Here is a 144,179-nt window from a genome sequence, read left to right on the forward strand (position 1 = left end):
CTTTTCTGCAAAGGTTTCCGGTGCTTCTGTAGGGGTTGGGGAATCTGAAGGTCTACCAGGTACCAGAAAAGCTTCCCTTTCTCGTTTATCCTCGGAAGCCTCAACCCGAACAGCGCAGCCAGCACCCCACGAAGCCAGTAGCCTCGGGGCAACCCGGCCGGGTGGGCTCTGGGGCGCAGGGCAGCGGGCGCCCGGCGTGCCCCTCCCCGCGCGTCACGTGCAAGAGGATGCACACTCCCCGCTCCTATCGTCCGCCCCCTCCTCCTCCTCCCCGGCCTTCTGGCGGTGAGGGTGTACTAGGCAGACCGCGCGAGGAGCAGCGAGCGAGAGAGCGGGCGCGGCCAGGAGCCCGCAGCCCTGGCGCCCGCCGCCGCCTGGAGCCCCGCAATATGCCGCCTCAGCCCTCTGGCTATTGGCCATGGCGAGGCTCTGCCGGCCGGTCCCCTGCACTCTGCTCCTTGGCCTGGCTGCGGTGCTGCTGAAGGCGCAGCTGGTTTCCGCGGCCGCCAGAGCCGAGCTCAGCCGCTCCGACCTCAGCCTCATCCAACAGCAGCAGCAGCAGCAGAGGGAGGAAGCTGAGGAGGAGAGGCCAGAGGTGCCTGGGGCATCCTCCACCACGCCTGTTCCAGGTAGGTCCCGCCAGTCCGGCCCTTTCCATCTCGGCCGGCGATGTTAACTGACGTCTCCGCCTTCTTTACCCCTGCCCAGATCGCTTCCCATCGCCTGTTTCTACCCAGTCCCCACCTTCTGAGACTGCCTGCCCGGGACTCCATCCCTGCTGTGGTGTTGGGAATCTGCCCTTTGGAAGAAGAGCTTTCTGGGAAACGCAGAGCAGCACTGCAGTGGGGTGGGGAGGGGTCTGAAGAGGTGGGAGGTGGGTCACTGCCTCGACTGATTTTGTTCTTCTCCCTCCCTTCTTCCTGAATTCTTCCCTTTGCCCTGGGAACGACGTACACGCAGACACGCACGCGTCTCAAACCCCTTTAGCATTTTGTTATCTTTCCTTTTCTCTCCTAGAGACCGAAAAATCTTGCAGTAGACACCCACACACAGCCTTTTCACCATCTCTCCGCGCATGCTGTATTTAAATTTAGATCTGGAGAAAGAAATTTTGATTTAGTATTTATTTCTGCTTCCCCTTTTCCCAGGAAGGTTTTAAGGCAGTTTGCCAGAAGGCCTTCAGTACAAGAGTATGAAACAAAACGAAATAGGTTGTCATTGAAGGAAGGAGAAAAGGAGAGGAGGACAGATAAAATAAAGCCTGTAGTGATGTTAGAACAGCAAATGCCTGCCCTAAGAGAAGGAAATCTCCTTACTTGTCAGTAGAACTTAAATGACGCAAATTTTTGACGTTATTCAGTGAAGGTGAGGAAATACGACTGGAGCATATATGGCCGTGAAAGTCCCACAGGTCCTACTTAGCCCCCTTGCCCTCCATCCCATTAAAACTCTTCTGGCAAGCAAAAAATGAATATCCATTTTAATAGCCTCTCCCCACCCCTCACTACATTTCTCTTCAGTACTGTAGATGCTGCCTGCTATTTGAAAATGAAATAGCCATCAAATTTCTGGCAAGTGGGTTTAGGTTTCTGCAAAACCAAAGCAGAGTGTATTGTAGCATTTGTTTTTGTTTTCAAGTCCTCCCTAGTAACATTATACAAGATGCTGAAAACGAGATTTTAAAAAGTGGAATCAGTGTCTTATTTTGTATTGCTTGCTCATCATCAAAGAGCAATACCCAGGCAAGCCAGCTGCGATTCATGACACAGCCAGGATGATTTAATTTATCCGAGTGCTCTGTGCATAGGGTGAAATCACCAAAGTGTGCAGGAAATCATGTGTTTCTGACACGCTCTTAAACCAATTAATAACACTCACATGTGGATAAAAGTCCTGAAAGATATACAGTGTTTTGTGGTTTTCCTCCCCAGGTTTTTATAACTGAAAGTGATAACAACATGGCTTGGGTAAGGCTCCTGTAGACATGCTATTCACGAAACTTTAGGAAATTTGAGATAGGAGAGTGACTCAGAACCTGTCTTCATTACAAGAGGGATTTCATAAATTAACTACGAAAACAGAAGTTTGGGAGAATGTTGATGGTTTTATGGTTTGCAGTATATTTTTATTTCAATTTATCTTCTTTCAGGAATATTAGTTAAATGGGTTTTTACTACAACAGTGTACATACATTGTGATGAGGGTTATGAATAACTGCAATAATATGAAACCTTTCATATCAAGCACCTAAATTAAAATATTTGTTTTCTGCTATTCTGTAAGGGGATATTTTTCAAAAGGATGATAGTTTGGGAAACTAACAATTTTTGTCTTATTTACCTTTTGGATTATTTATGAGAAAGGAGCCACTACCGGAGTCCTGAAGGCACAGTGGTTTAAGAGCTATGGCTGCTAACTTAAAGGTCAGCAGTTCGAATCCACCAGCTGCTCCTTGAAAACCCTCTGGGGCAGTTTTACTCTGTCCTGTGGGGTCACTATGAGTCGGAATCAACTTGAGGGCCACGGGTTTGGTTTTTGGGTTTGGTATCCAGTAGATTAAACTAGAGCCTGAAAAGCAACATGTGATGGTTCTTGCTTCTCCCTCAAAAACTAACCCCCAAAGAAGAGAGCAAGTCCATTAACCACGCTTTTAGTTATTGGAATATTGAGGTATATAATGAGACACAGCCTACAAGCAAGTAAAGTTAAAATATTCCTCTGAGCACATTGTGACCTCTACAGTGAAGTAGTCTTTCTGCTTCAACCTTTATTCGCCTACCTCCTATTTTCTACACACAGCTAGAATGGTTCTTTTAAAAATGTTAAATAGGTTCATTTCTGCTCATAACAGAGTAGTTTCTCATCTATCTCATGCTGGAAGCCTAGATCCTTAAAGCGGCCTACAAAAGCCTGGATAATCTCTCCCAATCCCCCCTCCCACCCTCAGTTCCCATGGCTTTTAGGCTAACTCACGCCACTGTAACCCCACTGGCCTCGCAGTTTCTTGAATTTGCATGTTGGCTCAGGCCCTGGACCCTTGCACTTGCCATTTCCTCTACTTGGAATTCTGAAACTTCACTTTCTTCAGGTTTTGCTTATATGTCACTCTAGCTGAGAGACCTTTCCTGACCAGCTAATATTAGATAGTAATCTGCACACTCTTTCAGCCTTTCCCTGATTCATTTTCCTCTGAGGCACTTATTATCCTCTACTATTCTTATAAGCCTATCTCCCTTACTAGAATGTAAACTCCATGAGGATATAAACTTTGTTTTGTTATATATTTCTAGCACCTAGAAGAGTGCCTGGTATGCGAGAGGCACGCAAATATTTATTGACTGAATGAATGTATATGCTGGCAGTAGGATCACTCACTTTCTGGGTATATGCTGTTTAATGTCTTGTGAAATTCTTCTTTGGAATTTGTTGTGTACCGTTGAAACAATTTTAGCAGGGGACATATAAAACTAAAGTTAGGTAGAGATATATGTGTGTAGAAATTATAAAGTATTTAAATTTTAGATCTTTAATCTTTGCTAAATTCAATGTTTCATCATGTGCTAACTACAGAGGACTGATTGATAAGTAACATTTGAGTCTCCTCATTACCTTCTGTCTAAAGATTCTTTGCTCAAGTGTGTTTACAATCCTCTTTTGACCTAGAAGGGTATTAACATATTATACTTAAAATAACTGTGATTGAGCCCGAGTTCATTCTTTGCCTCTGTATGGTCTTCTGACATGCCTTGTGAAAACCTATGGAACTTTACTCAGGCAAAATTTAGAAAACTAATAAGACACATTTCAGTAACTTGTTCAGTGACTTGTATGTGATTGAGGCTTATCAGTCCATAGTAGAGAAACTGACCATTGACTTTGATTAATATTCTCTGGATTTTATTATTCTGAAATTTTATGTCTCTTTGTATTGAAACAAGAAACAAGAAAGTGAGGTTAAAAAAAGTTAAATATGAGATTAAAAAAAATGTGAATTGGTCTTCTGGAAGGAATTATAAATAAGATGAGGATTTAAAAAAAAATCCATTTTCTCGTTAACTTATAAACACTGTCTTCCGAGAGTAGTGAGAATAAAGATGAAGATGGGGATATAGCTGTCAAATCAATTGTTTTCTCTAGTTTATGCAGCTCTGATTTCTCCATCTGCAACAGTATTTGCTAGAAATAACTATTTGAGGGAGCAGAGAAGAATTAATTTGGGGGTTGGTGGTAGCTTAGGCAACCATATCATGTTCCCTCTGGTGGCCCATTAAATGGGTGCCGTGCTGGGGGTGGGGGTGAGGGGAGCTGGAGAAAATAATGAGCTCCATTTTAAATTCTCCATGAGAAGCTAGACACAGGGGATCTTCATGGATGTTTTAGAAAATGTTCTCTGCTCACAGAGGAAGCTTCTTAAGAAGGTATATTTTCAGGCTATGGAATATTTTGATTGTACGTTTCAGAGGTATGTATTTTAAAACTTTTTATTTTTGCAAAATGTCAAATATATTCAAAGTTTACATAACAGTGTATATAATGAACGCTCATACCCATCACCCACCTTCAACAATAATCAAAATTCTGCCATTACGGTTTTACACACACCTCCACTCACTCTCACTACATGGGATTATTTTTTTTTAAGTTTTTTTTTTTTTTTAAGGTAAGATGTACATTCATATATTATATACATACATACCTGTACTATTTTGACAAATGGATATGCCCATGTAACCCTCACTCCTGTGAAAACGTAGAACCTTTATATAACCCCAGTAAGTTCCCTTATGTCCCTTTCTTACCCAGGGACAACTGTTGCTCTGATTTTTCCCATCATAGATTGATTTTTGTGTTTCAAAACTAAAAAATACTAAAACCGTTGCTGTCGAGTCGATTCTGACTCATAGCGACCCTATAGGATAGAGTAGATCTGCCCCATAGAGTTTCTAAAGAGCTGCTGGTGGATTTGAACTGCCGACCTTTTGGTTAGCAGCCTGAGCTCTTAACCACTGTGCCACCAGGGTTTCTAGAACTTAATAAAATGGAATCATAGCATAGTACTCTTTTGTGTCCAGCCTCTTTAATATAATTTCCATAGGTTTCATCCATGTGGCTTGTTGAGAAGTTTATTCCTTTTTATTACTGGGTAGTACTCTATTGCATGAATCGTCACAGTTTGGTTTTTCCCTTCTGATGATGAACTTTTGGGTTTCCAATTTTGGCTGTCGTGAATGAAGGTGCTGTGAACATTCTTGCACAGATCTCTGTGTTGTTATGTTTTCATTTCTCTTGAATAAATGCCAAGGAGTGGAATTGCTGGGCCAAGTGATATACTTTTGAAAGTTAAGAAGCATTTTTTCTTAATATTATGTATGCTAGGAAGCTACCTTATTTAATAAAATGATTAATTAAATTTAATGAAATTTGATATAGGGTAGTATTATAAACTTTCTTATAGAGTCAAATAACTTGATTTAAACTTATTATTTTAAGTAAACCTGATGAAAATTTCCCATCCATGAAAGTGTTTGTTTACTTGTTTCTGTTCAAGGAAATTAGAAAATCAATAGGAGAAGTAGGAAAAGAAATTGACTATCCAAAAGTACTCATGCTTTAAAGACCATATTCCCAGATGGGGTAATTATGATATCTTTCCAGGATTTTAATAACCAAAAGGAGCTATTTCTTGGTGTTAATTACAGGTTGAAAAACACATGCCATTTTGTTGGATTTGAGTCCAGTTTGTTTTAGTGGTGGTTTTTTACAGTGTTCTTAATGTGACTGAACAGAAACTGTACCAAATATTTTTCTGGAGCAAACCTCTTCCCCCCAAGTATATAAATATTGAACTTGATTCTCTTTCAGTGTTCTGCCTGACAAGGTTAGCTGCAGTATTGTTGTCATTCATTCATTGGCTTAGTGTCATGTTTCTTGATTTTCTTACGTCAATTTCAGATTGCCTTAGTAGGAAATGGATGCTGTATTTTCCATCTGCTGTTGGTAAAAGGGGGGCCCTGGTGGTGCAGTGGTTGAGAGCTACAGCTGCTAACCAAAAGGTCAGCAGTTTGAGTCCACCAGCTGCTCCTTGGAACTCCTATGGGTCAGTTCTACTCTATCCTATAGGGCTGCTATGAGTCGGAATTGACTCAATGGAAACGGTTTTGTTTTGTTTTTTTAAATTGGTAAGAGGAGGAGCCCTGGTGCCACAGTGGTTAAGCACTTGGCACTAATCGAAAGATTGAGGATTAGAAACCCACCAGTGCTCTGTGGCAGTCTGCTTCAGTAAAGATTTATAGCCTTGAAAAGCCCATGGGGCAGTTTCTACCCTGTCCTATAGGGTCTCTATGAGTCGGAGTTTGACTCCACAGTAATGAGTTTATTGGTAAAAAGTGTGCTCTGAAATTTTACCTGGAAAATTCTGAAACTATGAAAGCTATATGTAGTAATGAGATATATCCATGTCTTGAAAGATTGTGTTTGGATATGCCTCTTCGTGTAAACTCAGTCCCCTTGTTCAAGACATATCAGGTTCTGTGCCTTTTACATTCTTTTTCTTTTATGACTGTTCATGCTATAGGTGGTGTTCTTAAATACTTACTGATGACGTGTGTGGGTATAAAGGCTATTTCACTTGGGCCTGAAATGAGTAATTCTGAGTGTTATTTCATCTAGGGCAGTGGGTGTCAAGGAAATGGTAATCACTTTTTATCATTACTAACGTGTCAGCTCCGCCTCAGTAACCTAGTGAACCAAGAGTGTAAAATGTCTCAGTAACGTATTACGCCTCTCCCAGACCTTCAGTTGAGAATTCATGTTAAACTCTCCATAATAAGGCTATGTCTTGCATGAAAATTGAGATTTAAAATTAATTTCATTTATACTTGTGAGATATGAACTTCTTTGGAATGTGCTTTTTTTTTCTCAGGTAGGTTTATGCCAATATTATCAGTTGTTGTGTTTAGTTCAGTTTTGTTCCTGTTCAGTAAATAAATTTTTGAAAAATTTTATTTTGTTGTTGAGAATATACACAGCAAAACATGCACTAATTCAGCCATTTCTACAGGTACAATTTAGTGACATTGATTACATTCTTTGAGTTGTGCAACCATTCTTACCCTCCTTTTCTGACTTGTTCCTCCCCCATTAACATAAACTCACTGCCCCCTAAGGTTCCTATCTAATCTTTCAAGTTGCTCTTGTCGCTTTGATCCCATATAGGTAGTTCTTAAAAGAGCATAATACTCAAGGGAGAGTTTTTTTACTAGTTAAGCTAAACTGTTGTTTGGTTTTAAGAAGACTTCAGGGGATATTTTTAGTTTAAGTTTTAAAGATTATCTCAGGGCAGTAGTTTCAGGGCTTCATCCAGCCTCCTTGACTTTAGGAAGTCTGGAGTCTACAAGAATGTGAAATTCTGTCTGCATTTTTCCCTTTTTGATCAGGATTCCTCTACAGAATCTTTAATCAAAATGTTCAGTAATGGTATCCGGGCACCATCCAGTTCTGGTCTCATGGCAGAGGAGGCAGTTGTTCATGGAGGCAGTTAGCAACACGTTCCATATCTTCCTCCAATTCCTGACTCTTTCTTCGTCCTGTGTTGTTCCAGGCAAATAGAGACCAATTGTCATGCCTTGGATGGCTGTTTGCAAGCTTTTAAGACCCCAGAAACTAAGCAATGAACTAGGTGGTAGAACACACACACCACACACCCACTGCTGTCAAGTCGATTCCGACTCATAGCAACCCTAACAGAGTAGAACTGCCCGATAGTTTCCATGGAGCGCCTGGTGGATTTGAACTGCTGACCCCTTGGTTAGCAGCTGTAGCACTTAACCACTATGCTACCAGGGTTTCCGGTGGTAGAACAGAAGCACTAAATACGCCCTTAGGCCAATTAACAGGTCTGTTCCGTGAAACCATGACCCTAAACCTGCAAACCAAGGAACTAAATCCCATGAGTTGTTTCATTGTATGTGAGCAGCCTCAGCAGCTACTCTCTCTTTTTTTTTTTTTTCCTGTTGTAAATATATCCATCACACAGCTTTTGCCAGTTCACCTTTTTTGCAGATGTATACCTTATTGACAGCAATTACAGTAATTGGCTGTGTAACCCTATCCTTAATCAATGTGATTTTTCCATCACCATTAAACTCCCCTTTCCCCCTCCCTCCTGCTCTTGGTAACCACTAATAAACTTTGGACTCTACAGATTTGCCATTTCTTGTCTTTTTATATAAGCGAGGTCATATAATATTTGTCCTTTTTGATCAACTTATTTCACTCAACATAATGTCGCCATCCACATTGTAGCATGTATCAAGACTTTGTTTCTTCTGCTGGCTGAGTAGTATTCCATTTTATGTGTGTACCACATTTTGTTTATCCATTCATCTGTTGATGGGCATTTAGGTTGTTTCCACCTTCTAGCTATTGTGAATAATCCTGCAATGAACATTGCTTTCAAGTCTTTTTTTTTTGTAATTAAAATTTTTTTTTTTACTGTGAAAGTTTACAGTGCAAGTTAGATTCTCATTCAAAAATTTATACACAAATTGTTTTGTGACACTGATTGCAATCCCCCCAATGTGTCAGCACTCTCTACCTTTCCCTTTACACCCTGGGTTCTCCATGTCCATTCGTCCAGTTTTGCTTTAGGGCAGGTGTTGCCCATTTGGTCTTGCATACTTGAACTAAGAAGGATGTTCCTCATATGTGTTTTGTTTTATAGCCCTGGCTAATCTTTGGTTGAAAAATGAACTTCAGGGATGGCTTCAGTTCCGAGTTAGTAGGGCGTCTGAGGACCATAACCTTGAGGTTTTCTCCAGTCTCTGTCAGACCAGTTGAGTCTCATCTTTCTGAATTTGAAATTTGTTCTATCTTTTTCTCCCGCTCTGTCTAGGACCCTCTATTGTAATCCCTGTCAGAGTGGTCAGTGGTAGCAGACAGGGGCCGCCTAGTTCTTCTGGGTTCAGGCTGGTTGAGGTGGTGGTTCCTGTGGTCCAGTGGTCCTTGGGACTAATATTTTCCTTGTGTTTTTGGTTTTTTTCATTCTCCTTTGCTACTGATGGGATATGACCAATAGATGTAGCTTAGATAGCCACTTGCAAGCTTTTAAGACCCCAGATGCTACTCACCGAAGTAGCTTGTAGAACATTTTCTTTATGAACTATGTTATGTCAGTTGATCTAGATGTCCCCCCGAGACTATGGTCCCAAGCCCTCAGCCTCAGTAACTCAGTCCCTCAAGGTGTTTGAATGTATCTAGGAAGCTTCTATGACTTTGCTTTGGTCAGGTTGTGCTGACTTTCCCTATAATGTGTGTTATCTTTCCCTTCATCAAAATTAATACTTGTTTACTATCTAGTTAGTGATTTCCCCTTCCAAAGCCTCCCCTTTCTTATAACAATCAAAGATTGTTTTTTTCTCTGTGTAAACCTTTTCTTGAATTTTTATAATAGTGGTCTCCTATAATGTTTAGCCTTTTATGATTGACTTATTTCACTCAGCATAATACCCTCCAAGTTCATCCATGTTGTGTGAGGTGTTTTCTGGATTCATCATTGTTCTTTATTGTTGCATAGTATTCCATTGTGTCTACGTACCATAATATGTTTATCCGTTCATCTGTTGAAGGGCACTTAAGTTGTTTCCATCTTTTTGCTATTGTGAATAATGCTGCAATGAACATGGGTGTGCATACATCTATTCACAGATGTATTCCTAGTAGTGGGATTACTGGTTCATATGGTATTTCTATTTCTAGCTTTTTAAGGAGGTACCATATGATTTTCCATAGTGGCTGTACCATTTTATATTCCCAACAGCAATACATAAAAGTTCCAATCTCCCCGCAACCTCTCCAACATTAGTTGTTTTTTTTTTTTTTTTTTTTTTGATTAGTGCTGGTAATGTCAGGGTGAGATAGTATCTCATTGTAGTTTTTATTTGCATTTCTGTAATGGCTAATGAGCGCAAGCATTTCCTCATCTGTCTGTTAGCCTCCTGAATGTCTACTTTGGTGAAGTATCTTTTCCTGTCCTTTTCCCTTTAATTAGGTTATTTGGCATTTTGTTTTTGATTTTATGGATTTTAGAGATTAAACCCTTGTTGGATATCTTGTAGCCAAAATATTTTTCCCAGTCTGTAGATTCTCTTTTAATTCTTTCGGTGAAGTATTTTGATAAGCATAAGCATTTAATTTTTAGGAGCTCCAGTTACCTAGTTTATCTTCTGGTGTTTGTGCTTTGTTATGGTTTGTATACTATTTATACCATGTATTAGGGCCCTTAGCATTAATCTGTGTCTTTTTCTTCCATGATCTTTATTGATTTAGGCTTTATATTTAGGTCTTTAACCCATTTTGAGTTCGTATTTGTGAATGGTGTGAGATATTGGTCCTGTGTCATTTTTTTTTACAGATGGACATCCAGTTTTGCCATTTGTTAAAAAGACTGTCTTTTCCCCATTTAATGGACTTTGGGCCTTTGTCAAAGATCATGTGACCATAGGTGAATGGATTCTTTTCCATTGATCTATGTGTCTGTTGTTGTGCCACTACCATGGCTGTATAGTGCGTTCTGAGATCAGGTAGCGTGAGGCCTCCTACTTTGTTCTTTTTTTTTCAGTAATGCCTCACTTATCAGGGGCCTCTTCCCTTTCCACATAAAGTTTGTGAGTAGTTTTTCTGTCTCATTGAGAGTGCTGTTGGTATTTGGATTGGGATTGCAATGTATCTGTAGATCACTTTGTGTAGAATTGGTATTTTCACAGTGTTGAATCTTCCTGTCCATAAGCACGGTATGTTTTTCCACTTACATAGCTCTCTTGGTTTTTTGCAGTAGTGTTTTGTAGTTTTGTTTGTATGATCCTTTATATCTGCGGTTAGATTTCTAATTATTTTATCTTCTTTTAGGGACTGTTGTAAATGGGGAAACCCTGGTGGCATAGTGGTTAAGTGCTACAGCTGCTAACCAAAGGGTCGGCAGTTAATATCCGCCAGGTGCTCCTTGGAAACTCTACAGGGCAGTTCTACTCTGTCCTGTAGGGTCGCTATGAGTCGGTATCGGCTCGACGGCCCTGGGTTTGGTATTTTTTTAATTGTAACCAGTATTGTTTTCCCGATTTCCTTTTATAAGTTCTCTTTGTTGGTGTATGGTAATCCAGTTGATTATTATATGTTGATCTTGTATGCTGCTTAATATTTCTATTAATTACGGTAGTTTTTTTGTGGAATCTTTGGGGCTTTCTGTGTACTATTCTATCATCTGTGAAAAGGGATAGTTTTACTTCTTCCTTGCCAATTTAGATGCCCTTTATTTCTTTTTCCTATAGCTCTTGCTAGGACTTCCAGCACAGTGTTTAATAGGAGTGGTGATAAAGGGCATCTTTGTCTTGTTCCTGTTCTCAGGGGGAATTCTTTCAGCCTCTCTCTGTTGAGAATAGTATTGGCTGTTGGTTTTGTGTAGATACCCTTTATTATGTTGAGAAATTGCTCTTCTATTCCTATTGTATTGAAAGTTTCTATCAGGAATGGGTTTTGGACTTTCTCAAATGCCTTTTCTGCGTTGATTGAAATGATCATGTGATTCTTTTCTTTTGTTCTAGTTATGTAGTGGATTACGATAATTGATTTTCTAATGTTAAACCATCTTGCATAGCTGATATGAATCCCACTTGGTCACGGTGTATTTTTTTTTGGTATGATGCTGAATTCTATTGCCTAGCATTTTGTTTAGAATTTTTGCACCTGTATTCATGAGAGATACTGGTCTCTAATTTTCTTTTTTGTGGTATTTCACCTGGCTTTGGTATCAGAGTTATGCTGGCTTCATCAAGTGCTTTTGTGAGTATTCTTCCTCTGAAATAGTTTGAGTAGTACTGGTGTGAGCTCTTCTCTGTATGTTTGGTAGAATTCTCCAGTGAAGCCATCTGGGCCAGGGCTTTTTTTTGTTTGGGAGTTTTTTTTTTTTTTTAACCTCTTCAGCATCCTCTTTTGTTATTTGTGTATTCAAATTTTCTGTCTTAGTTTGTGTCAGTTTAGGTAGGCAGTGTGTTTCTACAGATTTGTCCATTCCATATTCTCAAATTAGTTGAAGTATAATTTTTCATAGTATTCTTTTATGGACCTTTTTATATCAGTTGGGCCTGTTGTAATATCCCCCATCTCATTTCTTATTTGGGTTATTTGCCCCCTCTCTTGTTTTTCTTTTGTTAGTTTGGCCAGTGATTTGTCAATTTTGTTGATCTTCTCAAAGAACCAACTTTTGGTCTTTTGATTTTTTTTCTATTGTTTTTTCTTTTATTTCATTTATTTCTGTTTTAATCTTTATTATTTCCTTCCTTCTGGTGCCTATGGCTTCTTCTGCTCTTCTCTATTTGTTGAGTTGTAGGGCAAACGTGTTGATTTTTTTTTTTTTTTGGCGTGTGTTTATTGCTAAAAGCTGACCTCTGAGCACTGCCTTTGCTGTGCCCCCAAATTTTGGTATGATGTGTTTTCATTCTCATTTGATTACAGGAATTTTTTAGTTCCCCCTTTGATTTCTTCTATTACTCCGTTGTTTTTAAGCAGGGTACTTCTTGTTTTCTTGCTCTTCCTGTTATTCTATGGCATTGTGATCAGAGAGAATGCTTTGTTTTATTTAAATGTTTTGGATTTATTAAGAATTGCTTTGTGGCCTAAAATGTGGTCTTTATGGGGAGTTGTCCATGTGCATTGGAAAAGAGTGTATCCTTTGCTACTGTTGGGTAGAGTATTGAATATATGTCTGTGAGATCAAGTTGGTTGATTTTGGCCTTTAGATGTTCAGTACCTTTGTTGAGTTTTCTTTCTAGATGTTCTGTCCTTACCGAGAGTGGTATGTTGAAGTCTGCTATTATTATTGTGGAACTGTCAGTTTCTCTTTTGAGTGCTGTTAGAGTTCGTTTTATGTATTTTGGAGCCTTCTCATTGGGTGTGTAGATATTTATTAAGGTTATGTCATAATGATGGATTGTCCCTTGAATCATTCAAAATGTCCTTCCTTTTATGACAGATTTTGCCTTAAAGTCTGTTTTTGTTTGGGATTAATATTGATAGTCCTCTTTTTTGGTTACTGTTTGCTTGATACATATTTTTTCCATCCTTTGGTTTTAATATATTTATGTCTTTGTGTCTACGATGTGTCTCTTGTAGACAGTATATTTCTGGGTTTTTTTTAAATCCATTCTGCCACTCTCTGTCTCTTTACAGGTGCATTTAAAACATTTACATTCAGTGTGATTATCAATAGGTATGAGTTATTGCTGTCGTATTGTTGTGGTTTGTTTGTTTGTGGTGGTAACCTTTCCTTTGTTCCTCTTATTTTCCTGTCCTCAGTTCCTTTTGTTTGTCGTTTTTCTTTTGTTTTTATAGATTTTGTATTTACTGAGTCTTTATGTTTTTCTTCTTTTTTATTTTGATGAGTAGGTTTGTTAACTCCTTTGTGGTTACCTTGAAATTTACCCTTACCTTCCTAAGTTTGAGCCAATCTTTTATTACTCTGTCACCTTGACTTCCTCTCCATTTGAAAGTTCTATACGTACACCACAGTGACACAGTGGCTCCTACAATGAGCTCAAGCATAACAACAATTGTAAGGATGGCTCAGGACCGGGCAGTGTTTCGTTCTGTTGTGCATAGGGTCGCTATGAGTCGGAACTGACTCGACAGCACCTAACAACAACATATGTACACCATTTATTCCCCCTTTTATTGTTTTGATGTTAAAGTCATTTACAGATTGATGTCATTGTTTCCCTGTTTTAAGTCGTTTAGCTTTGTTTTATTATTGAGAGTCTATCCTATATGGGGTTCATTGAGCTTCTTGGATGGTCACCATCCTCAAAGTGGCATCCATGGATTTGTCTTTAATCTCACTGATTCTGTCTTCCGTTCTTTCATATTTGTTCCTAAAGCCTTCTATTGAGTTTTCCATTTCTGAAATTTTGTTGTTTATCATTTGAATTTCTAGTTGCTGTTTTTGTATGATTTCTAATTTTTTATTTATTTTGACTTTTGTTCTTGAATTATTTTCTTGAATTCTTCTATTGATTTGTCTGTGTTTTCCTTAATTTTGGGTTCTGTTTTGGTTTTTTTTTTTTTTTTTTGATTGGTTTTGTCTGTGTGTTCTATGATTTTGTCTATTTTTCCTTGGTTTTATCTATGTTTTCCTTGATCTCTTTACTAATCTCTTGGAAAGCCCTATATTTTAGTCTTTTGAATCCATATCAGGTAGTTCCACTGCCTTTTCTTCTCCCAGAAGATTATGTGATTCTTTATTTTTGTCACTTGCTTGAGCCATCTTGTCCTGCTTTTTTTTATATGTTTTGATCTTGTTTGCTTTCTCCAAGACATTAAGGTGTTATTTTCTTTATTTATTGACAGTATGTTTGTTTGTTTCATCCTGCTTTTTTGTTTTGTTTTGTCATTTCAGAGGGGGTGGGTCAGGTGTGCTTTTATGCTTTCTCATCTCTGGTCACAATAGCTCTTACCATCTTATCCTAGTGGGCAGGGCAGCAGTAGGCAGGGTGAGCCCACTTCTCTGTATGCTGGTTTGGCAAGGTGGCTGAGGGCAGACTGGGTGGACACTCTCTACCTCCTGATGTTGGTCCAGCAGTGTGGGGGTGTTCACAGCCCCTCACCAGATGGGTGGGGTGTTGGATAGGGAGTGGCACTGGCTCACTTCCCACCATTCAGCAGCTGGTCAAGTGGCAGGAGGGGAGAGAGAGCCTGAGAGCTGGAGGTACTCTAGCAGTAGTGGTATGGTAGGGGTTGGAAGGGGGACGAGGTGCTGTATGGGGTTGGGTGGGAGGGAGAAAGAAAAGGAAGAAGAAAAAATGACAGCTTGGTAAAGGCTGGTCAGTGGGGGCAGGGCAGACCCAGTGGCCAGTGGGAAGGGAAGGGAGGTGGTATATGGGCTAGATGAGAGGGAGAAAGAAAAGAAAAAATGGCCTCATGATGGGGGTTGGTGGGTGGGGGGGGTAAACCCAAGGGTGGGCTGGTGGCTCTCTAGGTGTTGTGGCCTGGTGGAGGCCAGTGGGAAGAGGCAGGAGGTGGCATACAGGGCTAGGTGGGAGGGAGAAAGAAAAGTAAAAAAGAGAAGAAGAAGAAATGGTGGTGCAGTGGGGGTGGGACCGACCTGGGTAACAGTGGGGTGGGGAGGTGGTGTGGCATATGGAGCTAGATGGGATGGAGAAAGAAAAGAAAAAAATGGCAGTGTGGCAGGAGCCAGCAGGAAGTGGGGCAGGTAGTATAGGTAGATGGGTTGGTAGGAGGGAGAAAGAAAAGGAAGAAAGAAAGAAAAAGCCACATGGTAAGAGGGGCGAGGTGGGCTGGGGTGGTGGTGGGGAGTGGTTCATATTGTGGAAGTCTGCCACATTGGAGAGGTTCTTGCTTCTACTCATGAGAACAGTGAGGGGTGGGAAAGTATGTTTCTCTGCTTACCAGGTTGCTCTGTCTCCTGTTGGGATCTCTGTGAATCTGCCTTCCTGTATTTGCTGTCCAGGGTTATTGCTGGCTATATTTCAAGATGGTGACACTGTGCCGTGTTATTCGGCAGGGGACTTCCACTCCATGTCTGTCCTCATTCTCTGTTTTCCGTCAGTTTCTTCTTCCATTTGGTGTTTGATCTAGTTCTTTATTCCGTCATTTGATGCTCAAGTTTCCAGGATTGGTGATTGTTACCTGTTTTAGTTTTTTGGGTCTTTGATGCAGAGGGATGGCATGGTGTGACTGCCTAGGGCACTATGTTGGCTCCAGCTTTGCTTTCACGTCTTTTGGGTATATACTTAGGAGTGGAACTGCTGGGTCATATGGATGGTATTTCTATTTTCAGTTTCTTGACAAACCATTACACTGTTTTCCACAACAGCTATACTATTTTGCATTCCCACCAATGATGGATAAGGGTTCCAGTTTCCCCACATCCTTGCCAACATTTGTTACTATTTATTTGTTTTTATCTTAGCCATTCCAGTGGGAGTAAAATGATATCTCATTTTGGTTTTGATTTGTATCTCTCTGATGGTTAATAATGTTGAGCATCTTTTCATGTATTTGGTTGCCAAAATAAATATTATTTATAAACTATATTTTTAATTCACTTTTTAGTTTTGAAATTTGGACCACCTGCTTAGCTATGCCAATAGCAGTTCATACCTGTGGACCCAAATGCTAGCTGGGCTCTAGGTGACTAATTGACCAGTTGTTAGTTAAGGATAATTTGATGATTTCCTTCATAGTAAGTATGACTAAGATAAGAATTACCTTTTTCATAATCTAAACTTTCACTACCAACTGATTCAAGTTTGTGAATCAGAAGAGTCAAAGAATGTGTATTTTAAAATTGCTTCTGTACCAGAATATTTCAAGGGGGAAAGAAATCTTATGAATCAGTAAAGCGTGGCAAATGTAGGATGTAAAGATGTAGGAGGTGCAGACTTTGGAGGCTCAAGAGAAAAGAAGAGAGAGGTAGTATAACTCATTGTGACAAGTCAATAGCCCATGGGAGAGAAAAAAAAAGTGGTGTATTCTTTTTCCCTCATACATGTAAGGGACTCCGTGTCTTTTACACTTTACAGTGTACTTCTAGAGAACCAGTGGAATGGTGTAGAAGGTTCCTGTACTCCCTGAAATTAATTATATGCTGTGTATTTTTCTGGTGTCTAGAGATTCTATAAAATTTTTAAAAGAACATTTGACCTCCAAAAGGTTAAGAAAACTTGCCAAGGTTAGTTAAGGCTTGGTAAGTGAACTCAAGAAGTGAACAAAAGGTAACTTTCAGACTGAAGTAACATTTAGGCTCAAATAATATTTTTGTGTTTTCTTAATATGGGGTTTTCTGTTATCGTGCCGATGTGATGGGTAAAGTTCTGACAGCAACCTAAGTAATCCTGCCAGAGGGCTTTCACCTTTAAAATAACTAAGATGCACATATCTTGCAACAAGTATCTCTTGATGAATCACATGACCTTAAATTATTCCGTATCCAGGTTTCATATAATAAATTGGTGGGATACCTTATACCTGAAAAAACCCTCTGTTCAGAATTCTTGGCAGTCAGCCCAGAAGCTTACTGCATCTTGGTGCTTAGTTATTTCACTGAAGGATAGAGTCGCTGAGATTAAGTTAATAAAACCTTAATAAGGGTCCTGATGACTTTGCAAGTCATCTAATCCCTCCAGGCCTGATTATAAACCTCAGTCAGTCTTAGCAGATGAGGGTCTGCCCTGGTTGTTATTAATTTCCAAAGAAGCCATTTATAAAAACCTATGCCCTGTTTCCCCCCGAAACAAGTATTAATCTCTGGTTATTAAACAGTTTTGGGGTCAAAATAGCAATTTCAGCCTACGCTGTTTTAAATCAACAGTTCTCATGACTGCTGCTGTTGCAAGAAGGAGTGGTTGTGGTGCAGTAGTTAAGTGCTTGACTGGTAACCGAAAGGTCAGTGGTTTGAACCCACAAGCTGCTCCGCGGGAGAAAGATGTGGCAGTCAGTTTCCATAAGGTTACAGCCCTGAAAACCCTATTGGGCAGTTCTGCCCTGTCCTATAGGGTCGCTATGAGTCGGAATCTACCTGACAGCAATTGGTTTGATTTGATTTGGACTGTTCCAGGCTTTTGAATTTAATATGTCTAAAACAGTGAAAATGGTATTTCTTTACTCACATTTTTGACTCACACCTTTCCAGGTTTCACTAGCAGCTGAAAACATTAGAAAAGCTAGATGCTGTGAAGAGCGAATAGTAGAGTGAAGTATATCTTTGTTTTAAGAAGAGTTTTATGTTGCAGGATTTTTCTTTCATTTGAAAAATCCAAATGGAAAAATTTTCATTTCAGTACATTCTGATGTTCCAAAGATAAATGATAGCATGTGTTGAGATGTGGAAAACTTTGCCTTCAGAGAACAGCATGGAAGCAGATATGGAGGTAGAAAAGATATAGGTGTCCCTGGTAAATCCAAGTCCTATTGTGACCGTTGCGCTTTCTGCATATAAAGACAGACTCAAAGACTGAGACTATATGCAAAGCTTGTCATGGACCCAGCAGCACAGACAAAGGTATGACAAAGGCAGATGAAAATATGGTGACTCAATTTACTCTCCTTTCTTCCCCAAGACTTTTAGAATGGGCTTATCAATAATATATTCTAAGGTCTATATAGCTCTTGAATAATTTGTTATCTAATAATTGCATTATATTTAGAAATTATACTTAATTATTAATATTACAGCCATAAATGTTTGACACTGTAATATATGTCACTGAAATATTTTTATATTCTTAAACATAAAAGTTGAAAAATAGTGTATTTTTACATTTAATTTAAAATTCTGACTCTCGCTCACATCATTCACAAGATAATCTCATCTAATTCGGTTGATTTAAGTACTATTTATATGCTAAGACTTCCCAGAACTCTCAGCATCATGATAAATGGAGAAAGTACTAAAGTTTCAAGGATTTCATTTTACTTGGATCCTTAATCAACGCCCATGGAAACAGCAGTCAGGAAATCAAATGACACATTGCATTGGGCAGATATGCTGCAAAAGACCTCTTTAAAGTGTTAAAAAGCAAAGATGTCACTCTAAAGAATAAGGTGTGCCTGAACTAAGCCATGGTGTTTTCAGTTGCCTTATATGCATGTGAAAGTTGGACAATGAGTAGGGAAGACCGAAGAAGAATTGCTGCCTTTGAATTACAGTGTTGATGAAGAACACTGATTATACCACGGACTGCCAGAAGAATGAACAAATCTGTCGTGGAAGAAGTACAGCTAGAATGCTCCTTAGAAGTGAGGATGGTGAGACTTTGTCTCGCTGACTTTGGACATGTTATCAGGAGGTACCAGTCGCTGGAGAAAGACATCATGCTTGGTAAAGTAGAGGGTAAGAGAAAAAGAGGAAGACTGTCAATGAGATGGATTGATGTAGTGGCTGCAACAATGGACTCAAACATAGCAACAGTTGTGAGGATGGTGCAGTGTTTTGTTTTGTGCATGGAATTGCTATGAGTTGGAGCTGACACCTAACAACAACAACAACAAAAAAACTGGACTCCTGATTTCCTACCACATCCTCCAGAATAAAAAAGCTGCTCCTTACTGTTTTTAACAGCCAGTAAGTATCCCCAGTGGCCAGTGAGGGGGAGCTGTGGTTGCTGCCCTTACTGCCTACACTATAATCCTCCCTTCAGCTAATCAGTCACCAAACCCCATTAAGCCTAACTCCTGAATATTCCTCATCAGTTAATTTGTCTCCATCTTCACTGCCCCTGCCCTAGCTCAGGTTAGTGTGTTAACTGGCCTCCTTATGTCCAGTTTTTTAAATGTCCATTCTTGATGTTCTAAAATCTGTACTCTCCAGAGCAAGCATGGGGATCATTTTTCATCCCTTGGCGATTATTTTAAGGTACAAATCTAATCAGACTTCCCATTACCTTGATGACTTAATTGAAGGATTTACCATTATGTATAAGGCTTTGCATAATCCATGACTCCAGCCTAGCTCCAGTTTCTCTGCCACTCCATTACCGTGCTTCGGTTCTCTGTACCTTGAGTGCAATAGGTTTATACCTTACGGTATTTAAACAGGTTGTTTCTCTGCTTGAATACTTCTTTTCAGCCACTTGGGTAATTGCATTCAAACTTTAGATATCAGCTTAAGTGTCATTTCCTTTACAAAGGTTTTCCTTGATTGTCCAGTCTGAACTGGATTCTTCTGTTATGTGCTCTTAGAGACATCCACTACTTGCCCAGGGTCTTTATGGAATTGATCTGTTGTTTGGCACCTGTTCCATATCTCACTTATACGTTGGAAACTCCGTGAGGCAAGAGACCATAATTGTTTTGCTTGTGGCTATATCTCTGGTGCTGTGGGAGTATTTATTGAATGAATAAATGAATGACTCCGATAAAGATACATATTTGGGTAATTGAGTATCTTCTTTCATCCTCAAGCTTGAACTGTTTGCTTTAGAGGGTGTATATGAAAAGGATCTTATACTGTGAAAAGGTTATAGGAGTGAAGTGGCCAAAGTATGTGTGTTTTGTATCAAGAACAATGTCTACTTTGAAAAAAATATGCAGAAAGAGGCACTAGTATTTACCCAGTTTCAACAGATAAGATTCCACGTGACCAATTTCATTCATTCACCTTTTTAGGCAATCATAGGCATTTTTTATTGTGGTAAAAATACATATAACAAATTATTTGCAACTTCAGCATTGTTTTACATGTACACAATTCAGTGACGTTAATTACATTCATCATGTTGTGCAACTGTCACCACTGTCCATTTCCAAAATTTTCCATCAGCTTTAACAGAAACTCAGTCTTTTCTATTTTAAAAAACAAAACTCATAGAGTATTATCTGCCAGGTACTGCACAACGTACTACAGATATAGAAATAAAACACATCGTCACTGCTTGCAGAGAATACCCAGTAGGGACATAGAGAAAGAGACCACAAATGATAATGGAGTGTGAAAATTGGTGTATAAGTGGGGTGTGTAGGGCACTATGGAAACACAGACTGGGAAAAGTAATTTGGCCTGAGTTTCCTGGAAGAAAGCACACTTAAAGGTGTAGAAAGGCAGGAGAAGGAGATAATACTTTTTCTTCTTCTTTTTTTTTTTTTATAACTTTTATTAAGCTTCAAGTGAACGTTTACAAATCCAACCAGTCTGTCACATATAAGTTTACATACATCTCACTCCCTACTCCCACTTCCTCTCCCCCTCTTGAGTCAGCCCTTTCAGTCTCTCCTTTCGTGACAATTTTGCTGGCTTCCCTCTCTCTCTATCCTCCCATCCCCCCTCCAGACAAGAGTTGCCAACACACTCTCAAGTGTCCACCTGATTTAATTAGCTCACTCTTCATCAGCATCTCTCTCCCACCCACTGACCAGTCCCTTTCATGTCTGATGAGTTGTCTTCGGGGATGGTTCCTGTCCTGTGCCAACAGAAGGTCTGGGGAGCATGGCCGCCGGGATTCCTCTAGTCTCAGTCAGACCATTAAGTTTGGTCTTTTTATGAGAATTTGGGGTCTGTATCCCACTGATCTCCTGCTCCCTCAGGGGTCCTCTGCTGTGCTCCCTGTCAGGGCAGTCATCGATTGTGGCCGGGCACCAACTAGTTCTTCTGGTCTCAGGATGATGTAGGTCTCTGGTTCATGTGGCCCTTTCTGCCTCTTGGGCTCTTAGTTGTCGTGTGGCCTTGGTGTTCTTCATTTTCCTTTGCTCCAGGTGGGTTGAGACCAATTGATGCATCTTAGATGGCCGCTTGTTAGCATTTAAGACCCCAGACGCCACATTTCAAAGTGGGATGCAGAATGATTTCATAATAGAATTATTTTGCCAATTGACTTAGAAGTCCCCGCAAACCATGTTCTCCAGACCCCCGCGCTTGCTCCGCTGACCTTTGAAGCATTCATTTTATCCCGGAAACTTCTTTGCTTTTGGTCCAGTCCAGTTGAGCTGACCTTCCATGTATTGAGTGTTGTCTTTCCCTTCATCTAAAGCAGTTCTTATCTACTGATTAATCAATAAAAAACCCTCTCCCACCCTCCCTCCCTCCCCCCCTCGTAACCACAAAAGTATGTGTTCTTCTCAGGTTTACTATTTCTCAAGATTTTATAATAGTGGTCTTATACAATATTTGTCCTTTTGCCTCTGACTAATTTCGCTCAGCATAATGCCTTCCAGGTTCCTCCATGTTATGAAATGTTTCAGAGATTCGTCACTGTTCTTTATCGATGCGTAGTGTTCCATTGTGTGAATATACCACAATTTATTTACCCATTCATCCGTTGATGGACACCTTGGTTGCTTCCAACTTTTTGCTATTGTAAACAGAGCTGCAATAAACATGGGTGTGCATATATCTGTTTGTATGAAGGCTCTTGTATCTCTAGGGTATATTCCCAGGAGTGGGATTTCTGGGTTGTATGGTAGTTCTATTTCTAACTGTTTAAGATAACGCCAGATAGATTTCCAAAGTGGTTGTACCATTTTACATTCCCACCAGCAGTGTATGAGAGTTCCAATCTCTCCGCAGCCTCTCCAACATTTATTATTTTGTGTTTTTTGGATTAATGCCAGCCTTGCTGGTGTGAGATGGAATCTCATCGTAGTTTTAATTTGCATTTCTCTAATGGCTAATGATCGAGAGCATTTTCTCAGGTATCCGTTGGCTGCCTGAATATCTTCTTTAGTGAAATGTGTGTTCATATCCTTTGACTTTTTCTTATTTTTGATTTAGATCTTTTTTTTCCCGTTTACTTTTCTTTTTGTGAGAAAAATATAATAAATCTATTCCCCTTTATCTTTAGTAATCTCTGAATTTTTTTTAATACCTACTTTTATGGAAAGCCTGGTGTCATAGTGGTTAAGTGCTACAGCTGCTAACCAAAGCGTTGGCAGTTCGAATCTGCCAGGCGCTCCTTAGAAACTCTGGGGGGGTAGTTCTACTCTGGCCTATAGGGTCGCTATGAGTTGTAATCGACTTGATGGCACTGGGTTTGCTTTTTTTTTTTTTTTGGTACCTACTTTTATGGCTTGTTTTTCCAGTAATGATATTGTCAGAAAAGGCAAAAAGAATGTAGCTTCTTCCATAGTGCCCACATTCTTGAAGAAACCAGATGGGCGAGGCACCTTTCTTAAATAAGGGAATTGAATTCAGAGTTCTAACATAATCTCCATTTCTTTCAACTTACTGGAACTACTGTAAGCTAGCAATTGGTACTTTTTGCCGTTATATTGATATGTAATAGAAATACTGTCACTGAAAGAGGAGCCCTGGTGGTACAGTGGTTAAAAGCTTCAGCTGCTAACCAAAAGGTTGGCAGTTTGAATCCACCAGTTGCTCCATGGAAACCCTATGGGGCAGTTCTACTCTGTCCTATAGGGTTGCTATGAGTTGAAATCAACTTGATGGCAATGGGTTTGGTTTTTTTTTTTTTTTTTTATCCCTGAAAGAGGGCATGTTACCTCCTTCACCAAATTGTGAAGTATTCTTAACTTATCAGTCCTTAATATGTGTATAGTACAGACCAAATGTCTTGATGACTCCCAGAAATAACCTTTCTCTTTTTCCCATCACTTCTGTCCTGCTGGCCATTTCCCCAGTCTGTCATGGACACAACCTCATTTTTCTTCTTCCCTCATCAACAACTGCACATTCCACCACAAGGCAGTGAATGATTTAATATACTGTGATTGCGGCTGCAAATCTGAATTGAAGCTTAAAAGTATATAGATATATACAAAATTGCACATGGAGGTTGCCTGATTTCCTGCCAAATCAAAAAGTTTGCCAAGAATTTTAGGTTTTCATACTGTTAACAGTAGTCTACCTAGTTGGGAATTACCAAAGCATAAGAAGGGAATTCCAGCATGATGATTTTTTTTTTTATAGTGATGTGTTTTTTGTGAATACGATAGAAATTTTGACTCGCTCATACCACTTAAAGCACCTTGTCATGCAGTTTCTGCATGTTTTTTAAATTCATGAGATGCTGTCAGTCGTCCAAGCTGGAGGAGCTGAGACTCTGAGAACAGGTGTCATAACAGGAAGCACATGGGCTGACTGCAGTTGTCCTCACTCGGGCTTCGGCCCAGCATGTTAGCTTCTCAATGTTCTGAGGGTGTATACATTGTCTTTTTGGGCCTTCAGAGATTAAAGGAAGATTATACCACAGTTCAGAATGTAAACTGTTAATATGGAAGGGTTAGCCTATAAATCTATTTAATGAAAGACATTGTCTTCACCCAGAAGATTTGCTTCCCCATTAGACCTATTCCTATCATTTCTCTATAATCATCCAACCTGGAGAACCTGGAATTGTCATCAACTCTGTCTTCTCCCTCTCCTACAGCAATCTGTTGCTGATCAGGTTCTTTGGTGTACTTGGTCATAGTGCCCTTAGTGTCCATTCCCTCTGTTTAATTTTCATAAGCCACTTGCACTGTCCATACCCCCCTACTCTACATGTTTGGACTGTTAGAGTACTCTATTAGGTCTCCCCATTTTCTCCTCCCTTTAATTCATACCATACCCTTTTCTGCATGGATATTACTCAAACACTGCTTTCTTTTCTAAAACGTTCATTATATAGTGAAACCTGTGAGAGCGAGCACTCAACGCACTTGTCTTGTTTTTCTGAGTCTTGCAAGTTTTCCATCTTTGACATGGTGCAGCCTTACCACTTTTCTGTCACTTGTTTTAGTGGAAAATATTTGAATTTCCTTCTCTGACAGGTTTCTACCTTACACAGGTTTTGGCTTTTGTAGGTTTTACTATCATGCCTTTAAAATTTGAAGCCTTCCACCAAGCTTCTACCCACCTCCAATGTTTTGTAATGGATAGTTGGAATGTACTGAAAAATTGAAATACTGCAATGAATACCCATGTATCCTCTACCAAGATGCATCAGTTATAAAAATTTGTCATATTTGTTTTATCTCTATTACTATCTTTCTATGCACATGCTAAGGTGGCACAGTTTGCGCTCAACTACTAACCTAAGGATTGGTAGTTTGAACCCACCCAGCAGTGCCATGAAAGAAAGGCCTGGTGATCTGCCTCTGTAAAGATTGTAGTGAGGAAACCCTATGGAGCCGTTCTACTCTTGCAATACGTGAGTTAGCCATAAGTCAGAATCAACTTGATGGCAGTGAGTTTGGTTTTTTTAATGCACATGATGGTTTTGCAGAACCAGTAGAAGCTTAGTTATACACTAAAAGCTTCAGCATGCATCTCTTAAGATCAAGGTAGCTTTTAATGGGCAAATAATAAATTCCTTTTCTTGAGATTGTAACCCAGTTATTAAAAACTTCAATGAACTGTGTCAAAAATCAATGAGGAAAAGGTACTGAACTTCAAATATAAATAAATGAATCTTATAGACTAACTTTTCATGTGGCAAATTCTTAGGTTTTACTTTGATCGGCTTGTTATATTTGTGCAAATAATGTGTTTTATTCACATATTCACCAGGTTGTGGTTAAACTGAGTTTTGTATACAACCAAACCAAACCCACTGTCCTGGAGTCGATTCCCACTTATGGTGACTCCATATGGTTTCCAAGGCTGTAAATTGTTACTGAAGCAGTCTAGCACATCTTTGTCTCGTGGAGCAGCTGGTGGGTTTGAACTGCCAACCTTTTGGCTCACAGCTGAGCAGTTTAACCATGGCACCACCAGGGCTCCTTAGTTTTGTATAAAGATGAGCATTTTAGCTCTATTACTCTCCAAATTTGGAGGTTCTCCCAGACTTTCATTTTGTTCTTTGGTCATATCCTACTAACATAGGGTCATTTCCCACTGGTCAACTCTGCTCTTACATGTAATTTTTATGGTGGACGTGTGTAGAATTGTCTGTCTAGTATCTCTCTTCTCCTTTCTTCTGCTCACATGCACCGTTGTCCATCCACATGGCTACTTTAGAAGATGTTATCTTAGATAAATAGTCTGATCCCCTTGGTGCAGAAGAAGACACCTGATCCCAACTAGACACTTCCCTGGAATTTTTTGAAACCGAGAATGGGAATAAATTTGATGTTGGAAATGATAAGATGTAAAACCTGGGAGTTGTCATCAGCCATGCCTCCCACAATGTGGAGAAGGTAAGCTAGCCTATGAACAGAAAGGGTAAAGCCCATACAGAGATATAAAGTTTCTGGCTCTAGTTGTTATGGAGATCCAAGAGGATAACTGCCATTCCCATGGTCTCCTTATATTTTATGAGTTGATAAATTCTCATTTTTGTCTCAGCAAATTCTGATTGGATTTCTGTAACTTTCAACCAAAGAAGTCTTAACTAGCTCAATATGTTATTTCCTGCACTAACTCCTATGGAGTCCTTGGATTGTGCAAACAGTTAAGTACTCGACTACTAGCTGAAAGGTTGACAGTTGGAACCCACTCAGAGGCACCTCAGAAGACAAGTCTGGCAATCTGATACTGAAAAGCCACATCCTTGAAAGCCCTGTGGAGCAATTCTAGTCTACACATGGTCATCATGAGTCGGATAGACTCAATGGCAACTAACAACAACAGCATAAAACCAAAAACCAAACCCACAGCCATCGAGTTGATTCCGACTCATAGCAATGATATAGGACAGAGTAAAACTGCCCCATAGGGTTTCCAGTGAGCGCCTGGTGGATCTGAACTGCTGACCTTTTTGTTAGCAGCCATAGGTCTTAACCACTATGCAACCAGGGTTTCTAACTTCTTAACGCTAAGCAAATTTTAACTCTGTTAACATTTTCCTTTCCCCTTTGGCACTGCCCTACCTCTTCCTTATCTGTTAAAGATAGGAAACCACCATAGTTCTGCTTCCTCTAGGAAGCACAATTTTCAGTCCACAATTATCTCTCTCTCATTAGATCATTAATAATCTCTATTTGGTGAGTCAACACTTGATAATATGTTGTCTTAAATTAGTCTCTGATTGTTTCTGTTGTGTTTATATATTGTCTTTCTTGAGCTTATGCCTTCAGAGAATAGATATATTCACCCATCTTATATCCCAGAATACTTAGTACTCACTAAGTGCTCAATAAAAGCGTGTTGACTCATAACATGATATGATTGTATATATTAAGAGAAATAGCTAAGGAATTAAGTATCTTCATGTTACTTATCTGTTCCCAAGATGTTCAGGATAATTAAATAGTGTTTTACTTATTATATTCCTTATTTTGCTGTCTTTTTAAATATAACATTTAATTATCCAAGTATATCATTATGAGATGTAATCTCTCATCATACCCTTTTCTTTGTACCCATAGCATGCCCCACAATATTTTTAAATGGGACTAATTGATAGTTACCTGTCTCCCTGTTAGAATGTATTCCATGGACAGTATCTATTTGGTCCTCTGAAGTATCCTTCTACTTGTCACAGTGCTGGACACACAACAGGTACTCCAGAATACCTGTTAGTTTCCAGGGTAGGGCAAATGCTTAAGGTATGAAAAATGAATTTGAAGATGATGAATTTATAATACTATAAGACATTTTGAGATTGAGAATTGTCAGTCATGATAGTAACCTGGAACATTTTTTAGGAGTCATTTTCTTTCCCTGTTCTTAATTTTTGTTTTCTTCCATTTCAACCTTGATTTTTTTGTCTCCTATTAGCACTTAGTTTTGTTACTTTTTTGGTCCATGATGATAACCTCATGCTTTCTCACTCCCTCTCTGCTACTGCTTCTCACCTCCATTTTTTCCCTCACATCACTGTACTATTTTAGATGTCCTTAAAAGGATAAATGTATATATGTAATCCCCAAGATAACTGCCCAAGGGCCTCTGACTTAAAAAAACACATTTCTAAATCTACATTGCAACAAGCACATTTAATTAATCAGCCCTCAATAATTATAAAAAGTTTTCTTTGCCATAAAAATATGACAACTTAAGGCAGTCATTAAGACTATTTTCTTGGTGCTTTAAAAAATTGAGTGACTAGCTAACTTTTAGTTCTTAATTGTAAGGTTGGGCAGGAAAGACCTTGGTGAATTTAAGACAGGTAAGAAGGCCAAGAAGGCCAGTGTGGCTATGCTAGAGAGTGAGGCAAGAGGGTGTGGGATGGAGCTGTCAAGGAGGGCAGGGCTTAGGCATAGTCAGGACAGAATATTGTGTTCTGTACGCACGCACATGCTTCCCTGGGTGATGTCTTTACCAGCACAGGAAAAATTCTATGGCTTAATGGTTTGTTGGGTAAATAATGGGCTTTGGAGTTTGTGCGGCAGTGATTAAAAACTTCCTCTGACCCTTCTTAAATGTGGTCTTAAACTCTCTAAACCGGTTGCTGTCGATTCTGTTCTGACTGATGGAGACCCATGTATGTCAGAGTAGAACTGTGCTGCGCAGGGTTTTCAGTGGCTAATGTTTTGGAAATAGATTGCCAAGGCATCTCTGGGTGAACTCGAACCTCTAACCTTTCAGTTAGCAGCTGAGTGCATTAACGTTTGCACAACCAGGGGACTCTTGAACATTCTCTAGGATGGAGATAATGATGGTTATCTTTCACAATTTAAGTATTAGAGATAATGTATGTAAAATACCTAGAACTTAGCAGATACTTATTGATTACTGTTATTATTAAATATAATTTTTAGTAAATTAAATATTTCAGAAGTACTGATAATATGCTTTATTGACTTAGTCTATGATAATAGGTAGTAAGGATTTAATAAGTGGACAGAAAAGGTAACATACCAGTTTTATAACTTTGTAGTAAATGAGGTGATTTTTTTCATTGTTTTCTTAGTCTTCCTGCAAAGTGATGATAAACGTACTTATATGTTTCTGTAGTACAAACTATTAAAGCATATTATGGAATAAAATTATTGGAAGAAGTACAACCTGAACGCTCCTTAGAAGCAAGGATGGCAGGACTACATCTCACATACTTTGGACATGTTATCAGGAGGGATTAATTCCTGGAGAAGGACATCATGCTTGGTAAAATAGAGGGTCAGCAAAAAAGACGAAGACCCTCAACGAGATGGATTGACACAGTGGCTGCAACAATGGATGCAACCATAGCAACAATCATGAGGATGACGCAGGACTGCACAGTGTTTTGTTCTGTTGTACACAGGGTCACTATCAGTCAGAACCAACTCAACGGCACTTAACAACATGGAATAAAATTACCATTTTTCTTTTAAAATTATATAGAAACAATATTGTCTTTGGAACATTACTCAAAGAAGGCAATCAAGCAAACAAGCAAGCAAAATACATTTGACTGCCAAAAGCCAGAGTGAGGTATTAATGTGTCAGCTTCAGGTTTTCACTAGTACATTGATTCCTTTTGTTTTGCTGAGAAGATAAATTGGCTCTTATGAAAGGCTGCATTCAAGTAGTAGGCTTTTTTCCTGTCCAGAAAATCTTAACATGAACCAGAATATTGTCATCATATCCAATAAAAAATAATACTGGCTGTGGTCCTTTGGAAAACTTTTTATTTATAAGGTAGTGTTTCTTTATGGGAAAAACAATGTTTTATAGCTCTCCATTTTCTCTGCTAGCCTTGGCATTGTGCTGGGTAGTAGTATTTCTCCACTAAAACTGTGGTCTTGGAACAGTCTCTTTGGAAAAGAATTCTGCTGCAGAGCAGATGATGTCTTATTTTTTTGGATACTTACCTCAAAGGAGTAGTAAATTACGTTTCTTCCTGTTACCGTGATTACTACTCAACAGCAGAGAAAGGCATTAACATCCTAATGGAGGCTGTTGATTGACTAATATATCGATTTGATATGGAAGATTGTCTTCTGTGAAATTCAAGGCAGCTTGAATTCTCAAATTAAGATGGCGATTGCATCTAAACAGTTTAAAATTTTCTGATGTTAACACTAAGAGGTTTTCATTAAAGGATAGAATGAAAAAAAATGGAAGAGATTAGAAACTACACATTTAGAGGAAAATATTCAGAAAATACTTGCCCATCTTATTTCTATGAGTAGGAAGTAGGAATAAAGTCGTGGCTTATAAAGGCCAAATAAGATTCATTAGGAGTTTATTAAGAACTCCTAATCATGATATGGGTTGTGTCCAAATTAAAGTAATAAACCAGATGAAGGTTTAGAAATTTAGTGGGACAAAAATAAATTGAAGCAAGTCATATCAGGATTATTTTTAGTCTATTTAGGATGTAGTTGAAAACAAAGGATTCAGCCATGTCAAACTGATCTTTTTTTAGTCTGTATTTCCAGAGCCTGGCAAATGGTAAGAGGGCATTATCAGTGCTGAACTTAGACTGACAGCGATAGCTCCCTGCTTGGTTGGACTGGTGGGTAAATGTTTGCTTCTCCCTCAGTTAGATACAATTGATTGACACATGTGGTGAAGGCCAGTAAGGCGGCTGTGTCTAAATTGATGACTGGCTGAATATAAGATTTGACCTCTGTCACTCAGCTCTTAACCTAAAGCAGTTTACGTTATTCTCTCGGGCTTTTTCGTAAGAGAATTGGAATTAGAAGGATTTACTCTAGAGAAGATGATTTCTTATAAAGCCCCAAAATTAAAATTAAATATGAAATACTGAAATTCTAGGATGGAAAATTATTCAAACAGTACACTAGAGAGATGGACATATAGTCCCCTAATGATGAGTCTATTCCTACTCATAGTGACTCAGTAGGACAGAGTAGAACTGCCCCATAAGGTTTTAAGGCTGTAAATCTTTAGGGGAGCAGACTGCCGTATCTTTCTGCTGTAGACCCGGCTGCTGGGTTCGAACCACCCACCTTTTGGTTAGCTGCTGAGTGCTTAACCACTGTGCCACCAGGGCTCCTTGGATATACAGTACAACACCCAAATTAAATTTGGCAAGCACAGGTGGATGTTAACTATGCACAGCGTCTCTGGATTTTTGAAGAGACTCAAGAGCAAGGCTTCTACCCTTGAGGTACATGTAATTGACATTTGTAGGCAGAGCAAGCATAAGCATATGTAAGGATAACATAAAGCAGCAAGATTTCATAAAGCGGAAGTATTATGATATATGCTCTCACTGGACCTGGGCTTTACCTGATACCTCATCAGTATTTAATAAATGTTTACTGAGGTGAATTTAATCGATAAATTAAATTTTGAAAACGTTGGGATGTTACTTATGGACTTTTGTTTTATACAATGTATACTATATAAAATTGAGTCGTATCTGCTTTGTCTTTTGAGATCTTTCAACTCAATTCTAATTTTCAATGAAAAACTAAATTAACAAATGATTCATTTATGCAGAATTTCCAGGCACTGGGGTTTTTTTTGGGGTTGGCACTATCTTGGCTATCTACTAATTCTGTAGACTGGGTCGCGTTCATGCTGAAGGATTCATGCTCTGCTAATGGTTTCCACCACACCCACTGCCGTTTAGGCACTTAGTATTCTCATACCACCTGAATTTCTATTTACTGGTTAATATTCTTTTCAGACGTCTAATAACAGGAGATAATGCTACATTTTACTAAATGTTAGAGAAGCTCTGGAGATGATGCTGGTGGCTCATTCTGTTTAAATCTAGCCTCTCGCACTTCAGGGTGGGTCCCGTCTGCTTAGATGCTGACAGTAGTAGGTTTCAAACCTTTTCTGAAAGACTTGCTGTAGCAAGTGTCTGGCAGTTTCTAAATAAGTTCCATTTTCTCTTCCTTGATTTAAACATACTTTGTGTATAGAAAGAACAAAGAGAGAAAGCCTCTGTAAGATGGGAAATGGATGTTTTTAAGTCCTTACCACTCTATTTGCCATAAAAATGAATTCACCAATGGAATCCCAAGACAACAGAGTGTAGTACATATTGGTCTCTTGTTACTCTTTTCCAGGCTATCGTTTGTGTATTTAATTTTCTTCATAGACGCTCTCTCAGCCTATCATGAGGGTGTCAATAAATAAATAAATAAATAACAATGTTGAGAATGAAAGGTACGTTAAAGGAAAAGAAATGATTTCAAAGCTTTACTGAATGTTCTTATTCATGTAACTCCCTGGGGAGATAGGAACCATCACATTGATACATTGGCTATAGTAAAATAAAATATGAATACTCTTCAGTTTACAGTATACTTTGGTGTTACCTTCTGGAAAGCAGTTTAGCAATACCTATCAAGAAACTTTAAACAGTTGATACCTATGGGCCTGTTATTTCCCTTCCCAAGGAAATCATCGAAAATTTATACATGGATTTTAACTGAAGGATCATTTGAAAATGTGAAAAACTAAAAATAACTAAACATACAGCAATAGAGGAAGTGTTAAACAACCCATAGAATATTCTTTAATAATAAATATGGTAATTTTGGACAATGTTTAATAGCATGGACACATGCTCACACTATATATGTGTGTGTGTGTGTATATATATAGCTTCAGGTGAAAGTTTACAAGTCAATTTTTCATTGAAAAATTTATACACATACTGTTTTGTGACATTGGTTGCAATCCCCATAACGTGACAGCACTCTCCTCCTTTCCACACTGGATTTCCTGTGTTCGTTCATCCAGTTCTTGTCCCTTCCTGCCTTCTGGTCTAAGAAGCACATTCCTCGTGTGTTAGGTTGTTTTATAGGCCTGTCTAGTCTTTGTCTGAAAAGTGGACTTTGGTAATCGTTTCACTTCTGGGTTAGCAGAATGTCCAGGGACCACAGTCTCGGGTGTTCCTCCAGTCTCTCTCAGACCAGTAAGTCTGGTCTTTTTTTTATGAATTTGAATTCTCTTCTACATTTTCCTCCTGTTCTATATGGGACTCTCTGTTGTGATCTCTGTCAGAGTGGTCAGTGGTGGTAGCCAGACACCATCTAGTTCTTCTGGGCTCAGGCTGATGGAGGCTCTGGTTCATGTGGTCCTTTAGTCCTTTAGGCTATATTTTCCTTGCGTCTTTGGTTTTCTTCATTGTCCTTTGCTCCAGATGGGGTGGTACCAATAGATGTATCTTCAGTGGCTGCTTGCAAGCTCATAAGACCCTAGACTACACACTAGAGTGGAATGTAGAACATTTTCTTTATGAGCTATATTATGCCAATTGTCCTAAAAGTCCCCCTAGACTATGGTACCCAGCCCCAGCACCTTAGTCCCTCCAGTTTTACCCCTTGGAGGGGGTATGCTCTGTTCTTCACATTTTCTCAGCTCACTTTTTTCCATTTTAGGCAGCCTTCACATATTCTTCTTAACCTCAGTATTCCTTTCTTCATTTTTTTTATACTCTAACTGAATTTTTTTTTTATTTAACTGAATTACCTCAGAAAGAAAAATTTACTCCTCCTTTCTCTCAGTTGTCTTTTCTTCTGTGATGGCGTACATGACCCTGATCTTGGGTGATAACTCAGTTTGAGTTGAGCTAGTGTATAGCTCAGACGAGGTAACATGTAGCTCAGTATAAAGGAGGAGGAAAACCAGTCACCCTCCCTCTACCTGGAACTGGGCGTGGTGACCCAGGGAAGATCTAAATGTGGAGGGGATGCCTGAGCTGAGTCTAAAGGGTAAGTCCCAGTGCCGTTGAGTCGATTCTGACTCATAGCGACCCTGTAGGACAGAGTAGAACTGCCCCATAAAAGGGTCCAACCCAAAAACTCGTTAGGGATAATTTAATTCCCGTGTGAAGTGGGGACCTATACTATCCATCTGCCCCCCGACACCACTTCTTCAAAATTCATTTCTGGTTTTGCCTCCACAAAGGAACCCTCTTGGACCCTTGGTCTGAGTTAGGTACCCATCCTGTAACCAGTACTTCCATGGCAGCCATGATTGCCTCTAATAAGTGTTGCTTTCAAAGACGTAAATAATGTGACCCTTAACTTTTTCTTAGTGAGCTACAAGTTCTGTCGCTCTACACCTAGTGCCTTCAAATATAACCTATTTATCAAATGTATGTTGAGTGAATTTGTGAGTGAGTGAATGAATTATTGGAAGTAATTCTAAGACAGGATGAAACATTGGGCAGGAAAAATAAAAGGATGGCAGATGCCTGTGGAGAGAGCTTGGACAACATGTTTTAGGAGCTTGAATCAGATTGATTTGTTGCCATTGAGAAAAAGGGCCCTTTGGATTAGCAAGAAGGAATTGAGTCCAGACACTAGTGGTTCAGCTGTCTCATTTGTTCCCTATTGAGTTGTCTTTTTTACTAGGTTCTGAAGTTACAAAGACTTTTTGTTATCTATTTCATTAGTTTTGGTGAATTACTCACTTAAACCTCCAATCCTAATGGAGAAAAATGAGTATTTTATTTGTGCCGTAACATTTTTTTTTTTTACCTTTGGAGATCATGTTGTTATTCTGTGTAATTTCTTCTTAGATTTGACATTTTCTCTGTAATGAATACAGGCATTCCCTGAGTTACGAACAAGATTCATTCCTAAGTGTGTCGTTAAGTCAAATTGGTAGGTGTATGCAGTTCTTATTTAGCCTTAATTTAGTGCAAGAAAAGCCTTAAAGCCTTTTTGGTGATTTCAGATCTGCATGTGCAGCGGGTGAAGGTGATTTGATGAATTTGTTTCTGGTAGGGGTTCGTTCAGGCCTTTCAAAGTGAGGGCAAATTTACGTAACATTAAAGGGCACATAGGAGTTGTCCGTAAGTCGGACGTTCATAAGTCAGGGACTTACTGTGTTAGCTTATTGAAAAAAGATTTGTGTTTTGCTTCAAACATGCACAGATTTCTTTTGCTTTTGAACTCCAAAGCCAATATGAACTTTTGATCCAATCTGTGGCTTAAGCGATGAAAAAGGAGGCTTTTCTATGTCACTGAGTTTTGCTTTTTAAATTCAGTGCCCTTTTGTTCCTTTTTAAAGAAGGAGGCTTGTGTGTCCATACTGGAAATGATGTAAAGACTAAACTGTCTAAGCCCTTTCCACTCTGCTTTACAGAATGCATAATAGTGTGGTCGTTTCTCTTTATAAGCTGCTTCGCTCTCCTTGGCTCTTTTCTGAATTCTTAGCCCTTGTTCCAATTAAATAGGGAAATTGTGCTAGTACCCTGGGAGAAAGAATTGTGAACTTTGTCATTGGCATTATTTTGTAATAGTGAAAATAAAATTCTTAGTCTTTGCCATGATACAGTTTCATTATATTTATTTAGGACGTTTGCTGTTCATGTATTCTGTAGTCAATATTTCCAGATTAAATATTTAGATGAAGAAGAAGGGAAAGTTATATTAATTTCCACAAGGAAAAGGATTCTTACTATTTATGTATTGTTATGACTACTGTAGTAATATAAAATATTTTTCCCTAGCAATTGTGGGATTAAGCTAAAAAATGTAGACTGAATACTGGGGATAGAAAGCTAGCTGTAACTTCAGGTGGCCTCTGTGTAGGAATCTACAATTATCTCTCTTTTCCTGGGTGCTTGGCTACTGCTGATCCTCTCTATCCTCCTTTATGGTACTGTCATCTACCTCTCTCCCTTCATTCCTTGTCTCTTTCCAGCTTTCTTCGTCTTTCCCTCCTTTCTCCTACCCTCTTCCATTCAGTGAGTGTTTATCCATCAATGCTAAGCCCCTTTCTGTGCTCTGGTAAGACACAAAGTTAATTTTGAAACAGCATAAGCTGTCAAGAAGCCTACTCTCAGAAACAGGAGACAGATACACAGAAAAGTGGAACACATGCAGGATGTATCATGTGCCATTAAATTAATCTGTACAAAAAAGGAGATCCTATCTGATTGGAATAAGGAAACATTTATTTGAAGAAGTGGAATATAATTAAATTTTGAAAGATGGATTAGGATTTTGTCCAGTAGAAATGAAAGGAGGGCATTTCAGTTAGAAGGAAGAAATAGGTAATGATGTTGTAGCAAGAAAGTGCCCATTTAGGTGACAGACTTTTTTAAAATTGTATTTTAGGTGAAGGTTTACAGAGCAAATTAGTTTCTCATTAAACAATTAATACACGTATTGTTTTGTGACATTGGTTGCCACCCCTACGATATGTCAACACTCTTCCCTTCTTGACTTTTGGGTCCCCATTACCAGCTTTCCTGTCCCCTCCTGCCTTCTTGTCCTTGCCACTGGGCTAGTGTGCCTGTCTAGTTTCGTTTTGTTTTATGGGACTGCCTAATCTTTGGCTGAAGGGTGAACCTCAAGATTGTCTTCAGTACTGAGTTAAAAAGGAGTCCGAGGGCCATACTCTCAGGATTTCTCCAGTCTCTGTCAGACCAGTAAGTCTGGTCTTTTTTTCTGAGTTAGAATTTCGACATACTTTTTCGGTAAAGTGCCAGATAGTAAATATTTTAGTCTTTGTGGGCCCTATGGCCTCTGAAGGATCTTTGAACTCAAATTGTTAGCTAAAGAAGCCATGGACAATACAGAAATGAATGAACATGTCTGTGTTACAGTAAAACTTTATTTATAAAAATAGGTCATGAGCCAGAGTTGGCCTGCAGGCTTTGGTTTGCTGGTCTGTGATACTAGTGTGTAGATAATGGGAAATAAGGTTGTAAGGGAGGTGGTAGCCAAATCTCAGATTTCAAATGCCAGGGTAAATTGGTGGGATTCAATTGATTATTTTCTTTAGTGAAACAATGATTGTTGTATCTCTATTGTTGTTAGGTGCCACCGAGTCGGTTGCGACTCGTAGCGACCCTATGCACAACAGAATGAAACACTGCCGGGTCCTGAGCCACCCTTACAGTCATTGTTATACCTGAGCTCATTGTTGCAACAACTGTGTCAATCCACCTCGTTGAGGGTCTTCCCTTTTTCTGCTGACCCTTTAATCTCCATGCCCCTTTAATATCTGTATTAAAGGTTTCAAATACATAGTCATTTAAATTTGGAACCAGATTTTTTTGTTGTTTACATATTAATATATTTGTATAGTTATGCCTAGCTCTAAGATTTTTCTATGACTGATTATTTTGTGTGAAGATGGTAGGCGGGAGTAAACTGGAAGTGAACTGGGAATCTGAATAGCCCTAGTTAAAGCCTGATTTGGGTCATAGCCTGAAGTTTGGCATCTTTCAGGTTCTCACTATAAAGTCTTCACTGAAATGGGCCAAAAGCTCAGATCATGGAGAATGGGAGAGAATGAATGGCCATGCCCCTTGGAGGTCTGACCTCAAAATGTTGACATTCTTCCTGTTCAGGAAGATGATACTGTAAAGTGATTCTAAAGTCAATATTAGATCCATATTTTTTAATATTTCTTATAGGAATTGTGATATATATGTCTGTGTGTATACATAATATGTATGTATGTGTGTGTGTGTGTGTGTGTATAGAAGCCCTGGTGGTTTCTATATACATATATATATTTGTGTGTGTGTGTGGTTAAGAGCTCAGCTGCTAACTCAAATCTACGAGCCGCTCCTTAGAAACCCTAGGGGGCAATTCTATTCTGTCCTGTAGAGTTGCTACAAGTCAGAATCGACTCGTTGGCAATGCATTTGGATTGGTTTTTATATATAATTTCTACATAATCTTATATAAGACCATGTTACATGTTGTAGAAAGTTCTTGGTGTTATCACATAATTCTACAGTGTTTTTTGTTATTTTTTTTTACATTGTTTTTCAGAGTAAACTTTGTTAAGGCAAGACTGTATTTTATGTTTGTATCCGCAATACCTGTTTAGTGCAGATCTGACTCAAAACAAACCCTCAATAAAGTCACGGCCTTTTCAGTCACCTCATGTGCATGAAAAACCTGGACAGGGAAAAAAGAAGAATAAAGAATTGATGCATATAAATTGCGGTATTGGCGAAGAATATTGAATATATGATGACTGTTAGAAGGACGAACAAATCTGTCTTGGAGGAATTGCCAGAATGCTCTTTAGAAGTGAGGATGGCAGGGCTTCCTCTTACTTACTTTGGCCACGTTGTCAGGAAAGACCAGTTGCTAGAAAAGGACATCATGTTTGGTAAAGCAGAGGGTCAGCAAAAACAAGGGAAACCCTCCATAAGATAGATTGACATGATGGCTCAAACATACCAAAGATTGTGAGGATGGTCCAGGTCCAGGCAATGTTTTGTTCTGCTATACATAAAATTGCCGTGAATCAGACCTGACTTGGTGGCAACTTACAACATTTGTTAAGTAAATGAATATAGGTGAACATTTCTAATGGTTGCCAGACAACAGTTTTATTCCAGTCAATTTTTTTGTGCTCTTCATTTTTTTTTTTTTTAGTTTTCATCAGAATCCATAAACTTCAAAGAAATTTTTAAAATTTATTCTATTGTTAAATTTTTTTTTACCCATGATTTGTTCATAAAAACTTCCTTTTTAACATTTTCCGATAGAGGAAAAAAGTTGTAGTAACTAAATGCAATTATTGCTAGATACTTGAAACACAGTCAAGAGTGGGCTAGTTTTTTTTTGCTGAAGAAATCTGAAACTGAGGTGGCTTCTCCATTATGTAAATTTAACAATATAATAGGATGATGTCAACTTCTTTTGGAAAGAAATGGGATAGTAATTTTACCAGCCCAGCTCACCCCAAGTGCTAGATGTCATCCAAATGAATATACAGCAGTACTTTTTAACCCTTCCTGGACTTTGAGTTATGTATCTGTATCCTATAGCAAAATATAATATAGTGCTGGTTTTAATATGCTTGTTGAAAAACATTTCTCTATACCTATTTATTGTTTTGAATTTTAGTGTTCCTCATTACTTAACAATGCTTTCTAATTATGTGATAAGTAGTTAGCTCTTTCCTAGCAACTCAGAGCTTAGGTTATTGATTTATATTTTATTTTTACTTGTTTCTCTCAACATTTAGATTATGTGTTTTCTAAGAGTGTAGTTGAAATCATTTGATACTGAACTATTTTTAAACCAGTGGTGACATATTGAAAAGAAGATTATGTGGGCAACGTGTAATGATTATAATTAAGCGACAGAGAAAATAATATGTGCATGGAAAGCTGAAAAATACAATGGAGAAGAGAAGGTAGATTATGGAGGAATGGAGGAAATCATATATTTAATCACAGAAGCTGCCCAGTCTAAATGTCAAAGTATTTTTTTTGAAGGAGAGAACTAGTAAGGGGGATTGTTACGGATTTATATTGCTTTAGGCTGCCAGCATTGTTTGCTTGATCAAGCAGTTGACACCAGAGAAGTCAGAAGCAAGGTAATTCTTTACAACTTCTCTTTTTATCTGTAGGAAAAAAATGGCGGTCATGACTAATTACTTTGACTACTTTTTTAGCCTGTTGTTATCGTTGTTAGGTACTGTAGAGTTGGTTTCAACTCATAACGACCCTATATGTACAATAAAACGAAACACTACCTGCTTCTGCGCCATCCTCCCAGTCGTTGTTATGTTTGAGCCTATTGTTGCAGCCACTGTGTCAGTCCATCTTGTTGGGGGTCTTCCTCTTTTTTGCTGACCCTCTACCTTACCAAGCACAATGTCCTTCTCCAGGAGCTGATCCCTCCTGATTAAATGTCCAAAGTATGTGAAATGAAGTCTCACCATTCTGGCTTCCAAGGAGCACTCTGGCTGTACTTCTTCCAAGACAGACTTGTTTTGTTCTTCAGGCAGTCTATGGTATATTCACTATTCTTCGCCAGCACCATAATTCAAAGGCATTAGTTCTTCTTCAGTCTTCCTTATTCATTGTCCAGCTTTTGCATGCATATGAGGCTTTTGAAAATATCATGGCTTGGGTCAGGTACACCTTAGTCCTCGGAGTAACATCTTTGCTTTTCAGCACTTTAAAGAAATCTTTTGCAGAAGATTTGCCCAGTGCAATACGTCATTTGATTTCTTGACTGCCGCTTCTGTGGGTGCTGGTTGTGGATTAAAGTAAAATGTAATCCTTGACAGCTTTAATATTTTCTCTGTTTATCATGATGTTGGTTATTAGTTCAGTTGTGAGGATTTTTGTTTTCTTTACGTTGAAGAAGCCTGTGGTCTTTGATTTTCATCAGGAAGTATTTCAAGTCCTCTTTGCTTTCAGCAAGCAAGGTTGTGTCATCTACATATAAAACCAAAAAAAACAAACCCACTGTCGTCGAGTCGATTCCAACTCATAGCAACCCTATAGCGGTTTTCATCTATTTTTTATAGCAGGTTGTTAATGAGCCTCCCACCAATTCCGATGCCACCTTCTTCATATAGTCCAGTTTCTCAGAGTATTTGCTCAGCATACAGATTGAATAAATAGCGAAAGACCCCATTTTTAAGCATGCCTTTTTATTACTCACTGCTTTACTTTTTTCTTCTTTTTAATTGGCAGAAAAAATGAGAAGTAATACTGTGTTTTATCAATAATAAACATTCAAATTTATTCAGCTTTAGGACAAATAATGAATTTATTGGAATGTTTTTATACCTCTGTCTATCTCTGCACACATACATATGTATTTCCTAAATTTATCAACAGTTTTGTTGTTATTCGTATGTCCTGAATGACATTTTAAAACATAGTAGCATATGCATTCTAGGATCTAACATGCTGCAATTTGTGTGTTTTTTTTTTTTCTTCTAGTATCTGTATTTATGCTGAAGGTCCAGGTGAATGACATCATCAGTCGTCAGTACCTGAGTCAAGCAGTTGTAGAAGTTTTTGTAAACTATACGAAGACAAATTCCACAGTAACTAAAAAAAATGGCGCAGTGTTGATAAAAGTACCCTATAAACTAGGACTCAGCTTAACTATTATTGCATACAAAGATGGCTACGTATTGACACCACTGCCTTGGAAGACCGGAAGAATGCCAAGTAAGCACTGAGAGAGTTTGCCTTCCCTAAATGTAAACGGTGGCACAGTGGTTAAGACCTTGGCTGCTAACCAAAAGATCAGCAGTTCAAATCCACCAGCCACTCCTTGGAGACCCTGTGGGGCAGTTCTACTCTGTCCTACAGTGTTGCTATGAGTCAGAATCAACGTGATGACGATGGGTTTGGTATTGTTAAATATAAATGTTTTTTTCTTCTGTTTTGGAAATCTCTTGTTCTGGTAAACTGAAAATGAAAATGCCTATGTGAATTCAATATAAAAAGACTAGAAGGGAGTGCCAGTTTGAAGAAAATATGAAGGAATTTTTCCTTTCGTTGGAAAGAGGATTGAAGGAATCCTGAGCAAGAGCTCTGCTATGCCATGAAGCTTGCCTGCAGGTGGCAGTGAGGGGATTGGCATGCCCAAAGGATAAGTAAAAAGCAGGTTGGGTCTGATTAAGTGGGGCCAGATCATGATGTTATCAAAGTATGAGACAAACAGCTTAGATTTATATGCCAAGTAATAAGGCAGTTACTGTAAATTTTTGAGCACACTGAGTGTAAGCTGTTTGGAAATGGGATTCACTCAGCTGTGTATAAGGAGAAAAGCCCAGAAGCAGGGCTAAAATGGATTCAGAAGCCCTGGCTGGGAAGCTGTGGCAGTGCTCCTGGTGTTCAGTAACAACAGCCTGGTGGAAAAGAGGGAAATAGAAAATATTAATAAAACAAGATAGAGATAGATGCCAAATGATTTCTTCTCACTCTATTGTGCCTTTTTTCCCTCTCCATCATATTTTACATTCTTTCTTCTTCCTTTTTTTAATAAAAAAATTTTTTTAATTGTCAAAAATAATCACCAATACAACACTTGCTACATTTGCAGTACAATGATTTTGATTACATTCTTTGTGCTGCGTACCTGTTTCTTCCTTCGTTTTGAGTTGCTGTTTCCAACACCCTTTTTTCCCCCCTACTTTTCAGGACCTATTGGAACAGATCTATGTTTATCCCTGTTTTTTCCCCCACATTTAATAAAATATGCTAATTGTGCTATATTTCACAGTATATTCGTCGGTTACACTTTCACTGTTCCCGCAAAGCCAAGCAAATATATGGCTATTTGAAGACACTGTTTTAATTACTGGAAAATTAGCTGGTAAGTACAACACCTCTCTGTCTAATACTATGTAAAGTGATTATTACGTAACTGTATTTCAGTAATGAATCAGTGTTGATTATAACTTGGGAAAAATTTAATTGATCAGGGATGATTAACTGTTTCTTATTCCACTATAAAACTGCACCATGAGTTTCTTGTGTAGGAGGAATCGTTTTTTCATTTACTGTTTTAGCCCCCCAAAATAGGAACATTGGACTTTCAGAAATATTGGAAAGACATCTTCTGTCTTTTATTCCAAATCACATCTTTCTTTTCTCCTCTGGGGACGTTAGAAGTTGAGGAAATTGGGAAAAGGGCTGAATACTGTCATCTTTGTTTCCTTCTCTGGGGACATTAGAGGCTGGGGAAGTTGGGAAAAGGACGGAATACCTGTCACTCGGACCTTTGGGGCTATTTGCAGGTCTCCCCCATGCCTGTCTCCAGCACTCATTTTGCTGTCTGTGTGGGAAGGCCTGAGAAGTGGGTAGTTCAGTATCCGCACCGCAAACCTGACTTGTCCCACTTGCATATCCTAAGGGGGAGAATGTGGGAAGCTTTATTTAGAGTAAAGATTTAAGTTACAAATCTTCCAGTTCAGCTTTACCAACCATGAAGATCATATTTTCATCTCTACTTCACGCTCCACCTCCCTTAACTAGCCCTTAAACCAGGGTGAAGAAATACTGGGCAGCAGAATCAAGTATAAAGGCATTCCATGGGATCAAAAAAAAAAAAAAAAAGAGGAATTATTGTAGTCAGTTATGAATTTCAAATCGTAATTATATGCGGAAGTGTTAGTGATGGTCAGAGATAATTATAACTGCTTTTATTTAAGTAAAATATCCTGATCAGTGATGCTATGCTTAATATGCATTTGCTTGTCTTTTTATTTATTGAATTTTCCTTTTTTCTAGATGTCAAATCTCAGCCAAGTGTTCAGTTTTCAAAGGCATTAATTCAACTGCCCGACAACCATCATATTAGCAATGTTACTGGCTATCTTACAGTCCTACAACAATTTTTGAAAGTGGACAATTTTCTATATACAACTGGAATTACTCTCAATAAATCAGGTATTTTCTAAATTTTTATATAATGTAATTATATTTAAAAGAAACATCAGTACATGAATCTTTCACCAAATCCTAGTTAAGTTATTTAGATATTTAATATTTAAGCTTTGGAGGATTCATTTCACCTTTGAAAAGGAAATCTAGCTATCAAAATGTTAATAAACAATTTCCTTTGAACTAATAAAAGAAAATTTATTCCAGAGTCTCCTGTATACATTGTTTCAAATTAATGAAATTTTATTTACAGGCTGTTTTGATCCAGAGGAGGTAAATATGGTATACAAAATAGTTAGGATTACCATATAACTTTGTAAATTAAAAAAATACACTTAAAAATGGATATTCGTGTCCAGGAAGTTTACACGTATCTTTTCATAACTTGATCTTCTAGTCATTCTTATCAGATAGATCAGAAGATTCAATTATTGTGATATAAAAAAAAATTACAGGAAGTTATTACTTAATGAGTGTAGAGTTTCTGTTTGGGGTAATAAAAAGTCTTGGAAGTAAATGCTGGGGATTGTTGTACAACATTTTGAATATAATTAATGACACTGAAATGTACACTTAAGGATGGTTAAAAAGACAGATTTTATCTCACATGTATTTACCACAATAAAAAAAATTCTCAGAAGAAAGCTAGAGATTGGAGTAAATTACTGTAAATTTTTCTTTTCACATGTATTTGCTATTCTCTATTCTCTGTGAGTATTGAGGAAACCCTGCTGGCATAGTGGTTAAGTGCTATGGCTGCTAACCAAAAGGTTGGCAGTTCTAATCCACCAGGCGCTCCTTGGAAACTCTAAGGGGCAGTTCTACTCTGTCCTATAGGGTCGCTATGAGTCAGAATCGACTCAACGGCAGTGGGTTTGGTTTTGTTCTTTTTATGAGTATTGAGAATATCTCTATGCTGGAGTCAACAGCACTAATGTATTTTGTCATAATCTAAAAGTTAAGGGAATGGTGAAATTTTATATTTATTTGGCAATGCACCTGTGAATAACCCCTTTAAAAACATTCTGTACTCCCTTCTGTATATCCATACTTGTTCCACCATTTCAACCATTGGTTGCAACATGCCTGAAACGCCACCATTTAAAAAAATCACCTTCAGATAATCCATAGTTCTGATGGTTTCAGTTGTATCAAATTGTTTTTCTTTTCTTTCATTTGGGCAAGAGCCAGAAACCACAGTGATAAAGGCAAATAGGTGTTTTGGTAAGATAAAAACCAGTGCCATGAAGTGGATTCCGATTCATGGCACCCTGTGTGTCAGATTAGAACTGTACTCTGTAGGGTTTTTCATGGCTGATTCTTTTGGAAGTAGATCGCCAGGCCTGTCTTCGAGGCATCTGTGGGTGCACTTGAACTGTCAACCTTTAGGTCAGCAGCCAAGAGCTAACTGTTGACATCACCCAGGGACTCCTTTGCTATGATAAGTTTTTTTTTTTTTTTACCTGCTGACCCTCACGTAGGGAGAGCCTTCAACCAATGATGAATAAGTGTTGGTACATAAAAATACTCCAGGTTCCTTGCCTTGACTAGGACGACTCTGAACCAGGTTTTGTGCAGTCTCTCCAAGGTCCTCAGTGGGTCTGAGCTGGTTCTCAGTGGGTCTGCGTTGGCTTCTTTTGTATAAACTTTTCAACTCCCTTAGTGGTAGGCACTTCCTGGAATTACCTACCAAATAAATGATTTGCACTTTAATTGTTATCTCAGGCTCTGCAGGAAAAAGACCTGGCTATCTGCTCCCATGAAGATTGCAGCCTAGAAAACCATATGAGGCAGTTCTACCCTGTCACATGGGGTCGCTGTGAGTTGGAATTGGCTCAGGAGCACCCAACAACATGTAATTACGACCTGTGTTTAAATATGATTTTAATTAAATATCTTCTTGTTTAGGTTTTGAAAGCACTGAATTGACTCCTCTTGCTGCAATATGTGTGAAAATATACTCTGGAGGGAAAGAATTGAAGGTGGATGGCTCTATCCAAGTTTCTCTCCCCCTTTTACATACAGATGATATAAATGCAGGGGATTATGTACCAGCCTGGAGATTTGATATGAGCATGGGTATGTGAACTAGGTGAAAATATTCTGAATATTTTAAATATTCTTCTTTTGTATACTTTCTAGTAATGTTACTATTTTAAGCACTTTGTCAGTGACCAAAATTGGCCTCACTTATACAACTGTGGGGAAATATGACGCCAATACGTTATGTCAAAGAATAGCGTTATTTACTTACATTCCATTCTGGGAATGTGGATGGATGGGTGTTCAGGGCCAAAAAAGTGTGCAAATATCCACTATAGAAGGTAAGCCGCATATACCCATGTTTTTAAGAAAGAGCAGAAACTATATAAGTAACAATGGTAGCATGCTGTGTTGTAAATACAGTAATTAGGCTAAGAGCTCTAAGATCGGGATTTCAGTCCATTTATCAGCAGTGTGATTTTGAACAAGTCACTTAACTTATTTGGACCTCAGTTTCCTAATCTGTTGCATCAGTTATTTTGAAGCACTTTAAAGAAAAATAGTTGTCAAGGATTTCATTTTACTTAGATCCACAATCAAACAAGATGGACCGACATAGCAGCTGCAAGAATGGGCTCAAGCATAACAGTGATCATGAGGATGGCGCAGGACTGGGCTGTGTTTCGTCCTTTTGTACATAGGGTCGCTGTGAGTCGGAACCAAGTTGACGGCATTTAACAACAACAAAAACAAAGAAAAATAACTGCTCTGTTTCAGTCCTGATTTCTGATGGCTCCTCCTGACAAAGACCTCTGTGTTTATGTACCTTCCAGTGACAAAAGTTGCGAATCAGTCTATCACATCTTAACACTTAATTTTAATGTGATTATTTAAAGGCAATAGGTTGACTGGTTCCCATCATTTTAAATTTCTCCATCTTATTAAAAACACTATTTTGTACTATGTAGATAGGTTATTGCAACAAATCAATAAACCAAATACTAATATACACTAAAATTCTAAGTAGTTTTATTATGCTGACTTGCATAAAATGTATGTTTCATTGAATTCTTTTTCTACAGATGATAAAACTATCAGCATTTTTTAACACTTAAAAAAATTTAATTCAAAAGAGTTATACCAACACTAATGGTCAAAATCGGATTAGAAAAAAAAAAAAAAGGCCATAAAGTGCACACTACAAGTATTTAATCAAAAACTTAGGCTAGGTGCCAAATAACTACCTGTTGATGAATTGGGATTTCACTATTCATATCCTCAAGGCATATATCAATATGCACGATCTAAACACTGGGAATAGTCATGATTTCCCTAAGTGCACCTGCATCCTAGTTTATTTATAATGATTTTATTTTCTTTGGTCATAACAACCATTCAAGTTATTCTATTTTACATATTATTTTATACACAATATATGATATAAATTATTCCATGGTTTCCTTTTTGTTTGTTTTTTTATTATTCCATGGTAGTGTGTTGCCACAGTTTTAATTATCTTTGAAAAAGTTCTGTAAAGTATTCTACATATGACTATCAGCAAACTCTTACCAGCTCTAAAGTATATAAAAAAAAAAAAAAAAGTATATAAGCTGTGACTAATTCACTGATATTTTTGACTTGCTTCCCTTCTTAGGTACTTGGATAAATCATGGCCAGGGCATAGTTAAGGAATACAACAATCACTTAATTTGGACATATGATGCACCACATTTAGGCTACTGGATAGCTGCTCCACTTCCAGGAACTAGAGGTATTGTAAAAACAAAGCAAAAATTGATCGTTTGTTTGTTTTTAACAATTCAAATAGACATGCTGGAGCTGATATTAACAGATCTGGATTTTATTCTAAGCTTTGCCACTAACCTGCTGCATGATGTTGGGAAAAAACAATCTCTTAATCTCAGATTTTGTGGTTTTGGGTTTTATGTGTATAAGAAAAGATTAAGCTACATGAACTCTCAGGTCCCTTAGAGCTATAATGTCTGATGAGTCTTTGAAATATGAGGATTGTTCAAGTCAGGTATTTTCTTTTTTAGTGCATTCTTCATAAGTAAATCCCTGACCAAACCAGTTAGAGGTTTTTGGTTGCGAGCAACGGAAATGGATTATGGATAACTTAAACAATAATGTGTTAGAAAGATATAAGGAGCTCACAGGAGCACAGGGAAGGTTGAAGAACTAGATGCTAGAAGACAGGAATCCCTGTACCCCCAGACAGCCTAGTTAACCAGCCTGCTCTACCATCTTCTCCAGCTTGCTGCTGCCTGATAGATGGCTCCAACACTTTCCAGTCTTTTCCTCACTCTCTTCATGGTCATTCTAGGGAGGAAGTATCTGATTGGTTCAGCCTTGGGTCATGAGCATACCCCTAGGCAAAGGAAGGGAGGAAGGGCTCTTGAATAGTATACCCAGACTTTTTCCGAGAGAAGACAGGTGATACTCCAAATGAAGACTGGCCTGACATTATGAACAGAAGCTATATGGAGCCTGAGAGTCAAAAAAAGAATTTTCTACTAAGGAAATTTTCTACTGTCAGTTTGTCGTACTGTGGGTGCTTGTGTGTTACTGTGATGCTGGAAGCTATGCCTCCGGTATTCAGATACCAGCAGGGGCACCCATAGAGGACGGGTTTTAGCTGAGCTTCCGAACCAAGACAGACTAGGAAGAAGGACCCAGCAGTCTACTTCTGAAAAGTATTAGCCAGTGAAAACCTTATGAATAGCAGCGGAACATTGTCTGATATAGTGCTGGAAGATGAGGCCCCCAGGTTGGAAGGCACTCAGAAGATGACTGGGGAAGAGCTGCCTCCTCAAAGTAGAGTCGGCCTTAATGACATGGATGGAGTAAAGCTTTCGGGACCTTCATTTGCCGATGTGGCACGACTCAAAATGAGAAGAAACAGCTGCAAACATCCATTAATCAGAACCTGGAATGTACGAAGTATGAATCTTAGAAAATTAGAAATAGTCAAAAATGAAATGGAACACTTAAACATCGATATCCTAGGCATTAGTGAACTGAAATGAACTGGTATTGGCCATTATGAATTGGACAATTATATCGTCTACTGTGCTCGGAATGACAGCTTGAAGAGGAATGGTGTTGCATTCATTGTCAAAAGGAATGTTCAAGATCTATCCTGAAGTACAAAGCTGTCAATGATAGGATAATATCCATACGCCTACAAGGAAGACCAGTTAATAAGACTACTATTCAATTTTACGCACCAACCGCTAGGGCCAAAGATGAAGAAATAAAAGATTTTTATCAGCTGCTGCAGTCTGAAATTGATCGAACATGCAATCAAGATTCATTGATAATTACTGGTGATTTTAATGCGAAAGTTGGAAACAAGAAGGCTCAGTAGTTGGAAAATACAGCCTTGGTGATAGAAACAATGCTGGAGATCGAATGATAGAATTTTCTAACACCAACAAGTTCTTCATTGCAAATACCTTCTTTCACCAACATAAACAGCAACTGTACACATGGACCTCGCCAGACGGAACACACAGAAATCAAATTGACTACATCTGTGGAAAGAGACGATGGAAAAGCTCAATATCATCAGTCAGAACAAGGCCAGGGGGCAACTGTGGAACGGACCGTCAATTGCTCATATGCAAGTTCAAGCTGAAACTGAAGAATATCAGAGCAAGTCCACGAGAACAAAAATATGACCTTGAGTATATCCCACCTGAATTTAGAGACCATCTGAAGAATAGATTTGACGCGTTGAACACTGGTGACCGAAGACCGGCATCAGGGACATCATACATGAAGAAATCAAGAGGTCATTTAAAAGACGGGAAAGAAAGCAAAGACCAAGTTGGAGGTCAGAGGAGACTCTGAAACTTGCTCTCAAACATCAAGCAGCTAAAGCAAAAGGAAGAATTGATGAAGTAAAACAACTGAACAGAAGATTTCAAAGGGCAGCTCAAGAAGATAAAGTAAAGTGTTATAATGACATGTGCAAAGAGCTGGAAATGGAAAACCAAAGGGGAAGAACACACTCGGTATTTCTCAAGCTGAAAGAACTGAAGAAAAAATTCAAGCCTCGAGAGTAAGTAGTGAAGGATTCTATGGGGAATACATTAAATAACACAGGAAGCATCAAAAGAAGCATCAAAAAAAAAAAAATACCCAAAAACCTAAACCCACTGCTGTTGAGTTGATTCTGATTCATGACGACCCTACAGGACAGAGTAGAACTGCCCCCATAGAGTTTCCAAGGAGCACCTGGCAGATTAGAACTGCTGACCTCTTGGTTAGCAGCCGAAGCACTTAACCACTATACCAACAGGGTTTCCGGAAGGAATACAGAGTCATTATACCAAAAAGAATTAGTTAATGTTCAACCATTTCAAGATGTAGCATATGATCAGGAACCGATGGCACTGAAGGAAGAAGTCCAAGCTGCTCTGAAGGCATTGGTGAAAAACAAGGCTCCAGGAATTGATGGAATATCAATTGAGATGTTTCAACAAGTGGATGCAGCACTGGAGGTGCTCACTCATCTATGCCAAGAAATATGGAAGATAGTTTCCTGGCCAGCTGACTGGAAGAGATCCATATTTATGCCTAATCCAAAGAAAGGTGATCCAACCAAACGTGGATGTTATAGAACAGTATCATTAATATCACACACGAGCAAAATTTTGCTGAAGGTCATTCAAAAATGGCTGCAGCAGTATATCGACAGGGAACTGCCAGAAATTCAGGCCGGTTTCAGAAGAAGACGTGGAACCAGGGATATCATTGCTGATGTCAGATGGATCCTGGCTGAAAGCAGAGAATACCAGAAGTATGTTTACTTGTGTTTTATTGACTATGCAATGGCATTCGACTGTGTGGATCATAACAAATTATGGATATAACATTGCAAAGAATGGGAATTCCAGAACACTTAATCGTGCTCCTGAGGAACCTTTACATAGGTCTAGAGGCAGTTTTTCAGACAGAACAAGGGGATACTGATTCCCTTAAAGTTAGGAAATGTGTGCGCCAGGGTTGTATTCTTTTACCATACCTATTCAATCTGTATGCTGAGCAAATAACCCGAGAAGCTGGACTATATGAAGAAGAACGGGGCATCAGGATTGGAGGAAGACTCATTAATATGCAGATGACAGAACCTTGATTGCTGAAAGTGAAGAGGACTTGAAGTACTTACTAATGAAGATCAAAGACCGCAGCCTTCAGTAGGGATTGAACCTCAACCTAAAGAAAAAAAAAATCCTCACAACTGGACCAATAAGCAACATCATGATAAACGGAGAAAAGATTGAAGTTGTCAAGGATTTCATTTTACTTGGATCCACAATCAACAGCCATGGAAGCAGCAGTCAAGAAATCAAAAGGCACATTGCATTGGGTAAATCTGCTGCAAAGGACCTCTTTAAAGTATTGAAGAGCAAAGATGTCACCTTGAAGACTAAGGTGTGCCTGACCCAAGCCATGGTATTTTCAATCACATCGTATTCATGTGAAAGCTGGACAATGAATAAGGAAGACTGAAGAAGAATTGATGTCTCTTAATTGTGGTGTTGGCAAAGAATATTGAATATACCGTGGACTGCCAGAAGAATGAATAAATCTGTCTTGGAAGAAGTAGAACCAGAAGGCTCCTTAGAAGCAAGGATGGCAGGACTGCGTCTTACATACTTTGGACTTGTTGGCAGGAGGGATCAGTCTCTGGAGAAGGACATCATGCTTGGCAAAGTACAGGGACAGCAGAAAAGAGGAAGACCCTCAACGAGGTAGATTGACACAGTGGCTGCAACAATGGGCTCAAACGTAACAACGATTATAAGGATGGCGCAGGACTGGGCAATGTTTCATTCTGTTGTGCATAGGGTCGCTGTGGGTCAGAACCGACTCGGCGACACCTAACAACACCACTAGGGAGGATCTACTCCTAGGAAAATGAGTATTTTATTTTCTTAAATTTAACATGGTGTCAAAATATATAATTTGTACCCAAGGAAAATACATTCACCTCGAGTTGTGTAAATCTCTCCAACTATTCGAACACATTACATATTTTGTTCATTGAATGTTCTTGAAAAACTGAATGTGTAATCTAGAAAAACTATGCCTCTGCTGCAGAGCTCACATTCTGGGACTACTTTCATTATCATCCTGGGGGTTATTTTTGTTATTGTTTTCTGACTGTTCCTTATTTCATAGATCATGTATTTTTTATTTTCTTGGTTTATGACATAGTTTTAGAAGTAGTGGTAGACCAGTAGCCTCAGAGAAAAGGTATATAGGATGTATGCATTTTAAAACCTTTCTTGTGTGAAAATGCCTTTATTCTATACTCATACATAATCGATAATTTGGTTAAACATAGAATTCTAGATTGGAAATCATTTTTCCCTCAGAGTTTTGAAGGGATTCTTCTAACATCCAGTGTGTTCTTAAGAAGTAGGATGCTATTCTAAGACTTGATCTTTTGTATGAAGCACATTTTTTCCCTCTTTGGAAGGTTGTAGGATTGTCTCTTTGTTCCATTGTATGGAGATTGCATTTACCATGTCTTGTTGTGGGTCTGTTTTCAGTCATCTTGAAGAGCACATGATATAGGCCATCAGTCTGGAAATATATGTGTTCCAAATCTGGCCAGTTTTCTATAATTTTTTTCTTTATATATATTTTTTATCCTCTCCCCCTATTTTTAGACCTTTCTAAGCCCTGTCTTAAGTTCTTACTTACAGCTTTCTATTCTTGTTTCATGATTATAATATTTTCCTCATATCTCTCTGAGGATATTTATATTTTTAAAAGTTTTCTCCAGATTTGTTTGCTTTAATGTCTTTCATATTAAATGCATTAGATAAATATCTGATGACCCTTGACTGGCAGATCATATTGAAGAATAGAGCATTAAAAATTCAATTTCAAACTCTGTATGCATGGATGGAGCTTATAGACTATGGATTTCATTATAGCATGATCTGGCTGGGGCCTTTTTTTTTTTTAATAATTTTTATTGTGCTTTAAGTGAAAGTTTACAAATCAATCAGTCTCTCACACAAAAACCCATATACACCTTGCTACACACTCACAATTACTCCCCCCCTAATGAGACAGCCTGCTCTCTCCCTCCACTCTCTCTTTTTGTGTCCTTTTCGTCAGCTTCTAACCCCCTCCACCCTCTCATCTCCCCTCCAGGCAGGAGATGCCAACATAGTCTCAAGTGTCCACTTGATCCAAGAAGCTCACTCCTCACCAGCATCCCTCTCCAACCCATTGTCCAGTCCAATCCATGTCTGAAGAGTTGGCTTCGGGAATGGTTCCTGTCCTGGGGCAACAGAAGGTCTGGGCGCCATGACCACCAGGGTCCTTCCAGTCTCAGTCAGACCATTAAGTCTGGTCTTATGAGAATTTGGGGTCTGCTTCTCGCTGCTCTCCTGCTCCTTCAGGGGTTCTCTGTGTGTTCTCTGTCAGGGCAGCCATCAGTTGCAGCCGGGCACCATCTAGTTTTTCTGGTCTCAGGATGATGTAGTCGCTGGTTCATGTGGCCCTTTCTGCCACTTGGGCTCGTAATTGCTTTGTGTCCTTGGTGTTCTTCATTATCCTTTGATCCAGGTGGGTTGAGACCAATTGATGCATCTTAGATGGCTGCTTGCTAGCATTTAAGACCCCAGACACCACTTTTCAAAGTGGGGTGCAGAATGTTTTCTTAATAGATTTTATTATGCCAATTGACTTAGATGTCCCCTGAAACCATGGTCCCCAGACCCCTGCCTGGCTGGGGCCTTTTTGTTGGGAAATTTTGATGTTAGTATTTTTGGGTCTTTTCTAATGGACTGGTCAAATTCTGTGCCAAGTGCCAGAAGAAGGCTGGGGATCTATCTATACCTGAATTTTCAATATGGTAAGCTGTTGACTATGGCTTGAGTCCTCCAGTACAGAGTCAGCCTCTCAGTCTCTGTCTCTTAACCTTCTCCAGAGAGATTACATCTAGAAGTCATTTGCCAGAATTGTGGAGGGGAATTTGTCTGACTATGTATAGTTTCCAGAAGTGATTTGGACACATTTTTTAGACTTTCAATCAATTTTTTGTGCCCCACTTCACTTCCATTTCCTGAGGAACCAGTCGCTACCACTTTTGGGCTGTTTGGGTGTTCTCTGATATATAAGCCAGGAAGCAACTAGGCTTTCGCCTCTGCCAGCTTTGCTAAATCATCTTTCTGGCATTCAGCAATCTGGTGCTGTTGTTTCTTATTTCATTCTCTTTTGTCTTTGTGGGTTTGTGTGTTTACAGAAACAAAACAGAGCAAAAGTTTTAGTGTCACTTTAATGAGGTTTTGGGAGAGAGTGAAAGTTAAATGCATATGTCATTTTTCCATTGCTGATCATGTACCAGAGATGATTCCTTTGGGTTTATCTAGGGTCTTGGCTCCAAGCTGAGAGGCAGGTGCTACCTGGCTATCTCATGATGGTCAAGAATAGTCCCAGTATAAACCCTGATTCAGGACATGAATGGCATTCTATATATGTTTCTCTGTAGCATTCTATCATCTACTTCTATTTGACTCTCTATTACTTTGAAGGTTCTCCAGGTTTTTTCTGAAGAAGGGTTTGTTTGTTTTTTTAAATCCAATTTGATTTTTCTTGTCATTTTATGTTGACAGTTGACATTTTATGCTTGAATTTTAAACCATGGAAAGTACAAAGAGTCTTTTCAGGGAAGCCAAAATTTAACATTTCAGGGGAAGAAATATGAACCATTAACCGTATATGATCAAGAGAGGTATTCTTTCTGTTCCTATTTGAACTTAATGCTTAAGAGATGATTTATTCAGAAATCAGAGGGTGGTTGTTTTTGTTATTCATGATGCAAAATATCATGCAGTCTTACCAGCTGTCTGACCTTATCCCATTCTAGATTTGCAACTATATTGAAATATTGATGGAAAAAAACAGTTAATATTTAATTTAATACTTGAACTTTAACTAAACCCAAGCTATTTAATTTTTAATAAAAATAACCTAAGGAACATTTGAGTTTTATAACATAGGTAGGAATTCTGTTGCAACTTATCTTTTGGAAAAAAATTTGTTTGAACTGGAATTCTAAAACAGAAGCATGATATACCCATTTCATTTACACTAGAAATCTTCTAGTGATGACTTTTGAAAAATCTGTTCTGCAAGCATATCCCAGCCAATGAAACACTCTACTAGAAGTATGAGTAACTTCAGTGTAGCTCTGGGTTTGCCTGTAGCTAACTGTGTGACCTAGAAATAGGCATTTGCCTATGTGAGTCTTAGTTTTCCTGTTTCTAAATTAGGGGTGTTAGGTATGATGATCCCTAATGATCCTAAACATTTTAGAATGTGAGTGGTATTGTAAAATAAAAATTGATTCTATATATTTGCTGGAGCTACTTTAGTTATAATTTGGTAAATAGACTAAATATGTTTTTTTAATTACATTTCAATGGAATTCTAGAATTCCCTAAAAAAAAAAAAAAAGTTAAGTACATTATATTAAAAATCAAGTTTTTACTAAATAGACAAGTGGTAACTTTGGTGAAGGGTAAGATAGACAGTACACAATACTGGGGAAGCCAGTACAACTTGTACAAGGCAAAGTCATGGAAGCTCCATAGATGCCTCCAAACTCTCTGAGGGACCAAATTGCTGGGCTGAGGGTTGTGGGACTGTGCTCTCGGGGAACATCTAACTCAACTGGCATGACATAGTTTATAAAGATAATGTTCTCCATTCTCCTGTGGTGAGTAGCGTTTGGGGTCTTAAAAGCCTTTGAGCAGCCATCTAGGATACTCAACTGGTCTCACCCCATTGGGAGCAAGGAACAATGAAGAAAACTTAAGATACAAGGGGACTTTATGACCAGAGAGCTAATGGACCTCATCTACCATGGCTTCCACCAGACTGAGTCTAGTACAACTGAATGGTTCCCAGCTACCACCACTGACTGCTCTGACAGGGCTTACAAGAGAGGGCCCTGGACAGAGCTGGAGAAAAATGTAGAACAAGATTCCAACTCGAAAGAGAGACCAGACTTGCTGGCCTGACAGAGACTAGAGAAACCCTTAGAGTATGGCCCCCAGACACCCTCTCAGCTCTGTAACGAAGTCACTTCTGAGGGTCACCCTTCAGCCAAAGCTTGGACAGGCCCATAAAACAAAATGAGACTAAAGGGCACACCAGCCCAGGGGCAAGGACTAGAAGGCAGGAGTGAACAGGAGGGCTGGTAATAGGGAACCTAAGTTGAGAAGGGAGAGCATTGACATGTCATGGGGTGGTTAACCAGTGTCATAAAACAATATGTGTACTGTTTAATGAGAAACTAGTTTGTTCTGTAAACCTTCATCTAAAGTACAATAAAAAAAGAAAGATGCTTTCTAAAAAAAAAAATCAAGTAGTTTTTCACAGATTGCTGTAGAAAAATAGGCTGAATGTAGAATTTAATAAATAAGCATTAATTAATGTTTAAAATAGCATTTCAAATATATGTAAATGAAAATATAATTTTCTACTTTTCTAACCCCATCTAGGCCTAGACACACAAGCACAGATATACATACACACATTTTTGCTACTGTCATACATACAGGATTTGGAGAAAACTCAACAGAATCAGCCACCTATTTCCAAAAATGTTTTCTGCTGGGAGGCTGTGGAGTGAAAGTTGCTGGTATTACTCCATGGAGGAAGCATTTATTCTTAGGAAAAGAAGTTGAATTTCACGCGGTTAATAATCAAACTTCACTCTGTTGCAGGCCTGGCATAGGAATAAGAATTTGCAGATAAACTTAAGTTACTCTAATTTCATTTTTAAATTTTGTTCGAAGAATTTTCATATTGTATGTATTTGGTTGCCTATAAGATATAATAAGCACTTTATTATCAGTCAGCATATATGAAATTATGGTCAAGACTGGAGTGCCTTCTTAAATAACCTTGAATTTTCATTTCATAACAACAACAACACTGTAGTATGGCTAACACTTACTGAGTGCTTATCATGTGTGATACACTATTCTAAGGGTTTTACAAGTATTAACTCATTTAATTCTCTAGACAACCTATATGGGTTAGGTGTGACTGTCACTATTACCACTGCTTTACAGATAAGGGACTGAGGCACATAGAAATAAAACTTGCCCAAGCTCACATAGAAATAAATGATGAGGCCAGGATACCAATTCAGACACTCTGGCTCCAAAGACTGTATGTATAACCATACAGTCTCTTAATCTCTCCTTACCACTTACTGCCTGGCCTAGAAGCCATTGTCACATATTTTATGTTTTTGTTATAGCAAGCAGCATTTCAGCATCTATGTACTGATGTCTGTTTTAGTTAGCTCTTGTGGCAGTAATAACCCCTCTATCTCAGTGGCTTACAGTAACAAATATTTATTCTTTGTTTATAATTCATAAGTGCTTTAGGTTGGCTGCTGCTCTGTTGGGCTCAGTTTAGCTCAGCTTAACATGCTTTCTCATTCCAGAACCAAGACTGAAGGAATAGTGACTCTTTGGGTTATGAAAAAAACCAAACCTATTGCCATCAAGTTGATTCTAACTCCCAGCAACCCTTGACAGAGTAGAACTGCCCCACAGGGTTTCTAAGGAGTGGCTGGTGGATTCGAACTGCTGACTTTTTGGTTAGCAGCCACCTGTGGGGTTATACCTCTCACATATTAGAGGGCCAGAGTAAGAGCCAAGTAAGCTCGTTTAAGATGCTCACTTTTCATTGGGCAAAAGCAAGTCAATTGATTAAGCCCAAAGTCAGTAGAGTGGGAAAGGTATACTTTACCTATAGGGAAACCTGCCACAGGAGGGGAGCAAACAAATAAAATTGTGTATAGATATTCAGCCTGCCTCATCTAGGATATGACAGAGTTGAAAATATGATCTAAAATAATATGCTTGTTCATTGTTTTGTTTGTTTGTATTGAACCATTTAGGTTTAGGTATAAATGAAGATTCCAAGGACATTACTGCCTACCACACAGTGTTTCTTACAGCCATATTAGGAGGCACTATGGTCATTGTCATTGGATTTTTTGCTGTACTTCTTTGTTATTGCAGGTAAGAACAATATTCATCGGTGTGTATAAACATAGAAAACTGTCACATTAGTATATTCTCTGTGTTACAGAGTTTATTTGTATAAATCAAATGTTTGGTCTTTAAAATAGATGGATTAAATGTAAAATATGTATATATACTAACATGGGCATTACCTGTATGATACATATGTTGTGTGGTGATTTACTGAATGAGCCTTCTATAGCACAAGTATTAGACATTTTGTTTTCTCTTCTACTCTAGGGATAAATGTGGTACTCCACGGAAAAGAGAAAGAAACATCACTAAACTTGAGATCCTTAAGAGAGACCAAACAACTTCAACAACACATATAAATCACATTAGTTCAGTCAAAGTTGCATTAAAAGCTGAGGACCGGTCACAGTTATTCAACACCAAAAACTCTTCATACAGCCCTCAAAAAAAGGATCCGCCAAAGGCAGAAGCAGAAGAAAGAGTATCCATGGTAAAAACTAGGGACAATTTTAAAATCTATAATGAAGATGTTTCATTTCTGTCAATCAATCAAAATAATTACTCAAGAAACCCAACACAGTCTTTGGAGCCCAGTGTAGGATCCAAGCCACCTAAACATATTAACAACAATCTATCTCCATCTCTAGATGATGCTCAAGAAGAAAAGAGGTATTTCACAGGTAACGAAGAGGTGTATGGGCGTTCCCACATTCCTGAACAGCTTATGCATATCTACAGTCAGCCCATTGCCATCCTTCAAACATCTGACGTTTTCTCCACTCCCGAGCAGATGCATACTGCTAAGTCAGCAACTTTGCCAAGAAAGGGACAGATAGTCTATGGCCAATTGATGGAGCCAGTTAACAGAGAGAACTTTACACAGACATTACCGAAAATGCCAATGCATTCTCATGCACAGCCACCAGATGCCAGAGAAGAGAATATTGTACTCGAAGGTCAGCAGAGCTTGCCATCCCAAACGTCAGATTGGAGCCGGTACTCTAACAGCTTACTAGAATCTGTCTCAGTTCCTGGAACCCTAAATGAAGCTGTTGTAATGACTCCGTTTTCATCAGAGCTTCAAGGCATTTCAGAACAGACCCTCCTGGAGCTGTCCAAAGGGAAGCCCTCCCCCCACCCCAGAGCCTGGTTTGTGTCTCTTGATGGAAAGCCAGTTGCCCAAGTGAGGCATTCCTTTATAGACCTGAAAAAGGGCAAGAGAGCCCAGAGCAATGACACCAGTCTGGACTCTGGGGTGGATATGAATGAGCACCACTCGAGTAGAAAGCTTGAGAGGGAGAAAACGTTCATCAAAAGCATGCATCAACCTAAGATCCTTTACTTAGAAGATTTAGACCTGAGCAGTAGTGAGAGTGGAACCACTGTCTGCTCCCCTGAGGACCCTGCTTTAAGGCACATACTAGATGGAGGGACTGGAGCTATCATGGAACACCCTATAGAAGAGTCCCCAGGAAGAAAAAGCACTGTTGAAGATTTTGAAGCCAATACATCCCCCACTAAAAAAAGGAGCAGACCACCGCTAGCCAAAAGAGATAGCAAGACTAACATCTGGAAGAAGCGAGAGGAACGCCCACTAATTCCCATAAATTAACATCAAAGGTGGTTGTATCTCTGGTGCGTCTGTGCTGTTTGTTCTTGCTTCTTGTTGTAAATCGAAGTATGAACTTCTTAGGAAGTTGAGACTGAAGAATCTCATGGCCCCGGACATGTGTCAAGCAGAGCAAATAGTAAAATGGTAATTACGGTAATCAGAAGGATACTGAGGAATTCTTTTCATTTATTTTTGGGCAATGAATTTGAACAAGTTTTCAAATGTAAAATAGCTCAAGATGTTAGTTATTTGAAAATGTTGCTCAATGGGCCAATTTGGCCCTGACTCTCTTAAGAATAACATAGTAAAACGTGTTTTAAAGTTGCTTCCAAAAACGTTGCCTCTGCGTTGATGACTACCCCTGTGAAGCGTTTAAAAAGTGAAACCTGTCTTCTTCAGGCATCATATTCTTGTGAAATATCACCATTACGTTGTTCTCTGCCTGTACTTTAAAATAACTTGATAAATGTTCTGGACTGATTTCATTCTAGAATTTAAAGACCAAACATTTTCTTTTTTTGTGATAAACAGCATGTGTATTGCATCTTCCAGAAAAGTAAGTCTCACACTCAGTTCATAGAAGACAGGCAAGAAACTATTTGGTAGTTAAGAGAGGAAATGCCAGCTCTTTGGTTGTTTTTTGGATGTAACTACACAGAATAAGTGATTAAAGTGTTAATTTGTCATTTAAAAATCTGAAAAATTAATGCTCTGATACTGAATTTTTATTTTAGATTTTTCCTTTATTTCCCTGAAAAATGAAGTGAGCTCAGCGATGTCAAGAAAAACTTTTTACCATTCTGGGGTAAGGGAGGGAATGACTTTAAGTCTGACTGATACACATATGCTAAAGATCAGTTTCAAGATTATTTCTTATATTTGAAAAACCCAAACTCAACCATTTAACAGCTATCAAACTTGATTTAAAATGTCAGTTAGGTTTGTGAATACCAAAAATTTAATAAACTATGTAGCGATAAAGGAAATGTTTCACTTTTTTTTTTCCTGAAATGTTGACGAGAAGAAAAAGATAATGCCATTTTCCTGAGGCTGAAAAATGTCTTCAGGTTATTATGTATTCAGATGTTACTTTTTTTCTGTTGACATTCATAAAGGACATTTGAGAAAAACAATTTTGATTGCATGGGAAAAGCAGACAGTTTTCCTTAAATCATTTATATATAGCCTTTGCAACTTTTTTGTTTCTAGTTTTGGAAGTAATATATTCATATTATTTTCATCTTTGCTAAGAATTTAGAGTGAGCACATTCAACAGCTATTTTAATTATAAGTGTCTTTTCCTAAAAATAAAGGCTCTTTGTTAAATAAAATCAATTCATTCCATTTTTCTTAAAATTTTCATGAAGGCAAAATGTCTGAAGCAGCGTCCCCTTTTCTCAGGGGAGCAATGAAATCAAATTGCTTTATTTCTCATCTCCTGCTGTTCAATGTGGGAGCTACATAGAGACCTAAGCCACACAAACAAGATGAAAGAACAAAAATAGTCACATTAGCTTTAGTAAAATTGTAGGTAGATATACAGTGAAAGACAACAGCTTTTTTCCTCAAGACAGTAGACTTCAGCCAGTTTTTTCCTGTAACCACTTCTGAAACATCTGAAACACTCCTACTTTTCTCTATTAACCCAAAGAACTTAAAGATCTAGGCACAAGTTTGCTGTATGTTACTCTCCTTCACAAAAGGGATACATGTTTAGGATAGTACTTAGTCTTTTTCTTTTTGTGTGTGTGATGATAAGATCCACAATTAGAGGAGGCTTCTTATTGGTCTTATACAGAAAAATGCATTAAAAGTGGCATAAATAAAAATGATTTGGAAAAGGTTGAGTTATTGCTCTGCTGAAGTGCCTTTGATATAGACTTGTTATATTAGGAGGATATAATGACCTCGTAAGTGTGCGTTTTCTTTCTGTTAGCCAAATAAAACAGATGTGCAGTTTTTATTAATTTAAAAGGTATAGATCTAGTGTTTCATGTTGGAACAATGAATCTTGCATGTAAGTAACATATATCTCTTTCTTGTGTGTGTTTAATCTTTTTTTTTTAATCCAATATAGATAAATTATGTTGGAGTGAAATTAGAAAATATACAGTAAAATGTTGCACCTTTTCAATTATTTATGTATTTTTCCCACATTTAAATAGGAATGTTTCACCTCTCAGATTGGTAATAGAGTATACATACTGACATAAAGGTATACCATTCAAGTATGCCACTTATTTTATTCATCTTATGTAAGGCAAATGAGCAGATGTATCCCAAGGGCTTTTCTAGAAATACTTGTTTGGTTTCAGAATAAAACTTTATTTTTTATACACTGCACATTCTGTTCTCAATTGGGAATTATAGACAATTTATCCTTTCTAATAATCAAGTGTGAAACTTCTCATTTCTGAGTAGTTCACAAATTTCCTGTTAAAAAGCTGAAGCCATGTACTTTTTCTTAACCAAGTGATAATAAACCAACAATATTCTCAACTTTCTTAAATTTTTTAATTGAAAACCAACACAGTTTTTTGCAAATGTAAACTTAAGATACTTTTGGTCATGAATTGGTAGTATTTGTGGATCCGTTGTATATACTTTGGATATATCTTAGAGGCAAAATTATCCCTCTAATTAACGATGGATTCATTTACTAAAGCACAGCTACCATATTTTTATGCAGATAGCACCCACTTTCTGTGTTTCTTTGCTGGCCACGCCCTCCCCCGTGAGGTGCCCTCCCCCGTGAGGCGCCCTCTCCCATGAGCCACCCTCACAAGCGCAACTATTCCAGTCCTCTTCCACATGTCGCTGTAAAAAAAAGCATAGTGTGCTTACAGAAATACCTCACGGGGGCCGGCAAACGAACACAGAAGGCATCCATTATTTACATAAAATATGGTATATGTATTTTTGAATACATATTATGGCATTGAGACTTTATAAAATCCATTTTTATGACATTTATGCAGTTGTATAGGGATTAAGCCCTTTTGTAATATACGGTGTACCACGAAGATCACAAATGTTGAGGAATAAAAGCACTTCTTTGCTTTGGCAATCATTTTCAGATCACTTTCTGTGCATTCAAATCCTCTGATATCAATATATATTATAAGGTTTTAGAGACCTGTGGGTCAAATAATGTCCCTCATTACTCACAATTCCTAGAAAGCTGAAGCTCAGAGTTACACATTAATTTAAAGATAAAAGTTAATTCATTTCCCATGTACTAGCATCCTAAAGAACTTTGATCTGTTAGTTTCCATCTCAGACCTAGAGTTGACATTTTGCCCTCTTGTTTCCAAGTGTTTCTGTGTTTTATATTCTTTCATCAGAGGAATCTCTTCTTTCAGTGTATTTACTACTATATTTACTGCTGAAAACTGTAACAATCTGAAGATTTATAAAAATGTTAAACAGTTCATTAAAGATAATAAAATAAATCTAAAAAAGTACTTGATGCATTGTTTAATTTGTGTAAGCTACCATCCTTCCCTAAATTGTTATTTAATAAATACTCAGTTATTACCTTTTCATTACACTCCCTATAGTAAGATAAGCATTATATTTTTTTAATACACTTTATATAATGAACTTAATTTCTCTTTATATTTCATGTTCTCCAAAGTTCACTATTTTTACTATTGATGTTGGGTAACTTCATACAGATAAATTATTTTCCATCTGATGAAGAGATTTACTTATAATCTGATAGAGTGTAAAATAAAATGTAATTCACAGTAAAGCTAAATGGGAAAATAATACAATATCCCCTGCCCTTTTACAAAGATGTTTGTACTTGTTTAGACCTAAGACTAAATGATAATACAAAGTCTGTTTGCTCCTAGAGTGTTAGAACTCCGCCAAGAGCCCTTCTCTTGACTGAATGAACAATATATAAGTTTAGGCAGTTTTTATTTTGGGGCTTTAGAATACTTTTCAGAGTCATCCTGGTTGCCATGTTTTCAGACATTTCCTGCATAACTTATGTGAACTGGTATGGTACTAGAAATATCTTTGGTTCATCCTAAAGGGGATCAGGTTTTGAATTCATATTCCCAAATACAGCGAAGGTTTTGACCCCCAATACTGGCATCAGATACTTCCACTTGAGCCCTACGGAGTGGAGCCAGGCTGTAGCCACCTTTGTTCTAAGACCTGTTTTCCATCTAGGCGATCTTGAATCTTGTAATGCAACCCCTGGAAGAGTCACACAGTACCCAAACTCAAGGAACTGTGTTGTAACAGAAAGCAAATGTAATCAATCACAATGAGAAGCATAGCTGCCAAATATGATGTTCATGAGCTAATCATCACATTCTCCTCTCAGAAGGCAAATTACTATGAGATTGATACTTCAGAAGTATAGGAAGGGTAGTTGGATGGGGTTAAGTGATACTTCAGTCAGCCTATCCAAAGTGGTTTACCTATCAGTACTTGATAATTGTGACAGCTAACTACATGCTGGAAAATGTTAAACAGTGTTCCTTTATCTAGGCTAGAACATTCCTTTTTAGTCTTTTTATAGGTAGATTAACTTATGATACACGGTGAGACAGTCAGTATGCGCTCTTTAATTGTAAGGTTATTTCCTCCAGAGAAAATGTCCTGTTGTCCTAGATTTGTTGGTTGCCATATCAAAATATTCTTTTTTTTTTTTTACTTGTTTTCTTATTTTTTACCTATATTTTGAGCCTCAGATTATTTTGGGGGTGTGAATTAAGCCATTGAGTTAAGATTTTTTTAAAAAATCATCAGGATTTGACTATGTAAAAATGGTCAAGAAATCTATCACAATTTATAATGTTAAATACCAAAAAATTAAACTCAGTTACAAATAATGGAAAAATATTTAAGTTGAATATAACTATCTCTAAAATAGCTAAGCATAAAGATCACATTTTTGACTACCTATGGTGTTTGTCAAAACATTACAATTACATTCTTCTCCACATTATTAGCTACAGTAGATGAAGGCCTTTCTGTTTCTGTCAGAAAAGTTCATATGTTAAGGAGTATATGCTATTTGTCTCTTGGATGATGAACCAGATATTTCCTGGTTTTCAAGCCTACATGAGTTATGTTGTGAATATCTGACAGTCCCTTAAGAATACCACAATTTCCCACCTGAGGTTTTTTTTTTTTTTTTCCTTTTCTTTCCCAGGTTGACTAGAGATTTCATAATTCATATGTTGACTGGTTCTAATCCTTGTAGGCCTTGTTAAAACACTAGACGACTGCGGACAGTCTGATTCAAAACAAACCAGATAGTTACATTCCCAGGAGCCTCTGGACTTGAATAGCTTAGTTTAAAAAACCTTTTTCTAAATATGATACTGAAAAGCATAATTGTGGTTATTAAGGAACATAAAAAAAAATTTATGATAATCAGGAAGCCGGAGACATTGAGCCCCTAAATTCGGTTGAATCACTCCTGCCAAGAGAACCAGCCCCCTCACTCAAATCTGAAGAGATTATTCCATGTTTGTCTGATAAACAACCCTCCCCAGTAAAAACATTAGCCCCTACACCCTCATCTAGTGAGATTAACCCAGCTGCATCTACAGAGCCCTTGTGTGAGTCATTGCCTGGGTCATCATCTGAGGCAGATGCTTTACAAGACAATGCTGAATGTTCTCAAAACACTTCCACATTACCAATTTTGGCTTCTATACCTGTAATTAGACTTAAGTCCCAGCAAGCCCCAAAAGGTGAAGTACAAAGTGTGACCCAGGAGGAGGTACATCACACTCCAAAAGAACTGCTTGGCTTTTCTAATACGTACAAACAGAATCCTGGGGAATATGTGTGGGAATGGCTATTAAGGGTGCAGGATAATGGTGCAAGGAACATAAAGATGGATCAGTCTGAGTTTATTGATATGGGCCCACTAAACACAGATTCTTCATTAAATGTTTCAGCTCGAGAAGTTAGGAAAGGATCTAATAGTTTATTTGGTTGGATCGCTGAAGCATGGATTACATGGTGGCCTACACTAAATCAAGTTGAAATACCGGACCTGCGTTGGTATACTGAAGAAGAAGGTATCCAAAGGCTTAGGAAAAATGGCATGTTAGAGTAGATTTATCAGGTTAGACTCACAGACCCACATGTGGACTGCCCAGAGGACACACTTTTTACAACAGTGAGGAACACATTTGTGGAGGGAGTTCCAGCATCCTTGAAGACTACTGTGATTGCTATTTTTGTAAGAGTTAACAGTGGTAACTGCTCTAACTGAATTAAGACACCTAACTACAATGGGTGACTATGAGTCAGAATTCACTTGACGGCAGTGGGTTTGGTTTTTGGTTTTTACTGCAATGGGGCTGATCAGACCCCGTGGTGGCAGGGGCCAAGTGGCAACATTCAACTGACAAAGATAAGGTGGGCATGGTTACCATAATGGACAGCAGAGTCAAAGCAGTAATTAGAATAGTCTGACTTGTATGGACTTATGGCGTTATGGTGTTAGCTACTTGGTCATGATGTTCTTAGGAGTGAAACAGGAAATCTACTAAATATTTACTTCATCTGTACAAGTGGATGAATTCTAGGTCGAGTGAAAAGCAGTCTAATTTGAACTCCCAGAATAGAGAATCACAGTCACTCAATCAATTCCCAGACTCGAGTGAGTTTAAAGACCCACAACCCTTTTGTCTTAGTTACCTAGTGCTGCTAACAGAAATACCATAAGAGATTGGCTTTAACAAACAAGTTTATTTTCTCACAGTAAAGTAGGCTAAAAGTCCAAATTCAGGGTGTCAGCTCCAGGGGAAGGCCTTCTCTCTCTGTCAGCCTTCTATTGATCTTCTTCTGGACTGGAAGCTACTCAGCACAGGGACCCGGAGTCTAAAGGACACACTCTGCTCATGGCACTGCTTTCTTGGTGGTATGAGGTCCCCCGTCTCTCTGCTTGCTTCTTTCTTTTATGCCTCAAGACACAATCCAATCCTGTAGGTTGAGCCCTACCTCACTAACACGACTGCTGCCCATCCTCCCTCATTAACATCATAGAGGTAGGGTTTACAACATATAGGGAAATCACACAATACCGGGAATCATGGCACAGCCCAATTGATAAACACATTTTTGGGGGGACATAATTCAATCCATGACAGTTTTGAATGAAGGGGAGGCTGAATCCACTTGAGGAATGACTCCAATACACTGTCAAAAACTTATACTATTAATCTTTCTCCCAGTCTTCCCGAAAGGGATCTACAGCCTTTTGTGAGAGTGACTGTTCATTGGGAAGAGGAAATAATCAGAATTTTCTGGGATTACTGGATACTGGCTCTGAACTAACACTAACTCCAGGAGACCTGAAACAACACTGCGGCCCACCAGTCAGAGTAGGGGCATATGGAGGCCAGGTTATTAATGGAGTCTTAGCTCATATCCATCTCACAGTAGGTCCAGTGGGTCCCTGAACCCATCATATAGTGATTTCCCCAGTTGCAGAGTGCATAATTGGAATAGATATACTCAACAAGTGGCAGAACCCCCACACTGGATCCCTGACAAATGGAGTAAGGGCTATTAGGCTATTATGGTAGGAAAAGCCAAGTGGAACCCAATAGAACTGCCCCTCTCTAGGAAAACAGTAAACCAAAAGCAATACTGCATTCCTGGAGAGATTGCAGAGAGTACTGCCACCGTTAATGACTTGAAGGATGCAGGGTGGTTAATCTCACCACATCCTCTTTCAACTTGGCTATTTGGACTGTTCAAAAAACAAACGGATCTTGGAGAATGACAGTGGATTTTTGAAAACTTAACCAAGTGGTGACCCCAATTGCAGCTGCTGTTCATGGTATAGTTTCATTGCTTGGGCAAATTAATACATCTCCTAGTACCTGGTATGCAGCTACTATTGATCTGGCTAATGCCTTTTTCACCATACCTGTTTTGAAGGACCATCAGAGGCAGTTTGCTTTTAGCTGGCAAGGCCAGCAATACACGTTTAGTTGCCTACCTCAGAGCTACATCAATTCTCAGGCCCTAGGTCATAATTTAGTCTGCAGGGACCTTGATTGCCTTTCCTTTCCACAAGATGTCACTCTGGTCCATTACATTGATGACATTATGCTGATTGGACCTACTAAGAAAGAAGTGTCAATGACTTTGGATTTATTGGTAAAACATTTACGTGCTCCAAACTCATTGCTGTCAAGTTGATTCTGACTCATAGCGACCATTAATCTGACAAAAATTCCATTGCCTTCCAACTCAGTGAAATTCCTAGGGGCCCAGTGGTGTGGGGCATGTTGACATATTCCTTTTAAAGTGAAGGGTAAGTTATTGCATCTGGCTCCTTTCACAACTAAAAAGGAAGCACAATGACTAGTAGGCCTCTTTGGATTTTGGAGGCAACATATTCCTCATTTGGGCATGCTACTCAAGCCTGATTGGTTTAAAGTCAGGAAAGGTGTGAGTCAGGGTTGTATTCTTTCACCATACCTATTTAATCTGTATGCTGAACAAATAATACGAGAAGCTGGACTATATGAAGAAGAATGGGGCATCAGGATTAGAGGAAGACTCATTACAACCTGTGTTATGCAGATGACACAACCTTGCTGCTGAAAGTGAAGAGGACTTGAAGCACTTACTAATGAAGATCAAAGACCACAGCCTTCAGTATGGACTGCACCTCAGCATAAAGAAAACAAAAGTCCTCACAACTGGACCAAGGAGCAACATCATGATAAACGGAGAAAAGATTGAAGTTGTCAAGAATTTCATTTTACTTGGACCCACAATCAACAGCCATGGAAGCGGCAGTCAAGAAATCAAAAGACTCATTACATTGTGCAAATCTGCTGCAAAGGACCTCTTCAAAGTGTTGAAGAGCAAAGATGTCACCCTGAAGACTAAGATGCACCTGATTCAAGCCATGGTATTTTCAATCACATCATATGCATGTGAAAGCTGGACAATGAATAAGGAATACCGAAGAAGTGTTGACGCCTTTGAATTGTGGTGTTGGCAAAGAATATTGAATATACCATGGACTGCCAAAAGAACGAACAAATCTGTCTTGGAAGAAGTGTGGCCAGAATGCTCCTTAGAGCTGAGGATGGCGACACTGCGTCTTACATACTTTGGACATGTTGTCAGGAGGGATCAGTCCCTGGAGAAGGACATCATGCTTGGCAGAGTACAGGGTTGGCGGAAAATAGGAAGACCCTCAGCAAGGTGGATTGACACAGTGGCTGCAACAATGAGCTCAAGCATAACAACGATTGTAAGGATGGCGCAGGACCAGGCAGTGTTTCCTTCTGTTGTGCATAGGATCATTATGAGTCGGAACCGACTCAATGGCACCTAACAACAACAACAACTCAATCCTATTTATCAAGTGACTTGAAAAGTTCCTAGTTTTGAGTGGGGCCCAGAACAAGAGAAGGCTCTGCGCAGCCACGCCTTAATAGATACTGAACACTTAACTATAGGCCATCAAGTCACCATGTGGCCTGAGCTGCCAATCATGAACTGAGTATTGTCTGCCCCACACAGTCATAAAGTTGGACATGCACAACAGCGTTCCATCATTAAATGGAAGTGATATATATGAGATAGGTCCTAAGCAGGACCTGGCGGCACCAGTAAGTTGCATGAGGAAGTGGTCCAAAATGCCCATGTTCTCCACTCCTGTCACATTACCTTCCATCTCCCAGTCTGCACCTATGGCCTCATGGGGAGTTTCTTACAATCAGCCGACTGAGGAAGAGAAAATTCATGCCTGGTTTACAGGTGGTTCTGCATGCTATGCAGGCACCATTTGAAAGTGGACAGTGGAAGCACTACAACCCCCCTTTCTGGTATCTCCCTGAAGGACAGTGGTGAAGAGAAATCTCCCGATGGGCAAAACTGGAAGCAGTACACCTGGTTGTTCACTTTGCTTGGAGGGAAAAATGGCCAGATGTGCTATTGTGTACTGATTCATGGACTGTGGCCAATGATTTGGCTGGATAGTCAGGGACTTGGAAAGAACAGGACTGAAAAATTGGAGAGAAGGAGATATGGGGAAAAAGTATGTGGATAGACCTCTATGAATGGGACAAAGAAGTGAAGATATTTGTGTCTCATGTGAATGCTCACCAAAGGGTGACCTTGGCAAAGGAGAATTTTAACAATCAAGTGGATAGGATGATGCATTTTGTGGAAACCAGTCATCTTCTTTCCCCAGCCGCTCCCCTCATTGCTCAATGGGCTCATAAACAAAGTGGCCAGGGTGGTAGGGATGGAGATTATGCATGAACTCAGCAATATGGACTTCCACTCACCAAGGGTGACTTGGCTATAGCCACTTCTGAGTCCCCAATCTGCCAGCAGCAAAGACCAACACTGAGTCCCCGAGATGACACCATCCTTTGAGGTGATCAGCCGGCAACCTGGTGGCAAGTTGATTACACTGGGCCACTTCCATTGTGGAAAGGACAACGTTTTGTTCTTACTGGAATAGAGACTTACTCTGGATATGGATTTGCCTTCCCTGCATGCAACGCTTCTGCCAAAACTACCATCCGTGGACTTACAGAATGCCTTATCCACAGTCATGGTATTCCACACAGCATAGCCTTGGATCAAGGGACTCACCTCACAGCAAATGAGGTGCAGCAATGGGTCCACGCTCATGGAATTCACTGGTCTTACCATATTTCCCATCCTCCTGAGGCATCTGGTTTGACAGAACAGTGGAATAGCCTTCTAAAGACACAATTATGCACCAGCTAGGTGGCAATGCCTTGTGGGGTTGTGGCAATGTTCTCTAGGAGGCTGTATATGCTCTAAACCAGTATCCAATATATGGTTCTGTTTTCCTGTAGCCAGGATTCATGGATCTGGGAATCAAGGGGTAGAAATGAGGGTGGTACCACTCACTATTACCCCTGGTGATTGCAAAAAATTGCAAAATTTTTGCTTCCTGTGCCTGTGACTTTATGTTCTGCAGGTCTAGAAGTCTTAGCGCCAAAGGGAGGAATGTTCCCACCTGGAGACACATCACTGATTCAATTGAACTGGAAGTTAAGAATGCCACCTGGCCACTTTGGGCTCCTTATGGCTCTGAATGACGGGCAAAGAAGGGAGTTACCATACTGGCTGGTGTGATTGATCCTGATTACCAAGAGGAGATCAGATTGATAAACATAATGAAGGTAAAGAAGAGTATGTCTGGAATGCAGGAGATCCCTTAGGGCGTCTCAGTACTACCATGCCCTGTGGTTCAAGTCAATGGAAAACTGCAGCAACCCAATTCTGACATGACTACTAATGGTCCAGACCCTTAAGGAATGAAGGTTTGGGTCACTGCACCAGGCCAAGAACCGCAACCAGCTGAGGTGCTTGCTGAGGGCAAAGGGAATACAGAGTGGTCGGTGGAAGAAGGTAGATCTAAATACCAGTTATGACCACATGACCCACTGCAGAAATGAGGACTGTAATTGTTATGAGTGTTTCTGTTTTGTATGTGTGCATCAAATATTTTTGTTGTCTTCACTTATAAAATATAAGATGTAAACAAGGCTAGTGCATTTTCGGTTGTATGTGTGTTCATTGTATCATGTTAGGCATAAGTATGACTTTATAATTGTCTTTATTCAGAGATCATGTCTGGTTTAATATGCGTACAGGTGCCGAGTTGACAAGGAGTGGACTCTGATGGTTAAGGTTGTGTGTCAACTTTGCTGGGCCATGATTCTCAGTGGTTTGGCAGTCATATGATGTTGTGATCACCTCCATGATGGGATTGACTGTGAGTAGCCAATTAGTTGAAAGGGAGTTTCCTTGGGCATGTGGCCTGTATTAGATATAAATGGACATTCTGGCAGGGCTCGTGGCTTTTGGTTGCACTGAATCCTGCTGTTGTGTCCTATTTGTCTGACCTCTGGTTCTCAGGACTTGAGCTAGCAGCTTACTTCCCATTTTGCCTGCTGATCTTGGGATTTGTTGATCTTTGGAGTCTGTGAGCAAGAGCCCTGCTCTCTGACCTGCTGATCTTAGGTGGTCAGCCCCTGCAGCTATGTGAATCAGGATATGCCTCTATCCTGATCCATGGACTTGGGATGTTCTAGCCTCTACAATTGCGTGGGACATTTCCTTGATATGAATCTCTCTCTCTGTATATATTTATACACTTTACTGGTTTTGCTTCTCTAGAGAACCCAGCCTAAGACACCCTGTTTTCTAATTTAGTAACTTCTGAAAGATTTGTGTCCATTAAATAGAGAAGAAATTTCATTATTAACATGCGCTTTTACATTTTTTTTACATACATTTTCTCATTGTTATTTTTTCACTTACTGTTTATTACTGATTTTTTTTTTTGAACATGAGTTGCTTTTCTTTATTTCATGGGTTATTTAACAAAGAATACTTCTAATTTGAATACTTGCCTCTTAAGAAGATGTTAATGACAAAGAGATGAGGTTTTAGAATTCAAGAGTTCATCAATCTTTTCTAGAGCATGTTTACATTAAAAAAAAAAAAGAAGAAGAAAAAAGAAAAAGAAGTAGTTGCTTCTCTGGCCAGGAATCATTTTTTCTTTGTGTGTAGATAAAACTGCATACACCCACATGCATGCAAGGACGTGTGCATGCGTGTATACATAACACACACACAAAAGTCCCTCTGTGAGAAAATTATGCTAAAGATCTTCACCACATACCTGTTTACTGAAACCCTGGTTTATCATTTTCTTTTTTCATGGTGAGACACAAGGACTAGCTGTAATGAATTAGCTTACAAGAAAACTGTACTTGTTCTACTTGATATTTGGACCTTATCTATTTCTTTCTGCTTATTTTAGAAGTCGAGGTGAAGTTTGATACCATTAAAATTATCCTTAGTAAAAAAAAAAAAAATGCCATCCAGTCAATTCCCACTTCTGGTGATTCCACGTGTGTTGCATAGGGTTTTCAACGGCTGATTTTTCAGAAGTAGATCGCGAGGCCTTTCTTCTGAGGTAGTTTTCGTTGGATGCAAACCACTAACCTTTCAGTTAGTAGCCACATACTTAACCATTCGTGCCACCCAAGGTCTTCAACCTTAATAAAGCAACTCTACTCTCAATCAGGGAATTTCTAAAATTCTATCTACCCCAAGGTAGACTCCTTAATTCGCTTCTAAAGAAGATAATGACTGTATGATAATTCTGCATGCACTGCATTATGGCAGGTACTGAATTGTTATATTGAACTCTTACTTATGTCTTGCTTATATTTACCTCCTTAGATCATAATATCTTTATGGACAAGAACCAACTTTATAATTTTTCCCATTCCCGAAAATACCTTTGTTATATAGGTACGTGATTGAGTCATGGAGTTATGGATTAATAAATGATAATGGATTTTGTCCAATGGAGAACTACTGAAATGTTTTAAGAAGAGAAGTGATGTGATACAATGTGCTTCTTAGATCACTCAGGAAGTCATGTGAACAGTGGATGTGAGGCAGGGAAGGGAAGATTCAGATTTTGTCTGACAGAGAGCCAGCTTATACAATTTTAGGGGCTCTCTTTAAACAAAAACATAGCATTGCAAATTTAGGTATGAAAAGAAATACTACAAATTTTAAAATCTAACACACACCACAAACATCACAAAATTCAGACAAATAATATTAAGTTCCTGATCCCATGTATATTTTTTCCTTGATTTTCAGTTGCATACTCCTTGATCTCCTCTTCATTTGACAGTTTCATTATATGTTCTGCGGGGAGACTAGGAAGATGATTCAGTTTTTCTTCTCTAGTATGGTTGCTCAAAATTTGTTTAGTACAGGTAACTGAGATTTATAAAATATGACTTCAAATGCAGATGTTCTTGCACTTTATAGCACTGCTATAGGTTTATACCCTATAAACACAGGCATTCTGATAAATCCTATTAAACATGATTTCTAACTTTTACCCTCCAAAAAAAAAAAGAAAAAAACAGATGGTATCTTTATAAATGTATGTGTTGCCTTGTGAAATATACTTCTTACAGGAGATAACTTACCTTCTGACTAGATACTTTTTAGAACAGAAACTTCTGCTTAACAATTATATATGTCTTAAAATTGGAAGAATTTTCTACAGACTAGTTACCAGGTTAGAATGCTTAATATCTTGTGTCTTCTCCATTGGCCATGTCCTACTGGAGCCAGGCACAGAAGAACACATTCATATCATGATATGACCCCTGGGTATGAGCTTTCCTGTCATGGCCCTAGGTAAGTCAGCACAAGTATGGTTAGTGATACAACTCACCCCCGCCCTTACCTGGATACCAAAGTGCTTTACAGCCCACCAGGGCTTTCTGACAGGTGAAGTAGGATGGAAGAAGGCTTTAATGAACCAAAATTTATTTTCTCACTGTTCTTGAGGTTAAAAGACAAATCAGAATCTCAGCCATGTAGATTCATTCCTTCTTTGTAGGTAGGTAGACCTGAGTGTTCCTTAATTTCTTGATTTGTAAACGATCCTTACATGGCATCTGTCTTCCCCAGGATGTGCACTCTTCTCCGTCTGATCTGCTCTTTTTATGTCAGAAGTGATTAGGTTTAAGACACACTCTATATTGGCATAGCCTCATTAACATAACAAGGCACCCCCTATTTCCAAACAGGAATACATGCACAGAAATAAGGATCAGGATTCCAATGCATATGTTGGGGGGGCACACAATTCAATCCATAACATATCATTGTTAGCTACCGTCGATTCAGCCCTCAATTCATGGTGACACCATGTGTTAATGAGCAGGACCACTCCATAAGGTTTTCTTGGCTGTAATTCTTTTAGAAGCAGTTAGCCTACCAAACCTTTCTTCTGCAGAACCACTGGGCATATTCAAACTGCCACCCTTTAGATTAACAGTCAATTACAAACTGCTTGCACCACCCAGGCTCCTCCATCATATATACTGGCAAAAAAATTATTTTAGAAAGGATATTTTTTTTATGATTTGAGATTCCTTTCCAAGAGAAAAAGAAGACATGTCTTCAATGGAATAATATTTATTGCAGGTGAACTCTTTAAACTTTCTCGAACTTTATAATAGGTTTTCTATCACAACAAAGATTTTGTAAAATTAAAGGAAACAATGATCTAATAATACAACTCATTTTATAATTAAAATAATCCTTGGAAAGATCTCTTTGTATAATGTTAGCCTTTAGTTCATTGTGTAGAGACTACTAGGAATTGTATAGCTGAACTCCCATACAGTACATCGAAGATGCATTCCTTCATATTCCTCTGGTCATTATTCCTATGGACAACTTTGTTTTCTACTAGATCATATAATACTCTCTCATTAAAGTCCAGGCCTCTCTGGCTTCTAGTAAATCAGGAAGTCAGTTTTATATCATCCTATAAAAGAACTGCATTGGGAAAGCTAAAGAATACATGCAGATGTGATGCATTTCAGATTTAATTAAAAAACTTTTTTTTTATTGTACTTTAGATGAAGGTTTACAGAGCAAACTAGTTTCTCATTAAACAATTAATACACGTACTGTTTTGTGATATTGGTTGCCAACCCCACAACATGTCAATGCTCTCTCTTCTCTACCTTGGGTTCCCCATTACCAGCTTTCCTGTCCCTTCCTGCTGTCTCATCCTTGCCCCTGGGCTGGTGCGCTCATTTAGCCTCGCTTTTTGTTTTACAGGCCTGTCTAATCTTTGACTGAAGGGTGAACCTCAGGAGTGAGTTCATTATTGAGCTATAAGGGTTTCCGGGAGCCATACTCTCGGGGTTTCTCTAGTCTCTGTCAGACTAGTAAGTCCGTTTTTTTTTTTTGTGTGTTAGAATTTTATTCTACATTTTTCTCCAGCTCTGTCCAGAACCCTCTATTGTGATCCCTGTCAGAGCAATCAGTGGTAGTACCTGGGCATCATCTAGTTGTACTGGACCCAGTCTGGTGGAGGTCAGATTTAATTTTTTTATTGTGCTTAAGGTGGAGGTTTACAGAGCAAATTAGTTTCCCGTTCAACAATTTATACACAGATTGTTCCATGGCATAGGCTACATTGCCTGCAATGTGTCAGCACATTCCTTATTACCACCCTGAGTTCCCCATTTCAATTCATCCGGTTTTCCTACCCCTTTCTGCCTTCTCATCTTTGCTTTTGGGTAGATGTCATCCTTTTGGTCTCAGGTAGATGATTGTTCTAAGGAGCACTTCCCTGATATATATTATTGTTTATTTATAGGTCTGTCTGTCTACTATTTGGCTGAAAGGTGATCTCTGGAAATGGCTTCAGTTCCAAGTTAGAAGGGTGTCTAAGAGCTGTAGTCTTGGGGGTTCCTTTAGCCTCTCTCAGACCAGTAAATCTGAGAGAATTTGAATTTTACTTTTTTCCCCCCCACTCTAACTGGGATCTTCTATTGGGATTCCAATTAGCGCAGTAGATAGTGGTAGCAAGGCGCCATTTAGTTCTTCTAGTCTCAGCCTTGTGCAGGCTGTGGTTGCTGTGGTCCAATTGTCCTTTAGACTAGTTGTTTCCTTGAATCTTCGGTTTTCTTCACTCTCCTTTGCCCCAGATGGCCACTTGCAAGCATTTAAGACACCAGACGCTACTCACCAAAGTAGGATGTAGAACGTTTTCTTTATGAACTACGTTATGTCAATTGACCTAGATGTCTCCCGGGACTATGGTCCTTAGCCTCCAAGCTCAGTAACTCAGTCTTGAGAGGTGTTCAGTTATGCCTAGGTTGTTTCCATGACTGTGCCCCCTGTGTGCTCTATTATATATATGAATATACATGCAACACATACAAATATGTATGTAGAACTATCCATAGCTGTCATGGATTGAATTGTGTCCCCCTAAAATATCTGCCAACTTGGCTAGGCCATGATTTCCAGTATTGTATGATTGTCCACCATTTTGTCACCTGATGTGATTTTCCTACTTGTTGTGAATTCTGTCTCTATGATGGTAGTGAGATGGGATTAGTGGCACTTATGTAACCTCAATCTACAAGATTAATTTACAATTTAAGCCAATCTGTTTTGAGATGTAAAAGAGAGAAGCGAGCAGAGAGGCAGGGGGACCACATATCACCAAGAAAGCAAAACCAGGAGCAAAGCATGTCCTTTGGACCCTGGGTTCCTGTGCAGAGGAACTCCTAGACTAGGGGAAGATTGATGACAAGGACCTTCCCCCAGAGCTTACAGAGAGAGAAAGCATTCCCCTGGGGCTGGCACTTCTAGTCTGGTATTTATATTTCTAGCCTAATAGACTGTGAAAGAATAAACTTTTGTTTTTTGATGCTACTTGTTGTGTTTCTGTTATAGCAGCACCAGATAATCAAGACAATAGCCAAACCTATATGTGTACGTTATAGTATTTACCTTTGTTGCCTTTTATTCTTGTGAGCCTCTCAGTGTCTTCCCTTGCCTTGGTGTTAAAATGGTGTGGAGATGGCATCTGAACTCCTCTAACTTCACAAAGGGGAAGGAGGATCAAGATCAATAATCCAAGGCTGATTCCTATGAGGCAGGAGTCAGACATTCCTCCTCTCCTCCATCTTCACCAATTCTGACAGCAACAGTCCCTCCCACAGCACTCTCTGCTTCTCTGCTGGGTTTGATAATTCATTGCAATGGCCACAGAGAATTCACAGACAATACTCACAATTATGGGGTTTATTAGGGAAGTAAAAGGTTACAGTTCAGGTTTAGGAACACTCAGGACACTATTCTTCCAACAGGACAGCCTCTTCCCAGCTGTGCTCGCTTCTATGGACCTCAGCCTCTCCTTTCTTGCTCCGTGGATTGGGAATCCCGCTACGCTGTCTCCTGCCAGTCACTCCTGCTGTTGTTTCTCGGCCATCACTTCTAGCTGTCTGGTGCCACAACACTCTCTCTCTCTCTCTTTCAGTGTCCTGGTTCCAGGAGCTTCTCAGCTCAGAGATCTCAGGTCCACAGGACACTCTCCACTCTTGGCTTTCCTTCCTTGGTGGTGGTGGGATCCTCTCCGTTCTGCTTCTGAGGTGACTCTTTTCAAATCCAGCTTGTTTTTTTAGGTGCCTTTAAGTAGGTTTAGACTCATAGGGACACTACCCAGTCCTGTGCCATTCTCACAATCGCTGTTATGCTTGAAACCATTGTTGCAGCCGCTGTGTCAATCCATCTCATTGAGGGTCTTCCTCGTTTTGGCTGACCCGCTACCAAGCATGATGTCCTTCTCCAGGTACTCATCCCTCCTGTTAACATGTCCAAAGTATGTGAGATGTAATCCCACCATCCTTGCTTCTAAGGAGCATTCTGGATGCACTTCTTCCAAGACAGATTTGTTCATTCTTCTGGAAGTCCATGGTATATTCAATATTCTTCACCAACACCATAACTCAAATGTGTCAATTCTTCTCCGGTCTTCCCTATTTATTGTTCAGCTTTCACATGCATATGAGGTGATTAAAAACACCATGGCTTAGGTCAGGCGCACCTTAGTCTTCAAGGTGACATCTTTACTTCTTTTAAAACACTTAAAAGAGGTCTTTTGCAGCAGGTTTGCCCAGTGCAATTTGTCTTTTGATTTCTTGACTGCTGCTTTCATGGGTGTTGCTTGTGAATCCAAGTAAAATGAAATCCTTGACAACTTCAGTCTTTTCTCCATTTATCATGGTGTCACTTATTGGTCCACTTATGAGGATTTTTGTTTTAAGTTAAGGTGTAATCAATCCATACTGAAGGCTGTGGTCTTTGATCTTCATTAGTAAGTGCTTCAAGTCCTCTTCACCTTCAGCAAGCAAGGTTGTGTCATCTGCATAACACAGGTTGTTAACGAGCCTTCCTCCAATCCTGATGCCACTTACATCTTCATGAGTCCAGCTTCTTGAATTATTTGCTCAGCATCCATCGAATAAGTATGGTGAAAATATACAACCATGACACACATCTTTCTTGACCTTAAACCATGCAGTATCCCCTTGTTCTGTTTGAATGACTGCCTCTTAGTCTAAGTACAGATTCCTCATCAGCACAATTAAGTGTTCTAGAATTCCCATTCTTCACGATGTTATCCATAATTTGTTATGATCCACACAGTCGAATGCCTTTGCATAGGCAATAAAACATAGGTAAACATCTTTCTGATACTCTCTGCTTTCAGCCAGGATCCATCTGACATCAGCAATGATCATCTTGGTTCCACATCCTTTTCTGAATCTGGCTTGAACTTCTGGCAGTTCCCTGTTGATATACTGCTGCAGCCGCTTTTTAAATGATACAGCGAAATTTTACTTGTGTGTGATGCTAATGATATTGTTTGATAATTTCTGCTTTCGGTTGGATCACCTTTCTTGGGAGTAGGCATAAATGTGGATCTCTTCCAGTCAGTTGGCCAGGTAGCTGTCTTCTAAATTTCTTGGCATAGATGAGCGAGCACTTCCAGCGCTGCATCCCTTTGTTGAAACATCTCAATTGATATTTCGTCAATTCCTGGAGTCTAGTTTTTCACCAATGCCTTCAATACAGCTTGGGCTTCTTCCTTCAGTACCATCAGTTCCTGACCATATGCTACTTCCTGAAATGGCTGAATGTTGACCAATCTTTTGGGATATAGTGACTCTGTGTATTCTTTCCATCTTCTTTTGATGCTTCCTGTGTCATTTAACACTTTCCTTGTAGAATCCTTCAATATTGCAACTTGAGGCTTGAATTTTTTCTTCAATTCTTTCTGCTCGAGAATTGCTGGGCTTGTACTTTTCTTTTGGTTTCCTAACTCCAGGTATTTCCACGTGTCATTACAGTACTTCACTTTGTCTTCTCAGGCCACCCTTTGAAATCTTCTGTTCAGTTCTTTTACTTCATTATTTTTTCCTTTCAATTTAGCTACTCTATGTTCAAAAGCAAGTTTCAGAATATTTTCTGACATCCATTTTGGTCTTTTATTTCCTGTATTTTTAATGGCCTCTCGTTTTCTTCATATATGATGTTCTTGATATCATTCTACAACTTGTCTGGTCTTCAGCCATTAGTGTTCGGTGCTTTAAATCTATTCTTGAGATGGTTTCTAAATTCATGTGGGACATGCTGAAGGTCAGGCTTTGGGTTTTGTGTACTTGTTCTAATTTTCTCCAACTTCAACTTGAACTTCCACATGAGCAATTGACGGTCCTCTCCACAGTCAGCCCCTGGCCTTGTTTTGACTGATGATAATGAGATTTTCCATCATCTCTTTCCACAGATATAGTAAATTCGATTTCTGTGTATTTCATCTGGCAAAGTTCACATGTGAAGTTGTCGTTTTTGTTGGTGAAGAAAGGTATTTGCAATGAAGAAGTCATTGGTCTTACAAAATTCCATCATGGCAACTCCAGCATTATTTCTATCACAAGGCTGTATTTTCCAACTACCAATCCTTCTTTTTTGTTTCCAACTTTCAAATTCCAATCAATTTCAGACTGCAGAAGTTGGTAAAAATCTTCAATTTCTTCCTCTTTGGGCTTAGTAGTTGGTGCATAAATTTGAATAATAGTCATATTAACTGGTCTTCCTTGTAGGTGTATGGAAGTTATCCTATCACTGACTGTATTGTACTTCAGGATAGATCTAAAATGTTCTTTTTGATGATGAATGTGATGCCATTCCTCCTCAATTTGTCATTCCAAGCATTGTAGACCACATGATTGTCTGATTCAAAATGGCCAATACCAGTCTATTTCAGCTGATGCCTAGAATATCGATGTTTATGTGTTCCATTTCATTTTTGGGAACTCAATTTTCCTAGGTTCATACTTTCCACATTCCGCATTGCTATTATTATTGAATGTTTGCTGCTATTTCTTCTCATTTTGAGTCGTGCCACATCAGCAAATGAAGGTCCTAAAAGCTTGACCCTATCCACATCATTAAGGTTGACTCTATTTTAAGGAGGCAGCTCTTAGTTGTATTTTGAGCACCTTCCAACCTAAGGGGCTCACCGTCTGGCACTATATCAGAGAATGTTTTGCTGCTATGCATAAGGTTTTCACCGGCCAGTGTTTTCAGAAGTAGACTGTCAGGTCCTTCTTCCTAGTCTATCTTAGTCTGGAAGCTCTGCTGAAACCTGTCCACTAAGGGTGACCCTGCTAGTATTTGAAATACCACTAGCAAAGCTTCCAGCATCACAGCAACACGCAAGCCACCACAGTATGACAAACTGATATGTAGTGGACCAATTCCCTTGGTGGGCCATAATTACCTTATTTGCACAGTTCTGCCCAATCAAGTTACAAGAGCATGCTGAGAAAGGCCACACAAAAGTGATCCATCGCACCCCACTTGGTTATGTTATGCTGACATCCCCCATATTGTGTACTGCCTTTCCCCTCACCAACGTTAACACGTATCTACTCTCTAGATAGTGAGTTCTCCTCATTCTCTCCTGCTCCTATCCCTGGTAACCACCAAAAAATATTTCTTTCTGTGTATAAGTCTTATCTTGACAATTTATAATAGTGGTCTCATACAATATTTGGCCTTTTGTAACTGATTTATTTCACTCAGCATAATTCCCTACAGATTCGTCCAAGTTGTGTGAGATGTTTTGTGGATTCATCATCATTGTTTACTGTTGCTAGTGTTTGACTGTGTGTATGTACCACAATTTGTTTATCCATTCATCTGTTGATGGGCATTTGTTCCTGTATTTTTGCCATTGTGAATAATGCTGCAATGAACATAGGTGTGCATATGTCTATTCTTGTCATGGCTCTTATTTTTCTAGGATATATAACTAGGAGTGGAATTGCTGGATCACATGGTATTTCTATGTTTAGGGACATGCCATACCATTTTCCATAGTGATTGTACTATTTTACACTCCCACCAGCAGCGCGTAAGAGTTCCAATCTCCTTACAACCTTGCCAGCATTTATTGTTTTCTGTTTTTTTGATCTGTGCCATTATTGCTGGGGCGAGATGGTATCTCATTGTAGTCTTGATTTGCAGTTTTCTAATGGCCAATGATCATGAGCATCTCTTCATGTGTTTGCTGGCCACCTCAAAGTCTTTTTAGAAGCATCTGTTCATATCCTTTGCCCATTTTTTAGTTGGATTGTTTGTCTTTTTTGTTGAGGTATTGAAATTTTCTATAAATTTTAGAGATTAGACCCTTGTTGGATATGTCGTAGCTAAAGATTTTTTCCCAAGGTTCTCTTTTTACTCTTTTGATGAAGTCTTTTGATGAGCATAAGTGTTTAATTTTTAGGAGATACCAGTTATTTAGTTTATCTTCTCTTGTTTGTGCATTTTAGTTATGTTTGGTATTCTATTTCTGCCATATATTAGAGCCCTTATTTGTTATTCCTATTTTTTCTTCCATGATCTTTATAGTTTTAAGTTTTATATTTAGGTGTTTGATCCATTTTGAGTCAATTTTTGTTTACGGTGTGAAGTATGGATCTTCTTTCACTTTTCTGCAAATGGATATCCAGTTTTGCCAGCACCGTTTGTTGAAAAGACTATCTCTTCCCCATTTAATGGATTTTGACACTTTTTCGAAGCTCAACTGTCTATAGGTGGATTTTCTTTTGAGTTTTCAATTCTGTCTCATTGGTCTATCTTCAAAATAATCATTTGAAGGCTAAATTATTGCATTTGAGAATTATCACTCTCATATTCTTATTTTTTTTCTTCATAATCCCTTAGCACTCTTCAGTCTAATGAGAAATCAGAAACTGGAATATGCTTATTAAACAACTTTTAAAAGGGTTCTCACATAAGCAAAAAATATAAATCAGTGGGTATTGCCATATTTTATTTTCAAAATCCATACTGCATTTATAATGTTTTCACTATTTTATTTTAAAATGACTACATAATTAGTACAACAAAATTTATTGAAATAAGGGTCTTAAAAGCTTGTGAGTGGCCATCTGAGATACTCCACTTGTCTCACCCTGTCTGGAGCAAGGGACAATGAAGAAAACCAAAGACACAAGGGAAAGGTTAGCCCAAAGGACTAATGGACCACAACTACCACAGCCTCCACCAGACTGAGTCCAGCACAACTAGATGGTCCCCAGATACCACCACCAACTGCTCTGACAGTGATCACAATAGAAGGTCCCGGAAAGAGCTAGAGAAAACTGTAGAACAAAATTCTAACTCACACACACACACACAAAACCCCACGCTTATTGGTCTGACAGAGACTGGAGAAACCCCGAGAGTATGGCCCCCAGACACCCTTTTAATTCAATACTGAAGTCACTCCTGAAGTTCACACTTTAGCCAAAGATTAGACATGCCTATAAAACAAAGAGAGACTAAATGGGCACGCCAGGCCAGGGGCAAGGATGAGAAGGCAGGAGGGGACAGGAAAGCTGGTAATGGAGAACCCAAGGTCGAGACGGGGAGAGTGTTGACATGTTGTGGGATTGGCAACCAATGCCACAAAACAATATGTGCATTAGTTTTTAATGAGAAACTACTTTGCTCTGTAAACCTTCATCTAAAGTACAATAAAAAATTTATTGCAACAGCTAATATCAAAATATCTATTTTAATAATTTGTATTTTTCTTCAAAATAACTGATTTTATGAAATTTTGCATTTGAGAACAATGACCATTAGATTCTTATTCTATTTCTTTCCTTCTGTAATTAAACATTTAGAATTTCAGCATCTTCTAAATCATTAATTTTATTATCCATAAGAAGGAGGAAAAACTCACAAAAAATCATTTCATTTTAAAGAATCAGCAACATTGGTATGTGAAACTTTGAGAAATTAAATTTATTATATTTTAGTGGTTTTATAAAGTGTATAGTGAAACTTGTGAGAGCTGGAACTGGATAGAACTGCCTTGTTTTTCTGGTTCTCACAAATTTTCTGCCTTTGAGTGCAGTCTTACCACTTTATTATTGCTATTATTGGAGAAAATTTCCAGCTTTCATAGGTTTTACTGTAAAAGAAAACTATTTCATTCTTTCAAGCTTTTTTTCTTTTTAATTGTTTTCCACTATTTGTTTTTCCTAAAGTCATGACTCAGTGGTAGTTTTTTGGAAGGGCTGAATTTTTGTATGGTACCTCAATTTTCTTGCTCAGGTATTGTTGAAATATCACTGCAACATACCTCCAGTCAATTTTTGACAGTTTTCAAATAAAATATTTACATTTTCTTTGCTACCTTGCACCTTTGACTATAATGTACTGGCAGGTAATTATGGATCTGTCCTTAAGTACAACACTGTTAGTGATAGGATAATATCCATATGCCTACAAGGAAGACTAGTTAATATGACTATTATTCAAATTTGTGTACGCTCCAACCACTAAGGCCAAAGATGAAGAAATTGAAGATTTTTTTACCTTCTGCAGTCTGAAATTGATCGAACATGCAATCAAGATGCATTGATAATTACTGTTGATTGGAATGAGAAAGTTGGAAACAAAGACAAAGGATTGGTAGTTGGAAAAAATGGCCTTGGTGACAGAAAAAATGCCAGAGATCAAATGATAGAATTTTGCAATACCAATTACTTCTTTCTTGCAAATACCTTTTTTCACCAACATAAACAGTGACTATACACATGGACCTCACCAGATGGAATACACAGGAATCAAATCGACTCTATCTGTGGAAAAAGACAATGGAAAAGCTTAATAGCATCAGTCAAAACAAGGCCAGGGGCTGACTGCAGAACAGACCATCAACTGCTCATATGCAAGTTCAAGTCGAAACTGGAGAAAATCAGAGCAAGTCCACAAAAGCCAAAGTACGACTTTTAGTATATCCCACCTGAATTTGGAGACCATTTCAAGAATTGATTTGATGAGCTGAACACTGTTGACTGAAGACCAGACAAGTTGTGGAATGACATCACAGACATCATGCATGAAGAAAGCAACAGGTCATTGAAAAGATAAAAAAGAAAAAAAAGACCAAGATGGATGTCAGAGGAAACTCTGAAACTTGCTCTCGAGTGTTGAGCAGCTAAAGCAGAAGGAAGAAATCATGAAGTAAAAGAACTGAACAGAAGATTTTAAAGGGCGGTTTGAGAAGACAAAGTAAAGTAGTACAACGACATGTGCAAAGAACTGGAGATAGATAGAAAACCAAAAGGGAAGAACATGCTCGGTGTTTCTCAAGCTGAAAGAACTGAAGAAAAAATTCAAGCCTCAAGTTGCAAGAGTGAAGGATTCTATGGGGAAAATATTAAATGATGCAGGAAGCATCAAAAGAAGGTGGAAAGAATACACAGAGTCATTATATCAAAAAGAATTAGTTGATGTACAACCATTTCAAGAGGTAGCATATGATCAGGAACCGATGGTAGTGAGGGAAGAAGTCCAAGCTGCTCTGAAGGCATTGGCAAAAAACAAGGCTCCAGGAACTGACGGAATACCCACTGAGATGTTTCAACAAATGAATGAAGCGCTGGAAGTGTTCATTCATCTATGCCAAGAAATCTGGAAGACAGCTTCCTGGCTGAGTGGAAGAGATCCATATTTACACCTACTCCCAAGAAAGGTGATCCAACCGAATACATAAATTATCCAACAATATCATTAGTATCACACACAAGTAAAATTTTGCTGAAGATCATTTAAAAAGTGTCTGCAGCAGTATATCCACAGGGAAATGCCAGAAATTCAAGCCGGATTCAGAAGAGGACGTGGAACCAGGGATATCATTGCTGATTTCAGACAGATCCTGGCTGAAAGCAGAAAATACCAGAAGGATGTTCATCTGTGTTTTATTGACTATGCAAAGGCATTCGACTCTGTGGATCATAACAAACTATGGATAACATTGTGAAGAATGGGAATTCCAGAACACTTAATTGTGCTCATGAGGAACCTGTACATAGATCCAAGAGGCAGCTGTTCAGACAGAACAAGGGGATACTGAGTGGTTAAATTGAGGGAAGGTGTGAGTCAGGGTTGTATCCTTTTGCCATACCTATTCAATCTGTATGCTAAGCAAATAATCCAAGAAGACGGACTATATGAAGAAGAACGCAACATCAGGATTGGAGGAAGGCTTATTAACATCCTGTGTAATAAAGATGACACATCCTTGCTTGCTGAAAGTGTAGAGAACTTGAATTACTTACCGATGAAGATCAAAGCCCACAGCCTACAGTATGGATTACACATCAACATAAAGAAAATAAAAATCCTCACAACTGGACCAATAAGCCACATCATGATAAACAGAGAAAAGATTGAAGTTGTCAAAGATTTCATTTTACTTGGATCCACAGTCAATGCTCATGGAAACAGCAGTCAAGAAATCAAAAGACGTGCTGCATTGGGTAAATCTGCTGCAAAGGACCTCTTCAAAGTGTTGAAAAGCTAAGAGTCACCTTGAAGACTAAGGTGCGCCTGACCCAAGCCATGGTATTTTCAGTCGCATTATATGCATCTGAAAGCTGGACAATGAATAAGGAAGACGGAAGAATTGATGCCTCTGAATTGTGGTGCTGGCGAAGAATATTGAATATACCCTGGACTGCTAAAAGAACGAACAAATCTGTCTTGGAAGAAGTACAACCAGAATGCGCCTTGGAAGCAAGAATGGTGAGACTGTGTCTTGCATACTTTGGCTATTTTGTCAGGAAGGACCAGTCCCTGGAGAAGGACATCATGCTTGGTAAAATACAGGGTTAATGGAAAAGAGGAAGAGCCTCAATGAAATGGATTGACGAAGTGGCTGCAACAACGGAACAAGCATAACAAGGATTCGAAGGATGGCGCGGGACTGGGCTGTGCTTCATTCTGTGGTACATAAGGTCGTTATGAGTTGGAACCGATGCGATGGCACCTAACAACAACAACATGTAATTACTATATTAAAGTTGCATATCTGAGGCATAATTTGGTTTTGTGTTACATCTTCCAGTTCTTATTCTCAGGGTTTCAAATGGTTGAACAAGAATAGATTTTGGAAATGTGTTTCAATGTTGAGAGAGGTGGCCACAAAATAGTACAGCTCATTTACAACCTAAAATTTAACTTTCAAACCTTGGAGCCTCTTCAGTGATTTAAACCTCTAGGATATGCCAAAAACCTTTTTTTTTTTTTAAACATGAATCAATGCTCTTTATTCTTAGCTTGAAAAATACTCTCACCACCCCAGAGAGATCACTCACTCACCCAGTAATAATGACATTTTAAATTAAAAAAAAAAAAAAAATTGGTCATCGTCCTCAAAGAACACATTAAACGTAGAATTTGTTTCACAGTAGTCATCACTTAGGAAAAAAGCAGTTCCCATCAGTTCTTAATCTTCTAATTGCTTTTGGAAATGTTTCTACAAACATGTACCTCTGAATATTTCGTTATAATGGCTCCTTTGAATAAAATATTTATTACCGTATGTACAAGCAACACACATTATACATGTCATAGTTAATCACGATAATACTCCTGAAGGTATTTGCTCAGTATAATACCGTCTATAAATATAAATTAACTACACTTCATTGTTACGAACATGTTTTGACCTTACTAACTCCAAAAAATATACCCTAACCCTAATTTAAAATAGCATAATACTCCCTCAACTAAAAGCTGACAGGGGCATGGGGGTGGGAGAACACATCAGACTGGGAGTAAGGAAATGTGGATTTTCTCTTGGTTTTGGTTTCTCACTTGCTGTGTGACTTTGGGTGAGATACTAAAATCCTTTAAACCTCATTTTCCTCATAAAGAAAACATTTCTAAAAGTTCATTCAGCTCTTAAATTGTGTGACTCTGTTGAGGGGACAAAAGAAATTAAGAGAAAGAAAAAGGAGTGGTCCAACTGCTGTCCTCCAGTTTCCTGTCCACATCTACGTCGCCCACCATGTTCTCTGCTGTGCTCTGGTCTGCTTTTTCCCCCGCTGCACAGCCTGAATTGACCACCAGCAACTTATTGATTCAGACTCTTACTCGCCTCACTACATTGTTTCCTTGACATAACATTAGATGACACCATGGGGCGCTATGTTTACCGCTAATAACTCAAAAGTGAAGGAACCCTGGTGGTGCAATGGTAAAGCGCTCGGCTGCTAACTGAAAGGTTGGCAGTTTGAACTTACCAGTTGTTCAGTGGGAGGAAAGACCTGGCAATCTGCTATGATAAAGATTCAGCTTAGGAAGCCCTATGCGGCAGTTCTACTCTGTTCTGTAGGGTTGCTATGTGTCAGAATCAACTCGATAGCACACAACAAAACAACGACTCAAGAATAAGGGGCTTAAAAATGATGAATCTCATACATCAAATTGCTGGATCTTTCCAAACTCTTCCTGGGGGTATGACCGAGGCTTGCAGTTCTACTTCTCCTTCTGCCAAATCTTGCTTTCTTTTCCAAGGGCAGGGACCGGGGTGAGGAGAGATGATGAACAAAATATCAGATTTTTAAATAAAGCCAGAATCAGTCCCCTCTCTTCCACAGATGTTAATGCCTAATATCTTGTACACCAAACTCTGTTTATGCATCTTCTTTTGGAAGGTCAACCAGTTGGTGCCAGGAGTGACAGATACCAGAAACCAAAAACCAAACCCACTGCATGGAGTCAATTCCAACTTATAGCAACTCCCATATGGTTTCCAAGCCTGTAAGTCTCTACAGAAACAGGTTACCACATCTCTCTTTCACAGACAGAGCTGCTGGTGGTTTCCCACCACCAACCGACCTTTTGGTTAGCAGTAGATCACTCTAACCACTGTGCAACCAGGGCTCCTGAGATACCAGAAAACAAACAAAAAAAACCAAACTCAGTGCTGTCAAGTTGATTCTGACTCATAGCGACCCTATAGGACAGAGTAGAACTGGCCCATAGAGTTTCCAAGAAGTGCCTGGCAGATTTGAACTGCCGACCCTTTGGTTACCAGCCATAACACTTAACCACTATGCTACCAGGGCTTCCGAGATACCAGAAAGTAGGTAATAATTTGGGATCTGAGAGCTGGATCAATTTTAGCCCAGATGGACTCCATTACTGGTAAGTGGCAAAAGGTGGATACCAATGCTCTCTCCATTGGTGAGGGTATACCAAGAGAGTGGGGGTACGGTGTGCACTAAAAAAACCAAACCAAAAACCCATTGCCATCAAGTTCATTTTGACTCATAGCAAACCTATGGGACAGAGTAGAACTGCCCCATAGGGTTTCCAAGGAATGGTTGGTGGATTCCAACTGCTGCCTTTCTGGTTAGCAGCCTTAACGCTGAACTACTGCGCCATTAGAGCACTAGCTGATGTGAAATATCAGATGTTTGAGAAGTACTAGGGAAAGAGTGCTTAATGGGGTAGGTGGCTATGGTTAAATTCATTGCTACCCTAGAAAAAGATAATGAAAAGCTATGAGCAATTAACAGACAATTGAACAAGTATGCAGATAATGGACCTCTGGGATAGCTAACAAAGCTCATCTGCAGCCAGAAGGTAGAGAAAGCTTAGGAACCAGGATGTAATGGATTTAAGGGTAAATGCACAACCAAAGCAGAGTCTATTATAACAAGCTCAGGACCTGGTTGGGACCTAACACTTGGATCATCTGGGTGGATGGCCCTGGAATTTTTGAACTCCCAGGCCCTTCTCAGTTCTTAGACAAACATCTCATCAATAAATGGATATCATTTCCAGGAACAAGTCCCTGGGTGGCGCAAACATTAAGCTTTTGTCTACTAACCAAAAAGTTGGTGGTTCAAACCCACCCAGAGGCACCTCAGAAGACAGGCTTGGCTATCTATTTCCAGTTGGTCACAGCCTTGAAAACCCTATGGACTAGTTCTACTCTGCACACATGAGGTCACTCTATGAGTCGGAATCTACTTGATGGTAACTAAGGACAAATAGTAGTTCAAGGAAATAAAAGGGTTATGGAAAGTTACAATTATTAATTGCAGATTATAGAACTGCCTACCTATAATATGTAAAGAATTACTGAAGACCTAACATAAAAAAAAAAACAACAAAAAAATAAGCTTCCTCTAAATTGACCCAAATAAAATACATGTCATGTTCCTTTAAAGATTTTGGGTCTCCCCAAACAGCTCATAATTCATTGTAATTCTACTGAAATTAGACACCCTTTTTGAACTTGACAAATTCTAAAGTTCATTTGGAAGTATAAATGTGTAAGAATGCTGAAGCAATTTTAAATAATGATAATGAGTTTGGGGAGGGTGCTGGGGGAGTAAAGGTATTCTCCCTGCCAGAGTTCCAGAAGCTACCACAGATTAAATCAGCGTGGTATTGGGACGGAACCAGGCAAATAGACCAAGGGAACAAAATAGAGAGTCCAGAAACAGACCCAGGTATATGAGAATTTAGTATATGATAAAAGTAGTACTTAAAGTGTGAAAAAGATGATTATTTAACAAATAGTACTTTGTGACAATTGGCTATTTATTAAAGTAATAGATTTCTACTTCATAGTTGACACAAAATTTAATTACAGATGGAAAGCAAAAATAAAACTACAAAAAAAAAAAAGCCTGTGAAAATGGGCTTGCTGAATATATAAGTCTAGAAGCCCCAGCAGATGATTATGTTCCATGGGAAGGATCATAAAATATACCATTTATCAAGACCACCAACAACGTGCTGTTGTGAGGGGCACCAGCATCACTAAAATGTTCAGTGGTGGCTCTCTCCTACAAGCCAGGATTGAAGATAGGAAAGGTTCTTGTCTCTTTTTTACTGGGCTCACTGATTGTAATCGAGATGATGGGATACCCCGCCCCTCAATAAAGGCCAGGTGGTAGCACTTGTCTACGAATCCAGGTGATACAATTATTGCAATAAGCAGTACGCTTAGAGTAAGCAGCAAAGGACCTTGAAGCATATGGATGGAGTTGGTTAATTCAACATTGTGTGATCAGGGGAAAATAGACGGAAATCCAACAAAGGAACTCTAGTTTGCACCATTTAAGAAATCAAGGTTGGATGACTAGGAGTCTTGCCCCAATTAAAAGTCATAATCTTGTGCCAAGTTTCTGAACCTGAGGTATTTTTAAGACCCAGAACATGTTGACTGAAGAGGATGCCAAGATTCCAGAAGGAAGGAAATTGTAATTCCATAGAAAATGTACTCAGTAATGACTCACCACTCTTTCTCCAAAAGTCATTTACTATCCACTTGGATTACAGTTGGGATGACCAGCCGAGGTGGTTTGCACAGGACTGAGGGGCTGCTCAGAATCTGGGACTTTCCAACTTAAAATTGGGAGTCTTGGGCAAGCAAGGATGAGCTGGTCACCTTAGTACCGTGCTTTGGGGAAAGGGGTATAGCTAAACATTTGAGGGCTGTTGGACACACAGTCTGAATTGACATTGATACCAGATATTTGAAGCATCATTATGGTCCCTTTGTTAGAGTGTGGGCATATGGGGATCATGTAATAAAACAGAGTCCTGTAAAAGATCTGGTTTGTGGTGGGTTCACTGTGACCACAGACACATCCAATGTTTATTTCCTCAGTCCCTGAAGTATAATTGATGACATACTAAAGAGTTGGCACAAGCCCCATATTGGGTCTTTGGCTTGCAGAGGAGGTTTAATATTGTGGGGAAGGCAAGTGGAAGCCTCTAAAACTTGCCTCCCCCCAACTCAGGGGAGATAGTAAATCGAAAACAATATACCATCCCAAGAAGAATGGGAGAAATTAGTGCCACCCTTATGGATCTAAAGGATCAAATCCTGATTTAATTCACTGGTATGGCCCTTGAAGAACTCAGAAAGGCCCCGGAAGATTACAGCAGACTACCACAAACTCGACCAAGTAGTAGCAAAAATTGCAGTGGCCATGCCAAATGTGGTGTCTTTGCTAGAGGAAATCAACATGTCTTCAGGTACATGAATGCATACTGTGATGGTTATGTGTCAGCTTAGCTAGGCTATGATTCTCAGTGATTTGCCAGACATGATGTAATTATCTTCCATTTTGTGATCTGATGTGAGCAGCCAGTCAGCTGAAAGGGGCGTTTCCTTGGGGGTGTGGCCAGCCTCCAGTATATATATGGATTTTTTTTCTTTCTCTTTCTCCTTTCCTCTCTCTCCCTCCCTCCCATGCACTCTTCTCATTGTCTGACCTCCAGTTCTTGGGATGTAAGCATGTAGAAGTCTTTAGGCTACCACCTGACCTGGAGATTTTTGGTTTGTTTGCCCTTGCAATCATGTGAGCCAGCAGAGGTCTTCAGCTCGCCACCTGACCCATGGATTTGGGACTTGCAAGTCCCCACAACTGTATGAGCCACTTCCTCACAATTGCATGAGCCATTTTTCTTGAATAGCTCTCTATATATTTATTTATATGCTTCATTGGTTTTGCTCCTCTAGAGAACCCAGACTGACACACGCCTATTGCACTAAGAAAAGAGGATGAGAAAGAGTTCTCATTCACACAAATAGGCAATAATATACATTCATAGGTTTGCCCCACCATATCAGTGCTGTTATGTTGATTGGGCCAGATATGCAAGAAGTTGTTGGAGGCCTTAATAAGACACTTGTGTTACAGAGGATGGGCGATAAGCCCTACAAAGATTCAAGGCTCTTCACATCAGTAAAAATTTTAGGGGCCCAGTGGACAGGGGCATGTCAGAATATCCTTCCAAAGCAAAAGACAATTTATCACATTTTGTACTTCCTACCACAAAGAAGGACGCTCGACAGCGGGTAGTTATCTTTGAATTATGGAGGCAGAATAGCCCACGCTTTGAAATACTGCTGTGACCTATATGTTGGATAATGCTAAAAGCTGTCAGCTTCAGTGGGACCCAGGGCAGTAAAGAGCTTTGCCACAGGTCTAGGCTTGGTGCAAGGAGCTCCTCTGGCATACCCTATGGTCTTAGAGGTATCGGTGGTGTAAAGATGACTTGTGGAGCTTATGAAAAGTTCAAGTAGGGGAATTGCATGCATGTCCTTGAGGTTTTGGAGCAAGGCCATGAAATCTGCAGCAGAGAACTATGTGCCCTTTGAAAAATATCTTGTGGCATGCCCTAGTAGAGCTGGAGTACTGCCTCTGACCATGGGTCACAAAGTGATTGATCTTGCAGCTGTCAATGCCTGTCATGAGCTGGGGGTTGTCAGAGCCAACAAGTCATAAAGTTGGTTGGGCCCAGCAGCCAGCAATCCATCATAATATGGAAGTGGTACATCAGATTTGAGCATGAATAATATCAGAAGGCACAAGCAAGCTGCATGAGCAGAGAACCCAGCCTCTCATGTTATCCACCACCTCCCCCTCCACACTTTCCTTCCCTCACACTCCTCCCACCACCACCCCAGTTCACATCTTATGACCAACTGACAGAGGAGGAAAAAGCCTGGACTTGGTATTTGGATGAGTCAGCTGGGTATGTGGGTGCAAACTGAAAATTGATGACAGTACCCTGTAGCCTCATTAGGAGTGGCCTTAAAAGACAGTGGTGAGAGAAAATCCTCCAAATGTGTGGGGCTTTTGGTGGTGCCCTCATGCTATCTCCATTCACATGCCTCTACCTTAGACTTCCTTGTCTGCAGTCTTTCTTCTAGGTCCCTGACCAGCATGCCAGGCCAGTTACCACTGCCCATGAGTCTGTATTATGCTAACTTCAGGTCATTTCTTCTTTCATACAAAGAGGGTGACATTTATTCTTAGAACTCAGATACCTTCTGTGAAGATTACTTTGTACGTTAGTTATGTTTCATCAAGTGGGCTCTGACTTACAGCGACCCTATGTACAACAGAATGAAACACTGCCTAGTCCTGTGCCAGCCTCACAATCATTGTAATGCTTTGAGCCCACTGTTGCGACCACTGTGTCAGGCCATCTCATTGAGGGTCTTCCTCTTTTTGGCTGACCCTCTATTTTACCAAGTACGATGTCCTTCCGCAGGGACTGATCCCTTCTGATAACATGCCCAAAGTATGTGAGATCAAGTCCCGCCATCCTTGCTTCTAAGGAAAATTCTGGCTGTACTTCTTCCAAGACAGATTTGTTCATTCTTTTGGCAGTCCATGGTATAGTCGATATTCTTTGCCAACACCATAATTCAAAGGCGTCAAGTCTTCTTCAGTCTTCCTTATTCATTGTCCAGCTTTCACATGCATATGAGCTGATTGAAAATATGGCTTGGGTCAGGCACATGTTAGCCATTAGAGTGACATTGTTGTTTTTTTTTTTTAACACTTTAAAGAGGTCTTTTGCAGCAGATTTGCCCAAAGCAATGAGTCATTTATTTACTGCTGGTTACATGGGTGTTAATTGTGGATCCAAGTAAAATGAAATCCTTGACAACCTCAATCTTTTCTTTATTTATCATGAAGACGCTTATTGGTCCAGTTGTGAGGATTTTCTTTTTTTTATGTTGAGGTGTAATCCATACTGAAGGCTGTGATCTTTGATCTTCATGAGTAAGTGCTTCATGTCCTCTTCACTTTCAGCAAGCAAGGTCAGATCATCTGCATATCACAAGTTATTAATGAATTTTCTTCCAATCTTGATGCCGTGTTGTTCTTCATATAGTCCAACTTCTCGGATTATTTGCTCAGTGTACAGATTGAATAGGTATGGTGAAAGCATACAACCCTGACACACACCTTTCCCGAGTTTAAACCATGCAGTATCTCCTTGTTCTGTTTGAATGACTGCCTCTTGGTCTATGTACATGTTCCTCATGAGCACAATCAAGTGTTCTGGAATTCCCTTTCTTTGCAATGTTATCCATAATTTGTCATGATCCACACAGTCGAATGCCTTTGCATAGTCAATAAAACACAAGTAAACATCTTTCTGATATTCTCGGCTTTCAGCCAGGATCCATCTGACATCAGCAATGATATCCCTGGTTCCAGGTCGTCTTCTGAATCCCACTTGAATTTCTCACTGAATGGAATACACAGGGGTCAAATCTACTACATCTGTGGAAAGAGACAATGGAGAAGCTCAATATCATCAGGTAGGACAAAGCCAGGGACCAACTGCAGAACAGATCATCATTTGCTCATATGCAAGTTCAAGTTGAAGCTGAAGGAAATTACAAGTCCGCAAGTGCCAAAGTACAACGTTGAGTTTATATCTCACTTGAATTTAAAGGCCATCTCAAGAATAGATTTGATGAACTGAACACTAATGACTGAAGACCAGATCAGCTGTGGAAGGACATCATACATGAAGAATGTAAGAGGTCATTAAAAAGACAGGAAAGAAAGACCAAAATGGATGTCAGAAGAGACTCTGAAACTTCTCTTGAAAGTTGAGTAGTTAAAGCAAAAGGAGGAAATGAAGAAGTGAAAGAGGTGAACAGAAGATTCCAAAGGGCAGCTCAAGAAGACAAAGTATTGTAACGATATGTGCAAAGACCTGGAGTTAGGAAAACAAAAGGAAAGAACACACTCAGCATTCTCAAGCTGAAAGAAATAAGGAAAAAATTCAAGCCTTGAGTTCAATAATGAAGGATTCTATGGGCAAAATAATGAACACAGGAAGCATCAAAAGAATATGGAAGGAATACAGAGAGTCACTATACCAAAAAGAATTGGTCAACGTTCAATCATTTCTGGAGGTAGCATATGATCAAGAACTGATGGTACTGAAGGAAGAAGTCCAAGCTGCACTGAAGGCATTGGCAAAAAACAAGGCTCCAGGAATTGACAGGATACCAACTGAGATATTTCAACAATTGGATGCATTGCTGGAAGTGCTCACTCGTTTGTGCCAAGAAATTTGGAAGACAGCTACCTGGCCAACCGACTGGACGAGATCCACATTTATGCCTATTCCAAAGAAAGGTGATACAACAGAATGTAGAAATTATTGAACAATATCATTAACATCGCACACAAGTAACATTTTGCTGAAGAGCATTCAAAAGCAGTTGCAGCTGTACATCAACAGGGAACTGCCAGAAATTCAAGCCAGATATCGAAGAGGATGTACTTTGTATAATAAAGAATAAACCAAAGCATTGTTTAACGCCCTCCCATTGAGTCTCCTAATTCACATGCAGTCTGTTTCTGGGCGAGGCTTGTTCAGGCAGTCGTAAGGAGTTGTTACACTCTCCTTTTGTAATCATGAGTATTTTTTATATAGTTTATTACTGCAATAATGAAACTCAAATAAAAATTGCAATAATAAAACTCAGATAATGATCGTTAACAACTTTGACAAGGAAAGGAACACCAAAAAAAAAAAACACACCTGTTGCTGTTGAGTTGATTTCGACTCATAGTGACCCTATAGGACAGAGTAGAACTGCTCCATAGGGTTTCCAAGGAGCAGCTGCTGGATTCAAACTGCCCACCTTTTGGTCGGCAGCCGAGCTGTTAATGACAGCTAGTACCACTAGAGCCCCAAGAAAGGGAGAGTGTCCATATTATGCCTTTCTTATAAATGAAAAAAATGAATTTTTCAGCATCACTGCTTTTCTCAACTAGTATTCCAATTTCTTATTCTTTGACACGTTTTGCTTTCTCAAGCATTTTTATCCCTCTTTTTTGATGTAGAGTGCAATATTAGAACATAATAATACTTGATTAACTGGAAAATTATTTTGCAGTTTCCTTAACCCAATTTACCAAAAAAAAAAAAAAAAATCAATTGATAAAATCAATTTTTATATTAGAAACAAGTCAAACTTTTATTCATTTTTAAATGCAGCTCATGTTCTAATTAGCTCTCAGTTACAGTTTCTGAAGTAGATTTTAGTAATTAATTTCTGTTTGTGATTAACCTCAATTTAATTAATCATTTCTTTAAAGTCAAATGTTCTTTTCAAAGAACTTTCCCTGCTTGATATCTCCAACAGCTTTTTCACAGAACTATGTATTCTACTTTCACCATGACAAAAAAAATCATGAAAAGTTTTTTTTCGTTGTTACAAATACTAAAAACCAATGACATTGATGTTTTTTTAAAAATACAATTTGAAAAGCTACTGAGTCATAGAATTAAAAAAAAAAAAGAATCTAAGGCTTCTATATTTAAATGAATATTTTGAAATAATGATTATTTTGTTAATACATTAAGTTTAAAAAAAACAGATCACTTAACATTGTATCAAGAAATCTGATAGTGCTTAAAATATTTTTTGAAAATAATATAATAGAGCCATTATAGATGTGGCATAGCTTATAATATCCTAAGCATATTTCTATTTCATGTATAAGAAAACTCCTTTAAGGAAATATAACTAAGAGAAAGCCACCATCTAGATTTTCTTACATGTAGTGTGATTACTAGAGCAATAAAAACGCAAAAAATGCACAAGTTACCTGGAAATAATCCCTGCATGTTATAAGCTACCAAGTAGAATGTTTGAACAGTGAGTCAAAGCGAGGAAAATCTATTTCCTTAATTTAAATAAAAACATTTTTAATCAGTGTAAAATCAGAAATAAGAGCCCCCCAAATTATTCATAATTCATACTTATCACGACACCTTTAAGAGAATGGAGTAATTTCCTTTAAATGTGATAAGTTATTTGTAGACAAGTTGGCAAAATTACAACAGAGAATTTTACACACATTTGTCAAGAGTATATATGTGTTTTATATGTTGTACAAATAAAACATTTTTTATGCTCAATATTAAAATATTTTCTGATGTTAATAAAAAATATTTTTTTACAATTGAACTCCTTCCATTATTAATGATAGCTCAGTACTTTTTGTACTTAAAGGGTGAGATATAGGCCTTCTCGATAAACGACTACGTTTTTGTTCCATTTTACCCATACAATTATCATACCTTTTAGACAAACTAAGTTTAGTTTTACCCCAATTGACAATAAGATTTAAATCCTCTGGAAGTAAAGTATTTGACCTCCTGCTGTTCTCTCTTATTTTAGTACCAAGAGACTTCTGTGGACGGTGCTTAATATGCTTAGAGTCTTTGATCATCTTCTGGCTTTGACCAGTGTCACTGATACATGAGCTTCCCAGTGTAGTAGGACATATAACCTTGTGATTAATAGAAGGAAGACATGTTTGAGATGACATTTTCCCAAGTGATCCAGTGGGTAAATCTTGAAGATACCTGGGGAAATGTTGGCTAATTTTATATTCATAGATTAAATTTCTTGAATTTGAATCGCCTAATTCAATAGAGTGTAGATTATCTATTATTATATTCTGACACATATCTGTTGAACTTTGAGGTGTATTCAACTTTTCAGAATTCCCTTGAGGTATGCCAGGTAAAATTCCAAGTCTATTTTGCTTTAAGACTAGTCTAGTACCAGGAATAAAAAGTTCTGGTTCTTCCTGCTTTGATGGATGAATGACGTCTGTGTTTGAAACCGACTGATGTGCTTGTCCATTCGTTGCTGTATCTTTACAGATTAAAGGATTATATATAACTTGTCTATCAATAGGGCAGGAATTGCATTTGTGAAGTAACCAGTTGTCAATACATTTCCTGTGAAACTTAAAAAAAAAATTTCGTTAATTAGGCCTCTAATTTTCTTGTTTATAATATATATTATTTATATAAACATTTCCCAGTTTCATAATTTTGTGACTATTAAAACCATTAAGCAAAAACAGAAGGGTAATCATAATTTATCATGCTTTATGGAAATATTTTGAAGAGATTCACTCATAATTGGTTACAGATAGATCTTCATTTTCAACATTAAAATGGAAATCCCATGGATATCACTTTTGTAATTTTGCTAAAAGCTCACTACTTATTCAAGTCATTAATTTCATTGCTGTCTAATTATTTCTAATGAATAAAAATTATTAAAAAATAATGTCATAACCAATTAGAGCTTAAAACAGATCTGATGACTGTAAGATACAAAACAAATCACATTCTTGGGAAAAGAATACAAACTGTCAGACATTTTAAGTAAGGGTGACCCTAAAGATATAAAATTTTATTTACTGAAACAATTTTTTTCTACAAAAAAGTTACTTATTAATTTTTGTCTAACTATCTAGTGATCAGTCAATCTTAGACTTTGATTCTAGTGAGTTCATATGAAACAACTATGTCAATTTCAGTGTTTCTGCTTCCTATAATCACAAAAACACATAAAAACATGTTAGTACTCTATAATTCTTTTCCTTTTTCAGATAACTAAATAACAAAATCTGACTGAAAGTGCCACTTTATCTTCCCTAGATAGTACATATACAAATGAACCCTAATCAGTAGGAATCTATGCTCAGGGGCAAAGCTGCATTCTCACTAAGCTCTGCAACAGCTCTTCTACATGTATTCTGTAATGTGAACAACTCTGAATGTATGTGACACAACTAAAAAGTGAAAGGAGAGACTTGAATTATCATTTCGTTTGTGAAAACTGGCGCTACAGTGGAAAACCAAAAAAAAACCAAACCTGCTGCCATCAAGTCAATTCCGACTCAGAGCAACCCTGTAGGACAGAGTAGAAATGCCCCATAGAGTTTCCAAGGAGAGCCTGGTGGATTTGAACTACTGACCTTTGGGTTAGCAGCTGCAGCACTTAACCACCACGTCACCAGGGTCTCCTCCTACAGTGGAAGGCAAACTAAAATGATGTGATTTTTACCTTGTGAGTACATGGTAGCAATCTTATATGCTGACCAAGATGAAATGCCTTCAGACAAAGTCGACACTGGTAGCCTGGAGCAAGCAATTTACTATTCTTTGTAATCAGTAAGAAAGGCAGTGACTTTACGATCTGTTTTGGTGTATAAACCTGGCTGAATGAGAAGCAGCAGAGAGATGGAATGTTCATAGATTACAGATCAGGGTGTAATCAATAGCAAACCTCCATATAAATAATACAACTGAACCCAAGGTTCTTTTGAACTGAAGACTATAAATCTTATACATTATAAAGTTAAAAAAAAATCTATTGCATTGATCCTAAACCAGATGAAAGTAACTTCAATATCAACTTCATAAAGAATAAAGTTTAATTTAGTCATTTCAAATAAAAATACTAACCTGAAATTTTTTGTTTGCACTTTTTAATGTCAGTGAGACCAAAATTTTGATAAAAACATATGCTCAAATTATTTCTGTCTAAGCAACATGTAGGTATGTGTTTAGAAAAATACAACCCAATTTGCTTTGTCATCTGGTAGGAAATGAGGTACATGGTAAAAAAAAAGAAGCAACGTTAAATATTGCAGGAAATCAGTAGATCGTAATCGATGAGGAAATTCATTTTCCCTTGGGTATATGGTTTACTATTTCAGTGTGTTAGATTACATTAATGCAACTCTAAAAGTAGCAACCCAATTTTTGTACCAAAAGTGTCAACCAATGTACTAAGGTGATCACTGTGAATTAACTGCTATTTGATGCCACAGGTAAACAAAGAAAACAAATATTTAAAGTAAAAGCGTGGTTAAAAAGTCAGATGCATTCCTATTATTCAAAAGAACAAAGTTCAAATATATTCTTCAGGAAAGTTCATACTTCTCACTACTCTGGAGATATAGCCCATCATGATACAGAAATTGATTTTACTAAGGTCATCTAGGAAACCCTGGTGGTGTAGTGGTTAATTGCTACGGCTGCTAGCCAAAGGGTCAGCAGTTCAAACCCATCAGGCGCTACTTAGAAACTCTATGGGGCAGTTCTACTCTGTTCTGTAGGGTCGCTATGAGTCAGAATAAACTTGACAGCACTGGGGAGGTCATCTAATTATCAAATTTAAAAAATTGCATTTTTACTACACATTTAGGGTTGTTAAACACTCATTTTAAACTCTCTCCTTAATTTATTCCATTTTTCTGCCTAGTATGCTCCTCTTCCCCTAATGCCTACCCCACACCTCAATATCTCCTAAGTCTAACCCCTAGAATATAACATATAACTCTAACAGGCTGAAGCTATCAAGCCAGAGCCAGGGGAAATGAGATGGCTGTAATAGGCTTATATTATACCCCTAAGGCATTTTATGCCCCACAAGAGCTGTGATAGCTAAGTAAGCATCCAAAATATGCAAAGCACCCACACAGTATGGGCTAAAGAGCCATTGGGATTTGTATAGAAATTAACAGTATATTTTTTAGTGAGAACAACTATCATTTTTTTTTGGATAATCCATTGAAATTATTTTTAAAAAATTATTTCAACTTTATCTCATTCTTTTAAAAGTGTCTTTCATGTATGTTTTATAGTGTAAATAATATATTAATAATACACAGCATGTTTAATTTTATTTAATTGATAAGAAGCATGACAAAAAGTCTGGAGGCCTCTGTACTAATAAACAGCTCAATCAATGTTCTGAAATATGACCCATCAGTTTAGCACTCTTCCTTCATGTTCATGGAGTAGAGGGTTAGGGAGAAAGAGGAATGATGCAGAGAAGACTTCCTTCCCCCTGAAGTTAAATACCTCGAAGACAAATATCAAATCCTCCTGCATCTTTTATATAACTTATGTCCGTCCATTTCGATTTTGCCTTTATTTGAATGATCATTTGATTAGTGAAGAAACCACTATATCCCTAACCTAAAACAAACAAAAAACCTCATTGCCATTAAGTAGATTCCAACTAATGACAACCTCATGTACTTCAAGAGTAGAATTGTGCTCCACAGGATTTTCAATGGCTGTGAGCTTATGGAAGTAGATTGCCAAGCCTTTCTTCTGCAGCACCACCTAGTGGATTTAAACCACCAACCTTTCAGTTAGTAGCTGAGCATGAACTGTTTGTACTACACAGGGACCTAATAATAATGACAGATAACATTATTTGAATATTTACTATGTGTTATAATCATTTTGTACTCACAAAATTTCTATAAGCTTGGTTCTATAATTATTCCCATTTTAAAGATGAGGAAAATGAGGCAGAGAGAAGCAAAGTAACACCCCAAAATCACACAGGCAATATGTGGTTGAGCTAGGATTAGATTTAGGTAGTCTGACTTGCTCTTAACTTGCATATTATAATGTATCCTAATGTTTAGTAGGTGCTCAGTAAGTATTTATTGAATGAAGGCATGAATAAAACTTACTCAAACTGAAAAATTCTTCATAGATCCCATCCAATACAATGAATGTAAATTTCACTTAGAATCTTACCTTTTCTTTTTTTGAAAATGTGGTATCTCTTCTTCCATACCTGTATATTTTACAATTTCATTTGATCTTTTTTCTAGTGGCCTCCATTTTTGGTTTCTTCTCTTTAATAGATAAAAAGTAGATGTTACTTTGCAAATCATGGAAATTTTTATGATGCGAGTTAAAATTAGTAGTAATATCAATAACATAATGTGAATAAAACAGACTCATAATTTTACAACATACCTATTATTTTGTATCACATTAAAGAATGGACAAAATGTTTCTGTGTCTAATATACTATTATACAGCTACTATAATGACATTGGAGCCTTGGTTGCACAGTGGTTAAGCATTTGGTGACTAACCAAAATGCTGGCAGTTCAAATTCGCCAGGTACTCCTTGGAAACCCTATGGGGCAGTTCTACTCTGTCCTGTAGGGTCACTATGAGTTGGAATCGACTCAATGGCAAAGGGTTTGGTTTTTCGGTATAATGAAATTACTTTTTAAGGTAAAAATATTGATCAGTAATGATAATGGCAAATGTTTAATTTTAGCTTGTGTAGTAAGTGGAAAATAGCATTATTATTCAGCATCAAGAGATACTTCTCTTTAAGTGTGCAGTTCAAATGATCTCAACAAAATCTTGTGTTTTATTATTAATGTAAGAAATTAAAAAATAAATGGTTGTCAGTAATACTCTTGTAAATCAATTTGTAATGTAGAAATATTTTTTAAATTAATTTTCAAATTTGATAGCTATAATTGCTGTAATTAAGGTTTATATATAATGTCATCAGATGTTTGTTAATGTGTCTAATTTTATAAATTACTAGTATAAGAACTGGTTGCCTTTTATAAAAATATGCAAAAGAGTTCCCTAAAAGCACCCTAGGTTTTATTAAAAACGAATCATTTCTATTCCAGCATGTTACCTATTCTTATTATTCTTAGATTTACAACAGGACAAATATAAATACTACATTAAATTTAAGGTGGATACTGTACCTCACGAAACATAAATGTATGGGAAAGATGGCAGCAGTTACCAAAACATTCCTGGCATAAGTGATATTCAATACATTCAGTACACCTAAAACACAAAGCACCAAAAAACAAACAAAAATCCAATTATTTGATGGTTTTTGGTGAAAAATTCTAGCCTTAACTCTCTGGGAACTACCCAGTTATGAGAAAGTCCACGTCCAAGTCACATGCTGTATTACTTTTCTATTACTGCTATAACAAATTACTACAAACTTACTAGCTTTAACATAAACTTATTACCCTACAGTTCTATAAAATAGAAGTCTGACGCAGGTCTCACTGGGATAAAATCAAGGGCCTGGATGAACTATATTCCCTTCTGGAGACTCTAGGGCATTTCCTTGCCCTTTCCAGCTTCTAGAGCCTGCTCCGATTTCTGGGCTTGTGGACCCTTCCTTTAAAGCAAGCAATGCTGCATCTATGTCTTTCATCCACAGTCACATTTCCCTCTGACTGTCTGCCTCCTCCTTCTACTTTTAAGAACTGTGTCATTTTATATTAGGCTCACCAGGGTAATTCAAGATAATCTCCCTATTTCAAGCTCAGTTGATTAGCCACTTTAATGCCACCTGCAATCTTAATTCCCTTTGATGGTGTAACCTAATGTACAGGTTCTGGGGATTAGGACATGGGCATATTTGGATGGCCATTACTTTGCCTACCACACACCCTTTCCAGGTTGCCTCCTTATATCACCCCAGCTTTCATTTATCTCTTTCTTGAAATTCCTAATAGTATCTACAACCTATTAGACATTCTATCATTTGATTATTTTTTCACTGAGTGCTAGAGGTTTATTTAGCAGCATTATTTCTTGAAAACAGGAATTACAAGCCCTTCTTTTCCTGGCAGAACAGAGAGAAGTAAATGTATAAAAAGTTCTCAATAAAAACCACTGATGAATTAATACAACTTCACTTCCCACAAAAGCCCAGTCCAAGCTTACATTGTTTATTAAAAAATTAGACATAGCAGACCATATTAATGTACTTGCAGCAATATTCACCAAATAAATAAAATTCTGCGCAGCAGTCACATAAACTTACTTTTTTATTCCAAGCTGTCAATGATTTAGAAGACTACTTTCATGAGAAATTTGGGAAAATACGTTCTTCAGAAAGCTTTGAGAAGGCAAGTGCTAATTTATTCATTATTATGTATTCATTATACATACAGGGAAGATTCAGTGGATGACGGCAATGGAGCAGTTTATTCAATACAGCAAAATATACCGGGCTAGAAACAGTTAAGTATTTCTATATTTTAACATACATCTGATATTTCTGGAGTTAACTTCTTAAAGATAAAATACCTATGTTACGAAACTCCATGAAAAAGGAATTAAGATGGTTTCTAGTATATAATCATCGAAAAGTTTTTTCAGGGTGATGACTAAAATTTAGAGTTTGAGGGGTTGAAAGGAGAGTGAAGTCACAGCTGATGAAAATGAGTTATTTAATTTATAAAAGAGGATTGAGATTGAGGTGAGTAATTGTCAGCCAACTCTACAAAGGAGAAGTTAAAAGAAGAGAAGATATTCTCAAAGGAGAGTGTACAGCAGTGGGCACAACAGCAGAGAATGCCCATAGTTAGGAGCAGGAGCCTTGGTGGTACAGTGGTTAAGAGCTGCAGCTGCTAAACAAAAGGTCAGCAGTTTGAATCCACCAGCCATTCCTCAGAAACCCTATGGGGCAGTTCCACTCTGTCCTATAGGGTTGCTATGAGTCAGAATCAACCTGACAGCAACTGTTTTTGTTTTTTGGTTTTCCATTAGGTTACATGGGAAACTTCTTTTCCAAATATAATACAGAAAAACCAAAACAAACCCAACAGGGCTCCCTAACTATCATGCATTTCAAAAGGAATCCACCTTGACGCTAAATGCATTAGAATCAGAATAATGTACTACCTGTGAGGTCCAGAGGCATAAAAAATGTCTGGTGTACTATTAACCACTGGTAACGAAAGGGTATAATTAAGACAGAAGGCTAGTCCAGGACAGAGAGAGCAGTTAGAAAGCTCAGAGTGACAGAAGAGTACATTGTCCTTAACAAAACAGTTAAGCAAGATTTAACCATCTTTGAGATAATCTACCTAAGCCACACATTAACCAGCTGAGAAATATATAAGCCCTGAGAATTTTACACTGTGGCCCTCGCACATCCTTGTTTCTCACAGTTGTTCTTACCAAACTCCTCTTGAATATGTAACTTCAGTTAGCCTGTAACTCTTCCTATCTGTCCCTCTTTTTTTTTTTTAGTTTTTTAATTTATTTTGTTTTGCTGAGAGCACACACAGCAAAACATACACCAACAGTTTCTACATGTACCATTTAGTGACAGTAATTATATTTGTTGAGTTGTGCAATCATTCTCAATGTCCTTTTCTGAGTTGTTCCTCTCCCATTAACATAAACTCACTGCCCCCTAAGGTTCCTATCTAATCTTTCCAGTTGCTATTGTTACTTTGATCCCATATAGATAGTTCCTAAAAGAGCAAAATGCTCAAGGCAGACATTTTTTACTAATTAAGCTAAGCTATTAAAAAACAACAACAACAACAAAAAAAAACTTTCTTTTTTTCACATTGTTTGGCTTTAAGAAGTCTTCAGAGGATATTTTTGTTTTAAGGCTTAAAGATGATCTCAGGCAATAGTTTCAGGAGTTCATTCCGCCTCCATGGCTCCAGAAAGTCTGAAGTCCATGAGAATTTGAAATTCTATTCTGATTTTCCCGCTTTTGATCAGGATTTTTGTATAGAATCTTTAATCAAAATGTTCAGTAATGATAGCTGGGCACCATTCAGTTTTCCTGGTCTCATGGCAAAGGAGGCAGTTGTTCGTGGACGCATTTACCAACACATTCCATATGCTCCTCTCCTGACTCTCCTTCTGCTGTTGTTACGGGCAAATAGAGACTAACTGTCATGCCTTGAATGGCCGTTTGCAAGCTTTTAAGATCCCAGGCACTAAGCAACAAACTAGGTGGTAGAACTGAAGCACTAAACACGTTATTAGGCCAATTAAGTGGGATGTTCCATGAAACCATGACCCTAAACCTCCAAACCAAGAAACCAAATCCTATGAGGTTTTTGCTTGTACATAGTCTCGCCAGCTACTTTTTTTTTTTTGTCATTGTTGTAAATATATCTCTCACACAACTTTTGCCAATTCTTTTTACAGGTATACAACTTATTGACAGCAATCACAATAACTGACTGTGCAACCCTACCCTTAACCCATGTGATATCTCCGTCACTGCTAACCTCGCCTTTCCCCTTCCTCCCCACCTCTGGTAACTTTGTTCCCTATATATTTGCCTTTTCTTGTCTTTTTATATAAGTGGGTTTATACAATATTTGTCCTTTTGTGACTGACTTATTTCACTCAGCATAATATCTTCCATATTGTATGTATCAATACATATTGTAGTATGTATCATACGTATGGAAACCCTGGTGGCATAGTGGTTAAGTGCTACAGCTGCTAACCAAAGGGTCGGCAGTTCGAATCCGCCAGGTGCTTCTGGGAAACTCTATGGGGCAGTTCCACTCTGTCCTATAGGGTCGCTATGAGTCAGAATCGACTTGATGGCACTGGGTTTGGTTTGGTTTTAGTTTTATCATACATATTGTAGTATTTATCAAGACTTCATTTCTCCTACTGGCTGAGTAGTATTCCACTTTATGTATGCCTATCCATCCCTCTTGATAACATCTAAATTGCCCAAACAATGGCTGCTAACCCCCAAAATCAATCCTTCCCTTTCTTAGAACTCTCTTTAACCAACCTATCCTGAAACTAGGCTGTTAAAAAAACCCAAGCCCATTTCTGTTGAGTAGATTTTGACTCATAGCAACCCTATATGACAAAGTACAACGGTCCCATAGGGTTTCCAAGGCTGTAATTTTTATGGAAGCAGACTGCCACATCTTTCTCCCACAGAGCGGTTGGTGGGTTTAAGCTGCCAATCTTTTGGTTGGCAGACAAGAGCTTAACCACTGCAAAAATTATGCCCTTCCTCCTGAAGTTAGAATGCTTGTTTGCAGCCTTCTCAGGGCAGCCATTTTCCAATAAAGACTTGCTAATGGTGTTCTGGTTGATTTTCTTCTATGTTATACATAAAACAAAGGACTATAACAACTCAAGGAAGAAAGATATCATTTGCTGTTGGGGGCGATAAAGTTTATGATTTTATGAGTGAGTTTTTAAAAAATATATACAATTTAAGTTGTGTTCCTCATGATGTAACTCAAGGAAGATTTAAAAGTAAACTAACATGTTTTAGAATTTTTTTGAATAAAGAGTGAAAGAAAATATTCATTTTTGAATATACCATTAACCTAAATTTTAATTGTTAAGAAAACAATTTCTCAGGCATAGCAATTAGCTGATGCATTATTATGGAAATCGTGGGAAAGTCTGAGAGTTACAAAGGTAACGAAAATTTTTTTTCTCTAATAATTATCATCTTGTTGTTGTTGTTCTTGAGGTACTAAACATGCAAGAAAACAAAACCCACACCCATTATGATTTGGAGTACAGAGCTCGATTAAATGTTCAGTCAATCTAGTCAATAGCTTTGGCTCAATCCAAGGAGTTTTTGCCTCCACAATGACCTTATTGGTGGTTGAAAGACTGTTCCAGGAGAGTGAGAGGCACAGCAGGGCTCTGAGCTTGGAAACTCATAGATCAAAGTAATAGTGCCTGTGCCCAGAGCTTCTAGGATGGGATGGTACTTCAGACTCTCAACCTGAGTGCAAAGCCAAATATCCTCGACAAAGTAAGAAAACAGGTATTTGGAGTCTTGAGATATTGGGCTGAGATTGATGACCTGTTGGGAAATCTTAGAAAAGCAGACATCCTTGTAGGCAAACACACCATATATATGAGGAAGAAGACATACTAAAGGATAGATACTCTAATGCTTAAAGTTTACTAAAGTAAAACACAAACAAAACAACCCAAAAAACGTTAGAACACATACTTATAATTCACCGGTGACACTTACTTGTAACACTTCCCTTCAATTGGAAATTGTTTACAGTTATTACAGGGAATTCCAAGGTGTTTGTCCAATCGCTCTTTCTCAGCTGCAGTCACAAGTTTGCTAGAGTTTTTGAATTCCTCTAAAATAAGTTTTAATGGTGCAAAGTCTTTCCTGCACAGAGGACATTTCAACATGGAGTTGTTCATCATTGTATCCTGATAATTAGTCAAGATCTTCATGCATTTTATATGAATACTATTGCCACAGCCAAACCTGTCAGAAAGGAAATTCAAATTTACCATATATATACAGCAAAATTATCTATGTGTGTGTGTAATTTTGTGTGCTATCATCTTTATTTTCCATAAAAATAGACTTCAAACTGATTTTCCAGATATAGCTTGATTACACACACACACACAATTTACTTACTTATGTAAATATCTAGCCATCTTTAATTTAGAACATCAGAATTCCAAACATAAATTCTCCCCCATTCCAATGACATGGTGAAAGATTTTGCATCATTAAACTATTTTTTTATATGTTAGATGAGAATGAATATAGTCTTAACACAAAGGAAAATTATAACAACAATTATTTATTATTGTTTTTTAAATAAAATGCTTCGCTAAGGGCAGGGGCACCACCTTATTTTTCAGAATTCACACAATTAGTGGTAGTGCCCAATAAACATTTGTTGAAAGAAATAATATTTCGGGAAATAGTTAATAATTTGAAAATACGCAATGGAAGGAGTCACATGAAAAACTTCAATGTCGATTAAAATTTTGGCAAATAATCAGGAGGAACAAAGAATGAAAAGTTTCAAGAGCAAATGGTTGCCCAAATTTTCCAAGTCCAAATTCACAGTGTCTTGAGTATGAGACCCTCAATAAACATTTGGCATAAATAAAATTTTGGATTAACTACGTTTAAATACAGGATTTTGAAAACTGCAAGGAATTTTTAAAACTCAAAGCAAAATCTTTACTTACAGAAAACTCTTTGTAAATATTGTAAGCTGTAGCATTTACTCATGTGTATAAAACACGTGGAGCTACATTCTAATTCTCATCCTTTAAAATGTGGCTTAGAAACATTTAGTATAACAACAGATGTCTCACAACATTTATATTAGGAAACAAAAGTTCACCAATTATATATAGATCAGTTGTAGGTAAAGCTTTCTATTGTTTCTCTAACAACATGCCTCATAACATAATCAACTGCAAACATTAAATTAGAACTTTTTAAAATAAGTTTTTAGAATCCAAAGAAAAAATACATCACCTGCAAAAGGTGACAGGAAGCTTTTTCTCTAAAAGCACTTCTTGACAAATAGAGCAGATATCCTCTGAACCAATTTCCTTCTGCTTTATGTGCCCATCCTCTTCAACATGTGTATTTTCCTCATTTGTTCCTGGCTGGGGAGTTTGAACTCGATGTATCCCCTGGAGCAAGTAACTGATTTCTCCTTCTGTAAGACCCAGCTGGAAAGCAGCTAGTGAGAAACCCCAAAGTATTAAAATTGGGTGGTATCTTATTTATCTAGTGTGGCTATAACAGAAATACCATAAGGATTGGGCTTTAAGAAGCAGAAATTTATTTTCTCACAGCTTTTTTTTTTTTTTTTTTTAGGAGACTGTTGTTGTTGTTAGGTGCCATCGGGTCGGTTCCGACTCATAGCGACCCTATGTACAACAGAACAAAACAGTGCCTGGTCCTGTGCTATCCTTACAATCGTTATGCTTGAGCCCATTGCTGCAGCCACTGTGTCAATCCATCTCCTTGAGGATCTTCCTCTTTTTTGCTGACCCTCTATGTTACCAAGCATGATGTCCTTCTCCAGGGACTGTTCCCTCCTGATAACATGCCCAAAGTATGTGAGACATGGTCTCACCATCCTTGCTTATAAGAAGAATTGTGGTTGTACTTCTTCCAAGATAGATTTGTTTGTTCTTTTGGCAGTCCATGGTATACTCAATATTCTTTGCCAATACCACAGTTCAAAGGTGTCAATTCTTCTCTGGTCTTCCTTATTCATTGTCTAGCTTTCACATGCATATGAGGTGATTGAAAACACCATGGCTTGGGTCAGGCGCACCTTAGTCTTCAAGGTGAAAACTTCACTTTTCAAAACTTTAAAGAGGTCGTTTGCAGCAGATTTGCCTAATGCAATGTGTCTTTTTTTTTTTTTTCTCTTGACTGTTGCTTCCATGGGTGTTGATTGTGGATCCAAGTAAAATGAAATCCTTGACAACTTCAATCTTTTCTCCATTTATCATGATGTTGCTTATTGGTCCAGTTGTGAAGATTTTTGTTTTCTTTATGTTGAGGTGTAATCCATACTGATAGCTGTGTCTTTGATCTTCATCAGTGCTTCAAGTCCTCTTCACTTTCAGCAAGCAAGGTTGTGTCATCTGCATAACGCAGGTTGTTAATGAGTCTTCCTCCAATCCTGATGCCCTGCTCTTCTTCACATATTCCAGTTTCTCGGATTATTTACTCAGCATACAGATTGAATAGGATACAATCTGGACACACACCTTTCCTGACCTTAAACGACCCAGTATCCCTTTGTTCTGTTTGAAGGACTGCCTCTTGATCTACGTGCAGGTTCCTCATGAGCACAATTAAGTGTTTCGGAATTCCCATTCTTCGCAGTGTTATCCATAATTTGTTATGATTCACACAGTCGAATGCCTTTGCATAGTCAATAAAACACAAGTAAACACCTTTCTGATATTGTCTTCTTTCATCCAGGATCCATCTGACATCAGCAATGATATCCCTGGTTCCATATCCTCTTCTGAATCTGGCTTGAATTTTTGGCAGTTCCCTACTGATATACTGCTGCAGTCACTTTTGAATGATCTTCAGCAAAATTTTACATGTGTGTGATATTAATGATATTGTTGGGTAATTGCTGCATTTGGTTGGATCACCTTTCTTGGGAATAGGCATAAATGTGGATCTCTTCCAGCTGGTTGGTCAGGTAGCTGTCTTCCAAATTTCTTGGCATAGATGAGTGAGCACTTCCAGGGCTGCATCTGTTTGTTGAAACATCTCAGTGGGTATTCCGTCAATTCCTGGAGTCTTGATTTTTGGCAATGCCTTCAGTGCAGTTTAGACTTCTTCCTTTAGTGCCATCAGTTCCTGATCATATGCTACCTCCTGAAATGGCTGAATGTCAACCAACTCTTTTTGGTATAGTGACTCTGTGTATTCCTTTCATCTTCTTTTGATGCTTCCTTCCTGTGTTGTTTAATATTTCCTACATAGAACTGTTCAATATTGCAACTCAAGGCTTAAATTTTTTCTTCAGGTCTTTCTGCTTGAGAAATGCTGAACATGTTCTTCCCTTTTGGTTTTCTAACTCTAGGTCTTTGCACATGTCATTATAATACTTTACTTTGTCTTCTCAAGCCACCCTTTGAAATCTTCTATTCAGCTCTTTTACTTCATCATTTCTTCCTTTTGCTTTAGCTACCTGATGTTCAAGAGCAAGTTTTAGAGTCTCTTCTGACATCCATTTTGGTCTTTTCTTTCCTGTCTTTTTAATGATCTCTTGCTTTCTTCATGTATGATGTCCCTCCACAACTTGTCTGGTTTTTGGTCATTAGTGTTCAATGTGTCAAATCTATTCTTGAGGTGGTCTCTAAATTCAGGTGGGATATACTCAAGGTCGTACTTTGGCTCTGGTGGACTTGCTCTAATTTTCTTCAGTTTCAACTTGAACTTGCATATGATCAATTGATGGTCTACCCCTGGCCCTGTTCTGACTGATGATACTGAGCTTTTCCATTGTCTCTTTTCACAGATGCAGTTGATTTGATTCTTGTGTATTCCATCTGGTGAGGTCCACGTGTATAGTTGCCGTTTATGTTGTTGAAAAAAAGTATTTGAAATGAAGAAGTCATTGGTCTTGCAAAATTCTATCATGTGATCTCTGGCATCATTTCTATCACCAAGGCCATTATTTTCCAACTACTGATCCTTCTTCCTTGTTTCCAACTTTTGCATTCTAATAACCAGTAATTATCAATGCATCCTGATTGCATGTTCGATCAATTTCAGACTGCGAAAGCTGGTAAAAATCTTCAGTTTCTTCATCTTTGGCCTTAGTGGTTGGTGTGTAAATTTGAATAAGGTTTGTATTAACTTGTCTTCCTTGTAAGCATATGGATAGTATCCTATCACTGACAGCGTTGTATTTCAGGATAGATATTGAAATGTTCTTTTTGACAATGAATGCAACACCATTCCTCTTCAAGCTGTCATTCCTGGCATAGCAGACCATATGATTGTCCAATTCAAAAGGGCCAATACCAGTCCATTTCAGCTCACTAATGCCTAAGATATCTATGTTTATGTGTTCCATTTCATTTTGATAAAATCCAATTTTCCTAGATTCATACTTTGTACATTCCACGTTCTGATTATTAATGCATGTTTGCAGCTGTTTCTTCTCATTTTGAGTCTTGCAACATTAGCAAATGAAGGTTCTGAAAGCTCGACTCCATTCGTGTCATTAAGGTTGACTCTACTTTGAGGAGGCTGCTTTTCCCCAGTTGTATTTTGAGTGCTTTCCAACCTGAGGGGCTCATCTTCTGGCACTACATCAGACAATGTTCTGCCTCTATTCATAAAGTTTTCACTGGCTAACTCTTTTCAGAAGTAGACCGCCGGGTCCTTCTTCCTAGTCTCTCTTAGTCTGGAAGCTCAGCTGAAACCTATTGGCTCTGGGGGCAGGTCCTTATTCCTTTGTTCCTTGGTGATCTTCGTTTGGTGTGGCATCTATCTTCCCCCATCTCTGCTTGCTTCTCTGTCCTAATCTGCTTTTTTATATCTCAAAGGTAACTGGTTTAAAATACACCCTACACTGATATAGACTCGTAACATAACAAAGAAAGCCCATTCCCAAATGAGATTATAACCACAGGTATAACCAAAAAAACCAAACCCACTGCTGTCAAGTTGATTCCAACTCTTTTTGACCCTATAGGGTTTTCAAGGCCATAAGTTTCTACAGAAGCAGACTGTCACATCTTTCTCCTGTGGAGCCACTGGTGGTTTCAAACCATTGACCTTTCAGTTAGCAGTTGATTGCTTTAATCACAGTGCCACCAAGGCTTCTTTAGCCACAGGTATCCTGTTGGTATTGCATTGATTCAGAATCATAGCCACCCTACAGGACAGAGTAGAACTGCCCCACAGGGTTTCCACAAGTATAGAGGTTAGGATTTATAACACATACTTTTGGGGAACACAATTCAATCCACAACAGGTGGTAACTTGGAGATACAGCAATGTTGTAATAACTCATGCTGAATGTTAGAATTTTCTTTCAAATATCAGAAAGATAATTTTAGTTGAATTATTATACTGACTTTTACCATTTCCGTGTATTCCTTTCATAGTCAAAAGGCCAGAAAAGAGTCATTTATAAAAATGGGTTTTTTTTTTTTTTTCGTTACTGAAGAGAGTCTGTGGAAACAGTGCATTATAAAAATTTTTGGATTAATTATACGATAGTGCATTCTTGGACTGGTGTCATGATCATGTCTTAGTCTTACAATTTGATCTGTTCTCACCTGTTTATAAATATTTTATGAACATAAAATGGTGATACATGGATGAGAGTATTAAGAGAAACAGTGTAAATATGTAAAGGAGAAACAGGGATACCTGAGTAGCTAGTATAATTAATATTTGTTAGATGAATATATGAATGAATGGAAGAGCAAGGCTCAGTTAATAGTGCCTATTTTTCTGTCTCGGTTTTGTCTAGTCCTGGTAGCAGCATCCTTTACAGATTTGGTCAGTTATCTCTCAGGGCATTTTATATTGCCTGTAGTCTTAGGATGTACATTCTTTGAATTCTAAATTTTCACCATCCTGCTGTTCTTAAAAGAAATTGCGTTCTAAATGCCTACAGTTTGATCAGGGAATCCTAGAATTTTATTCCCTGGCCTACCCCCATATCTTTCTGCTTCTCCTTAACACATTATAATTTAAATACAAGCTATTATGGGTCTGCCTGGTTTTCTTCATTTTATACATATAGATGAAAAAGAATTATTTGCAAGATAATGAAAAGCTCTATTTTTTTTTTTTTTTTTCTGGAAAGCCATCCATTGTCTTAAACAAGAAAAATATTGAAAACATCAGAGTTAGATTTCACTACAGAAACCTCTGTTCCTTGTCTGCAGTGGGGTGGCAGGTGGAATGTGGGACGATGTCAATACTTTAATTAACAATTACTTTGAGGGCGGAGGTCTATTTGTCACAAAGACACAGCAGCATCTGCTCTCTAAAAAGGGGAAGAAAACGAAAACAAGAGATTGCTCTTTGGGGAATAAAGATTCTCTGTGGCAGGCTGAAGTATAAAAGTTCATAAAAGGAACAGGCCATAACCTGTTCCATGTGGTATAACATGAATTGGAATATAAAAACAAACTCTTCTGAAATTAATTTTGAAAATTAACGTATGACACTATAGAAGAATATTCTGAAAGAAAACAGCAAGGTAGCTAACCTTACCAGGTATCACAATGTGTTATTAAAAGCAATAAATCTAAAAATATCTAAGAGCTCACTAAATAATAAGCATTATGAGCAAGGATAAAAAGAAACACTATCCAATAGCTGTTACTGAGATAACTGGGGGAAATGTTGAGAAATGTAATTAATTGAAACCTAATACCAACACAACTGTAAATGGATGTTATAATGAATAAAAATAAAAATATTAGAAAAACTGGCAGGAAAAAACCCAAAAACCTAAAAGAATAGCAATGGAAAAAAGGTAACTTTTAAAGGACTGAAAGAATAAACATGAAAGAAAATAACTGATTTAGCAACACACCAAAAATCTGTATGTATAAAAACCGTTAAAAGCCATATTGGAAAGAATAACAGATTAGGAAAAATTTGCAAAGAAGGGGTAATCCCTATAATATTTGGCAAGAGTTTATAATTTGATTCCAGTAAATAAACAGCCAAAGTGCAATTCACATATGAAGATGTACAAACAGTAAACGCCACAATGGAAGATGTCCAATTTCATTAGTGCCAAAAAAAAGGATGAATCAATAAAACTAAATAAATTCTACTGAATAAGCTATAATAAACAGATGTGACAGGTTTTTGTCTTGCCTTTTGTCATTTCTCTTTTAAAAAGGTCACTTGAGGACATTTTAGATCTTCTGAAGTTTTTTTTTTTTAAAGGTATGTCAAATGTATGAGAAAATGGAAACTACTTTTTTCTTCATTTACTAAGAATGAGTAGATTACTATGAACCTTGTATGTGACATTTTCCCCGTTTTGTGTGACTGTCTTTTTTTTTTTTTTCTAAATTATAGAAATACTATTAATGTCAAAATGTTTCCATGTATCTTTAATTAAAATCTTTGGGGACTTAAATATGCTGTTAATATCTTTCTTATATTCTTAAGTAATATGGTTAAAACATGAACCCCAAAACAACCAAACTAACATAATATTTATATATTGCTGAAATTACTGTAAATCAGCAAAATTATTTTAAAGAGCAATTTCACAATACTTATGGGAGGCAGACATAAAAACTTATTTTTACCCCAAAATTAAACTAAAGGAGAATTTAAGTCAAAGAAATATTTGGAAAGAAAAAGCTTCACATATAAAGAATATGACAAATATTTACAGATAAATGTCTAATAATGGAAAAATATTAAATGAATTATGGTGTATCATATTCAGGGGAATATTATTTAGCAATTGATGAAGTTAATTATGGAGATTGTGTAGCACTAAAAATATAGAGTGTGTGATAAAAGCAGAACACAGAATTACAACAGACTATTTATACACATAAAATAATAAATGGAAAATTGAAAATAAAGTTAATTATATCTTTGTGGTGAGAATTAAAAAAATTTTTAATGATGTTTTTATTTATGCATAAATATTTAATCAAAAAAGGAACAAAGGACATTTACTGGTCATTGTATTTACAGGAAATGCTTAAGTGATGTCTACATTTTTTTTGGAAAACATTTGCTGGATAATGGGGAAAAAAGAGTATTTAGTATTCAAAAACCGGTATTTTTCATAATCAAACTGCTGTATCACCAAAAAATAAATGAGAATCTCAGGTTTCGTGTATGTAATAAAAAAAAAAAAATTTATAGCAGGGTGCAAATAACTGTTTGCAGGTTTGTGTTAGAAAAAAATCTATGAATGACGTTCAAAACACCCCTCCTCTATTACTAGTAACCATCTGGTCCACACTCATGTGCATACTTCATATGATCCTAAGTAAATTGTTTACAGCTTTGTTTGGATTATTTTAATTTTCACATGTATTTGTTCCAGCTTTCATTTAAGTGACAAATTTCAAGGTAACTAAGACTCTTATTTCCTTTAAACTGAATATTTCTATACTGTCTTGTATTATACTGAGTACTTCGGATTTTCTCAATTTTCACTAACTAAAAATTCTTTTAAATATAAAAACCCATTGCTACTGAGTCAATTCCAACTCATAGTGACCCTATAGGACAGAGCAGAACTGCCCTATGGGGTTTCCATGGAGAGGCTGGTGGACTTGAACTGCCAACCTTTTGGTTAGCAACTGAGCTCTTAACCACTACACCACCAGGGCTATTTTAAATAAAAAAAAAAAAAATATAGCCCTGAAATATGGAAAATCTTTTATTTCAGTGGGAAGCACAAACTTTCAAACATTAATATATAGAATTAAATTGAAAATTTTATTAAGCACCTATTATAGAACGATATTTATAAAAGAATAAGACATGGTTTCTGCCTTCGAGAAGTTCAAAGAATAATACAACATAAAAAACTGATCTATTTGAAATTGCTGGTTTTGTAGATCAAAATCATTAGAATATTAGCAAATACGATTCAACATGCAAAAATCTTCTAGCAGCATGCCTGGCTAATAGGCAATAGAATATTTGTTGAATTTAATTGGGTAGAGCTGAGCTGTTCAATATGGTAGCTATTAGCCACAGGTGACTACCGAGCACTTGAAATGTGGCTAGTGTGACTGAGAAACTGAATTTTTAATTTTGTTTAATTTAAATTTAAAAACTCAGAAAACTTTTAAGTATGTTTGTAACAATTTGGGTATTTATGTGACTCTATTTTTCAACTGATAATTTCATGAAGTCTAAATGCAGATCAAGTATCTTCAATGAAAAATGTGTCTGAATTGAGATGCCCTGTAAGTATAAAATATACACTAGATTATGATTTAGTATAAAAAAAAGAATGTAAAATATCTCAATAATAATTTTTATCCTAATTACATGTTGACATGATATTCTGATATATCTGATAATATACATTAAAAACAATTTTACTTTTATTAATCTGGCTACTAGAAATTTTAAAATTAAATATGTAGTTTGCATTGTTTCTTTTAGACAGCCCTAGTACAGAAGCTTGTTCAAAATATTATGAAAAAACTGTAGAGAATAATTAATACTTCAGAGAGGAGATGAAAACTTAACTTCAGGTGGACAAAATGGAGAAATGGAAAAGAAAACAACACCTATGAAATCATACAACCTAATTACTCTGCATGAAGGGACTGGGAGAGAGGATGGAGGAGACTCTAAGTGACATTTCAGAAAGAACCTTTTGTCTACAGTGTGAAGGAGAGATTAGAAAGCGCAGGCACAGGAAAAAAGGAGGCTACAAAGATAGTACTAAAGGATGATGAAGGTTGAACACAGGTGAGAATGAGGATGAACATATGGGAACTCTGTTAAGATACAGTTAAATGCCACCATCACTGAGTCGATTCCAACTAATAGTGACCCTATAGGACAGAGTAGAACTGCACCATAGGCTGTAGTCTTTATGGAAAGAGACTGCCACATTTTTCTCCCTTGGAGTGGCGGGTGAATTCAAACTGCAGCCCTTTCAGGTAGCAGCCAAGTGCTTAACCACTGAGCTACCAGGGCTCCTTTGAGATATAGTTAGGATGTAAAATAAACATGATTTGTAGAATGACAAGATCCACAGGAGAAGAGGATGGGAGAGGAGAAATCAAGGAGAATTTCAAGGTTTCTACCTTTGCTTATTAAATAAAAAAGGAAAGCTGATATGTGAGGTAGGGAATACAAGATGGGGACACATATGAGGAAATTTAAAATGCCTGAGGGACTTCCAAATGGAGCTGCACAGAGGCAGCTGGAAATACTGGTCTGTTGTTAATATGTTAGAATCAGTGATATAGAGGTAACAGGATAAAAGAAAATGGGACATTTCTAAGGGGATATATAGGGAATAAGAAAACATTACAAAGTAGAACCACGACTTCTTGAATTAAAAAAAATTTGAAAACTGATTATCAATTACTTATGAACATTTATTAATAAATATAAAAACGCAGTGTAGTTCTTACATCAGTCTAGTATAGGTCAAACAACTCCTCAACTGCAGGGAACACTTTCATAATGACAGTGTCTTTGTTATAGAACTTACTACTAAGTGAAATGACCTTTTATAAATTAGTTTTCTTTTTATTTTGAGATATCTGGAATCTAAAGTTGTACAACTATAAGTCTTATTATAAACTCATAATTAAGTACTGACAACAATTATTGTTTATTTAAAAAAATTATTTCTTGCATAAAAATTTCAGTCATTAGACATTTTTGAATGAAATTATGTGCCATACCAGCTGTCTAGTATTGGGATCTAAAAAATTACACTTGCTATTTTTTATCACAATTAAGTTTAGATGCAGTAATCAACACAAACTTTTGCTTAAAATAAATGAGGGAATTTTTTGTACCCAATTCCTGGCCATTGTTCCATCCCTATTTTTATTATGTGCCTTTGAGTTTGAAAATGGCATGCAAAGTTACATTTTATATTAAGGAAGAAAAAAGTTCTAACTCTTTTAAATATAACAAGGTGGGCTCCAGAGAGTTGTCAGATTCTCTAGAAGTATAACTGTCTAAATTAGAATATGTCTAAATAAAAAATTATTAAATTTATTTAATTCGAATCAGTAAAAAACAAAACTTACATTCATGACTCCTTGGAAGCTTGAATTTTTTCAACAAGATCCTAATTTCAGAAGTAGAAAAACAGAAATTAAACATTTATTTCTGACATAACCACAAAAGTCATTATTTAGATTTAATTTTAGAATAGGAATAACATTACACTATTCATATTGCTGAAAGTATTATGAATAAACTTAAAATTCTCACCAGCTCTTCTGTTACAAAAGTAAATTTATGTTTTCAAAAAGCAGATGTGAATTAAAGGGTGATTAATGGAAACAAAATACCTCTGCAGTAAGGATATTTGCCAGAAGGAATCCATGTATTTCTTTATGACATATAGTTATTCACAGAGAGAAGTTAGCGATAGAATTTCTATATTTATATTACTTTCTTTAAACCTCCCTAGAAATGAAGCAATTTTCTGGGTATAGTATCAAATGAATGTTTTCCTACATATATGATAGGAAAAATACTGTATGACATAAAAAAATTCAAAACTCACCAATTAAAAAGTAATATAGCTTGTATTTTTAAAGTGAGAAAGATATGAAATACTTGGATTATATTTCCATTGAATGTATGGTTAATATACTGTACAAAATGAATTAATTACATAAAAATTAGAATGTCCTGCCCTGACAAAGCTGACATAAAATAAAAATGGCAAAAATTTACTTTATGTATGATCATAATATCAAATTGTAAGTTTTGGAAGGACCATATTTCACATCTTTATGCCAACCATATCAGGTAACTTGTGTCCATAGATGATCAATAAAAACGATTTAAACAACGACAAAAAAATCTGGTAAATAAAATCATTAGAAATATGACATACACAATGTTTTCTCAATATCTGATTTTTTCCCAAATAACAATTAAATGTTTTTCTATAATAACATAACTAATGATTTGTTGCTATCAGTATAGGTAGATAAAACAAAATGAGTTCACTTTGGTTTAAACTAAATTGAAGGAAAAAGCTTTTTTTTCATTTCTGGGGGATTTCCTATAAACAATTAAGTTCTGGCAATAGAGGAAAAATTTTAGATTATACAGAAATAATTTCTAGTAGAGTCCTACTTCTATCTTGAAAGACTCATAGCCAAATACTCATTGAAAAGGAAAATCTTCTGAAACTTGGCCAACTTAGGCCAGTATGAATGGAAGGGATGAATACTTTAAATTCCTGTGTCTATGCAAGAAAAGATCTTATTAACTATATATAAGACTATATTAACTAAAACAATTTATTAAATACAAAAGTGTTGTAATCAACAAAGTAAAATAAAAACTGACATCTTAAAAAGATTTCATTTTACTTGGATCCACAATCAACAGCCATGGAAGCAAAAAAACAGCAGTCAAGAAATCAAAAGATGCATTGCATTGGGTAAATCTGCTGCAAAGGACCTCTTTAAAGTGTTGAAGAGCAAAGATGTCACCCTGAAGACTAAGGTGCACCTGACCCAAGCCATGGTATTTTCAATTGCATCATATGCACGTGAAAGCTGGACAATGAATAAGGAAGACCGAAGAAGTGTTGACACCTTTGAATTGTGGTGTTGGCGAAGAATATTGAATATACCATGGACTGCCAAAAGAACAAACAAATCTGTCTTGGAAGAAGCGTGGCCAGAATGCTCCTTAGAGGCAAGGATGGTGAGACTACATCTTACATACTTTGGACATGTTGTCAGGAGGGATCAGTCCCTGGAAAAGGACATCATGCTTGGCAGAGTACAGGGTCAGCGGAAAGGAGGAAGACCCTCAGCAAGGTGGATTGACACAGTGGCTGCAACAATGAGCTCAAACATAACGATCATAAGGATGGCGCAGGACTGGGCAGTGTTTTGTTCTGTTGTGCATAGGGTCGCTATGAGCCGGAACCAACTCGATGGTACCTAACAACAACATGCAAGAAAAATGCAAACAAATGGATTTTCAAGCAAACGGTATTTTTGGGAATACAAGGTTCTTGAAGAACAGTAATGTTTCATAATGAACCATATAATTATCATTTGTGTAACTGTTCCACATTATCATCAATGATGTGAATTAGGAATTTTTTTTTTCTGTTTTATAGTTAGAGTTCACATTTATATACCATGAGAATCTAAAGATTGATTTTTTTTTATTAAAAACATTAACCTTAAGAACATGGTGAGGTGGTAATATGTTTCTAAATTTAAACCTTACTCAATTTGCAGAATGAAATAAAATACTGAAAAGTATATTGGTAAGCTATGACCATTTAATGTTGTATTCCCCAAACACCAAATTTCTTTAATCTTGCAGTATTCAGACCATGGAAAAGGAAATACATGTAACACACCTTTCACTGTGGAAGATCTTCATTACAAAGTCACTTACCAGCAGATATGTTTACAAAGATCCCCTCCTTTCAGAAATGTGGAACAGTTACATGAATGAGGATTTCCTAGGAAAACCTTTAAAAAAATGCATACTGTTTAAAACTGTAAGTTAGTTTTTAGTTAGAGCAAAACTAATTTGATAGATAATGGGATTAAAAGGAATTTGAAGATGTAATATAGTTTAAACCGAAAACCAAACCTGTTGCCTTCAAGCAGAGTCTGACTCGTAGTGAACCTGTAGGACAGAGTAGAACTGCCCCACAGAGTTTCCAAGGTTGTAAATCCTTATGGAAGCAGATTGCCACATCTTTCTGCCGTGGAGGGGTTGGTGGGTTTGTGCAGAGCTTTCAGTTAGCCTAAACCCAAAAACCTACTACCATTGAGTTGATTCTGACTCACAGCAACCCCAAAGGGTATCCAAGCCTATAAAAGCTGATTGCCACATCTTTTCTCCCATGGAGTCACTGGTGGTTTCAAATCGCAGACCTTTGGTTAGCAGTTGGTCACTTTAACCACTGCACCACCAGGGCTCCTTTCTGACCTTCTGGTTAGCAGCTGAGTGTTTAGCCACTGGTGTTGCCAAAAGGTTGAATACAATCTAGCTGGAAATCTTAACTCTTGACCGATTTTCACCTCCATATTCTTTGCTTTGGTCAACAACTTGCATTATCAGTTAAGATCCCGTTTAAGTGACCTGTACTCAGGCAGGTGAAAATACATCTAATTTTAAAGGCTAAAAAAAAAAAAAAAAATTCCTATAACCTCTCACAAACCACTATTTAGCAAACCTTACCCAAAGCACCTCATAAGGAAGACTTGGCAATCTACTTCTAAAATACCAGCCATCGAAAACTCTACGGAGCACAGTTCAACTCTGACACACACAGGGTCACCATGAGTCTGAAGAGACTCCACTGATATCCCTGCTGGTGCAGTGGTTAAGAGCTACAGCTGCTAACCAAAAGGTTGGCAGTCCAAATCAACCAGCTGCTCTTTGGAAGCCTATAGGGCAGTTCTACTATGTCCTATAGGTTCACCATGAGTTGGAATTTACTGAACAGCAGCTGGTTTATTTTACTGGCGACTGGTAGTAGTAGCACTGTAAGGAAATTCTACCTTGGGAGCCAACCTAAACACCTTTTATCTACCAGTTGCCATCAACTGCATTCTGACTTATGGTGACCCCATGAGCGTCAGAGTAGAACTACGCTCCATAAGGTTTGCAATGGATGATTTTTCAGAAGTAGATGGTCAAGCCTTTCTTTCCAGGTGCCTCTGGGTCTACGGGGACGCCCAACTTTCTAAGTGTGAAAATTTGCACCACCCTGGGGACTCCAAGACCTTTTTATAAGGTAACTCAAGTTGGATATTTGTTTTGTGCATTTAAACTGGTGAGTTTCTTTTATGAAATTTAATTCTGTTCACGAAGGGTTAGACTATATTAACTAAAACAATTTATTAAATACAAAAGTGTTGTAAACAACAAAGTAAAACAAAAATTGACGTCTTAAAAAAACACGGACTAGTAAGCTGTATTCGGTACTTGAAATGCATGACACTGAACTAAAAATGTCCAAATCAACTCTTGGGAGGTGATATGTGGATGATTTTTGAGGGGTGAGGGTAACCAAAACCAAAAAACCCACTGCGGTGGAGTCGATTCCGACTCATAGCAACCTTATAGGACAGAGTAGAACTGCCCCATAGAGTTTCCAAGGAGCGCCTGGCGGGTTTGAACTGCCGACCCGTTGCTTAGCAGCCGTAACACTTAACCACTACACTACCAGGGTGTCCAAGGGGTGAGAGTAGGGTATGCAAAAATGAAAAGATTTGTGATCTTTCAGCAAAATTAAAAATAATTTTTATTAAGACTTGCAAGGCATCATCATTTTAAACCATACTTTGAAAAGACCACGTTATGGCTTTAGAATGAGTAAAGAATAAAAGGAAACCAATTTGTTTACTTAGCAACTATGTAAGGTATGCAATCACACTGCAGGAGTTTCACTTCGTTTGGTTAACAGAGCCAAGAATGGATGTAATACAAACCACGTTTCACTCTTTCAGGCCTAAAGATCAAGGTCTATCATCTTAAGAGCTGGATGCAATTTAGAGTCCTAACCTCCAAAAAATAAACTTCTCTAACAAATACTATTTCCCTCGGTAAGTGCACATCTTTGGGGTTGGGACAGTCGCGAGGATGCATTCGACTTCGGAGTGCGGTAGCGAGTGTCCGCAGGGATTGTGAGGATGGCTAAAGACACAGCGCAGACCTCACGGGAAAGGCGCGGGCGGAACAGGCAGACAGGGGGCGAGTTGGGGGCGGAAGTTACTCGGAAATCCCTGTTCTCCGGCTCCTCCTCCCTCAGCAGGAAGCCAGTGGGGCCAATCTCTCGTAGAAGGTAGATGCTGCTACTCAACGCCTGGTCTTGCTGCCAGCTGAGGTGGTCGCTCACGTGTCTTCGTCTTTCCGAGGTCTTATAGCCTCGGCGAAGCATCCTGCCTAAGTGCAGGCGGAGGCGGCGCCTCAACTAGGCTCTGCGGTGCGTATGCTAGCCTCCATGACAACGGCGTGCCGGCTGGTTTCCTTGGTGATGGTGGTTGGGCTCCGCGGTGTCCCAGCGTGCCTTGCGCCGGGTAAGGGCTGGCCACAGAGGTACCGGCGAGCGTCGATTCTACAGCTCCGACCGACCTCCGCGCCTTCCTGAACTGGTGTTCCTGAGGAGTGTTTCCGGAAGCCAGCTGGCCGACTTAAAACCTGGCGGCCAAAGGTGTAGTTGTCAGATCTCTTGCAGATGGTTTGCTTTCTTCTGGTTCCTCGCCTACAGGGCTGGTGAAAATCTGCATGTTAGGATATTGGACAGCCCGGTTACATTTTGAGCTCTGGATGCTAAAATCATCCTGTGATTTTCAAATCATTGTCTTTATCAGAAAAAACAGCAACAAAACCCCAAACAACCCATTGCTGTGGAGTCAGTTCTGACTCACAGTGACCCTGTAGGACAGAGTAGTACTGCCTTATAGGGTTTCCAAGGCTGTGATCTTTCCGGAAACAGACTACATCTTTCTCCCGCAGAGGTCGATCTTTGAGGTAGCAGTCCAGCTCTAAACCACTGCAGCATCAACACCAGGGCTTCATCAGAAAGCCCTGCGTATGTTTTGACGTGCAACGGTATTTTACAAACATTAACCAATTGTCTACTATGTCCACAGTCGCTGGGGGGAGACCAAAGATGTAGAAGACAGGAGGTCTAACCCCTAGAGAGCTAGGACCTTAAATCCAGTGTGTTTAATGTGTTGGTCTTAAATCGAGGGAAGCATCTCTAAATTGCAGGTTTGGGTAGGATGTGTGTAAATGTATATTCACTGACTCTTGGTAGGTGGCCTCTAAGTTTACAAATCCTCACTCTAAGGAATGAGATTTTCAAATTTTGACCAAACAATTCAAATCATCTCTGAGTTTTGTTATTATATTCTAGGGTATTAATAAGGATGGAGGACATACATTTGTCTCATTTTATCCTGTGAAGAAGCCACAACCAGGTTATGTCAAGAGCAGGAGAGGAGAAAATGGAAAAGGACACATGATTAAAAAAGATGTTGGTTGTGACAGCTTTCACATGTGCGGTATCTAGATAAAAACCATACAACCCCAGGTCTAAGGTTTTAATTTTCTAAATTTTATTTCTCTTCTATTCTGACTAGTGACAACTAAATACATACAGTATTCCTAACTTTCACATCAAGGTGGTATATTTTAAAGTGAAACGTTATAAATTAGGAGAAAACCTTATATTAAAAGCAAATATATAGTCTCAAATTCACTTATGTATTAATATAATTTTAAAAACTGAAAATAATATCAAGTCACATTTTCTACATACAGGATAAGTTGGGTTTTGAAGTGGAGGCATGTTATTCAACCACCATTCTCTGTGTGTGTGTGTGTATTTTTAAGGATTATATATTTATATATTTAATTATAACATATATTTATGTATTATAACTTATACTATATATTTAATTCACATATATATTTAAGAATTGTCTTGGAGATAATTTTGAGAAACAAGCAATAGCCAATAGGTGTTAAAAATGTGTTTTACTGATAATTAGATGATACTTGCTCCGTGTGTGAAAAACATTGTTAATGTTAAGACACAATAGTCATTATGTGAACTGAATATACGCACTAAAAACCCACTGCTGTCGAGTCGATTCCGACTCATAGCTACCCTATAGGACAGAGTAGAACTGCCCCATAGAGTTTCCAAGGAGCACCTGGCGGATTTGAACTGCCAACCTTTTGGTTAGCAGCCATAGCAACTAACCACTACGCCACCGGGGTTTCCAAACTGAATATAGGTTCGTAAATGCAATTTTGGGGGATTATAAAAATAACTTCATTTTTTTATGGAAGTTAAAAAGAAAGCACAGATTGCTAGACTGAACTTCAGTCTGGATATAAGATATTTGTTTTTGTATCTGTCAGTTAAAACTAAAAACATTTTTATAGCCAGGTGTCTAGCTCATATGCTTGCTTTATCTCTGAATTGTGTGACGGGGATTGTTGTTTTTGTGCACTGTCCAGTTGATTACCACTCATAGCTGCCCTCATAGGACTCATAGGACAGATTAGAACTTCCCCATGAGGTTTCCAAGGTTGGCATCTCTACACATGGATCATTGGTGGTGTAGTGATTCAGAGCTCAGCTGCCAACCAAAAGGTTGGCAGTTCAGATGCACCAGTTGCTCTTTGGAAACCTTATGGGGTAGTTTTACTCTGTCCTATAGGGTCGCTGTGAGTCAAAACTCCAGGGCAATGGGTTTGGTGATTTTACTTCATTTTTTAAAAATCTGTAAAGAAGTAGACTGCTACATCTTTCTCCCACAGAGTGGCTGGTGGTTTCCAAGTGCCAACCTTAAGGTTAGCGGCTGAACTCATAACTATTGTACAATGGACTCCTGCGACAGGGGTTAATGGTTTGCAAATAATGAATCAGGGAATTAAATTTCACCCTTAAATTCCAAGTGTACCCCTCCAAGGTATGTTTTGAGGCGTATTGCCCCAGGGAAGGGGAAGGTATTTATTGCTAGGAACAAAGAAAACTCTTTGCCTTCCAGTCGATTCTGACTTACAACGACCCTATAGGTCAGAGTAGAACTGCCCTGTAGGGTTTCCAAAGAGCAGATGGTGGATTCAAACTGTGACCTTTTGGTTAGCAGTGAGCTCTTAACCACTGCGCCACCAGGACTCTATTGGAACAAAGAAGTCACTGATAAATTTTGGATTAATTTTTAGACTCTTTAGCAATACAATTTGGAAACCCTGGTGGTGAAGTGGTTAAAAGCTACATCTGCTAACCAAAAGGTTGGTGGTTCAAATCCACTAGGCACTCCTTGGAAACTCTATGGGGCAATTCTGCTCTGTCCTATAGGGCCGCTATGAGTTGGAATGGACTCAACGGCAACAGGTTTGGTTTTTGGTTTGGTTAGCAATGCAATTTGGTCATGAAAGACAGGAATTAATAAATTTCTATAACTCCAATTTAACATATAAAAAACTAGGCCTAGTGCATTAGACCTTGGGGTTTTATGGAAGAGAAGGCCCTGGGGAATTATGGGAAGAAGAGTAATGGAAGTCAATGGAGGGAATCAGCTGCCAGTCTCAACATGGCTGTATGTGTATTGGGGTGAGGTTGGGAGTTTCGAGAGGGATGGATTGAAACATCGTGATGGATTTGGGAAAGCCTGAGAACCCTGGGTGGGTGGGTGGGAAAGGAGCATGCATACCTGTGGAATAGTATCAGAGAGGTGCAGGTTACTAGGACACTGTAGTTAGCTTAGTGCCATGTTTACCAAATGGTGGACAATATGCAGAGATGCCAGATTGGTAAGTGAACTGGGTGTAATGCTCTGGTGCTCAAGGATTAAAAACATGCAACAAATACAGGAACTTGTATTTACCTCTGGGAACTGGGGATGAAGAAAGGCAGAATACTGGTATGTGATAAAGAAGATGCAGTATGCTATGACCTATGGACTGGGAGAAAATAGAACCAGGTATTCAAATGGGAGGTGCAAACATGATACCTTTTAAAAAAAATTCAAATGGGGCAAGTCACTACTCAGTGATCACCAACAGGGAGCAGATCAGACTGGCCACACTGTAGAAGTGTCCAATGCGAATCTAGGGGAAATTAATTGTATGGATTCAGGCTCCCCATTTTTTGTCATCAGACACATAGTCACAGGAGCTTCACTTCCTTCATATACATGTGTACCTTTTTGCAAAGAAATAGAGGATGGGTGAAAACCTGAAATTCTAAGCATTTTTATCCATAAAAGACAGCATTTATCTAAAAAGAGGGAACCCTGGTGGCATAGTGGTTAAGTGCTATGGCTGCTAACCAGAGGGTCGGCAGTTCAAATCTGCCAGGCACTCCTTGGAAGCTTTATGGGGCAGTTCTACTCTGTCCTGTAGAGTTGCTATGAGTCGGAATCGACTCGATGGCTCTGGGTTTTTTTTTTTTTTAATCTGAAGAAACTTAAATTATTAAAATAAGACTAAATTTACAGCCAACTACTGTATTTTTTTTCCCTTGTGGTCAAGGAGGGCAGGGGCTTCAAAGGAGTTTGGGTAAGTTATAGAGAAAATACACTTCATTTTTTTGCACATCCAAGTATAATATTAGTATGATCGTGATTTTTAGTTTATGATGCCAGACTGGGTACATAATGTCTATTTTCCCTTCATCTGAAGAGCTTATTGGGGGGTGGGGGGAGGGAAGACTTCAACCCCTGACAATGAAGAGAACTAGAGAAGACTGAAGTAGGCAGAATTCTAAAAATGACCCCAGTGGTGCTTGGCCTTGTAGAATTCCCTTCCCTGTGAATATAATTGGACATTACTCCTGTGATTATGTCATGTTACATGGCAAGAGAGAATTTGCAGATGAAATTAAGGTTATAATCAGTTGACTTTGAGTGAATCAAAGGAGTGATAATGCAGGTATTCTAAATCTAATCAAAAGGACACTTTACAAGGTAGAGTGTTTTCCCTGGCTGGTTGCAGAAGGATGTTAGAATGAAAGGATGATTTTCTTGTTGGCTTTGAAGATGGAGGGGGCCACATGGCAGGGAATGCTGAGGGCTCTAAAAGAGCCTAACTGACAGTGAGCAAGGATATGGGGACCCAAAACCTATAGCAGTAAGGAGCTGAATTTTGCCAACAACTGAATGAGTTTGAAAGCAGATTTTTTTCCTGGAGCCTCTAGGTAGGAGTACAGCCTGGCTGACACCTGTATTTCAGCCTTGTTAGATGCTGGTCAGAGAACCCAGGCAAGTCTGCTAGGACTTATGACCTATAGAACTGTGAGCTAGGAAGCCACTAAGTTTGTGGTACTTTTTTATGCAGAAATAGAAAGTGAATAAAGGTCCATCAGCAAATGAATAATTTCAGCAAAATACTAGAAGGACAAAAATGAGTAGAAAAGTGCTGGTTAACGAAAGGGAATAATTGAAGGTATAAACATGTGAGAGTTTATTTCCTGTTATCTATCAGCATTAGGTGGATGGACAATAGAATCACTATAGCTAGTTTTAAGTATCAGGAATTTATTATAGGATTTAAGTTAGCTTGCAGAATTTCTGGAAGGGCCACAGAATCAAGCTTTGGTGCCAGACTAAAGAGAGGCACTCAGGAAAATTGTTTATTCATACTATGAGATTTTTCCAGTAGAAAACCCTCTGTGATCACTCAAGAAGCTAGGGGCTAGACATCAGTACTTTAACTATCATTGCTGAATAAAAACCAAAGGACTTCACAACTGATTGCTAGTTGAGCTTCGTGGTCTCAAGATCTTCACTTATAATTATGTATATTTAATGTTGTTTTAAAACTTATTTAAACTAGTTTTCTGTTATTATTCAGTTGCCATAGAAGCCATGTCTAATTTAAGATGTATAATACAGATTTCAGAAACATTCATATATCTTTCCTGTAAATATGTGGAATTTGTACCTTAGTTACTACACTAAAAGAATATCAACATGAAAATGTGTTCTTTAAACACATACACGTATTTTCTAAATATACATAATTTCCAATAATCTGTGAAAATATAAATATCTCATTCATTGGAGAGGAAACCCTGGTAGTGTAGTGGTTAAGTGCTATAGCTGCTAACCAAAGGGTCAGCAGTTCGAATCCACCAGACACTCCTTGGAAGCTTTATGGGGCAGTTCTACTGTGTCCTGTAGGGTCGCTATGAGTCGGAATCAACTTGATGGCAGTGGGTTCAGTGGGTATTCATTGAAGAATCTTTTTTGTGGCCTCTTGGGCCATAATATTACCAGTGTAAATATTCTCCTTTTCATTTACAAATATTCTATGTAAGTAAAAAAATTTAAATTAATATTAAAAGTGTCTTATTTTGTCTTAATTGTTTAATCATTAACTTGGAAAATAGATCTGGTTCTGTCCTTTTAGCTTTCAAGATCGTGATTTTTCTGATGTTATTTTGACACTATTCTGAACTGCTTAACAGGAACTGAATTTAGCTGATCTATAATTTGAATACCACCGTCTGTCTGCCAGTGTGTTGTACTGTGGTGGCTTGCGTGTTGCTATGATCCTGAAAGCTACACCATTGGTATTTTAAATACTAGCAGGGTTACTCAGGGTGGAAAGGTTTTAGGGGGAGCTTTTTTATTTTTTTTCCAGATTAAGATAGACTAGCAAGAAAAGCCTGGCCATCTACTCACAAAAATTAACCAATGAGAATGTATGGATCACAACAAAACATTGTTCGACTCGCTTTGGACATGTCAGCAGGAGGAATCAATTACTAGAGGAGGACATCATATTCAGTAAAGTAGCGGGCCAGCGAGGGTGTGGGAGACCCTCAGTGAGAAGCATTGGCACAGTAGCCACAATGATGGACCCAAACATGCTGGTGATCCTGAGGATGATGCAGGACTGGGCAAAGTTTTGTTTCATTGTGTATAAGGTCATCATGAATAGGAGTTGACTCAATGACAGCCGACGACATAATTTGAATTAATGAATGTTGTCTGTAACAAATGGCAACACTTGACATCCTCAGGGTAGAGCCATGAGAATATTATTATTACATTACCTAAGCCAAAGGAATGGAAATGTATGTGTGTATTTTCAGAGTCAGCAAGAAAATATGGCACTGTGACCTAAACCTTGTGGGAAATCTCAAAGTTAGATGATGCCCTGGAGCGAATGTCCATTTTAATTTGAATACTATCCCATCTTTTGATTTGTAAAAGTCATTTAGTTATTCCTGAGCTCCACTGGTATAGCTCTAGACAGGTCTGGACAGTATGCCATAACTAAGATAAGGAAAAAAAAAAAAAAGAGGGCATGACTACATACCCATGCCTACTTCTCAGTGCCTCTATCCTTTCCAGAGGCCCTGGTGAATGGAAGGTAGCATGCATCATTGTCCCTCTATTTATAGCACCTTGGACCAAGATAGGACACTGCTTTCAACAACATTTCATACATCAGCCTGACCAGTGACCTGGTTCACAAAGAGGATCTAAGTTTCCTTTTTTGAAAACTTGACTAAGACTCAAAGGGAAGTTTTTTTTTTTTTTTTTTTGTGGGGGAGATAAGCAGATCTGTATGTAAATGATGCAGGGTCACAGTAATGTCAGAGCACTAGAGTAAAGCTTTGTGGACTCCCAGTGCCAAAGTTCCAAGAGCTACCATGAATCTCAACAACTCTCTAGCCTTAGCCTTACTGAGGCAGGTCCCTATTATAGTGTTGCCTTCTAGATGGCTATGTGAGTTTCCAGTTACTCATTACAATAAACCCTCTTGCTTGCATTAGCCCGAGTGAATTTCTGTTCTGCTTTTTTTGGAGCCAAATGAGTAACTATAATGAAGCTGTACGTTTACTTAATGGTCGTGGAGATAAAGACAAAAGAATGGATTTCAGAGATTTTAGGGAAAAGAATCACAATGCCTTTGAAGCCAATAGAATATGGATGATATTTTGGTAGAGGGAAGAGTCGAAGGTAGTCTCAAACCCCTGAAATGGGTAACACAGGAGAAAGAGAAGGTATAGGAAGGAAGATGTTATGTCCAGGTTTAAACATTTTAAGCTTTAGTGCCTGTGAGACTTTCAATGGAGATGTTTGTATTGGGCAGTTGGATGTATCAGTTTGGACTCTTACTGCACTATTCTTTTTTTTTTTCCCCAGAAAGTAGACTTAATTGGCATGAAATTTCTTTTTAAATTGAATTACTTATAATTAAGGATTTTGACAATGATTCAAGGGTGAAATCAACATGGTAAGAGTGCATCAAACTAGTATAATGTCATGCCATTAATAATTAAGATTTCATTCCTTTTAAACAATATTATTCACTATTTTGGCTTTCTGTGCTTTAAGCACAGAATTGCAGTTTATAAAACTTGAGTATTTTATTTGATAGTATATTATTTAAGTCAATAAATTATAATCCTTCTACTATACAACAGTCCCTTGTGAGTTTTGTTAGTGTGAGGTGGGTTCCAAAGGACTGAGCAGTTCTGAGCCACTAGTAAAATCATGTTTCTGGAGGGACAAACTTGAGGAATCAATCATGAACTTAGGATGTCTCCAAGAACATTTGGGTGTGGAGGTGGCTAGTTACACACTCTAGGTATGGTCTTTGGTTCTGTTGCATTGAAACACTTAGAAACTGATGTCTGTAGAATGTTCTGGCTTTCCTTCTCAAAAAAATCTGTTGGCTGAATAGAGATACAAGGTTGTTTTTGGGTAAATTAAACGTATAAATCTAAATAAATGATTTCTGAACCCCCATTGAAGCTATAGTAAAGAAATATTTTAAAAGGCTCGAGCCCGCAGGTACAAAAGGAATGAGAGTGGAGACAAGAGCAATATGATTTTGGAAAATGGAATCACAATGAGTGAAAAGGGTCATAGCAAACTGGTGAACCAATTCAATTTTCCTTGAAGAATTCCAAGAGTACTTAAGGATTTATGGAATCAGCTACCTCTGGAAATTGGGGGTTGAGGTGAAAAGATACTCTACCGTAAGAAAAATTGAAAGAAGGAGTTATATCCCCAGACCCCCTTCCTTACTCTGAACATTTAAGCAACTGCCTCCACTCAGGCAAGTCAGCAGAGATTTTTCCTCTGGAGGTATTAAATAGAAAGGCTGTACACTGGGGAGTACCAAGCATAGACGAGAGTGGTGGTATTATAATTGAAAACACATACAGACTGGAAACTGAATCCCAGCCCCTTACTATCCTCCACAACTAAGTCACTGATTGTCAAAACTTTACCTTCTAAGAAGGAGAATGAAGAACCTTCTCTAGAGAATCTGCTCAGCCAAAAATGAAAGACTTAAATGTTAACAATAGAGGCTCCCCAATGTTGTGGCCTACCCAGATCACCTACAGTGATGCGTACAGAGAACCCCAGATACACGCTCAGTACCAGACTGCATTTTCTCACCCCCAACTCTGAAGTATGAATTGGTAACCAAGGATAAGAGGCCTGAGGAAGACCTTCAACATAAACGTAGAGATAAAAACAGCTAAAAGGAAAAAAACTTTGAGGGAGAATCAGAGACTCTGAAGGAAGAAGAAAATATAGGTTTTTTTTTGCATAATCTTTTCAGAGAATGTCTATTGAGACCATAAAAAAGAACAGGATGGTATAATAAATATTAAGAGCATAAAAAAAGCTTTCAGGAATTAAAAATATGACAGAAGAAAACTCAAAAGGATTGTAAGAGTTGAGGAAATCTGCTACAAACAAACGAACAATCCCCCAACCAACCAATAACAAAAAATCAAAAGTAAAATTCAAGGGAGAAAAAAATATTATCGGATAGCATAAGGGGTCCAGTATCTAATTAACAGAAATTCCAGAAAGAGACCAGAAAAAAAGAAAGGGGAAGAGGAGAACGTTAAGGAAATACTTTGACAACATTTCCTGGAACTGAAGGTACAAGTTAACTTATTGAAAGGGCTCATCGAGTATAACACGTTTGGGTACTGACCCACCCTAAGGGGGCACCCTGTGTGCGTAATGGAGTTATGCAGCACACAACCTGTGTGTTGTATGTGCTGGCCTGAGTAGCCACTGCAATGTTGGAAGATACATTTTGCCAAGGCCTGTGAATTAAAATTTTACAAACATGGGAATAGAGAGAAGAGACTACATACACTCTGTGTGTGTGTGTGCGTGCGTGCGTGCGTGTGTGTGTGTGAGAGAATGAGAGTGAGTGAGAGAGAGGCTAAAGGACCTGGAATCAGAATTACTCTTTACTTCTCATAAAAAGCCCTGAAGCTTGAAGACGTGGAATAATGCCTGGAAATTCTAGGGAAACAGGACTTTCAATTTAGAATTCTATACCTAGCCAAACTTAGGCAGAGAGGATGAAAGCATTTTCGGGATGGAAAGGTGTATGTGTGGGTGGGGCAAGGGTGACATAAAGTCAAATCCTTCCCTTGCAAAGTGAGAAGTAAGTAGAAAACTGATGATGTTGTTTGAATATATAGACATTAAAAGCAACTAAAATAATTAAAAGTCTTTGCCTCTGGGGAAGAGTTAATTAGCGTGCAGAGGGACAGGGGCCACTGTTTTTCTTAACAAAGATTGATTCCTTATACTATGTTCATTTAAACGTCTAGTAAAATAGAAATAGAGAAAAACTCCACTGACTTTTAAAAAATCATCTCATTTTTATAAAACTTGATTAGGTATTTTGAAGTCCAGTATTGACTGCTGCCCATTGCTTTCAAGTACTTTCTTACTAAATTGGTACCTTAGTGGTTTGTTTCCTGCAAAATATTTACATGTATATCGTATGTATGTGTGTGAGTGTGTGTTTGTATTATTCTGTTGGCTAATTTAAACATGAACAACTTAAAAATTGTAGATTCCTTGGCAGCATTGTAGTCCTGTTTCTATCCACTAGGTGTCAGCATAGCACTGTGAATCTTAACATGATGTGCGCATCGTTATTAAAGCATTGCTTGTTCATAAATGTGTATCTTTCCAAGGATGATAAAAAAAATTAGATTTAATAATAAAATAATCTGGTGTATTATAATTGTTATTGCCTACCCAAATATTAATTTAAAAAAATCTATTCGGTTAATGTCAGCTGCTGAAATTAGTTAAACTTTGGTGCTAATCTGCATCAAAAAACCCAAACCCACTACCGTAGAGTCGATTCCGACTCATAGAGATTCACAGGACAGAGTGGAACTGACCCATAGGATTTCCAAGGCTGTAAATCTTTACGGAAGCAGACTGCCGCATCTTCCTTTCAAAAATCGGCTGGTAGGTTTGAACCAGCCACCTTTTGGTTACCAGCCAAGTGCTTTAAATCTACATCAAGGGAATAGGAAAACAAACAAACAAACAAAAAAATCCCACACAGGAATAACAGTAATGAGTATGTTTCCTGAATCTGTATTTTGGGTTTTCAGTCAGTAGCTTTTTTTTTTTTGTCAGTATGTTATGAAAGACATTTGGCCAATGGAGAAGGTCAAAACTATAACGTTTTCCCCTTCCATTATCTAGTTTATAAATATGCTGTAAAGGATATGAGCAATAATTGACTAGATTAGTGTCATGGTAACTGATAAGCTGTCTTGTTAAGAGGATGTGTTGGCTAATTCATAAGTTAGATATTTTTAACTTACTTTTTTTTCCTCCTCTGACTACGCAATGTAGCATTAATGGCTGTGGTTGTGCGTTGACTTGACCTTGATTCATCTGAACATCAGCTTCATGCTACATTTAGACAATGAAAAAGTATCTTAGGTCATATCTTCATAGGCCAGAAATAGCTGAATATTTATGAAAAGTTGTTTCCTACTGAGTTCTGTATTTCTTAGTGTGCAAAAGATTTATCATTTCTTAATACAGCTATCACTGTATTTCAAAGGAAAAAATGACATCATGAAGTGTTTTTCAAATAAGGGTACATAAAAATGAATTAAATATGTGATTTTGGAATAGATATGGTGAACGTTTTAATATGTTTTCAGCGACAGGGGACGGGACAGTTATTGCAAAGTATTACAATCGTAATGAAGTTTTATGTGCCTCATTCATTAGTTAATTTTCAGTAGTAATCTTAGAATTTTTTTCTCTTTGAATCACTTTGAAAACTCACAGGAAATTCCACTTCTCCATGCTATCTCTTCATGGTAAAAGATGACTTTCAGTGTTAATTTACTCATAATATCAATCAATTATATAATAAGCCAATATTAAATAAAAGAATCTATAGAAATACAAGTTTAAGAGATAGATTTAACTGTGTACTATATTACTCTGTCTTAAAGTTGTATCATATGAAATTTTAATCTAAATTTTTTAAAAGATTATTTTAGAAAAAAATAGAGGAAGGTAATATGTATAAACAGTTAAATAAGGAGCCCTGATGATGCAGTGGTTAAGCGCTCAGCTGCTAACCAAAAGTTGGTGGTCTTGGGGGTTCCTCCAGTCTCTGTCAGATCAGTAAGTCTGTTTTTTTGTGTGTGTGTGTGTGAAATGAATTTTGTTCTACATTTTTCTCCTGCTCTGTCTGGGACCCTCTGTTGTCATCCCTGTCAGAGCTGTCAGTGGTGGTGGTAACGGGATACCATCTAGTTCTTCTGGCTCAAGCTGGTAGAGGCTGTGGTAGTTGTCATCCATTAGTCCTTTGGACTAATATTTTCCTGTGTCTCTGGTTTTCTTCATTCTTTTTTGCTCTGGATGGGATGGGACCAGTATCTTACATGGCTGCATAAGAGCTCTTAAGACCCCAGATGCTGCTTACCAAAGTAGGATGCAGAACATTTTCTTTATGAATTATGTTCTGCCAATTGAACTAGACGTCCCCCAAGACCATGGTCCCCAGCCCTCTGCCCTGGTAATTCAGTCCCCCAGGATGTTTGGCTGTATCTAGGAAGCATCTGTGACCTTGCCTTGGTCAAGTCGTGCTGACTTCTCCTATACTGTGTGTTTTTATCCCTTTACCAAAGTTGACACTTTCCTACTATCTAGTTAGTGATTTCCCCTCCCCACCCCTTCTCTCCCTTGTAACCATCAAAGATGGTTTTATCTCTGTGTAAACCTTTTCTTGGGCTTTTATAATAGTGGTCTCATACAATACTTGTCCTTTTGCAGTTGGCTTATTTCACTCAGCGTAATGTCCTCCAGATTCATCTGTGTTGTGAGATGTTTTGCGGATTCATCATTGTTCTTTATCATTGTGTAGTATTCCATCGTGTGCATGTACCATAATTTGTTTATCTATTCATCTGTTGCTGGGCACTTAGGTTGTCTCCATCTTTTTTCAGTTGTGAATAATGCAGCAATGAACATGATGTGCATATCTCTATTCATGTGATAGCTCTTATTTCTCTAGGATATATTCCTATTAGTGAGATTCCTGAATCATGGTATTTCTATTTCTAGCTTTTTAAGGAGGTACCGTACCATTTTCCGTAGTGTTTGTACCATTTTACATTCCCACCAGCAGTGCATAAGAGTTCGAATCTCCCCTCAACCTCCCCAACATTTATTTTCTTTCTTTTTTTATTAGTGCCAGTAATGTTGGGATGCGATGGTATCTCATTGTAGCTTTGATTTGCATTCATTTCTAAAACTTTTGAGTCAGTGTAGCAGACAGTGAAATGGAGCTATCAGCCAGGTGTTGGCTCTAAAGTACTGACATACATTTAGGAGAAATGTCTGAGCTGGAGATACAGATGTCATTATGATATAGAAGGGCTCAGGAAAGTGGATGAGATCATTGAGACTGAGGTTGTTGAATGAGGACAGAAAAAGACCAATGGCAGAAAACTTTCAGAAGACCAACATTTTAGGGGTGATTATGAAAGAGAGAGAGTTCTACAAAGGAGGCTGGACAGGAAGGAATAAAGTGGTAGGCATAGCTAGAAAGCAGTGAATTTCAATAAAATGGAGTGGTTGCCATGGTCAAGTGCTGCAAAAACATCCAGCCATATGACAACTAAAAGGAGTTCATGAATTTATAAATTAGGAAATGGTGACTCTTACATGAGCTGGTTCAGTGGAGTTGTGAGGATGAATTACCGAGGATGAAGTAAGAGGTGAGGAAGTGAAGAACATGAGTATAGACTATAGACTACATTTTAATGGAATATTAACAGAAGGGAAACAAGAGAACATGGCAACTCAAAGATTGCTAAAGCCAACTGACCCATGGTTTGGATTTTATGGAGCAGCATATCAGCCGTCTTCAAACTGAGATATGCGTAACTCTTGAGGTTCACGAAGACTTTACAAGGTACATGAGCTTGGAATGATTTTAAGGTATGCGATGTCCAGATCTTAACTCCCATGTTTATACTTTCCTAATATTAATTGGCCTGAAAACTTGGATTAAAACATCATGCTTATCTTTTTTTCCCCCTTTCCTTTTACAACCACACTTTTACTTTACAAAACAAAATCATGTTTCACATCCATTCTGGTGTTTATCATCCCAGAGGGAAAAAATCACTAGGGCATCAAACAAAGGAAAAATTGGTGTTGGGATAAGAAAGTGACTGTTTCTAATGAATGGGAAATCTTTTTGAATGTCAGGGGATTTCTAATTCTCCATTTTCAAAACAATTGAAGATATTACCAGCTGATAGATTATGAAAACATAATTTCTGAAAATAGATCACTATGTGATTTTTGACATATGGCTTGAAAGGAGTTCGAATAGTTAAGCAATATTGTTAATACCAAAGCTCTCATTCTCATTTACCTTGCTATGTGAATAATTTTTCTCTGTACCTACATCTACAAAAACACCACCAAAACTAGGAATTTAATTCATGCTGAACACTGTCTTCTACCCATAAAAAAACCCTTAAGTAGTATTTATTCAGTGGAGCCCTGGTGGCGCAGTGGGGAAGTGCTTGGCTGCTAACCAAAAGATAGAAAGATGTGGCAGTCTGCTTCTCTAAAGATTACAGCCTTGGAAACCTATGCAACCATTCTACTCTGTCCGATAGGGTTGCTATGAGTTGGAAAAGACTGGATGGCAACGGGTTAGGTGGTTGCTGTTGCTGCTAGGTGCTGTTGAGTCGGTTCCGACTCATAGTGACCCTATGTACAATAGAATGAAACACTGCCCGGTCCTGCATAGTTGTTATGCCTGAGCCTGTTGTTGCAGCCACTATGTCAATCCATCTTGTTGAGAGTCTTCCTCTTCTTTTGCTGACTGTCTACTTTACCAACCATGATATCATTTTCCAGGGATGATCCCTCCTGATAACATGTCCAAAGTATGTGAGATGTAGTCTCGCTATCCTTGCTTCTAAGGAGCACTCTGGTTTTATTCTTCCAAGACAGACTTGTTTGTTCTTTTGACAGTCCATGGTATATTCAATATTCTTTGCCAATACCACAATTCAAAGGCTTCAGTTCTTCTTTAGTCTTCCTTATTTATTGTCCAGCTTTCTCATGCATATGAGATGATTGAAAACACTATGGCTTGGGTCAGACGCATCTTAGTCCTCAAGGTGACATCTTTGCTTTTCAACACTTTACAGAGGTCTTTTGCAGCAGATCTGCCCAATGCAATGCGTCTTTTGATTTCTTGACTGCTGCTTCCATGGTTTTTGATTGTGGATCTAATTAAAATGAAATCCTTGACAACTTCAGTCTTTTCTCCGTTTATCATGATATTGCTTATTGATCCAGTTGTGAGGATTTTTGTTTTCTTTATGTTGAGGTGTAATCCATACTGAAGGCTGTGGTGTTTGATCTTCATCACTAAGTGCATCAAGTCCTCTTCCCTTTCAGCAAGCAAGGTTGTGTCATCTGCATAACACAGGTTGTTAATGAGTTTTCCCCCAATCTTGATGCCCTGTTCTTCTTCATATAGTCCATCTTCTTGGATTATTTGCTCAGCATACAGATTGAATAAGTATGCTGAAATGATACAACCCTGACGCACACCTTTCCTGACTTTAAATCACGTAGTATCCCCTTGTTCTGTCTGAAGAACTTCATCTTGATCTATATACAGGTTCCTCATGAGCACAATTAAGTGTTCTGGAATTCCCATTCTTCCCAATATTATCCATAATTTGTTATGATCCACACAGCCGAATGTGGGTTACGTTAGCTTAACATAAATGAAAAGCAAACCAAAGAATTCTATAGGGTACAAAAGAAAGTGCTGGGAAAGAGAAGAGGATTGGCACTCAGGGTTGAAGGAACATTTTGTGGTGTGGGAAAGAGGGCGTATGAGAGGAAAGGTCACTGATGGGTTTGCATTTTTTGCTGAACTGGAAGAACAGCCATATGATAGGATTAATGCCTTTAGGTTTTGGAGTTCCAAGTGGAAGCAGATAGAGGCATCAGGTGATATCAGCAGTCTAAAGAGGCCAGCTACCTGTGATTGTAGTCTTGCTTGCCTTAGGATTCCAAATATGACGCCTACATGGAGTTGTTTTCCTGACTTTGAAAATGGCACTCAAGAAAACAGTGGCTTTGATGGGATGGATCCTGAAGACACTCCTCCAATCAGGCAGTAGGAGGAGATTCGTTATATCTGAGAAAACTCACCTCTCATGGAATAAAAGCTTGACTGCCTTCTTCAGTGAATTAGTCCCAATGCTTGGGACTTTGGCTGACACAGGTGGCTCAAATGTTTTCCACTGAATGAATTGGCAGTGACTGGAAGTAGCCAAGACTCTGGAACCTTCACTTAGTGAATACTAGTTTGAGTTGCCAATTTACAATAAAGCTTATTTGAATTTGTATATTATTTTTTCACTCCACATAGAAAGGAGTAAAAATAGAGCTGAATTATATATTTATATAATTCACTTTGAAGGTCCTTTTCTAAATAAATCTCACACTTCTTCCCTTAACTTAAAAAAAAAAAGAAGTGGTTCTTGTTATAAAAAAAGTAGAGAATAATGTTATCAAATGATATCAATTTAATAATGTTATCATCTGATAACATTATTAAAGTCCATTTTAAAAGCCATAATTCAATTATTTGTATATGGCATTAGGTGTTAAAAGTCCATTTGTGTGTTTGGATGACACAGAGAAGTAATAGACTAAAAGTGTTAATCGAGATTGGTATTAAGGTGTTGAAATTGTCATAAATTTAGCTTTTAATAGGCCAGATAATCATGTAAGATAAGACTAGCAACAATCTCCACCTAGTTTTCTTGGAAACATGGGAATGACTTGGGAGTTAAGAATTAGATTAAACATCTTGGTATTTTCTGTCAATTAGAATGATTATAATTAACAACTGTTTAAGCCAACAATTATTTAGTTGCAAATTATAGAAATCCAACTATAATTAGTTTAAACCCAAAGTGGAAATTAAACTGGGAGGCCCAAGATGCAACTAGCTTTAGCACAGCTAGATGTAGGCACTTCAGTGATATCATTAAGAGGCCCCTGTTTCTTTCTCTGTTGGTCTCTATCCTCTTGTATTGCAGTTATTTCTGGGCAGACTTTCCCCACTTGGTGGTCAAGAGAGCCACAGCAGTTCCACATTTGCTTGGTACTTAGTGCCTTTAATCTCTGGAAGAGAAGATTTGTCTTTTTCCTGATAGTTTTATCAATAAAACTGGGAGGACTTTTATGGGCCTGCATGGGTCATGTGGCCAGTCCTGAAACATTTTTGATGGTCGGCAGGATGCAGTACTCTGAGTGGCCAGAGCTGGATTCTCTGTATCCTTGTAGAAAAGTTTGGCAATAGAGGCATTCCTACCTTAATCATAAATAGATTGTTAGTAGACAAAATAGTATGGCAATTAAAATATTTTCACGTTGTATTAGTACTGATTAACTCCACATGAAAATGGATGCATTACACAGGCTAAGCAGCTGTAACAAAAATACAGTAACTCAGACAAGACTGTCTCTCTAGGAACATTCCAGAGGTAGGTAAGCAGTTCAGGGCTTTTCTCCCCCAGTCAAACTGAATCTGAGCTTCCTTCTATGTTTTTGTTTCTCCGTTCCCTAAGGCTGAGGCTGGCTCATAAGCACCAGCCTTCAAGGAGAGAGAAATAGGAAACAGAGGAAAAGTAACTTCCAGAAGTTGTACATAACACTTCCATTCATATCCCATTGGCTAGAATGTAGTCATTATGGCCATTCCTGGTGGCAAAGGAGGCTGGGAAATCTGCTATCTAGCTGGGCAAACATGTTGAGCTAAAATTCAGGAGAGTCTATTACTATAAGGAGGAAGGTGAGAATGTAAAATAGACAAAAGTTCTCTCAGCAATACTTCTTTTACTAACCCCCTCCCCCCCAAAAAAAACTAAACCCCCTTAGATATATAAATGTAAATAGATTTTAAAAATTGTTTTTACTATGAAAATATTACTAAAATGTGGTTTTTATTTATATGAGAAAATGGAAATGAAAGTTTCTGCTTCAATATTAAAAAAATTGCAGTTTAAGTGTTTAATTTTGCACATTTTAAAATCCTTCACATATGGTGGTATTTTTCAGGGATGCTTGAACTCTTGACATTACTATATTTTAGAAAGAAGATTAATGCATATATTTTTAAAATTTTTATAAGAATGAATACTGCTGCTTTGAAAAGGATTATAAATATTTTGGTCTTGTACTTTTTATGCCATTTTCCGTATGAAAATATGGAATTATTTTGCTTTTGTAAAGAATAAAATTGTGATATCTACTGTAACAGAGTAGATTAGAAATTCAAATCCAATGGAACTGCAAGACTGCATCTCTTTCTAATTCTAAAAACCTACTTAGCTGGAAAAAGTATAATTTAGCATGTTACTGGCTTGCCAAAAAAAAAGATGCCTGGCTTGGGTTTTATCCAGGAAGACATCTGTTTGCCTGGAACTAATAATAGCACAAACCTAATGATGTGCCAAACAAGTTATTTTAGTAGAAATGCTTTGTTTTGGGAGGTTAAGTTTGGTTACTCAGCAGAGCTGCTGTGTTTATAAGGGCATTATGTCTGAGTCTTCTCCTAGGACACACATAACCCACTGACGGGCAGCTTGGGAAACTTGGTGGGAGTTGCTGCACATTTTAAAGCTGAACAAATGGGATACTCTTGGCTTCTAAATGACCCCTCCATAGTTAACCACATTAAGAGAATGGCTGCACGATAGTAGCAAGTCACTGTGCAGGCTTTAAAACACTTGTTGGAGATTGTCCATTGTTTAAAAAAGCACAAGAATTCATTTAAATGCCTGGAGTCTGTTTCTCAAAATTTACCCAAACTCAAAAACTCTAGCTTCATTGTGATCCCACTCTTTCTCACTCCTATTTCTCCTATTTATTTCTGTACTACCAGGATAAGAGTATAAATTAGCAGGAAGAATCATGGACTAAAAATGCCAAAACATCTGGAAGAAGTGAAGAAGAAACACTAAAATATTTGAATGTTTGGTCTATGTGATTTTAAGCATCTCCATTTTTAAATCACAGAAATGATAGAATTTCTCAGAGTTTATTCAAACTTGTGATTGTGTGTACTTAGCATGTTAGCAACTTTGTAAAAAACACTGCCATGTGAACCAAACCAAAAGGAATAATGTTGTGAGAGAAAGTCATTTACAAGCCTTCTAGGCTCGTTGCCTAGTTTTAGTTATCGTTCTGTCCAACTCTCATTGTGCCAGCATTGCTTTCATTTACGCATTAGACCAGTGGCTAATACTCATGTAGAAACATGTCTAAAATTTTATCCAGTATGACCTTAGTTGCTGATTTAGAGACATCATTTAAACCCCAAATAAGAAACTAAAGTGTCTCTTTTAACAAGATTAGGTACTGAGACCACTATTGCAAGAAAATAGTTAGTTTGATATTTTATGTCCTTAAACAAAAAGTATTAATATTCAAAAAGGTATAAAGAGGCAAACACTCTAAAATTAACATAATGTTTTCTATGTAAAGACATTTTGTGAGATTAAAATTGTCTAAAACTTTATACTGAAATGTGACTGCTATTCGTGCAATAGATCACAATATATTAATTAGCCACCCTCTGAAGTACGTGGGTTTCTGAATGCTGTGCACAGAGACTGCAGCCAGAGGAAGGCTTTCTAGCCAAGTCTAGTTCCACATGTTGTCTCTGACTATGGGAACCAGAGTCTGGCCAAAACAAATATTAGGATTGTTCCAGGAACTTTTTGGTGCACCTGAATTTTTTTTTTTCTCTTTAACTAAGTAGTCCCTATGGAAATTATTTTGCAGACCTAGGCTACTTTTGGGCTAGAATCTTTTAAAAATTGATTTAATTCTGGCTTGCCAGATATAATTTCAGAATATGCTGAAGGGTCTCAGGGAGAAATATTGAAAGAGAGAGTTGTAGTATACACTGCTAGTTGCCTTTGCAAGAGAAATCACCTCTCTCTCTTTTTTGGCTTATTCAAGTATTATTTAAGTACAGTAAAAGTTACCTTTTTAGGTGTACACATTTATGAATTTTGACAAATTTATACAGTTGTGTAAACAACACCACGATCAAGATAGAGAACATTTCCATCATCTGAAAATTTTTCATGCCCTTTTGTAACCAGTCCTCTTCTCCAAACTCCAGTCTCTGAAAACCATTGATCTGATTTCTGTTCCTATAGTTTTATTTTTTTTTAAGAATGTTGTAAATGAAATCCTATGGTATTGCAGCTTTATGAATCTAGCTTCTTTTACTTAGCATAATGCTTTTTAGATTCATCCATGTTATTGCATATATCAAAATTTATTCCTTTTTATTTGCTGCTTCTCATCCCCTTTTAATATCAATGAAATATAAAATTTATATGTGCAGACTCAGAGTGATCTGAGCCAATCATGGCAATCACATTTTCCTTCTGCAAGTAGTCTCCCTTGCACCCAGGAATGGCCATGTGACTGTTGAGAAGTAAGGAGACATCTGTTGGAGAACATATAGGATTTTTGCCTCCCACATAAAAAGGAGGGAGTAATACAAATTTAACATATTCCAGTCCACTGGTTGGAAACCCTGGTGGCATAGTGGTTAGGTGCTACAGCTGCTAACCAAGAGGTCAGCAGTTCAAATCCACCAGGTGCTCCTTGGAAACTCTATGGGGCAGTTCTACTCTATCCTATAGGGTCACTATGAGTCGGAATCAACTTGACGGCAGTGGGTTTGGTTTTGGGTTTTGGAGTCCACTGGTTGCTCCCTCCCTGTTCCAGATTCCTGCCTTTAGACAAGTGATGTCTGCAGCTATAGCAGCCATCTTGAAAGCATGAAGGAAAGACCAAGAGAATTGCAAAGGTAAAATCCCAGAACCTTGTCATCATTAGCTGGTCATCAAACTCTGGAACTGTCTACCTTCAGATTTCATATTGGATGAGACAATTGAATGCCTTTGTGATTTAAGTCACTTAGTTATGCGATTTGCAGTTGATGATATTCTTTGCTGAGAAAAGTGTCAACCGGTCTAGAAGCCAGTTCATGTTGGATTTGGGCTCATGGTTCTAATTACCATAATTGGGAAATTTCCACCAGTTCTTTCTACAGTAACTCCGTGTTGTACATGGAATGAGTTGGTAAGGAAGTATCATTCCAGCCTATCAGTTCACTTAAGTGATTACAGTTCTATACCTTAAGGATTTGTGTTGAGATCCACTGAGTATGCTTGCTAGTAATATTTTCTGGACTGGTTTCAGATCTGTGAAATCTATGTGTCAGTCAAATTTAAGCATGGTGTTAAATTTAAGCGTGATTTTCAGATAATTCTCCAACAAAGAGAACAGAATTAACAAGAAATTTTAATGAGTTTAGCTAGAAATTTATTGCCCTAGGGTGGCTATGAATTGGAACTGACTCAACAAAATGGGTTTTAAAGGGTTTACTATCCATTACTATGTTCTCACAGTGGTTAAAATAGAGTTGCTCAACTAATACACAACTGGCTATTAGATGTGTCTAGTCTTAAGATGATGAATACTATATATTTACTTTGTAGTGTTGAGGAAACATAAGTTAATGTCTTTAAAACAAAATAGGAAATGAATAAAAATTATTTCTGTAGGAAGACTCACATTTTTTCTGGGGCCTGTCAAATATATGCTACTTACTTACTATTAACTACTTGGCCTGGAGTCATTCCAAATGAAGGTCCTTGTAATTTTGTAGCCACTGAACAGGAAATCCTGTGCTTAAAGAATTGTTCTCTCTGCCATTAATGTAGGGCTGTGCCAACTGGGAATAGCCTGAAAGGGCAATGGCCCTGAAGAAATATTGGAATAAAATAATGAAGAACTTTGAAATGTTTTTGTTAATACAACATTTTTATCCTAATAGTTTAGAGGGAAGATAATTTTAGATTTGTCTATTTTATGTAAAACTTTTTTACAAAGAAGGCTAACGGTTTTCACCAAAAAGAGCGCCCTATAATCAACTTTTTTTTTTTTTTATAATCAACTAGGACCCAAAAATAAACATGAAAAATGTTAGAAATGAATTATTCTTTTACATTTAAGATAGCCATGGAATTATTTCTTGAATTAGTTCTAAGAGTCAGAAAATATTGAGACTGAATAATAAACTCCTTGTATCTTTGTCAATATTCCATAAAATAAGTCTGCAAATGTTAGCAGATACTGAATAATTTTGTGATCTTATTAGCCATTCAGCAGTCTAACCTTGCTTGCTAAAAATGAAGAGGACATACTGAAGATCAAAAACTA

At 38.0% G+C, this 144,179-nt stretch overlaps 2 protein-coding genes across 2 annotated transcripts; one reads left to right on the forward strand and one right to left on the reverse strand.

Annotated features, from left to right (window-relative positions):
* The first annotated feature begins 292 nt into the window (after positions 1 to 292).
* On the forward strand, positions 293 to 59,274 carry FAM171B (family with sequence similarity 171 member B). The gene is made up of 8 exons (XM_049887615.1): positions 293 to 629; positions 39,963 to 40,196; positions 41,257 to 41,349; positions 42,267 to 42,425; positions 44,328 to 44,498; positions 46,057 to 46,173; positions 56,374 to 56,497; positions 56,741 to 59,274. Exons 1-8 carry the CDS (start codon positions 419 to 421, stop codon positions 58,083 to 58,085), a joined length of 2,454 nt encoding a protein of 817 aa, XP_049743572.1. The 5' UTR covers positions 293 to 418; the 3' UTR covers positions 58,086 to 59,274.
* Positions 59,275 to 95,626: 36,352 nt separating this feature from the next.
* Positions 95,627 to 122,032, reverse strand: ZSWIM2 (zinc finger SWIM-type containing 2). Its single transcript, XM_049887616.1, has 9 exons — positions 121,799 to 122,032; positions 119,464 to 119,540; positions 117,108 to 117,148; positions 107,347 to 107,557; positions 106,075 to 106,326; positions 101,027 to 101,111; positions 100,038 to 100,138; positions 97,540 to 97,693; positions 95,627 to 96,427 (listed from the first exon to the last, which is right to left on the reverse strand). Exons 1-9 carry the CDS (start codon positions 121,961 to 121,963, stop codon positions 95,627 to 95,629), a joined length of 1,887 nt encoding a protein of 628 aa, XP_049743573.1. The 5' UTR covers positions 121,964 to 122,032.
* Between the last annotated feature and the right edge of the window lie 22,147 nt (positions 122,033 to 144,179).

Source organism: Elephas maximus, chromosome 6 (genome assembly GCF_024166365.1).
Source record: "Elephas maximus indicus isolate mEleMax1 chromosome 6, mEleMax1 primary haplotype, whole genome shotgun sequence".
NCBI lineage: Eukaryota > Metazoa > Chordata > Mammalia > Proboscidea > Elephantidae > Elephas > Elephas maximus.

Excerpts from the sequence above, each read along its gene's own strand:
- ZSWIM2 (XM_049887616.1), bottom strand. The coding sequence starts at position 121,963 with ATGCTTCGCCGAGGCTATAAGACCTCGGAAAGACGAAGACACGTGAGC. Across the intron at positions 117,149-119,463 it reads CTTTGTAAACATATCTGCTG|GATCTTGTTGAAAAAATTCA; the intron begins GTAAGTGACTTT and ends TTCTGAAATTAG. Across the intron at positions 101,112-106,074 it reads ATTGAAGGGAAGTGTTACAA|GTGTACTGAATGTATTGAAT; the intron begins GTAAGTGTCACC and ends TTTGTGTTTTAG.
- FAM171B (XM_049887615.1), top strand. The coding sequence starts at position 419 with ATGGCGAGGCTCTGCCGGCCGGTCCCCTGCACTCTGCTCCTTGGCCTG. Across the intron at positions 42,426-44,327 it reads AATTACTCTCAATAAATCAG|GTTTTGAAAGCACTGAATTG; the intron begins GTATTTTCTAAA and ends CTTCTTGTTTAG. Across the intron at positions 56,498-56,740 it reads GTACTTCTTTGTTATTGCAG|GGATAAATGTGGTACTCCAC; the intron begins GTAAGAACAATA and ends CTTCTACTCTAG.